Source organism: Copadichromis virginalis, linkage group LG11 (assembly GCF_057382275.1).
Source record: "Copadichromis virginalis isolate Kocher_CV1m ecotype Utaka linkage group LG11, C_Virginalis_male_GT1.1, whole genome shotgun sequence".
NCBI lineage: Eukaryota > Metazoa > Chordata > Actinopteri > Cichliformes > Cichlidae > Copadichromis > Copadichromis virginalis.
Genome location: NC_140628.1, coordinates 23,983,951 through 24,121,874, shown reverse-complemented (window position 1 = coordinate 24,121,874; position 137,924 = coordinate 23,983,951). Strand labels below are relative to the sequence as shown.

Below are 137,924 nucleotides of genomic sequence, written 5' to 3'. Positions count from 1 at the left end.
TTTTAACAATAAATTTCAAATTTGGATGATCACTCCATCAGACCTGTTGCCACTGATTTTTCTTCCATTTCTTGTGTAATTTGGTAAAACGCAGACGTGTCTTCAACTGAGACCAACTCTGATGAGGCTTCAGTCATGTGTCTTTGCTGGCTTTAAGATAATGCTGTGGCACTATGACACTACGCTGACACAAAAACAAGTTTTGAGCTAATAGCACTCGGGAATCATTTTGCTGGTACAAAAATATCATTTTATGCCCGTCAGACCTGGCTTATCTTACATTTTTCATTGATTCGAGTAAAAAAATGGAAACAAATAATGCTTGTTCATACAGACTCTTTGCAATAAAGTGCCTAAAGATACAGTTTAACATGAGTGCTTTGCTAAATTGTCCGTTATGTGTTGAGACAACACTGGTTTATCCTTTGGGTTAACCTGAATGATTTATAGGTCAGTGTCAAGTGTTTTAAAAGCAAACAAACAAATATTATTCTGAAAAAATTGTTAGAGACAAGAACCTGACTAAAAATGAGTGGAAAAGCAGCCAATGTCCAAAGAAAAACTTTGAAAGACCTTCAGAAAGCTCGGAGAACTATTGCTCAACACCATTTTAAAAACTTTAGGAAACTGTGGCTCCTTAGAAGCAAAGTATAAATAATTGAGGAGTGAGGCAAGACTTTTGCACAGAATTGTGACTGTCTGTGTTTAGTTGTGGGAAAGTACCTGGACACAAGTGTGTAAGCAGCTGTTTCATAATCATGCCACCAGTGTTTTGGTCTGCTTCCCAGTCTGGGAGTACTGGAGAAGTTACAGAACTGTTAGGAAGGAACTGTAGATGTTGCTAAACTGCTCAGTAAACTGAAGCCATTCTGAAAGCCCATTTTAGCAACCACATCCAACACACCCTACAAATAACATACAGTAGACACACAAGTGGGACAAGTTAAATACCGACTGTTGAGAGCTGCAGAGCTGTCTCAGTCTGAACTGAAAATAATACACGATGACTCTCTTTAATCTATGGGGAACTGTGTAGGCAAGAAATACCAGCTGGCTCATATCCTATAAGCTACTTTCAACCACTTCAGTGGAAACAGGAAATACATATATATCTGCTTAAATGTTTGCTTGACAACATTTTCTTTAACTTGTATTGTCCATTACATACTCAGTCTATTTATGGGTGTTTGGAAATAACCTGCTATCTGTTACATGTAGCTTGAAATGCAAAAGATGAAGCCAAAATCAGATAAATCTCAGATAAATTGGATTGGTTCACATGTCACGTTCAGCGTATATATGTCACCTGTATGTACACTGAAAAAAGAGAAATGCTGGAACAGCTTAGTTATATTACGTCGATTGGTAATGCATGATTGAATTATTAAATAATAAGTCAACCAGATCAACCCAACACAAAGCATAATACGTGAAGCTTAACTTGGGTGCTTTAAAAATACCAAGTTAAGGGACCAGGCTCTAATTTCAAGTTGACAGAAACCCAAAAAAAATACACCAACCTCACTAAAGCATTACCTCAGCTACAACTTAAATACTCCTTGCACAGTGTAACTTAAGAGTCACCAAAATTTGGATCCGTGACAGAATTTTGTTCGAGTCACCACTAAACACAGGCTGAATGAAGAAAAGTGCAGAAAGCCTGGCTTCCACCATTTAAACACAAATTTAGGCATTTGTGAGTTTTTTCATGACTTCTCCAGTACTTCCTGTCCTCCACTACATCTCAAAGGTAACCGTTGCCCTTTCTCCCTCACTATGTGACAGCTAGATACTCAATACTTGCAGTAAATGATGATACTGGCTGTTCTGTTATGAATGAAACAAATATAACTTGCAGTTGGACATGAAGTTGCTCACAACAGCTAAATTCTGCTTCTACTGTGACGGCCACAGGGCTGACCTTGTTTTCTTTGTTGCCTTTGTCTATCTCTTCCGGGTAACTGGTGGATGGAGCAGACCTAATTTGGGATGTAACATACCTGAGCAGGCTCGGGGCCGTCTAAAGCAGCCCTGCCAGACCTTCGTGGGGGCTTTTTTTCTGCTCCTCTCTTGCACTCACTCGTACACTTACCCTGCATATACACTAATCTGCTGACAACCACTCCTACTAATCTTTGGTTTCTTTGTTTTATTTAATTAAGCTATTTAATAGCATCCTAAAACGACGTGTGTGCTTTCTCTTTTTGAACCAGGGTAGTATAAAAATCCCAAGATGCGATCTTTCCATTTTAAATAATTTGCTTTAAAAATGTTTTTACATTTTCAATGCAGGACGTTGTGTTTACACCGTAGTATAAGTGTAGACTACAGTGTATAGACTGCAGTGTATAGACTTCTACTGCCATGAGGTCTCTCTTGGAAATGAGATTTTTAATCTCAATGAGATTATTTACCTAGATAAATAAAGGACTAATAAAAAGTATAAGTAGCTGTATTTAAGTAGAAGATGCGAGTCCTTCCTCCATCACAGTGCTTATGCTGGCATCTGTTGGCATTGAAGATTACAAGTCTGACACTGAAAAACAATGTGAGGGTGTGGTGCTAGAAGTGAGCTATGAGCTCTGTGGTCTCTTCTTCATCTCATCTACATTTGCTGCACCTAGCATAACACACCCGGGTCCCCAGACTGCAAGTCGATTAGCTGTGGGTCACTTATGTGTCAGGTGCTTATGAGGAATAAATGTATACGAATTAACAGTCCAGGGTCTGTTTTTCTGCTGCACCTAGTTTGATCTTTTTTAATGTTTCCCTTCTAAAAAGGTTCAAATGGATGCTGAAACATCCGTGTTATTTATTTTCAAGCTGTTTGACTCCTAAATCTTTATTCATTTAGTTTAGCTCTGATCATCAGCACCGAGCAGCTCAAACATGCTTCAGCTTACTTACAGATGTAAACAAGTCAGTGAGCTACCATCTCACTGTGTCTCCCTCGCTTCTCCCTGTAAGTATGAAGGGCAGCTTGTGTGTCATAACAGGGAGCTCACTATATTTAAGAGTTTTTCTAACCCACACCCTTCCTTGCTTTGCTTCTTCTCTTCTCTCTCGTCTCCCTCTTTCCCCTTAGACTGAACTCTCTTTTTCCTCAGAGACGGCCTTTGGTCACTTTGTTTATCCATCTTTTTGACACCCCCCTACCCGCCACCCCCTGTCCCCTCTAATTCTCTTCTCCAAGGCCAAGACATGAAATAATAATCTTACTCTTCACTGTAGCTCTAACTACACATAGTGCACACAGTTGTCCAAGTTTTTCACTGGCCTTTGACAGCTTATGAATAAAGTTTATGTAAGTGCATTAACTTTAGTGCTCCATGAACAGATGAATAAATAAAAAAGCATAAGTTGGAGAGGTAGATGGAATGATTTATATTTGTACTACCATGTCGATAAGGTTGTGGGTTTGAATCCAGGCCAGGAGTTTGAATGTTCTCCTTGTGTCTGTGGGGGTACTCTCTGGGTACTCCAGCTTTCTCCCACAGTCCAACATGCACGCCAGGCTTTAAGAGCAACTGATTATTCCAAATTGGCTAAAAAGGTGAAAGTGAGCATGAATAGCTGCCTGTCCATTGTGTTAGCCCTGCAACAGATTGGCTGTACCCCATCTCTCACCCTATAACAGTGATACGCTACAGCTCCAAGTGGAAGAGGATGGATGGATGCTTTAAAAGTTATGGTTTTAATACCATTACAATTCCAGCATTTTCCCCAGTTACAGTTTGTATACTAAATCAACCACCTAACTAACGGGTTAGTTTAATATTTAAAATCTAAACTTCAAACTTTTCTTTGAATGCACAGCTTCCCCCCTATAATTTTTTTACGTGAATCTTTAAGAGAAAAAACCCATCTTCCACGCTTTATACACATCACTCAGCCATAACACATGACACAGGAAAATGTAGGGTAGAGGGGTTTCCTCCTGCCAGAAGAAGTTTTACTGGGGCTGTAACATTCGATCTTGTCCTGTGGTGTCTGGTACCCAGATATTGGCAGCTGGCAGTCCTGTTGCTGCTCAATCAGACTGGGATCTGCAACATTTCATGGGGATTTTGTTAGCAATGCCTTGTCCCCAATGACTCTGAACGAGAGGATTAGCATTATCTGTTTGTAGTTTTAATGTTATCCATTAAAGTGTTTTTTTGTTGTTTTTTTTTTTCAGCTTGATTCAGTTGATTTATTGGAGCATGCCACTTTTTTTGTGGTTGTATTATTTAATTGAACAAAATTCAGTTAAGTGAGCACTGTTTTGTTGTCTGTTTTTGTCATCGGTGTTTAAAATGTTCTTTGTCATGTCTTCCAGAGCTTTGTCAGTGTTTCAACATAGATGTAAAGCACCCGCGCATATTCACCGGTCCAGAGGACGCGCTGTTCGGCTTCTCCGTCTTGCAGCATGAAGCAGATGGAGAGAAATCGTAAGTCTGTGAGGGAGACAGTCAGATATAATCTAATGGAACCACACAGTCATAAATAAACTGTCATAACATGTACACAAAGCGGGCGATGGATGACATTTTGATGATGAATGAATTACTCCGTAAAGGATGCTGGTTGGTGCTCCCTGGGACGGGCCGCCCAACAACAGGAAAGGAGATGTGTACAAATGCAGCGTGGGACGGGAGAAGAACTCAAGCTGCAATAAAGTGAATCTAGGTGAGAGAAACTATGAGTTGAAGAAAATATGCAGGAAAAAAATCCTCAATTCATGTTTGGATTTGTTACTTCAAAGCTAAGATGTTTGTGTCGCTCAGGTGAGACGGCTCTCCAGAACGTTTCTAAAAATCTGAGGAATTCTCACTTGGGAATGACCCTCACACCAACTTCACCTGATGGCTTCCTGGTATGTGGCATCAACACTGGAAAACGGGGCTTTTTATTTTTCCTACATGGGCAGTGGGTTGATGGGTGGGAGCCTGAAGGGATGTGGTCAGACCAGGTTGAGTTTGTTCAACAGAATTCTGATGAATTCGCTCCCTTCGAGTGTTTTTAGTTGAATTTAGATTTGACCACAAGCGGTTCACTGATCCTCCTCTTTCTTTTCTTTAATTTTGGACATGCATTTTGTTAGATTATAATAGTATTTTATGCCATGTTATACCCCTAACTAAAGATTGTGAATTATTATGTAGTTTTAGTTTGCATTATTCTCCTGAATTAGAAGAAGCTGATAACTATTGCATTAGTTAAACTGATTTGCATTACATTAGACTGCTGATTTATTGTGAATGAATGATATTGTTTTATGATGAATTATACTGCTGAGTTATAAGAAAATACTGTTTGCAGAAAGTCATCACCTTATTTGTCTGATTAGAAGAGAACAGAACATGCTGGAGTTTTCTGCCCCAACTCAGCAGGAGCAGATAAACAGGGAGCCAAGGTCGTAGCTTAGGCGCTGTGTGAGAGAAAGAATGTGAATGTTTAGGCTTTTTATGATAAGGTGGAGGCACCAGAGGCTATAAGAGTTTGAGCAATGCTCCACCATTTTGAGATCTGAGGCTGTCTGCATACAGTGTCCATCTCCCACGCGTGTGACTATTAAAATCATCGTTTGACTTAACCCGGCCGGACCAGTGTTGTTATTGTGGTTTTTCTCTTGTCTCCATCCCCAATATTTTGAACCATAACAATTTGCACATTTACATAGTGTGGGAAGGTGTTTTAAACCCATTTCCAAACAAGTGGAAAACATTCAAGACAGTTACCAATCTTCCCAGGAGTGCAAGTCACAGAAAATTCACTTCAAAGTCAAACTCTACAATGCTCAGAGAAACTGCAAAAAACCCCAGCGCCACATCTCAGACAGTACAGGCCTCAATCAGCGTGTTACACAGTAAAGTAGCTAACCACAAGACTTCTAGAGTAATGTCTATTTAACAGATGAGATCAAAGTGGAACTGTTTGGTCATAAGTCTCAGCAGCATGTTTGGTGAAAACCAAGCACAGCATATCAGCGCAAACACCTCAGACATACTGTCAAGCACAGTGGAGGAGAGGTCATGATTTGATCTTGTTTTGGAGCCACTGGTCAATAGTCAATAACTGCAGTATGTCAGTGGGCTGGTTGTCAGTGTAGGTTGTATTTAAATAGTTTAATCGAACCTCGTGAGGACCACATAATTTATTTTATGTCCTGATAGGTAAAACCTTAGAATTTAAGGAGGGTGTATTTTCTTTTTACCATGACTCTAATTAATGTGAGAACTTACAGAGCTTGTAGTTACTGACACAATAACCAGACATGAATGATTCAAAGTCAAGCTGATGAAGTCAAGTGCAAAGCAACGTTTATGGACAGAATCTAACTCGAGTTTAGGTTTAAGACTTTAGCTTTTAGACAAACTTCTTGAAATCTTACTCACTCATTTATCCTAATTTCTGCACTTCTGAGGCTTCTGGCTTGCAGACCCACACACTTATTGCCTTAGCGAGGAGACAGCAGTTTGTGTTACATGCCTTCTTTGTGTAACTCTGTGTGTATGTTGGGCAAGTGTGCTTGCGTGTTTTGGTGTCTGCCAGGTTTTTTACTGCTTCTTCGGGCGTGGAGTCGTGTACAGTTCAAAAAACGCTAGCCAGCTTAGGCGGGTTTTTTGTGTGCGCGTGTGCACAGGCATGTGTGCGGGCATGTGTGTGTGTGTTTATCTTAACCCCAGTGGTCAGGTCTATAACAGGATCGGAATGCGTCTCCGGCCCTTTGTTAATGACAGACCTACCAAAAGCCATAGCACCTCTTTCGCTTTTCTCCATCTTCTCCCTCCATCGTTTCCTCCCATCCCTCTCTCTCCATCCTTTCTTCTCTGCCTGTCTGTGTGCCTGAGGAGAAACCCTTCCATAATGACAGGGCAAGAAAAACCAGGATGTTTCTCTTTCTCTCATTCTACCCCCACTTCACCCCACTTTCAGTCTCCTTCTTTTGTCTTTCTGCTAGCTTCTTTTTTATCTCTTGTCTCTGCACTCGCCCCTGTTCTTTCCTCTTGGTATGGAAAGCCAAATAAATGGCGCGCTTTGAAGGCAGAAATATTTTTTATAGGGTGCCCCCTCCCCAACCTCCTTACTCACCCTCCCTACATTTAGCACAATCAAGTTTAAATCGCTCATACTGGTCTTGTGCTCCAGCTCTGTGAAACCGCTCATGACAACTGTGACTGCCAGCATGTCAACAATAGTCTCCCTCCTTCTCCTGTCCTCCAAACCACACTATTGTAGTTTTTCCATGACTTATTCCCTCTTGTGACTTGTTTTCTTTTTGTTTCCTATCTGCCCTGATTTAATTGTTATCGTTTTGTGCGTTCTTGTGTGTGTTTGTGGGTATGTTTGTGTGCACATTTCCATGTTTTAAACTCTTTGATACACATCTTGTGCACGTAAAACAAACAGTGGAAAAGAATAAACTCTGTTCAAATTAATTACAGCTACTTGTGAAATTCACCTGTAAAACAGATGCTTGTGTGTGTGTGTGTGTGTGTGTGTGTGTGTGTGTGTGTGTGTGTGTGTGTGTGTGTGTGTGTGTGTGTGTGTGTGTGTGTGTGTGTGTGCATTTGTTTTGCAGGCATGTGCTCCACTGTGGTCACAAGAGTGTGGTACATCTATGTTCAGCACTGGCATCTGTGCCTCAGTCAGCGATGACCTAGAACCAAGAGAGACAATCGCTCCAACAGCACAAAGTAACTATACTTACACAAACACACTCACAAACACAAAAAACCCACAAAGTGCGGCAAAGAAACATGTTGCAGACCTGCTTCAATCAACCAAACATTTCTAAATGTCCATATCTGGCAGGGTGCTCGACGTACATGGACATCGTGATCGTGCTGGATGGCTCCAACAGCATCTACCCCTGGTACGAGGTCCAAAACTTCCTCAGTAACATCCTCAGCAAGTTCCACATCAGCTCAGACCAGATGCAGGTAAAACTCCAATTCAGTGTGTATTTGCACAGCCGATAAATATTATTTACACTAGTAATGGAAACTTGTGGGTTTAAATTTGAGTGAGTCTCCCACTTAAATATCTGGAACCCCTTAGCTGCAGCCCAGAGCAGTAAGACAAGCTAGTCCCTTGAATGAAAACATGCTGACAGGGACGTATCAGGAACCAGTTTGGCAAATATGTCCAGAAGAATAGTTGGAGTAATGTAAAGGGACATGAGCCCAGCTCACTTGAGGTTGAAGGGGAATGGGAGCTGGGGGTTTTGGTGATGGTGTGTGTGTGTGTGTGTGTGTGTGTGTGTGTGTGTGTGTGTGTGTGTGTGTGTCTGCATGAGTTGGGGAGGGGAAGTGAGGTTTCTAGTGACATTATTCAAAGCAAAGCAACTAGAAGAGTGAAAGGAGAACTGAGTAATGAAAAGGGGAGGTGGGGGGTAAGGGGTAGCAGGCAATGTGAGGTGAAGAGGAAATACCTCTGGTTTTTGAATGAATTCAGAAATCCCCCAAGTGCACTGTTTGCTTTAAGAACAGGACTGGTACTTAAGGAGATAGTTCAACCCAGAAACAAAAGTCTCAGATGTTGCTTTCCACAATTATGTGCCGGCACAACCAATAACATGTGGCATTGTTGAAATGCTTGTGTGTTTCTGTACGTGTGTTTGCCCTCGCGTGTCCATATTTAGGTTGGTATTCTGCAGTATGGTGAGGTAGCTGTTCACGAGTGGTCTCTGAAGGACTACCAGACCACACAGGAGGTAGTGGAGGCCGCCAAGAACATCAGCCGACAGGAGGGACGGGAGACGCGCACGGCATATGCGATTGAAACAGCCTGGTAGGCATGGCAGTTTACTAGTCGGGGATGATTTTTCTCATTCTAAAGCATGCTGTAGATTTGGCAGGTTAACTGGAATCTATGTGACGCTTTGGTTTTTGTTTGTAACAATAGTTGGTGCTTATAAATAGATCACTGTATAATTTTCAGTTATAATGGCAATCAGATCTGTTTTCTTCTTCTCTAATTTCCTTTCTAACAATATGCTCCATGTTTAATTTATGGAAAACTATTCGATTTCTCATAATGTATGATCTGTTTCTGTTCAAAATTAGTCAGCGGTAGTGGCAGCACACCACACAAGTATCTTTCAGCCAATAGTTTTAGTTCGGACAGGTTTACTTCTTGAGTTCATTCTCACTGATTTCAGGCAGCTGTTGTAAGCAAAAAAGCTGAAACAAACCACTCTACACTCCCTATACATAAACGCTTAGTGCCCAACAACAATTTCAGAAGTAGCTGGTTTCCAGATGGTATTGCATCTCCAACATAACTAGCTGAAATGCAGTTCCAAACCTCGACGGAGGCTCCACTCAGTGTCCAGGGGTGTCCAACTCCAGGCCTCAAGGGCAGGTTTTGGATGAGTCCTTCATCCATCACAGCTGATTTAAATGGCTAAATAACCTCCTCAACATGTCTTGAAGTTCTCTAGAGGCCTGGTAATGAAATAATCATTTAATTCAGGTGTGTTGGCCCAGGGTGAGATCTAAACCCTGCAGGACACCGGCCCTCGAGGTAAATTGCTAAATTGTTTGTTTGATTGTTTGAAGGGTAAAAGTCATAAGTCAGTGTTAAGCGATTTAACAAAAAACAAAATCCTCTGAAAATGAACAGGTACAAGGACTGAAAATGACTCAAAGATCAACCAGTGAAAAACATTGAAAGACCTTTGCTTAAGACCCCTTCAAAATTAAAATAAAAAATATATAAGGAAATAAGTGGCGGTTCAGTACAGTGTGCAAGATCAAATCCAGATAAAATGCATAAGGGACCTTTGAGGCAGTCTTCTATAACTTCCTCATGGCTGCACTGTCACCCAGTTCCTCCACACATCCATCACTTTGTAGAGGTATGTTGGGGGGCTTTAACGCTGGTAACCCAAGTGTAAAGAAGTTGGCAGGTCAGTGAAAAATCTTTCTTTTCAAAACAAAATTCCTCCTTTATTAAAGTCATACCCACATAGAGCACCACACCCAGACCTGATGTGTGGCCGTGACTGTTATTTTGGTATGTGTGTCTCTGAGCACGCACACGCGTTCACACAGGTAATTGGAGGGTTCCTGTTTTCTGGTACATTTAAAGGTAAAAGTTGGACATGTAAACGATAGTGGAAAAGCAGTCCCTGGAAACCAGTATAAGGTCTTAAAGCTTTTTACTTTAAAACGCCAGCGATGGGAAATCCAGTTTTTGCTTTCACTGTAACTGTCATCTTCGCTCCCTGCCCAATGTGATGGTTGGGCTAAGTTATATGCTGTATATGTGTGTCTAAGTGTAAACAAGTAAAATATAGGCATTAACTTGACATTAAGAGGCGGGACTATCAAAAGATAACTTCTAAACTAACTCTCATAAACATATCTACTTCCACTCTCACATACTCATGCACAGATGGACAGATAGCAGCCCTGGCACTGGCAGGAAAGTGACGGGGTAAGAAAAACAACGAGATTAGCTGAGCTGGGCTAGCCGGCTGCTGGCTCAGCACAGCTGCAGGTGTGGCATGACCTGACCCAGACTGGTCAGCCAAGTAGTTCTGCTACAGCTGTAAAAATACACACAGAGACACGTACAGCATGCACGTGCGCACGTACACACACATAATGAGGACTCATGTATAACTTGTTAAATTCACGAACGATGCCTTTTAACTATTCTTTCAAGACTTGACAGTTACAGCATTTGTTCCCTGACCTCCTGACCTCAACGTTAACCTTCTTCACTGTGTGTTTAACTTTCAGCCTTTACCCCAACCATCTCCTTATGAGAAACCTACCCTAAAATGAAGCACTTAGCTAAAATAGCTCCCGAAAGAACAACAGAAGATTTCGAGTTCCTGGGAGAGCGGTCGGTGCAGATTTAAACTGATCTTAGACTTTATTCACATTAATGCCATAAAAATCAGGAATTTCGATTTGACTTGAAGTTGACTGCTCTGAGGCTTGGCATATTTGAGAGCTAACTATTTGAGGAGGAGAACTATTTGGGACTACTGGAAAGAAGGAATGATGGTTTATTCAAATGATTAACATTTCACACCTAATTTGGTAGAAATAATCCGACCAGATCTACTGTGCGTAACTTGATAAGCATGCTATAAAAGTACAGCTGTGGGAAAATGCACAAAGAAACCCCCACAATTAAAGGGATTTTTGAGCTAAGCTAGCTAGTGTTAGTGAAAACTAATCACAGAGAAGGACTTATTGGTGGCCAAATTCAAGGCAAACGTAGGACAGAAATGCTTCAGTAAGTCCTCCAACTAAAAAAATCATATCAGCTATCATCTGCTATCATGTGACACGACCCATGAAACAAAACATAGCAGTGTTTCCACAAAACAAAGTCTGCATTAGGAGCCAAATGATGGGTAGTATCTCACCTGCTGTTACATTATCTGTTGGTTTGTGGAACCCCTGCTTTCAATTGTTGACTTTTTTTTTTTTTTCAAAAAAGTTGGGTTGCTGACAACAGAATGCAATCATTTGTAAATCTCAAAAATCCACATTTTATTGACAAGAGAACATAGAAAAGGTATCAAATATTCAAACTGAGAAAATATATTTAATTTGAGGAAAAACGAGGCCAGCTCTGTGCCTGAACTCTTACTTTGAAGTCTTGCTGTCTAGTAGCTGCAGTATGGAGTTTATCATTGTCTTACTGAAATATGTGAAGCCTTCCCTCAAAAAAAAAAAGAAAGAAAGTGTTATATAGGCAAAGGCTTTATTCAAATGCAGCTGAGAACAGGTGAGTCTTCAACCTGGATTTAAATAAACTGAGTGTTTCAGCTGATCTGAGGCTTTCTGGGACTTTGTTCCAGATATGTGGAGCATAAAAGCTGAATGCAGCTTCTCTGAGTCTGGTTCTGACTCTGGGAACGGATAAAAAACAGGATCCAGATATCCATGAGGGATCTGGAAGGTTCATACTGGGTCAGGAGGTCACTGATGTATTTTGGTCCTAAACCATTCAGAGCTTTATAGACCAGCATCAGAACTTTAAAGTCTATCCTCTGACGGACAGGCAGCCAGTGTAAAGGCCTCAGAGCTGGACTGATGTGGTCCACATTTTTGGTCTTAGTTCTGAATGAGCTGTAGTTGTCTGACTGATTTTTTTTTAGGTGGACCTGTAAAGATGCTGTTACAGTAATCAAGCCTACTAAAGATGAATGCATGGACTAGTTTTTCCAGGTCCTGTAGAGACATCAGATCTTTTATTCTTGAAATATTCTTGAGATGATAGTTAGCTGACTTTGTTATTGTCTTAATGTGTTTTTCTAAGCTTAGGTTTTTCTAAGTTTAAGTTAAGTCTGCGTCCATCACTATAGCTTTAAGCACTGATGTTATCTTTTCAGATGTGCAAGCTGCCAATGCAATAGATACTCATCCAACCCAATACCATCAGAGATGACATGTTTGATGGACCCTCTCACTGTCAGATTTCACATTTGGATTTGTCTGATCACAGAACAGACAGAATCTTTTAATGCAGTGCTGCCTGAGGCATCACAGGGGTCCTGTTCTGATTTTCAGCCTTGTCCCTTGCACACAGAGATTTCTTCAGATTCTGGAGACACTGCACTCTCATAGAGTAACAACTTATCAATAAATAGACCCATCCCAAAGCATTCTCTGCTTTATTATCTGTTGGACTCTAAATAGGAGAATGAATCACCAAATGAACATCATGTTATGTTAAAAAAGAACTGAAACTGGGAATCGAGGTCATAAACTTCTTATAAAAACTTTAGTGAGGTATTAAATTCAGTGAGGAGTAGGGTAGTTTATTCATAGAGTTCAACACAATCTTACTTCTTTTTGCAGCCAGGAGTCACTCAGCCTCACTCTGTGTTTCAGCTGTGACTGTCTGGAAGTTTCACCCATTGATTGCTTTGGTTTTTACTCTCGATTTTTAGGCACAAAGATGAGAACATTTGCAGATTCCATCCCGTATCACAATAATGACACCACCAAACATTATGCATGTGCTTCTTCACTCTGCTAGAAGTACTTTAACTTTAAATCATAAACATAGCTCACAATAACGGCTCGCATGAGGAACATTTTTTGTCTGTGGGAGGAAAGTCAAGGACTTGACCTGAATTTGACTGCCACTTGTATAGTGTAGTTACACACTTTACCTAAAACTTGATTGTTTTGTATCTCCTTGCATAATGAAATGAGACTAGTACCAGACTAGAGTACAATTTGATTGCAGACTAGATGACTGCTTCATTAACATGAAGTAACCCATCTAGAATTGGATTTGCCACTAATTTTTTTTATCGCTCCACCCGTCTGAGACGCACACCATTCCCTTCTACACACACACGCAGAAAAACAACTAAAGTACACACACACAAACCGCTGTGCTGTGTCATTACCACACTGCTATGACTCCATAAAATGGCTAGTAAATACAGCCAGGCCTCCCAATTAGCTCCCATCACTTTCTCTGCTCTTTCATCTCCCTGTCCTTCTTTCTCATCTGTTTCTTGCTTTTCCTTTTATTTTTCCTTTGTTTCTTGCCTGTTTTTGTGTCTCTTGTATCCTCATTTTCCCCAATCTTGTCTCCACCACTGCCCCCCACTCCTTCTGTCGTTCTTTTCAATCTTTCCCATCACATTTGTTCTGCTGTATAATTCACTAAATTTTAACGATAAGCACAACGAAGTGGGTTTTGCACTCATAATGTTTGATGTAATTTTACTGTCTTTATTCTTCTTGTTCTTATAATAAAAACTTATAGTTTGCATTATAGTACCATTATTGTCATTATTCTCCATTCGTGTGTTTGTAGTTTTTCTGTTTGTTGCTTTTTTCCCTCATCTTAATGTGACCTTTCTCGTTCATTTGTTCCTTTTCTTTTAACTCCTCTCCTTTCTTTCTCCTCTCCTACTCTGCACCCTATGTAATTTGCAGACTGCATAGGGGAAACTGTTGTTTTTAACTCAGAGTTTCTTGCGGCTGACCACAACGTTATATTTAGTCATGGGCTGGAGTTAGGCCTGAAAATGACTGAGTTCACTAGCAGTGACTTCTCTGCCTCATTCACTCTGTGTGTGTGTGTGTGTGTGTGTGTGTGTGTGTGTGTGTGTGTGTGTGTGTGTGTGTGTGTGTGTGTGTGAGGCTTACCAACCCTATTCAGTGCTTGAATCAGCTCCCACTGAGAACAGGTTTCCTCCAGACAAATGGGGGGGTGCAGCTCGGGTCTGTTTGTGTGTTTGTCAAGTTTTCGTCTGTGTGTCATAGCACAGCTGGACTGGAATGCACAAATGTGGTTCTTGTGTGCAGTGACACATCCACACTGCACGCAGTGACTGGTTGGAGTCAACTGGCAGCTGATGCATGTGTGTCAAGTTGGACTAATAAAGTTGTGGAAAGGTCCAGCTGTGACTTGGGCCACTTATATCGCGCTCGATGAAAGCAACTCAAACTCCGTGTTTTACTAGCTTTTTCTTTTTCTCAGAGAAAGGATTAATGTCGTGTGTTATCTTACAGAGGATGTCTATTTAAATTACTTGATACTCACTGGTAGCCTCCCTTTCATCCATTTCCTAGCTACACTTTGACTCCGTTTTTCTTTCGTTCTCCACGTCTAAGATCTGATTCTGTTTCACAAGATCTGCAGGACCAACTGACGTATATTTTTTTAAAGCTTTATATGTCTCTCTCTCATTCTTTGTAGCACAGAGGCTTTCAGTCCTGAGCGTGGAGCGAGGGAGGGTGCCACCAAGGTGATGATCGTAGTCACAGATGGAGAGTCCCACGATGGCGATGAACTAGAAGGTGCTCTGGAGAAGTGCGAAGAAAGAAACATCACCCGATACGCCATCGCTGTGAGTGCATGTTGTCCAAGCTCAGCAGAACGATAATCTTTGGGGGTTTATTTGACAATTTGTGCGTTTTGTGGTGCTCAAATTGTTGATTCAGAAATTCTTTCTACAATACTAATAAAAAGACAACTAATCGACGCCATATGCAGGATGTGTAGCGCATCCCTGGCATTCCTCACACATTGTGTGAAAGTGGTATAGCAAATATATACACCCCGAATGAACCAGACAATATCAACACCACCCCACCCCAAAATAACTCCAAATTACAAAATGACCCACTTGGGTCTACTAAAATAGCCAACTGGGAACAAAAACTCTTCCTTTCCAGCCCCACCCGACCCCCTCAACACACAGAAAAACACCGAGTGGTGGCGTGGTTTGTTTTTGAGAGCCAGACAGACTCTAGTTGGCAGGACTGGTTGCAGACCCCTCCCTACCCACAAGAGAAGCAAACGAACCTAAAGGCTCCGCTGGAACCGCAGAAGAGGAGAACATGAGCCAAGCATGCAGGAAGAGTGGCAAAGGGCCACTTTGGAAACAGATGTAGATTAGAGAAGATCAGATAAACTGATCACTGACTGGAGAAGCTTATTTACAGTACGAGTCAGTTTCAATAACTTGTTCTGTTGAAACAACGAGTAAGCCCTACCTCTGGAACAATAAATCCCGCAGTTTAATCAAGCCATCATCAGTGAATATTCTCCCATGTCTCCCTGAATCTGCTTCCTTTAATGTTTCGCTACAGGAAAACATCTAAGGAACTAATTTCAGTCTGTTCATTAAGCAGTGGTGGGCCAAGATAGAAATGTTCTTCTAGCAGCTTTTAGTGGTATCAGAGCATGCAGATAAGTCTGTAGCGTTTCTGTGATTGTTAAAGGAAAATGTTAAATATTCTTTATAATAGTTTGAGCTATAATCACAGAAATCTGTTACTTTGAGATAATTATTATTTTCTTAACATGATAAGAAGCTGGATCTTCCACAAAGATTCAAAGCTCTGTACAGAATCACCATATACATTTTTTACTTATTTATTTTACAACAAAATACTTTTTGTTCAACATTTTTTGATCCATGTTTTTCCTCTTATCCACACTCAGCCTGCATTGGCTCTTTGGCCCACCAAGGAGATTCGTTACTCAGCATAACCCCTGGTTTGGTCTGTTAGGACACCAGCAGTTCCCAGTTAGGACTAAATTCAAAGCACAACTGATTCTGGTGATACTGATGAATCTTGAAAGTTGTTTGGATTCATCATCCACAAAGCAAATGATGAATTATTTTCATTCAATAGTTTTGAATGAAAATAATTAATCAGCCAAACTAGTGGGCAAACTAACGCCACTCTGAAAATCCAGTAGCAGCTATTACAGCCACTGTTTCTCTGGATAACAGTTTTAATATAGACCATTTACCACACTTAAGGAAAGTGTGTGAATCATAGAGAAAAATGTCTCTTAAAAAAAGACAAAAGGTTTGAGAAGTACAGATGAAATTTTATTGTGTCTATGATACCAGAAACTCTTTGGCTCCAAAAATCACCTGGAGAAAGTAATAAAATATGCTGCAGAAACAAAATACTTTGTGAACCACAGTTTCATGGAGGGAATCAAACAGGTAGTGACAGATATTTAAGGTGCTGCTAGAGCAGACATTTTATACACAGTCACAGACTTAAATATTGAAACAAACAAACAAAAAATGGCTGAAGCAAACGACAGTGAATGGGGTGGGTTTGGTGGTTTGAATGTTTGCCCAAAAAAGTCAAAGTGATGAGAGGTAATTATTGCTTATAACAGCAGCCATGTTTTCATGTTGCTCTCTGTGCTGCAGCCCGTGTGTGTGCGCAGTGAAAATGGCTCGCCAAGGGGGTCGGAGCTCTCAAAACAAGAGCAAAAAAAGCGCCCGGTCACTGAAAATTGTGTTTTTTACATCAGTGCAGCCCAGAGGCTAAAGCATTTAGGCAGCACCGTATGTTTGGAAGCTTGTAAAGTGGAAACAAACCAATCAGAAGAGTTACATTTACTTTACAGTTCTTCTTTCCCTGTTGCCCTTTTATGCCCATGCGAGAGCTCGCAGTATTTGGCAGTCTGCGTGGAATTTCTCAACTTCTACAAGTTCATAATGTACATATTTATACGCAGGCTCGCCTTTATGTTACACACTGCACCCCTGCCCTTTGAAAACAGAGGATTTCCTTAGTTTGCTTGGCAGCTAAAGTCACAGGGGGAGATCTTGGGTTTGGTTTCTCTTATGGAATTTTCTCATTTGTACTTCAGGCGTTAAGCCATAAGCCTTTGCCGCTGCAGTATATTCTCTGGATCAGTCATCTCTTCACCTCGCAGCTAGGCCTGTGCTCCTCATTTACAAATCTCTGGTGGCTGCCTTTTTCTTCCATCTTATGCATTCCACTCGATTTGTTGACTTTGGTATCACTTAATTATTGGTAAATGACACAGAAACTGGCACATCTCCAAACTCAGTCGATTTTACTGATAGTCACAGCAGAAACATGGATGAGCAATTGCTCTGATACCTGCTTGTATACATCAGAATTTCATCTGTGGTCTTTCATCAATACTTTGCTGAGCTTGTGTTATGTGCTCATTCATTTCCCATGTGATCTTTTACCTTTCTGACTTTCTTCAGGTCCTGGGTCATTACATCCGGAGACAGCAAGACCCTGAAACTTTCATTAAGGAGATCAAGTTCATCGCCAGCGACCCTGATGACAAATATTTTTTCAATGTTACGGACGAAGCTGCGCTCAACGACATTGTTGATGCACTGGGAGATCGCATCTTCACTCTTGAAGGTGACTTTCAATCCACATGGTTTTTCAGCAGTTTACCTGCTGTGTTGTGCTGCATAAAATGTGCTAGCTGTTGCTCACAAGCAAGAAAGACTGAATGGTTGCACAGTGCTGTGAAAAAGTCTTGAGTGGCCACTCAGACTTTCTTTTACATTTTCTTGTACATTTTTAAAGTGGTCTTGAGCAATAGTTCTTCAGGGTTTTCAAAGGTCTCTCAAAGTTTTTGTTTGGACATTGGCTGCTCTTTTTACTAATTTTCAGTTCTGCCCATGCACCTGAGGAAAGTTGTTTTGTTTGTGAAGCCAGTTAACACTGAAGCATAAAAAGGGTACCTGACTGAATGGATGAACCAGTGTTGTGTCTACACACAACAGACAAATACATAAAAATGTTTCCCCGTTTCTTTGAATATACAGAAAAAAACTTAGCATAATGTGCAGTGTTTTCTTAAAAGTTTTTAGGAAACTGGACATGTGTAGAGCAAAAGAAGCAGTGCAAGGGAACAGTTTCTGAAAGTCCAGACACAGGACAGGAGAGATCCACCTGATCCACTGAAGCCTCGTTGGAAATCAGAAAGTTTTTCATCCAAATTGTCATCTATGTGTACAAAGCAGACCAGGTGACAATGACCCTCTATAAAATACAATGGAGGCCCTGAACTCCAACATTAGTGAAGCACTGTGGGATCAATGTGCCAGAGAACAGAACAAAAGGCAGAAACATCCAAAGAAGAGCTCCGAATGTCCTTCAAGAAGCCTGGAGAACTATTCCCGAAGACTGCTTACAGAAAACTTGCCTATGAGAGTTCAGACTGTGTTGAAGAATAAATGTGGTGAAATTAAAGAAATGATAGCTTTCTATCTGTCTAATTGGCAAAGAAAATTACATAAGGAAAGAAATGTGTGGGGAGGATGTACATGGATGAACAAAGCAGTGAAAACTGAAAAAGGGCATGTTCAGCTGTCATAGTATTTGTGGGAAGATGATAGGAAGGACGATGAAAAGCGATGCCACCCTTCAATGTTCAGGGAAATCTGAGAGGAAGAGACAGGAAAAAAGGAAATGTCTGCCACCTCCAGTGTCTGTCTTCAGTGTGAGTGAGGATGCCAACAATCAGAAAGAGAGAGGAAAGGGAAGGGAGGAGATGGGCAAAGGAGCACGGAATGACTTGTTTTCCTCCTTTAGGTACGCTGGGTTACAACGAGAGCTCGTTCCACATGGAGATGTCTCAGATCGGCTTCTCCACGCACACTCTAGATGTAAGTCCAACTTTATTTAATTCTTTGTGAGCCAGCAATTAGTTGAGTTTTATCTCTGCACATCATTCATTCCCTGCTCCATTCTTCAGGATGGCATTTTGTTTGGCATGGTGGGGGCCTATGACTGGGATGGGGGTGTGTTGAAAGAAGGGACCAATGGGCGAATCGTGCCATCCAGAGAGGCCTTTGAAAGCGAGTTTCCTCTGGAGCTCAAAAATCATGCTGCTTATTTAGGTAACCACACATCATACCACCAAACATGACACTGAATGCTTTGGTTTTTGCACTTACTGTGTGTGGTATTGAATAAAAAATAGAAAAAATTAAAAAAAAAACTATCTTCATTGATGAAACAATCATGTAATGGCTCACACTTACCCTGGTATTACAAACGCAGATGACCATATCGTTAGCTTCATAGCATAATTGCCTAAGTCATTTGACTAAGTCAATGACTTAGGCACTTATGCTATGAAGCTAACGATATTAAACCATACTGGAGAGTGTGAGTCGTCCCCACTCTCCTAAAAAGAATGGCAAATATTGGTTTATAAAATATCAAATAACAACTTTTTTCAAACAAAGTAAACATTCCTGGTCTTTCCGTTTAATATAAGATACAGCATTAATGTAACTCTTAAAGAGCCTTAGATTAGGTTTTCAGTGCTGAATGAGGTGTGTTCATACGCGTTTCCAGGTTACACGGTGACCTCTGTGATAATTGGTGACTGGAAGAGGGTGTATGTAGCTGGAGCTCCTCGATTCAAACACAAAGGCAAAGTCATTCTGTTTGAACTCAGCGATGAAGGCGATGTCAACATTGTGCAGGCGCTTAATGGAGAGCAGGTAAAGCCCTTGTTTGAGTCTCCCTTCAGTTTGTTTTTGCTTTTAATATTTCAGCAGCAAACAGTAGGAGTCTGATTTCTCTGGGTTAAAGCAAGCGCTCCCCCTGCTGGCGGTAAGATGAAATAACATGTATCTGTGTTTAGATTGGCTCGTATTTCGGCAGTGAAGTGTGTGGGCTAGACATCGACCAGGATGGCATCACTGATGTCCTTCTGGTTGCTGCTCCAATGTACCTTGGGTCAGGAAACAAGGAGGCTGGACGAGTCTACATCTACACTCTCAATGGAGTAAGACAGCAGCAGCATGGATCGATCACCTTCATATCAGTTATTATGAAAACATTCCTGTCATATACAACAATGAATGATATCCCTGTTTTTCTCCTACAGGGTCTCCTGTTACCACCCACTCATCTTTCTTTGTTTCCTCCTCTTCGTGTCTCACAGGAGGACATTTTTGTATCCAATGGAACGCTGAAGTCAAACAATAAGTCCCAGGATGCCAGGTTTGGTTATGCACTGGCACCCACTCCAGATCTGAACCATGATGGCTTCACGGATCTGCTGGTGGGAGCCCCACTGGAGGATGAACACCGGGGGGCCATCTATGTTTATCACGGAGACGGTATTTATGTCATCCACAACTATAAACAGGTATCCCCCTTTTTACAACTGCAAGTTTTACTGGTGCATCTCAGAACTTAGACTAATTCCTGTCTCTCTCCTTATCACAGCGGATAGCTGCATCATCAGTTTCCCCCTCCCTGCAGTATTTTGGCCGAAGTTTGAATGCTCAATTGGATTTGGATGGAGATGACCTAATAGACTTGGCAGTGGGAGCGCAGGGAAGTGCTGTACTGCTCAGGTGGGTAGGATGGAAAGTGTAACAGGCAGAAAGCAGTGCAAGCAGTGTTAGATAATGGAGCCATATAAAACATAACTTGTGTATCATCTATAAACAACAAGTTCCCACATTTAGAATCATAACAAAAATTTCTACTGGCTATTATAACTGTGCACATAAATGGATAAATACTGCTTTTTGAGACTGTCCCTTCTGTCTCTAGCTCTCGCAGCATCGTCCAGATCAATGTGAGTCTGTCCTTCCAGCCGCACTCCATTAATGTCATTCAGAAGACCTGCCAGAGAGGAGGCAGAGAATCCGCCTGTCTCAATGCCACCGCCTGCTTTACAGCCGTGTCCCGCTCCCCAAGACCACGCAGCAACAGTTTTGGTTGACACATTTATATATATTTTATACATATATGTATATATTTTATAAACCCTACATTAAGTAGCCTATCGATGGAGTTTTTGCCTCAGTTGCATGATTTCTCTTCAGATCTGTGGGTGCGGGCCATGTTGGATGACAGGAAGTTGTCAGCACGGGCGCTGTTTGATGACAGCTCCCACCGACAGACCCAGCTGGCTGTACGAGCCCAGACAGGGAAAACTCTGTGCTACAGACTTCCCTTCCATGTCTATGTGAGTGTCGGTACACACCTTCCATCTTTCATTCATACACAGCAGGATGGGAAAGTCACATTTCTTTGTTTTGTTTTTTACATTTTTTCTGTCTTCAATGTAGGACACAGCAGATTACATTCGTCCTATCAGCTTCTCACTGTGGTTTAAGATCAACAACACAGAAAGTGGTCCCGTGCTGGATGAAGGGTGGCCGACTACTATCAACAAATCTGTGAGTGGCACAAAAATTAGCGCTATATATCCTTGTTGTTGTCCACATTCGTTCAACATGCTGCTCCTGCCTCCCATACCTGTCCAGATCCCATTTTTTAAAGACTGTGGTGAGGATGATGTGTGTACAACTGACCTGGTGCTACAGGCACACATGGACATCTCTGGGACAAGGTACAGAACTGAGATATTCTGGTGTTCCCTCTCTTCCCTTTTTTTGGTCTCAGTGAGTTTTCATTGTGTTTCCTCCACAGACAAAAGCCTTATGTGATTCGCAGCCCTCGTAGGCGTCTGGCAGTGGAGGTGCAGCTTCAGAACAGACTGGAAAACGCCTACAACACCAGCCTGACGCTGCACTACTCACGCAACCTCCACTTCTCCAGCCTTAGCATCAGGGTAAATACAGCACATGTACTGCTATTACATGAGGGACCATGTAACCATAAACATCTATCTACATGCACAGATCCTCTCTTTCTTCGTGTCTTTTCTTTCATCGTAGGAGGTTGCCCACTTCAAGATCGAGTGCACAGCTCTTAGCGCCAACAGCCACTCATGCAATGTCAGTTATCCAGTATTTCGCTCCCAGTCAAAGGTATGTTCGTGCTGAGGAAATAGCTCCATCAATCACTCAACTCAGCCCACACATACTTCTCTTCCTCCAGGTTAGATGTGGCACTTCAGCAAGTTGCTGCTCTCTTTTTTGTTTGCAGGTTAACTTCCTGTTGGAGTTTGAATTCAGCTGTACATCTTTGCACAATCAAGTGAAAATGAAGCTCCATGCATCCAGGTAGCTGTCTGCAAAGTAGCATGCATGCACACGTGTTGAGATGCTGGAGTATTTACAGATGAGGACAATATTTGAAAAAAATATTAGAAAAACTGACTGTTTTTTTTTTTTTAATTGAGCCATAGCACCAATCAGTGCTGTTCAGTGATGTGCTTTAACTTTGTAATGGTCAAAACTTGTAAAATTAAAGGTTATCTTTCAATTTGCACACAATATAAAACCTACAGCAAAGGTTTGAGCTGTCACTTGAGAAAACAGCATGCAACAAACAAAATACCTCAGTTTAGACTTGAGAAAAAGAATTATTGCTGCTCACAAGTAAGAAGTATCATCACAAAATTCAAATAGAGCCAAACAGTACAGAACAGAAAAGACTGGCAGAGGTAGGAAGTGAAAGATTTCAAATACTCTGGAAAGAAAACTAGTGAGAGATGTGTCAAAAAAAAAAAAACCCCAGAACAACTGCCAAGAGACTATTGAATGACTTAGCCAAGTCAAGATATGTAATCTCAAAGAAGATAGTCAACGCCACCCTGGGCAGGAATGGACTGCAAGAAAGCACAAAAAACGCCACTTCTACATAAGAGACATCTTCAAGCCAGACTAAAGTATGCTAAGAACAACCTGCAGAAATATTTCATACTGGGATAAACTGGAGTAATATAGAATAAACTGGAATAAGCTGGAATTTTATGTGTACTGGAAGTACGTCCTGTGGTCAGTTAAGACGAAAACTAGAGTTCTTTGGCCACAGAGATGCTGCTTGTGTTTGGAGAAAGAAGGACGAAGCGTACAACCCAACAAACATCGTCCCCACAGTGAAACAGGTGGTGGGTGTATTATGCTGTTGGGATGCTTCAGTGTGCCTGAAACTGAGAACCTCATCAAAGTGGAAAGCATTATGAAGAAAGAAGGATATGTGAAGTTTTTAAACAAGCTTCACGCAGTCAGCAGCTAAACTGGGTTTGGGCTGTCACTTGGTCTTCCAACACTACAGCGACCCAAAACATACGCTGCTGGTGAATCACTGGCTCCAGAAGACCAACGTGAACTTTACTGACTGGGCTGCTTAAAGCTATTGCTTGGATCCCACTGTAAATCTGTGGGGTGAACTAAAGACCAAGGTCCATGCCAGAGGACATCAAATGTTGAGAGATTGGGCAAAGAAGAATGTGCTGGGATTGTTCAGGAGATGCATGCGAGACTGACTCCAGCTTGTTTTACAGCAAAAAAACTGGTATTTTTTGGTTTTTGTGAAATAATTTTATCTATGTGTGCAAAGTAAAATATTGTAAGCATTCAAAATAAAAGTAAGATGTTTGGAAAAACCGTGTAAAAAAAAAAAATCCTTACTCTGTTTAACAGCACTTGGGAAACACTTAAAAAAAGAAAATTTAATAGGGGGGCTAATAATTCTGTCTTCATCTGTTTGCATCCACGTTTTGAGATGCTGGAGTATTTAGGAGACATTTAAACTGAGACGCTTTCGTAACCCTTCTTTTGTCTTACAGTGACAGTGTGGAGAGACAAGACACTTTGGGGGACAACAGTGTTCAGCTCCAGACTTTTGTTCAGTATGAACCAGACCTTTTTGTTAGCAGGTGTGTTTGTACAGCATCGATCTAGTTAAGCTCAACTCATGAACTGGTTTATCTCTGCATTTATGTGCTGATCTTTTCCCTGTTTTTGCAGTGAATCTAATTTGAACCGCTATGAGGTCCATCCTACTCGGACAATGTCGGAAGCAATTGGACCAGAATTCTACACACATCTCAGGGTAAATGTATATCCTCTATATAGGTCCCAATAAAAACATATAATTATAATCACAGTAAGAAAAATAAGACAAGGCAAACTTTTTAGCTTTGTTTGTGTTTATAGCTGCAGAATCTCGGCTGTTACTCTGTGAGTAATCTGGAGCTGCGTCTGCATCTGCCCTCTGTGGCTGCAGGTGACAGAGTCTTCATGACTGTCACCGATGTCTTCTCAATAAACGTGAGTACTGCTTCTGTGTATTCTTATCATGCTTTAAAATCGTACCTGACATATGTAAATTACCCCGTAGGTCACGGTGAACTGCAGCGTGCTCAGTGATGCAGCACAGCTGAAGGCCAGACAGGGAGATGTGCGCCCCCTTCATCCTGAAGACATGATGCAGGATGACATGTTGGTAAGGGCCTAAATTGCCACAGAGCTGCTGGTGAACACTGCAAAAGCAAAGATGTTAATATGGCTCATGTTTACATGTTTTCGTGTGTAGAACTGCAGCAGGTCATGGTGCACAGAGGTCGTGTGCCAAGTCAAGCAGCTTCCGAGAGGAAAGGATGCCATCATTCGGGTCAGCCGCAGAGTTCATGATGATTTTTTCAGAAATGTGAGTAACAAAACATACGCAGATTTTTAAATTGTGCTCCTGTGGCACAAACATTGGTCATAATCTGTGTGCCTCTTCCTCTAGGCCAAATATAAGTCAGTGAAGATAATAGGCGTATATCGACTCACAGCTCAGGAGACTAACCTCATTACTTTGAGCGCAGGAACAGTCTGGAGGGAGGTAAGACCCAAGAGAATCCTGAGCAGCACAATATGCATAAAATTAATTTCCTCTAATCTCTCCCTTCATCTCTTTTCCTTAGACTGTGCTGGAAGTGCTGAAAGGCCGAGCTATTCCCATCTCGCTCTGGATTCTGATTGGTAGCATCATAGGGGGTTTGCTGCTGCTGGCCCTCATTATTTTCATACTGTGGAAGGTATTTGGAGCTGAAATTTCACATCAGATTCCTTCAAGAAAATATCAGAAAGTAGTAAATCTGTCTCAATTTCTTGTTTTCTGTTTGTTTTTTTATCAGCTTGGATTCTTCACACGCAAACAGAGAGAAGAGGATGAAAACCATGAGGACTGAGCAAAACTTCTGCTGCCAAGAACACACTCATCTGCAATGAAGACTGTCAGATGAGTAGAGCCCTCCTGGCAGACACAAAGATAGTCCCGAGATGGGCCTTCAGGACCAAAGAGTATCGGGGAGGGGGTTCAACAGTAATGCGCTACCCACTGTTTCAAGGGTCAGGGGCACTTATGTAAATAATCTTTTTCTAATTTTAAAGTAATGCAAAGTGTATTAAACCACAGTCCTTCTATTTAACTTGCAGACATTTTTATGGTTTTATATTTCAGTCACTTGATTCTTCAGTTTTTGTTTGTTCTTTAATTAAAACAGTTAAAGACAAATTCTTGTTCTTTATTTATTCACTGCTGATGTAAATGTAATAACAAAAAGGTAAAGCAAAAAAATCTGATTTTATTTCAGTCCAAACAGAAACATCCGAGCTATAAACTATAAAACAGTCATACTTGACACGCACGCAGAAATCATACACAAAAATTAACTGCATGGATGAAATATAAAACTCCAAAGTATAAGTCATGAAGATGCATTGGTTGAGTTGATGTAGGACTCTAGAAGAAAGATGGTTTCATCTACTTGGTTTTCTGCAGAATCTAACCTAAAGGAGAAAAAGACAGTGAAAAAAGGACTTGATTAAACCACCGAAGAGCCTTGTCGCCTTTAGAAAAGAGAATTTCTGTTTTGCCTTCCTACTTATTGATGTGAAGCCTTAAGGTATCCAGCTGTTGCTTTTCAGGAGCAGTGATCATCTCCTCGACTTCAGTTAGCTGCTCGGGCTCGGCCCCGCTGACCTGCAGAGATGCCAAGATGGCTTCGATTCGCTGAGATTTCTCCAGCAAGCGCCTGTAAACCAAAAACCGTCAACCCATTTCTTTGTAGCAACGTGCGTGCCAGACAAAAGATTTTATCTGCCTTGCAGTGAGATGCATCAAAATATATCACTAATGAAAAGACTCACTTGCTCTCTTTGGTCTCAAAGAGGCGTCGCTCTACGAGGTTGGCTACGGTCTGCAGAAGGAAAATATTTAGAGATAATGTTACCGGAGGCAAATACCAGAATGAAAGACAATTAGCTGTCTTCTTCTGTTCAGAACTCTAAAGGCTACATGTAATGAGTTTACTGTTTTACCTTGTAGCAGCTCTGGAGCAGCATTCTTGCAGTCGGGAGTTGATTAACAGTGTAAAGATAGAAGGTGCGAGAGGGAGCGTAGTCAGGAGTCTTTGGGATTTCCTGAAAAACAAGGGGGGGGGGGGGGGGGGGGGTTGCATGCCTGTCGCACTTACATGTTTCAGATCATCAAATAATATTAGACAGCTAAGATAAGCTGAGTAAATACAAAATGCAGTTCTAAAGAAGCACCTATATATTACATATCACTTGAACAGAAGCTGTCTCACAAAGTGAAATAGGCTGAAAGTTGTCAAAAAGCAAAGCATCACAATCTAAAGAAACAGCTGAGAAACAAAGTCATTGACTTCAATCATGGAAAAGGTTACAAGACACTTCTAAGGCTTTGGGACTCCAGCGAATCACAGTGAGCGCCATTGAGAGAGATCCAAGAACAAAACACCTGCTGACCAAAAAGAGCACAAACCTTGACTAACATTTGCCAAGAAAACATCTTGATTATCCAAGACTCACTCAGTTTATGCAGTAGCTTGTGCAAAGGTTTAGTCAAAGTCCAGACTTAAATCCAACTGAGATGCTTTTTCATGACCTTAAACTGGCTGTTCGTACTGGAAAAACCTCAAATTTGAATGAATTAAAATATTTCTGTAAAGAACATTGGGCCTCCACAGTGAGGAGGCCCAATGTTGAAAGACTCATTGGCAAATTATTGCAAATGGCTGATTGCAGTTCTTGCTGCCAACAGTGGCACAACCAGTTATGTGGAGTTTGCATGTGTGGGTTCTCTCTGAGTACACCGAAACAACTAACAGTCCATCATCCGCATACCTGTAGCTGGACCAGGTTCTGTGACAGCAGTGTGTACAGCATGTCTTTAGCCTCTTTGGCTGGAATCATAGCAAAGTCCTCCACCTGCTTCTGCTCCAGGTGACGTTTTCTTAGCAACAGACGAAAGATGCGAGCCGACCGGGAGCCAAATCTGATGTCAGATTAAGAGTGACTTCAGTAACACGAAGCTGGTGATAATAGGACACTCACAGCTATATATATTATTTAACATACACACCGGCTTACCTCTCCTGTACTACAGACTCGAGTGTGGCCCGTGCCAGATTGGCCAGTGCTCTGTGCAGATCTGAGAGAGGAGCTTAGAAAAGCAACCGTGATTCCTGAATTAAATCATATCAACCAGTGTGCTGCTTCATAGGAAAATGCTCAGGACCTTTTAAATCTGAAAAAGGATACTGACAACAAACATCCCTCCTCCGCTTTCACCAGCCTTCCCCACAAACTCCATCTTAAAAAAGAGGAGGAAAAGAAGATATAGACATTGTGTTTTTTGTTTATTTAAAAAACAAACAAACAAAAAAGATCAGAAAACATAATATGGTGTTTGCAGATCATACCGGGTCATCCACCAGCAGAGTGAGGTACTGGTCTAAGATGGGTCTGAGGATGTTGTAGCTGGGTGGGAGGGACCTGAAGATCTCATTGGCTGAGAGGGGCTTTGTGCAGGTGGCCATGGGCGAGGTTGTAACCTCACTCATCCTCAGCATGGTCCTCACTATTTCACTGCTAGTCTGCATATTGAGGATTAAGAAGATAATTAGTCATTAAATTCTTAATCAATCACAATAATAAATCATTCTAGTATACGCACATATACTATACTATATATGCATTTATAGTGACTATAACATGCTCTTTCACAATAAGAGCAGGCTCATATCATCGCTACTCATAATGACTTCTTCATTAATTGAATTAATGACATAACAGTGGCATCCATATTTTCTTATGAATGACTAAGCTTCGCACTAAGGACTCTCAGGTCTGGAGCTCCCTGCCTGAACTACTAATGCCTGCATAACCAGCAGCAGCTTTAAATGTATGATCAAAATGTACCTTTTATTAATAAACTATTTCTCTCTACTGTGTTTTTTGTGGACATTTGTTATATTTCTAATGTTGTAGCATATTTTGTTTTTCCTTTGTAAACCACATTTTTAAAAGGTGTTGTGTACATAAATGAACAATAATAATCAACAAAATAATCTTCATAACGCAAGAAAGTAAATGAGTGTCCTTAAATTAAAAATTATAATACTTTTTCCCGTCACCTGGTCCAGCTTGTTTGCAACAGCACTGATGATGGTCTGATCTCTAAAGTGGAGATGGAACCGTTCAAAATTCACCTGCCAGTAAATCCCCTCGTCACCATGTGTCTGAGCCGAATGAAGCAGAGCATATGAGAGGCAAACAGAGAAATAAAAGGTCACATGAATGATAAGCGGGAAGGTAGATATAATGGACGGAGGACATTGAAAATTTGTTAAAGTAACCAAAAAGGTTAAAAAAACTAACCTGTGGATCCATTTTGGCCCTTTTTGCGCTTCTTTGCTCCTCTCCATCCTCACTGGCGAGCTGGCGTTTGCCCCGCCCTATGAGTGTCACACTAGGTACCTTATAGCATTCTGGGAAGCTCTCTGGTGTGGGTGGGGCAGTGTTAACGGGAGCAGCCGGAGTACCAGGAGTGGCAGGAGTCTCACTTGGAGCAGAACTGTCTTTATTTCCCACTCTTGGCAATGGAGGGCAGCGCTGAAGAAAATGGGTCTCCACCAGTTTGGAAAAAGTCGAGGACACTTCACTGTAATCCATGGTGAGGCCCTCTGCAGCAACAACAGAGAAAAAGTGGTGTTACCCAAGTCATATTTAATTCCCTTTTCACACAGCTAAATTACAAAGACAGTGCAAGTACTAGAGTCTCTAACAAAAGTCCAACATTGATAAAGTCAAAAGAGATATTAGGACTTCTGGTTCACTCACAGGCCTCCAAGTTTTTTGGGAGATATTCATTTGAAACCTTAATTGCTAATCCTGACATTTTTTTTCCACATAAACATTTAAACACTGGTTGTAGCAAATGGCATGTCCATCTACTAGACCAAAATCCAGCTGTCAAAACATCCACTGATAGAAGTATGTGTTCTTTGCTTGATGCCAACACTGACCTGCCATGTTCTGCGTGAGGCGGTCTGCCACCGTCTTAACGGTGCTGCTCATCGTCGTGTGGCCTCTCTGTAGTAACTCCTCTATGATCAGCTCTCCTGTGTCACCATACAGGGTTTTTGCAGTGTAGATGTATCGTGGGTAGCGAAGAATCCTAAGGATTCGGTCACAGCTGGCGTGATACTCTGTGGGGCTCCCGGGTCCTTTGCGGCCTGAACTGAATGTAGAGGCACCGTGTTGCACGAGGACACACAGAGACTTCTTCACCTGGATTTGGAAATAAACAAATGAAAGAAGGGAAAAAGTTTATCGCTTCCTCTGATATTTAATATAACTGACAACGGTCAGGTAAAGACAGAATTCAATGCGATTCAAGTTTCACTAATGCAGAGAACAACAACAAAAAAAGACATTTTCCTTATTTTCATTGTCTGGTTTCCTAGCTTAGATGTTGTTGTTTCTAGATCCACATTTCTTTTGAGAAAGGTAAAATTGACAAAACTTGACTGGAGATTAATAAGAGTGTAAAATATGTGACCAATGGCAGGCTAATACCTATAATCCACATCCAGTGAGTTAGACTATGCACCACAAAGCATGAAGGTCTCTGCAGAAGAACTGCAGCTTAACCATTTTTTAAAAAATCTATTCTAATTAATAAGGTAAAAGTAGGATTTAATGAGGTAACTCCAAATTATGTGCGCTTTTTTGCCTTTTTTCCAGTGTATTATGCTCAGAAAACTACATCTTTGCTTCTGTTCGTTATGCAAAGCTCCATTCAACTTAATTACCATATGCCCTTAAATGCTACTTTGTACTGTTCTACACTTGTTAGACAACTGTGTAACCCCTACACTATGGAGCCATCTATCATATCTAATTAGCTTTTTATAAAATAATAATTCTACCAAATAAAAATGTAAGACGACAGAATTTTCAGATAAATGGCCATAAAGCCATAGCTGTTGGAACACAGTGTTATATAAATAAATACAATAAATATAAACTCAGCAAGCTTAACAAGCCGAGGCAGAGTTGGTGTAGTACTCCTTACCAAGTCCACTGAGAGGCCAGTTTCATGAATGATGGTTCTTAAATTTTGTGCTCCACATTTGAGCAGGTGTGTTCCCACTTTCTCAACCACCTCTCCAAAGTGCTCCCGCAGCAAAAGACCACACAGGCGCACTTCTTGGGCTGTCATCTGCACAAACAAAAGAACAGGAACACACAGGTGATGAAAGGTCTAAAATCTAGTATAGCTGTAAGTAACTACTTATATCAGTACAAAAACAGCATTCCAGTATTCCTCTATATTCCTTTAATATAGTGTCATTTTTCTTAACACCTGGATGTAATGAACCTGAAATTAGAATCATATCAGGATACAAGAGATCTGTAATTTAAGGTTAAATAAGTCGCCCCCTGCAAAAACCAAACTCTTATCTCTGTAAAGACTAACACATTTCTACAGAGAAGTAAATGCTTTTTATGGAGTGTGTGAAATATATTTTTATTATGACGGAGGTGGACTGCTGTTGCTATGTGCAAATCACTGGTTGCTATGTGTTCATATATTAAGATGTACATAAAACCCCATAATAATTTGTGTCCCCTTACTAGAAGGTGCAAACAATATATGGTTTCTATCTACAAGAACACAAAAATATATAATTCAAAAGGGGAGAATTAAAAAAGGAATGCTAAAATAAGCAATGTAGGATGTGTCTCTAACAGTGGACTTCTCACACGCTTGAATCACATGCATCACTTTTTTTTTAACTTGTTCTATACCAACTTCAGACTCAGAGACTCTGAAGCACAACAGAAACTGAAAACCCTTTTTTAACAACAAAAACAACAAACAACAACAAAAAATGATTAGGAATCAACAAAGACTTGGATCTATAAGCAAAATCTGTGTCACTGCCATCAGCAAAATCTTATCATACTCATCCCTAGTACAGATCAGTAGGCAAAATCCTGAAGCAGCTAACTTCAAACAAACAATAACATCTTACTCATTAATAATGATAATGTTATTAATAATGGGAACCGTATGACCTAAAAATACTCATGATAAGGCCTGAAGCCCTATCAACAAATTGGTCCATTTCCTGGTAATTGTATGAAATTCATCAGCAGCATTAAGACCAACATGGGCAGCAAGTACAGCATAAAAACTACAACATCTGATTTATAGTTAATAATAAATCATTTTAGGCCAATGTTAGCACCATCACCTCACATCAAGCAGGTCCTGGGATTGAATCTACTAGCCAGCTTGGGATTTGAAACAGCTGGGGACTTGAAACACTGTGGGTTCGCTCTGGGTACTCCAGCTTGCTCTCACAGTCCAAAAATTTTGTTCACATTGTAAAACTGATTTAAAATATATTACCTAAATTAGTTTGCCAACAGCATGAACAGACCAAACAATACTTACAGCACTGGCATGTAATATTGATAATAAAATGCTTGACTTTTTGTACAGTTGTAGCTAAATTAACAATGACAACTCCACAGTTTCTCCCTCCCCTCTGGCTGAAGTCCACATATCTTGCTTGACATGCAATACTTTCTTTCCAAACTCACAGCAGTAATCTCACTCAGTCTTTATAACATTAGTTACCTCTGTATATCTCTCACACTCAATAGTACCACCATCCTGGTTACGTCATCCATCGACATCTTTAACTCCCTTCTCAAGTCCATCCAGAAATTCACTTTCTTACAACATGCCTGTACTTCAGGAGTTTCACTGGCTCACAGTTAAATATCCTATTGATTACAGAACATCACTCTGCAACATCCCTCTGAAATTCTGCACATCAACACACTCATCCACAATCCCAGATTTTCTTCTTCTCTCGATCTCATCGCCCTTTTCCTGTTTGACTACCATGAGGTCTAGAGGCTTCATTTGCTCTGTTCCTCGCCTCTGGACTTGCATCCGACCAGAAATCCACAACACTGACTCTCTTCATTTTTAAATCTCGTCTCAAAACTGGCATATGCACTCTGACTGTCTTCCACCTATCATATTAAACCTCTGCTCTTACTGATTTTATATATTGTTTTATTGACTTGATCGATCTTTTCTTATTTTTATATTGTTTTTCAATTCTTCAGCGTAAAGTAACCTTGGTTGTTTTGAAAGGCGCCTAATATCACGTATTACTGTTATTATTACCGACTGTCTCTCCACACCTCCCTACACTCGTGTTTCCAAGTGTAACTGATTTGTCACAAAAAGAAAATGTGACACAAAATGAACGCAAAAAAATTACTGTTTTATTTTTCAGATTATGTCGATATATTTCGATAGCAACCACATTATTTTTGGTAGTTACAATCTGACAACAGAACTGGGCCCTGTGCTTCGTACGTCGCTTACTACATCCAAGATCAAATGAAACATCCAAGACCAAATCATCGCGCTAACTCTGAGCTCGCTATTCCGGTTCCCCGAACACACCTGTTGTTGACGATTAGTATAGCTGGATGAAGTAATGTGAGATCACTGGGTGGCCCAACAGGGGCTACGCATCGATAGTAGAAACATTGATCGGCAACCCTTTGATTGGTCGGCGAAAATGTCGAAGGAGCGCGCTCGGTATTTTTCGGCAGCAGAGCAAGAACTCTTGAGTGAGGGATTTCAGGAGTTTCAGAGTTTAATTAAAACGCAAGGGAACACTGCAAAGGCTGCAAAAGCAAGGAGAGAGGGCTGGCAGAAAGTTGCTGACAAATCAAACTCGTAAGTAATTCAATAATAACAATAATAATGGAGTGGATTTATATAGCGCTTTTCAAGGCACCCAAAGCGCTTTACAATGCCACTATTCATTCACTCTCACATTCACACACTGGTGGAGGCAGCTACGGTTGTAGCCACAGCTGCCCTTGGGCAGACTGACAGAAGCCAGGCTGCCATATTGCGCCATCGGCCCCTCTGGCCAACACCAGTAGGCGGTAGGGTAGATTTATCATATCACACCATATTATCCAATATTATATTACATTATATTATATTATAATATGTTATATTATATCCCCTTTCACATTAGAGCCACAACAGGACCCACTAGAACATGGGAACAAGTAAAAGTGAAATATAAGAATATTCTACAGAATGGTAATATTTATCACTTATATTGCTTGTCGTCTCTTGGAAAGAGACCCTGGAATACTCTGTTTGTTTGTTCATAACAGCAACCAAGAAAAGGGCAGAGCAAAAAAAAAGACAGGTGGTGGTCCTGCACCCCCTCGTCAACAAGTTGGTTAAGTAAATAATACCCTCACGGGAAAATCGATATCTCTCTATGAGCACACTGTCGCGCTGAGCTAAAGGATCCTGTCTGTCCCGCAATATACGCTGAATTCTGAGGACTCTCCTTATCAATCTTGCACCTTCCGCAATGGGTTGCTCGCGTAAACGGACAGGATATGACTGCGACAGACTTCCCAAATCCACCTTCGCTTTTATAGCCGTGGTCTCTCATCTTGATTACACGAAGTAATTTACAATTACTACTCTGAAATATGAATTACATCTGTAATAATCACATACATGTAATAGAATGTTAATAGTACATTTCCCTTTTTTAGGGAATGACCTGTATGTATCTGTGTGAAATCAATAAAAGGATCAAGTGCTGCATTATCTTTAGTTACATTGATGTTATTTATTTATGGTGAAACAGTGGTGGAATATCGCTGTTGCTTTCGTATGAATGACGCGGACATACCTGCGTGGCCGCGATCTAATCCTGTTTACATAAAGTAAACCTGCTCCCCAGCAGGTTTACGCTTACGGCTCTGTTGCTATGACAGCAAGTCCCGGATGGGCTTCGGGGAACCGAACGATCCAGGATCACGCGAAATCGTCAACAATCTCATCCAGCTAACTCACTTAACGCGGTACGAAGAACAGGCCCCTGGTCTTATCTAGGCTAAAAGTTGTACTGCACATTACTGAACAGAAACAACAAGTTTCCACTTAGATTTAAGCGACTGCAGACCTCAGTTATATTTAAACCACTGTTGATGAATTTCTAAGTACATGTGTAAATGACACATTGTGCAGAAGCATCTTTGTCGAGTACAGAAAATAGTTTTGTCTAACCCCAAGTTAACCCTGTGAGCAGTGCATGCTAAGCTAACTGAAAAGCTAACATTTACAGCTGACCATTTCAGCCGTTCTTTAACACTTTAAACAAACCTTTTAAGCTGAGAAGTTTCTGAACATATGCTGCTTTTATTCTCCGTCACCCGCACCGAACACTTCACGTGCGGCTTCTTGACGTCAACACACGAACACTTTTCCTTCCGCTCCTCGGTGAGCTGGGACTCCAGCCAGCGGCGCCGCGGTGCATGCTGGGCTGGAGGTGGACGGCTGCCTTCGGTTTGTGGAGGACCGACGTCAGTGTTTGTGCTGCTCTGGGGAAGATGGCGGAGGCTGCGGCTGTTCCCCCGCATCGGTTTTTCTGTCACTGTTGTAAAGGTGAAGTAAACCCCAAACTACCGGTAAGCAAGAGGCTTTTCTTGTTTATCTGTCAGACTCTTTTAGAATACGTCCGGCTGACAGCTCTGCCTCACCGCTAACGGCCATTTGTTCCGCTTGCTTTCTCGCTACAGCTAAACACCAGCTAGCCTGTTAGCAGTTAGCGACGTCTGCTGTTGTTAACTCACTAAAATAAACTCCAGCTACGAGCTCCGTCAAAGGAAAGGGGTGGGGGGAAAAAACTGACATTAAAAGCAAATATCGACAGGTTTTGTTAGACTTTCCTAGACGTTTCTGTCAAAGCAGTGTACTCGAAGCTCTGCTGTGACAGTTCGGGGGATGTTGTGTTTTTCCTCAAAACAACAAGGACTTGTCGAAAACATTTGCGTTACTGCTGCCTTTGTTTAGTGCTTCACACTTAACTTTAGTTGCCTGACAGCTGGTTAGTTTTTAATTTCCGATAAAAACGCAGTGTTGACAGGACGAGTTGGGGGATTTTTGGAAACATAGTTAAACATGTCGTATTCAGTTTCAGTTTTGAAGTTAAAAGTAGAAGCTAAACTCTGGACTCAATGCTGACCTAAACCGTGACATACTTAGCAACTTTAACGTGTTTGAAACATGTCATCCACGTCTTAAATAGTATGGCGTGTGTTTGTATTCAGTGTGTTACAAGTATATTAAATACAACAACCTAAAATTAACCTACTCCAATACAAGGTTATGGTCAGCTGTAGCTTTCTCACAGTTCTCAGTGGCACTGTTTACTACTGTGGTGTTTTGTTGTGTTTTGTAGGTGAAATCTCAGATTCCCCCCCCCCCCCCCCCCCCTCCCCAAAAAAAAAAAAAAAAAAAATGCTGGTTGTCATAGTCCTTTAAGAAAGTATTTTTTGTTTGGGCAAAAATAATCTTATACTGTGGACAAACTCTGCCCTGTTTAAAAAAAAAAAAAATTACAATATTCACAATGAACTGTTGACTGGTTTTATATCACCACTAGAGACACATTAATCTTTTATTTTTATGATCCAGCTGAGGGTGATTCCAGTCCTCCTTGTCACTGACTCTAAAGTGTCCCAGGCACAGTCAGTCCTATGGCATGTCTTCACTGAGCTAAGTGACTCCAACACCTAAGATTGTCGACCTGTGCTACTACAGTACAGCCCAGGCACCAGTCCTCAGTCATCTGTCCATTTTATACAACAAACTGTATAATCTGTGAGGTTGTCCAATTTGACACTCAACTGATACAAACTGTTTTGCTTACGGCAAAGTTTCTTAACACGTTTTAACCACAAAATTCATTTTAGATCCCCAAATTTCTCTATGCTGTGCGAATATGAGTTTTAAAATTGTCATGTGAACTTAAGCATGGTATAAGCATAATACAAAAGGCTGGTATTTTTGTGACCTACTTTTAATACACATATGCTGTTCAACAAGGGTATCGCTTTAATCTCTCATAACCCTATCTGTATATTAAATGACCCCGCTTCTATCCTGTTTTCATGGTTTATAAGTCTGTGCTTTTAGTGTACAACTGCACCAGCTGCACAAATAAACTGGTAGCAGTGTTTTCCTCATTCTGTTACACAGGTTTTCTATAACGCCTCTCTTTAGGTGTGGTTGGCAGACCAGCTCTACCTACTTGGTTGCATTCACAAAATACAGGCCGTCACACTTCTTACTGATATTATCTGGCTGTACTTCTTTGTGTGCCATATTAGGCCGCAAAATGTCTTTACGTGCTGTAATTATTTTGTGGAATGGATGCTGATTTGACAGTGATGGAATATTACCTTTTGTCACATCTCATTTTCACACATGCAAAGTGGTGTATAGTTAACCAACACAAACAAATACTTTCAGTTGATAGTGTAATTGAATTTTAATGTAAAAAATTCCAGGTATTTATTGATTCCTGATTTTATTTTATTTTTCTGTGAGAATTGATATAATTGAGAATAGAATATTTAAATTACTGGATAGTTTATGTAGTATGAATAGTTTGAATAGTAGGGTCTAGGAAATTAAAAAAATAAATAAATAAATAAAATGAATTTTTCCTCTTCTATTTGACTCTTACATGGCTCAATCTATTTCTAGGAGTACATCTGTCCGAGATGTGACTCGGGTTTCATTGAGGAAGTAACAGAAGACTCCAGGTAAGAGGTTTTTGTATTATCGTCACTATCCATTTCACTTCTCTAGACAGCATATGATGTCTACACACACACAGGCTTTAGCTGGAACAAGAGCATGGACATGTACTGAAGAACGCTGATGTTGCACTGTTGTAACTTGTAGGCTCACTCTGCAGTTTTGTTCCAGGCTTACGCTACAGCTGAACAGTGCATGTTGCTAATAATGAGTCTTTTGTCCCCTTGTGCGCTGTTTCCCTCAGTCTCCTAGAGGTCGGCGCCAATGGGCTAGATGACACAGCCACACAGTTTGCAGAGGTATGACATGATCTGAAAGGTTTGGGGAGTTGAGGAAGGAATACGGGATAAAGAGGTTTAATTAACATGATTGTATGTTTTACTTTACTTAATCTTTTCCTTTTCTTCTGTTACTGTTCTTTTCTTTATTATTATTTCATCAAGCTATGGCACCTCTTGTTAGTCGAGCGGCCATTTACAAGAGACATTGACAGCCCAGACTCAGAACCTAGGCTCCCTGGTGGGCGCCTGGGGAGTTTCGGTGACCTAGGAGGGTTAGGAGGGGGACCAATTGGGGGATCTGTCCCAGCAGGCCTAGGAGGATCTATGGGGGGCCTACTAGGAGCTGGGGAACACTGGGGACCAGGACGCCCCCCTCGTCTGAGCAGCCAGAGGAGATACCGGTCTAGAGGCAGCAGTAGGCCAGACCGCTCGCCTGCTGTGGAAGGGTGAGTAACACACTAGTTCATCATTTTTCCTGGCTCTATTCTCTGCCTTGAATACTCCCACTTATAATGACAGTGCTATTTATGCTTTCCCCCGAACCGATCTTATTTTTGGTAATGACATTAACTGCTGTACATTTTCTTTTTGTCAGGATTGTACAACAATTTCTTGCTGGTCTTTTTGCCAACTCTGGAATCCCTGGCTCCCCTCCCCTGTCATGGTAATATGACATTATAGAGCAACAAGGTGTTACTACAATTTAAAATAACATTATTATTATTAAAAAGGTCTATTTGTGTTTCGTTCAGGACAGGGATGCTGCACTCTAACCCTGGGGATTATGCATGGGGGCAGGGAGGATTAGATGCTGTGATAACACAGGTAAACAAACTATAAAATAGTCTACAAAATTTGTGTTCTTCTCATGTATTTACATATGTGCCCGTGTCTGTGTAGTTACTAGGTCAGCTGGAGAACACAGGACCTCCGCCAGCAGAAAAGGAGAAGATCTCTTCACTCCCAACTGTCAATATTTCTCAGGAACAAGCCGGTCAGTCACCTCTGATTATCTTTTTTCCTTCACTGTCCCCTGATGTTTCTTTATTCTGTCCTTGAAATACAAATTGCAGTTTTGCCATTGCTCGAGTTGTCAGGTCAAACCCCTATTTATTACTACTACAACTAAGTTTGTGTTTTAAATAGTGGTCGCACTATTCATACCTCTTGAAGTCAGTGTGTTGTATGCTGTCCGCTTACAAAATAATCAGTAATGCATTCCAGAAAAATGTTAAACCAAGTATTACTTTGCTTTAGTTGTATATGTGCACTCATTGACATGTTTCCATATAATGTTTTATTTTTACTTGTTTTCAGCTTTGAAAAAAAATAGCTAAGGACAAAGTGTCCATTTTGTTGATACATAGTTGTTTCAAAATCTTCACAGCACTTAAATGTCTTGTATACACTTGCTGCCTGTTAGAAGGAGCTTCTGAAACTGTGCCTGTTAGGGACGAAATGCCCAGTAGCCATGACAATATATATATTTTTGCTTCCTGGTCTTTCACCTCCCCAATTTTCTTTCCTCTTTTGGCTCTGTTCTTCTTGACTTCCTCTTCTTGGTATGCTGTCCTATTTTACCCACTCAGCTGTAACTGTGTGACTAGTTATGCTGTCCAGTTGCTGCAGGACTGTTGATAGCTGACTTTAAGGCATAGATGAATGTCCAGGTGCATTCTCAGGACTTTGTGTTATTCTCTGTTGAGAAGTGTAATGTATATCTCCTCAAGAAACGTAGCTGTACCACTTTGTAAACATGTGTGAAGCTGTCTCAATCAAAAATGACAAGGGTGTTGATGTCAGGAAAAGATTTAAAAACACATATCCTCTTCAATAGATTGCTGTATGGAATGCCCTGTATGCAAAGAGGACTTTAGAGTTGGAGAGCCCGTCAGACAGCTACCCTGTAACCACTTCTTTCACTCAGACTGTATAGTACCGTGGCTGGAAATGGTGAGTCACATCAAAAACGTTGAATTTTTATTAAATATAACCATACCAGAGACCATACATGACATTGAGGATTCTATGTGTTATTTATTCACTTTGCATTTGAGAGCATTCAGATCTACAGGAACCTCAAATATGTGATTTGATTATCTGAGTCATGATGGAAATGCCATGTAGGTGGGACCTGAGTAACACTTAGCTTAAATTGATGATAATGGAGTGGAACTGATGAAGTGTTGTTTTAATGCCACTTCTGTATGCTGAATAATGCTTCCCGATAGTTTATTTATTGCAATGATACAGTCAGTGTTTTTATTATTGCATGGTGCTTTTAGTATGTTATCCTCCTCTGTGAATGTGTTATTTTGAAAATCTACCTGGAATTTGCATGGGACAAAAGGTTAAAAAAAAAATTACAAATCTGAAAATTTGTTTGCATTCATCTTCGAGTTATTTGATATTAGCAGTTGGGAAGCTGTGGATAGCACATAATTGGCTGAGCAGATTGAAACATTTTTAAAAATGAGTCACAATCAAAGACAAAGAGCAGACTGACGTCATTTAAAACAGGCCCGAAATAATGTTCCACTTATTAAAACTCTTCTCAGACACTTGTGAGAAAACTGTGCTTAGCAACTGTTTTCTGCATTTTGTTCTGTGGCCGTGCAGCATGACACATGTCCAGTGTGTAGGAAGAGTTTGAACGGAGAAGACAGCAGCAGCCAGCCCCCATCAGAGTCCCCCTCGCTCTCCACGGACCCTCGCACACAGGAGAGATGGTCCTTCTGAGACACCCACCTGTCGCATCCCTTTAGTTCTCCTCGCCTACATCAAGCAGCCCACTGAGAAGACAAAATGCTTCTCATTTCCCTCTGTTCATCTCCGTTGCAGTCATAATCATCTCTGTCTGAGTTTTTGTATTTTTACTTTTTATTATAATGCCTTTCTCCTCACCTGTGTACCAATGCAGACGTCTTAAGAGTCAGTTAAGTTCTGATTTATCTTTTTTTTTATTGCCTAATAACAAACCAGCCTAGATTGTTTATCAAGCCCATATCCTCTGTACTTTGAACCCCCCAGGAAACTGCTTTCAAATCTTTTCTTTAAATATACTGCTGCAATAGACTATGGTGGAGAAATACCAGACTTCTTCATGCTTTTCCCTCTTTATTCATCTTAAGATTACCTAAATCCTGCAACTGAGCCCTGTAAGCATATGAAAAGACTGTAGGTGATTTTTTTTCACTCTACGCATGCACAGAGGCAACCCATAACAGCATGAACACCTTTATCCCTGAAATAAATGCTGTTTATGAAGGGTCTGTATAATGTTCTTTGTTGAGATTGTGTCAGGAAGATGTCGAGTGACTGTTGATATGTTAGTGTTTAATTGGATTGGACTGTAAAGGTGTTTATGTTTTTGTGTGCACACTCTGCAGTGTTTCAGGAGCACGACAGTCTTGTATAGGAATCATGTGGAGTTGCTGCTGTAAAATGGTCACAAACAGGTCGGACTAACTACAGAGGAAAGTAAGGGATTCAAGACACCTTTCAGAACTCTTCTAAATCAGAAGAAAACAAAACAATTACCCATAGTACCAGCAAGGGAATAAAAATAAATCCTCAGAGCTTGGCCCCATATACAATGCTTCATATTTCAACATGCTCCTCCTGGTGTGTATAGTATAAACAGCTGGCATCCCTCTGTCATTTTATTCCTGTTTACGACTGTCTTTTGTTTCACATTTTATCACTGTTTGATGTAAATAATTTTAGTCCAACAACTTAAAATTTGCAAAGAAATAAACATGAGAATGGAGGCCCAAATGTGAAATACTTGGTAATGAAACTGTATATTATATATATGAAAAAAATGTCTATGATAAACTGTCTATGATGTATTAATAAACTGAAAAAAAAAGTCATTGTTTCATTTTCATTGCTCACAATCCATGTAATAGTTGTTCCTCCAAATTTCAAACATTGTTTTATTTAGCAAATATGATTAAATAGCAACAACTTAAATTATTTACAGATTCAGTGCATTACATGATTTGATCAGAGCCATGTCAAGCATGTTATTAAAAGGAAATCAAGGCACCAGTGATTACGTAGCACAGGCTAATGTGTATATTCTTTTCAGGCATCATTTTCCCCCCCCCCCAAGACATTTGAAAGGGGAAATAATGTGTTGAATGTCTGGTTTCCTGTGGTTATTTTAAATGAATACAGGAATTACTCAAGTTATGTTTAAAAAAAAAAAATCACAGCAAAACAAAATAATATGTCTGTGTGATGAAACTTAAAACATAAAACAGCTTTTGTATTAGGGGTTTTTGGACCAAACAGTTGTGGAGACTCCCAAAGCCACACTGAAATCTTTCTCAAGAACTAGGGGCTTATAAGGGCTTTTTTCCTGTTTGTATTCACACTGCCAAAAGGAATGCTGAAGTGATGCAATCGCCCTACATTTATGTCAGAGGTTCCTCTTGCTTGCTTGGTCCAGAGGTAGGAGCTAAACAAAAATTAAGGCCCTAAAATCAGGAGGTTTTATGATCATCCTGTGTGCAAATTCGCAGAGAAATGCTTTTAATGTGGTTCAGCTGAAACAAATATGCAGTCTGAGAAACTGCTTTAATGATCACTGCCTTTTCCAAGCAAGTGTGAGCAGAGAATGAGCTGGAGCAGTGTAGGGGATGTAACCCACAGGAGGGTCCCAGACTTCAAACAGGATGTCTGATGATGATCTAAAAAAGAAAAACAAAGCATAGAAACAGTTCAGTGTTTACCCATCATGCCACATTTCCTACAACAGATTAAATATGCCTTACCTGTTGAGTATGATGAGCACTAGTGAGCCATCAGGTCGGATGAAGGCAGAAAATTCCAGGTGTGTCTCTCCACTGGCAGACACCCCCACTCTCTGAGACCCCTCCCACAGAAACTTGCTGTGTAGAAAGATCATGTAAGAAGATCTCAGTGAAGTAATGGAACGGGTGAAATGTAGCATTCAGTGTGAGCAGAGATCCTGACTACCTGAAGTGGGCCATGCTGTAGAAAGACGGCTGCTTGTAGAAGACATCACGCGTCGCATCCACTATAACAGGGCTGTCCACTAAGTTTTTAACCCAGTTTGGTCCACCGTTCGGGTCCAGCGCCAGGTTCCAATCAGTCCAGCCGACCACATAATGATTCAAGTCCTGCCGTGGAGAAAAACACCCACAGTTTACTATCTACTACCTCCTCTGTGTTTTGTAGTAAGATGTGTAATTTAGTCAGCCTGCTGAACTAGCATTTTGTTTAACTATCGCAGGGATTGCACGTCTACATAAACAAATTCCTCTGGACTCTCAGAGCGTCTGCAGCCTGAATTCACCCATGCAAAAGAGAGAGAATGGAAGGAGTCCAATTTCCCTTGAAAGAGAGTGAAGAAAGAAGAAACTAAACACCAGTTCCAGCTTGCTTTGATGGCCTGCAGGCCTGCAGTCTCTCGAGTGTGTGCACAACCTGCACTGCAGCACGAAGGGAGGTGACTCACCTTTCTGGAACAGCTCACAGCTTGTCAAATTCTCTTTTTGCAGTGGATCTGACTGAACAAGCACAAACCTCCACGCATCAGATAATATGATCTTACCTCTATAATGTCATGTGCATACTGTTCAGCTCTGTCCCAGCTTCCCAGCATCACTCCTTTGTTTAGCGGGTTCCAACCAGCGCAGGCCTCTGTGCCAAACAGGTAATACTCCGGGTAGAGGTCATGGGTGGTTCCCAGGCTGATGTCAGGTGGCACAACGCTGTCTAAGTACCAGTGGACTGCCACACCATGGATGTACCTTCCTGCATGAATATCACTTAAGACCTGGAGGGACAAGAGGGAAAAAATAATAACGAAAACAAGAAGCACTCAGAGAGCACAAACCTCTGCTAGGGCAGCTCAGTCGCTGGACAGTATTTACTATTAAGGGGAACCTTTCGCATTTTTACATATTCATTTTGTTTTCTTTGTTATTTTGAAATGTAAGAAGTTTTGTAGTGCAGTTAAAACCAATAGCTAATTTTAATATACTTCACATAATTTTGATTGTTTATTGTTTAGTACATTTGTTTAAATGTACACTAATAAATATCAAGTGAAAAAAGTTTTGCTTTGTTTTTAAAAAAAAAAACACTTATTCATAAAACATTGTAAATGTACTCAAATTGGTATTTATTTAAAAGCTATAAGCTTTTACTGTAAAGTAAATAACAATGTCGTAATATATTAACATATTTAGAATCCCCACATATCCCTATAAGCGTATGTTATCAGGTCAGAGGTCAAACGTGACGTGACATTTTAAATCCTTATATGGTACTTTCTGTGTGTTGACAATACACCATACTTGTAAGAATCATAGTTTCTAAGCATTAAGACTTTTTGTCGATTTTATCAATAAATCATTCAATTTTATCAGAATTCACTCATAACTTCACAGATAGAAAGATGACACACACGTGCAAACCTCCTTGGCAGAGATAAGGAATAAAACTTTCCACGTGGTTAAAGTAACAGCGCCACAATTTTCCAGATCAGTCCTAGAAAAGTATACACAAAATACTGGATTTATTTCCTCCCAAAAGGTTTCAGTAAAGTCTTTAAATATACGTTTCCTCACAGCCGCTGTAGACACTGAGTAAAGTAAATGTCCTTTTATGTGATTCCAATTCCAGTCACGACTCATTTTACCACTATAAACTCTCCTCTGGACTTTCATCGAGTGACACCAAGTTTTTTTTCTTAAAGTCCTTCCCCTAGCTTCAATAGGCTAACTGGAAGCTAATTATAGCATAATGGGTAAATACTGATTTTAATAAGTTATTTGGTTAAATTAGACTACAGGGCCACAGTTTTGCCTGTTGCTTGCATTTTTCTTTTGCAGATCCAACAACTTCCCTATTTTTTGGTGTAAATCAGTCTTTGGAGTTTGTAAGTGGCTAATTCATCCATATATACTTTAATATCCCTCCACAAGTCATGTTAATGGAAATTATGGTTGAAACAGTGATTAACAAGACCTTGAAAAGGAAAAATAATGCACTTCACTCAACATAATTGTGAAAGATGCCTTACAGTGTTAGTGGTTTTGACTTTATTTGTTGAACCACTGCAGAACATTTGCATTAATCTGCTTTTAGCCTGGTTTCATCTGATTCTTAACTGTCGTGAAATAGCAAGACAAGCGTCGTTCTTTGGGTTGATTTCTATCAACAGCTTATCAGATTGACATTTTTTCCTTTGCTGAACAGTTTGGACACCAAGTTTGTGAGACTTGAAGTCAAAAAAAGTTCTTTATTCCCTCTTCCCCTTCTTGTATTTCACTACATTAGGCTTTCAAGTTATCTTGTTAAGATGTTTTGGATTCATTTATTCTCCTAAAACTGATTCATTTTTAATTTCTTATTTGCCTCAGGTAAAATAAAGTTTGCCATGACCTTTCCTGCTACCCTTCTGTTTACTGACTCACCACTTTGGCCCAGTGGGGCAGCAGAATGCGGCTGTCATCCAGTATGAGGATGTGTGTGTGTGGGTATGACGAAGCGTGCAGGGCAGGGCCCAGGTCCAGAGACACCCAGTCCCTCTGCTCCTCAGGAGTGAAGCCCAGGGCTTGAAAACTGCAGTGAGACAAATATGCTTGTCAGTCTGCTGCAAAATTTAGAATCCACAGCTCAATGCTTAACATTTTTTATATGAAAAAAACTTTTAATGCATCTGAGTAGACCTGTAGTTTGTCATCATTCCTGCAGAGGGCTCGTTTCCTGTCGTCAGTGCCCAGAAGGTCAAGTTATATTTAGCATATTCCTCCAGGAACCTGACAGGAAATGATTAAAGCACCAAACAGAATACATTTCTCTTGAATCATGCTCCTCCAATATCTGATATCAATCTGATTTTAAGCCACAGAAGTCACCTGACATAGTACTGAGCCCAGGTTTTATGCTCCTTGCCCCCTGGCTGGCCCTTCAGGGAGCCCTTTCCTGTGAGTGCACCGTTCGTTTTCATCCAGGCGGGGGCACTCCAGGCACTGGCCAGCAGAGACAGAGGACGAGGAGACAAGGCCTGCGCACGCTGCAAGAGAGGGATCTGGAACACAAAGGAGGTAAGATGAGACATGGGCGACAACGGCCGTGTCAGCGTGCGAGACAAAAGACAGACACCTTCATGTTGATGTCTTCTGGGGCCAGAGTGAAATTGTGCAGATCATAGTCTCCAGGTGTGTCAGCATAGGTGTACAGACGTGTGGAGAAGTCACAGCTGGCCATGGGGACACGCACTACACTGTAGCCGATACCTGCCACAAAACACATCAACACAACCAAAGCTGGGGGATAAATCAGTATTATTACTCAACAATTATAGCATTTTATTCCACGGTGTAAAAACTCTTTAAAGAATATGTTTTAGAAGACTGGTGAACAAGCCATGCAATAGATTTCCAGAAATCTGAGGCATCAATAACAACGTCCAAGGAAGCTGTTCTGGCAGGATGCCCTTCATAGTAGCTGAGTCATGGCTGTAGTTGTAGTTTTTGGGCAAGAAAAGAACTCTGCAGGTGTGCTCAACTTTCACAGTCTTTCAACCTCCTCACCAGGAGAAGGCTCTTTCAGCGTTTTCTGCTGACCTACGCCATTGTACTCTCGTCCTAGTGAGCAGCCTCCACACAGAGAGGGGAATCCCAGACAGCCCACTTCCAATGGAGAAGAAAAGAAAACAAAAAACCCACGTACCACCCTTTTTGTCCGTACATTTGCCAGGCAGCTGTTGGCGTTTACTGGTCGACTGCTTTCCCACAGTGCAGTCAGCTTCACTAAAATGATTTCCTCCTTTCAGTTAACCAGATAAACACATCTGGCCTCAGCTTAGGAGGGAAGCAGGACATCTGGGAAGTGGAAAATAATTGAACTAAGGCCATTTTTGGTTAAAATCGTTTTTTCCTTCCTGAATGAAGGTAATTGTGTTGAATGACTGTTGGTTTTGATCTGCTTTTTTTCTTCCTTTTTGGCTGCTCTAAGACATCTACAAGTGTCAATAATCCTGTAATCATGGCACCATCTATTACTTGCCTCAGGCCAGTGATGTCAATGATCAGGGCTTGGCAGGATGTGCACCGTTTTTTGTTCTTCATGTCCTCAGGTTTTATATTTCTAACCAAACTGTAACTGAATTAGATGAGACTCTACTTTATAGAGGGCCCTAATACTAATTTCCAGCTCTATAGCTTTAAACTTTGACTCTACTAGAACAGCTTTGCGTTACAGTTCACCACACTTGCATTTTACTGGGCCTGGGTGCAGTTTCATCCACTGTGAAACAAGCTTTTTTTTTTAGCTCCCTTGCCCCATTCTTTAATGACACTTTCTTCTGATTGGCTGCCCTTCATACACACCAGGTCTAAACAGCAGGTGAGTGGGTTTGCTGTGCTAAGTACCCTTCAGATCACTGGGGACATGCTGTCTCACTGATGTCGTACTACCATTGTAACAGTGTAACAGTAAATGTATAGAGAAAATAAAAAAGGAGACACAATTAGACACAAAACCCTTTTCTAGTTATTCTGCATATATTTGTTACATCTGTGTATATCATTGGGGAATAATTTTATTTTTTAATCACTCAGTCAATTATAACTGGTGCTGATACTGGGCTATGACATGTTTTGATGATCATCATGCTGCTGATGCAAGTTAAAAAAAGTGCCTTTTAATACCCCAAACTGTCTAACATCTCCTCGTTTCTGTTACCCTTCTTATACCTATTAGTATTATTTTACTGCCTGACTTTGTATCGCCCTTTCGTAGGCTGTAAGGCTATGTCTCCCCGGTACAGTGGCAGTGTACCTTCACTGGAGAAGTACTGCCTCAGCAGCTGTTCCTGTGCACCAGCAGAAAGAGAGAGTATATTGATGGCTGCTGCATCTGTCATCGCCCCTCCAAATCCCCTGGTCTTCTGGTACTTCTGATAGGGAACGATAGTCAACCTGAGCCCTGAAAGAAACACAAAAGCAGACAGAAATGCTCTGCACCTGCTCCAGCATCACTGATGGTATCTTAAAATGCCACTCCTCTACCCACTTTCTCCAGTGCTGTTAGCCCGAACTTCACCCTGACTGGCCTCCAGTCTGCTGCCCGCAATGTTGCTCAGGTAGGACGAGAACTGGCCCAGTGGAGGTAGGCTGACAGATCCAATGCTGTCACAATATGTCGAATTACATTCACACACCACAGAGTCATAGCCAAAGTTTCTGGCAACACATTTATTGTAACCTGGGAGAAGAATAAATCTAGTTAACAATTATTCTTCTGCAGTAATAAAAGACACACAAGCTGTGTGTGTGTGTGTGTGTGTGTGTGTGTGTGTGTGAGACTGTGTGTTTTCCTGGTTACCTGCAGAGAGGATCACTTGTGCTGCCACGAAAAGGAGCGCCCACAGGACAGATGACAGAGATGAAAGGGCCATTTTATCTACAAACAGAGTAGTTTTAAACATAGAAGTGCGAGTTTTTATTTAGAAAAACACACGTATCAGACAGAGGTGCGTGCTTTTACTAATATCCTTGTCATACGGCGCACTTTGTAAACGTAGAAGAAGATGTGCTCACCTTAGACGCTCCTGCAGTTTACCTCATGTCCTACAGAGTTACTAGAAAGGTCAGTCCTCCTCACGTTTCTCCAATTTGATCAAATGTCATCCCAAACAACTTTCCCCACTTCCTCCCTATTAGCCAGTCATGTGACGTTACATATGATCACGTGAACAACTATGCAATATTCCGCATCGGCAGCCAGGTGGTGCTATACCTTCATTTTTTCCCCACTTTATTGCAACATAGAGAGCAAGAAGTGCAAAGGAAGAAAATACTAAGCCAATTACGTAACTGCACGATTGGGCAATAGAACAATATACGGAAAATTACAAAAATAAATATTTTTAAATATTTTGTAAATATATTAATAACCTCAGAAAGGTTTTCAGTTCAGCTGATTTTAATTTATATAGCCCCAATTCACAGCAAGCTACCTCAATGCGATATATTTGAGAAATTATGAACCTGAAAGCTTTGAAAAAAACAATTTAAAATAAATAAATAAATAAATAAATAACAACAGATTACTGCTGTTACTAACATCTTGTAAGGAATAAAAGCTATTTTATTTGAACGACTTTTTCCGATTTCTTCACTGATCAAATAGGCTTTACGCATAAATGTCAAGTTCTTCCTCCATTTCTGTATTGTAATGTCTTTTTCTGTTACGCTAGCTTTTCAGCGGCTTTTCCATTTGGTTATCATATCTGGGTTTCGGGGAGGATGCATCTCTAGGTCTGCGTGATTCTTTTTGTGTCACACGTGTGTTGTGAGACATGACTTCACGTTTGGAAACCTGAGCCAATTAAAATGTGGGACATTGTCGTAATATGTGGGACAAGGGCACGAGGGATAAAAAATGCAGTGCAGGCCAACAGGAAATGGGACACGTGGTCTCCAAGCTGGTGAATGTATGAAACTAGACTAGTAGTAAATTTACTAGTACTGCATTTTGAACCAGCTTGCTTTTATTCACCGACATTCGTAGTAGATCATAATAAATCAACAAACAACTTTGGACCATAAAAGTAAGCCAGTGATGTTTGGTTACAGTTTTTAAAATTATTAATTAAAATTTGTAAAATTCAACCCCAGTGAATTATTTATCAACTAGTCATAAAGTCCTGATGACTGCCATTTATCAAATGTTCAGAGAGGCTGCTATATTCTCTTGTAGAATTTACCTCATTAAGTAAATCCCAGAGATATATAGGTGTAGACACTTAATGACTGAAATTACAATTTTCTATTTGCTAGCTGGTTGGTATTGGGGAATACACACTTTTTCCCAGCATATGGTGATCAGCAACCCTTTCCTATGCCTGTGTGAATCCAGTAATCCTGCTCGGTATAGCAGATCCACCTGGACTTTGGTCCTGGTTTTTGAAAAGTGTGTTTCTGACTGTACCTGAAACCCAAACTCCGGGGTGTGAAACAAAAGTCCTGGGGGCCAGAATCACCCTGAGAAAGACTGGACTTTTAACTGCATCCAATTTTAAAGCTTTTCCTAACACCTTCCCCATGGCCACTCACAATATACCAAAGTAATTAAACTTAGATTTCTGTAATTTTACACATTACAGTATCCTATATTAAGATATCTAATTGATTAAATGTGTAGTTAAACTATTTACACTGACAGAAATTGAGGATTTCGGACCACATAAGATCAAAGTGCTGACAAAACCAAAAGCACTATTTTCTTTATTTTAACATTTTATTATCAAAGTAGCACGCATGCATCATAGTTTACAACAGTATACATATTACAGACATGGACACATGTATGTTTTTGTATTTCTAGTAGACCGATACTGTGTGTGTGTGTGTGTGTGTGTGTGTGTGTGTGTGTGTGTGTGTGAGAGAGAGAGAGATTTTAATCTGTTTGCATCCTCATAAGAAGCCACAAATTCTGTCCAACATTGATGGATTCTTGTTGCTCAAGAAGACGAGTTCTTTTTTCCCTTCCTCAGTTCGACCTGATTAGAGGAAAAAAATTAAAATATTAGAAACACAGCCTAAATTACGTGTTAATAGTGTCACCATCACCATCCTCGCTCACTCTGTGGGTGCTGCAGCCAGTGGCGGTCCATATAGTAGAGGCAACAGCTCTCAAACTCCTTCTCGCTGTAGTTGGGCACAGAAACTGGAATGAATGGATCCATGCTGTCAAACCCCCTCTGATGATGAAAACACAAACAGAACACAAAACATCAAATCTCACTTTCAACCATGTTTAAAGCCTTTCAATACAGCTGATGATCACTTACATACTGACAATAACTTACAATAGAAAAATAGAGAACGTATGAATCATCATAAAAATGCAAAACATGCACTGCAGGCTCTAACAAATATCAGTCTTTACATAAGATAGATGCACTAAAGGGGAAAAAAAATCAATAATGCACATTTCTAAATATGAATTAATGCATTTAAAAGAAAAGAAAAAGTTCAGGTCAAGCCCACACAGTGTGAACTTACATCACCAACAGAATGTTTTACGAGCCTGCTTTGAGTTTTATTGTTTAATCGTTATCCAAAGTAAGAAGTGGGCGACAGAGATGGATTTATCGGTCCATCTGCAAATGAATCTTGTGACACGCATACATCAGACAAATATGGCTGTGATGAACAGAACGGACTGCATTGGCACAGTCACGCTGTATAACTGCAAAACTGAACCCAGCGAGCAGAATGGGAACAGTAACAGAAGCATTCACATTCATGCTGCTGCATAGAAGAGCCAGCTTACTAAAGAAAGAGGGCGTGTATGCACTAAACAAAGAATAAGATTCATCCTTTGTTGACAAATGTCACAAGAAATCTGTTTTCTGACAATATTGCTGGTTATGCAGCATGATTTGATGCTCACAGACAACAAAATGTTGCTCAGTCTGCAATTTCCTGACTAATAGCCGAAACTGAAAATGACAAGCAAAGACTAATCTGCCGTCACTGCTTGAGGGCGAGTGCTACAGATAATAAAGCACAATCAAATGACCTCTAACCTCTCCGAGCAGCTCTTGAGGCAAGTAGGCAGATTTGGGGGTGTAGAGCGATCCCGTCTGGGACAGAGTGGCGATAATGGCGCCTCCAGTCTAAAACGAGAGAGAGAGAGCGTTAATGGAAAATCTCTTCAACGTAATATTCTCGTAAACACCTTGTGCTCTTCTCACCCAGTCGTTCCTCATGAGCTTCCTCAGGTTATAAATCAAAGTGAGCTCCTCTGGATCGACCTGATAACAGTGAGAAAGTGAGACGCATGAGATTTTCCATCTGTGGCAAACGTAGAAGAAGCCTGAAAACATCTTTGAGGAATAACAGGACTCTATATGTGTCTTCTCACAGCACTCTTATCCTCCTTCTTGATGGTGGATCTTCCCCACAGGCCATTGACACCATCCACTGCCACGGCCAAGTGGAAGTCTGAACCCGGTTGCCCGCTTTGCAGCCTCAGCTCCTTCATCACCGCCCCCACAACATCACTGCTGCTCTTCACACGAGATATACCCTAGAGTGATGCAATACCATTTGTTATGGAAGCAAAATCAAGAATATAAATAACAGTAACTCTGCAGCAGAAGAAAATCTGAGTTATTGTAGCGTGTGGGTGGGACGGGGAAGCCTGTAAACATCCAGCTGTTTGATACAGAAGCCAAAAGAAGAAAGGAAAAAAAACCTGGATACCCGTCTGTCTACTCGCTGTTGTAGGATAATTGCTTAATATAAGCTTTATCCATATATATGACAAGCTTACCCCTACATTTAAAGAAAAAAAAAAAAAAAAAAAAAAAGAAGAAAAAAAAAAAAAAAAAAAATATATATATATATATATATATATATATATATATATATATATATATATATATATATATATATATATATATATATATATATATATATATATATATATATATATGCACACCATCTTTTAAAGAAATGGGAATAATGAGACAACTGATACAAGTGGGAAATTGACAAGCTGCATATAAATTCCTGCAGCATTTGTCAGCATGCATGGTGCAAAAGTATTGTTCTGATCCATCAGTGCTCAGTTCATTCACTATTGATCTCCAGCAAGCACAGGCAAGGTGAAAGGTGAAACTTTAATGACCTGTGTGTTGGGAATCAGTCAGGCAGGACAAAAGAATCAGTAACAGGATGATGAAAATGTTTTGGAGGGTAAACACAAATCCTCTAAACAACAGAACTCCCACTTATTTGTACAGAGGGAGGACTCACCTGATCCACCAGCTCTCCTAGCAGACTTCCCTCCTCGGTGAACTCTCTCTTTGTCCACATGTAGCGATGCTTTGTCTTTATCTGGCAAAGAAACAGAAACATTAAACTCTCATCATTTCTATTTGAATTCCTCACCAGACTTTTACCCAAACCTTTCAATGTTTCTCATAGTTTTAGATTTGCTACCTTGAACTACTTTTATGCCCACTTGCATATGTGCACCTGCAATATATACTGAATCTCCTCCAGTGTGTTCAAATGGCAACCTTAGGGTTTTATTTTGAGAAAGAAGTGAAAGTCAGAGGAGAACAGATCTGGTGTGTAGGGTAGATGAGGAGCCAAGATTGTGTTAGTGTAGACAGAAACTTCCTGCCATGGTGAAATCACAGATTCATAAGTACAAGTAGTCAGAACAGAACATCGTAAAAATGGAAGTGGTCTGGACGTGCATAAGGAGAAGACTTGAAGACGGAATCTAACGAAGGAAAATTTAAGCCAGTTATAGTAATTTTCAAGTTTGGTGGTTACATATGGGTACATATATTTACTATTTATAGACATTTTTTTTCTAGGGGGGTGCATTTAGTAGAAAGGACAGTATAGATTAGCCATTAAAGTAGGGACAGAAAGAGGGCGAGTGGCTGGAAGTGAATGAAGTGGACTGGGATCCAAACTACTGGATCAATAATGATCACAGTTTATGGCACACGGGTCGTCTGCTCAACCAGGTGTGCTATTGGTGGAACATTTTTTCTTTAAAATGTTACACAAGTTTGGATGAAGACCATCGCTGAAATTTACATGCTACAGGAACCTGTGTCTCCATGTCAAACATACCATTTTCCGGGGTAAAGACGGGTAGATTTAAATGGTGTCATTTAATAACTTAAGTTAGTCCTAAACTACATCAAAGCCAGTACTTGTCCAGCTTATTGATAAGCCTTTATCTCACTTTGAATACTCAAAGTACTCTAAATACTGCGTATTACTGTGTCCATATTGTTACCTTTGAAAGGAAGCGTTCGTTGGTGAGCCTGAAGTTGCGTAACCATGTCGTGGCTTGTAATGGCTGATCAAAGCGAGACGCGTTATAGGATGAAGGCAGCAGCTCCTTACAGTTCTTCACCCATTGATGAGCTGCGCGAGCAAAGAAGATACTGATCGTTAACTTCTCACGAAGGAGATGCAGCGATTGTGAAATAATATATTCATCATTAAAAATAAATAAATAGGTTTAAAGACCTTTAAACCGACACCACACTCTTTCTGAACGACTAATACATTTATCATTGGATTTGCAAGCAGGGTGGTTGAAAGTTGATCGCATACAACAGAAAAACATCACTAAAGGTCATTTTATTTGCTGACAGGTTGATGCCAGTCAACGAGCCACATAACAGGCCATTGAATCAGCGCATCCCAAACACTTTCTTACTGTTTACTAATCAGACATTTAGCCGGTGTGTCTGTCTCACCATCAGGAATATGAAGCACCAGCCATCCCTGTGTGTAGCAGAAGTGGACAGCGTGACAGAGAGAAATCGTCTTCCCAGTACCCTTCTGCCCATCTGAACACCTTGATAAGGACAACGACTGCTTTAATCAGGATCAAGAGCTAGAGTGCGTTCACTTTTCTGTAAGCGGCAGCGCAGGTGTGTTTCTGAAGGATACAAAATAAATATCGCAGAGCAGGTTTGCTGTAGTCTGTTTTTTTCAGGTAAGAGATGACCTCAAGGCTTGGCTGCCTCACCATGATGCAAGCTTCGTTAAATGTCTTCACCTAAAACCATGGAGAAGAATTTATCAGCGCTGCTTAAATCATTTAAGAAAAACTACACTGTAATCTACAAACAAGGTCACATTTGTAACTTTTCTATGCAGATCTCACATCCAAGGATGAACTTACCTGTTGCTGATAGCGCCAAGGGAGGCCTGAAGGGAACAGCGTGCGGATATGTGCAGAGGGCAGAGTGTAGTACTGTCCGATGTGCGTCTCTGAATGACATGCCTGGAAGGAAACGCAGGTCAAACTCATAAGCTTTTTTCAGTCATTTCAATTAAAGGGACAACAAATTCCAAATATCTGATTTAAGAATAAGCAATGCAGTCGCATTTCTATAAAAGCTGCAACAAAATGTTTTTAAATTGGATCTTTGTCAGTTGCTCAGCAACCCTCAGATTGCCCTAAACAGAAATATATACTCGTCCTCTATATAACAACATTTTATCCACCATCCTGTAACCATTTTCACCGTATAAATCTCAATCTGGCTGTAATGGTCACGAACGAGTTCTCATGCAGTTCATGCAGCACAAACAAAAATCTTCAGGACAGCAGAAGAAAGAATGAAACACCGTAAAATGAAGACTGACAATGCTCACTGACAAATCTTTTGAACAGACACCAAATTCTGTGAGTGCGTCGCTTTTCAAGGCAACACATTTATGCAACATAACCTGAACGTAAAAGAAATTCAGCTAGATCAAACACAATTTCCTCTATTCAGAAAAATAACAACTTATAGTAAAAAAAAAAAAGGAAAAAAAGGAACAAACACTAATAAATGTAAAGTCTAACATGTGGCTTTTGACCTGAAATAGAAGATAATGCATTTTCTTTTTGTTTGTTTTTTCATTTTGGTAAGTTTGGACCTTTTGTTTGCTATAGCTGATTTTTAGTCTTAAAAAAATTTTAAAAATAAAGATTTGTGTTTAAATAATTTTCCCTTCAGTGTGTTGAACGGCAGTGGTGGTTTGTTCATCTGTTTTGCTTTTCTTTGTTAAGTTAATGTTGGGCAGGTACATGTTTAATAGACTAATGATTCAACACTTATCCCAACAACACGAGTATGAATCCAGCTTTGCCTCATGTCTTGCTTACCGGGTCGCTCTCCGGTGTCCTGAAGACTGAGAAAGGTTCCGGTTCCGAGTCTACAGCCACAGCCTCCTGCTGCTGCCTGCGTCCACCGCTGTGAAGGGACCTTACGTGGGTTACCTGCAACATTTTGCCACAACAGCTGTTAGTAAAAACATTTTTGACCTGACAGTTTTGACAATAAAGTGAAATATTTAAGTACTGTCCAGGTTACGAAGAAGCAGCTTCTAAAGCCTATCCTCACCGTTGGCCGTAGCCTTGAGGACAATCTGTGAAGAGCCATGACCTGAAACAGGGTGGACAGAGAGAAACAATTCAAAACGCCAGGATATATAAACACACACCAGTGTCCTGTAACCTTGCATAAACAGTTAGCTAACAGCTAGCTGTGTCGTCCTGCAGACACGTATGTAATAAGTAACGGGAACGAACCCAGAGCCGCGCGGACGCTGAAAGCTGCTCACCTGCGACTCACTTCATTAAATGTTCAGTGAGGAAGATTTCGACAAACGTCATCTGCTGAAAAGGCTCTCTAGACTCCGGTCACGGAAAGTAAATACTGCACAAACCGAGCCGATATCAATGTGCCAGACCTGTCATGGACACCGCCATCATGCTGCACACAAAGGAAGTGACGTGACGCGGTGGTTTAGCCAATCAGACCGCACGAGGCGAGGTGACAACAAATGAGGAAAATGGAGTTTATCAGACTTTGGCGTTTGGCCTCTGATAATTACGGTACAGTTATTATGACTGTTTAATACATTATAAAGGGTAAAGACAGTGATCTTTAAAGCATTAGATATATCCCTGTTCTCCGGATTTAGGTAAGATTAACAGCAACGGTACAGTAATCTCAGTTAACCATCAGATTAGTTGCCTAGAGATTAAACAAAAAAAGTTACAAGGCTCGTGATGAATATTCATGATGAGAAATTAATCAGCTAAATGTCTTTGCTCATGCAATATACTTCGTGTTCTTCTTTAGGGATCACCTCTGCAGATCATCTGTCTCCATCTCAACCTATCCTTAGCATCCTCCTCTGTCACATCAACCCTCTGCGTGTACTCCTTCACTACATCCACCAATCTTGAGGTCTTCCTCTTTTCCTCCTGCCTGGCAGCTTCATACTCTGCATCCTTTGTCCAGTATATCCCTCCTCTGCACATGTTCGAACCATCTCAGCCTTGTCTCTCTAACGTTGTCTCCACCTGCTCAACCTGAGCTTTCCTGTTTATATACTCATTTCTGATCTTTTTCATTCTTCAGTGAAAATCTGAGCATCTGCAACTCTCCCACCTCCAGCTGTCTTTTTGTCACTGCTACCATACATCATAAGAGATAAAGATAAAAATGTGTATTTGCAATTTGGAGACATACACTAAGGTCTAGGTAACTCTTAGAGATTAGAGTCAAAGTCAAATAAATACTCTATAAATATATATCTCTTTATGGTGTATAAAACAGTGCACACTAAGGTTTTTGTTTGTTGTTGTTGTGTTTGTTTAAAAAAAATATATATAGAAAAGAAGTAACATGTAAATTAGTTTCAGCTATGAGACGGTAGTTCCCAAATTCCAGTGTAGTATGAGAAAAATATTGCACAGTCATTTAGATATTTACTCCACATTGAAATGTGTATTGCATAGGAATATATATTGCACTAAGTAAATGAGATTTTGTATGTTTTAGTTTGTCTCTATGTTTGCTTTGCCATCAGTCTCATTACTATCTTCTAAACCTTCCCTTTCACTCTTGCTGCTGTCCTTCTGTCACAAATCACCCCAGAGACTCATCTCCCCTCACTCCATCCTCTCTGCATGCTATTCTTCACCTCTCTTGTGCACTGTCTGTGGCTTTGAATCATTGATCCCATGTATTTCAATTCACCAAGTCACCACCTTGACTACCTCTGCTCCTTGCAGCATCATCTTTCCTTCTATTGCCCTCTCATCCACACACATCTATTTTGTCTTGTTTCTACTGGCTTTCATTCCTCTTTTCTCCAGAGCACACTTGCACCACTCTAGACTCTCTTTCCCCTGCTCCATGCTCTATAAACCACAGTGTTGCCTGCAAACATCAGTCCACAGAGACTTCTGTCTTACCTTATTTTTCAGCCTGTCCATCCAAACTACAAACAAAAAAGGGCCTCAGAGATGATTTCCGATGTTATTCCTCCGACACCCCGAACCCATTTGTCACCTACTCCACACCTCATCATTGTCTTGCTGTCCTCGTGCTTGTCCTGCGTGAGGATATGCCTCCTTCTCCTCTCTTGACAACCTATCGTATACTTTCTCTAGATCTACAAAGATACAGTAAAACTCCTTCTGACCTTCTCTATACTTCTTCATCAACACCCTCAAAGCAAACATCATGTCCCCACCTCTCCTCTTAACCTAGCTTCAGCAACTCTTTCCCGTAACTTTATGGTGCATTTCATCAGCTTTAACCCTCTGTGGTTACTACAGTTCTGCACTTCACCTTTGTTCTTGAAAATCAGTACCAATGCACTTCTCTGTTTCTCAGTCATCCTCTCACTCTCCAAGATTGCGTTAAAGAATCTGGTAAAAAAAAAAAAAAAGAAAGAAAAAAGTCCACTCTCATCTTTCCTAGACATCCCATACTTTTACAGGCTTGTCATCTGGACCAACCACCTTTCTACTCTTCATCCTCTTTATAGCAGCTCTTCTGAAATCTAATCTTCTGAAATTCCTGATCCACTAACTTTCCTCCATCTGTCCTCCTCTCTCTCTCATTTCCGTTATTCACAAGCTTCTCAAAGTACTTCTTCCATCATCTCAACACTCTGTCTTCACTCTTAAATAAATTTTTATCTCTGACTTTATTTCTTCTGTATGTTTTATCCTTTAGGTCAGAGTATCAGAGTCCTCCCCTGGACACAGTTTCACTAATTTGCCCTTGTATTTTGTGTCTGTTTGTATAACATAAAAAAAAATATTATTTTCTTAGTTTTATTAATTGGACTTGCAATTAGTATGCTGATTTTTTTTGTTTTGCTCTATGGTCTACTGTGTGCAGATTTGCGTCTACCCACAATCACAGGAAAATTGCTCCCATGAAAGACCAAATTTTCTGTACGGCAATGCTCATTTCTTTAGTAATTAACTAAGAATGCCCTGCATTATCACCTATTTTATAATGTGTTTGACAATGAAAGGTTCTGAACATTTAGAACTTATGCAGGTGTTTGAAACGGATCAAGTATTCACTTTTTATCGCAACGACAGCAACAAAACCTTATTGCTGATTAAATTAAGTGTGCAAAGCATATCTCTCTTATCTTTAGTGCTCGTTGTGAATAATCTTGAAAGCTTACGCTCTCATTATGCATACATGCTATAGGCATCTTATAGACATGGATGTTTGTGTCTCTAAGCATCTCTAGGACTCTGATATTTGTCTATCTCAATGTGATCAAAGTTTTTATGCGACTTTTTGAGCATAAATTCAGTTCCGCATTGATTTTCTTTTGCTCTCGTTTTTTTCTAGTCATTCGCACCAATGCAGGTATTTAATGAGCATTTCAATTGTTAAACTTTAATCACTTTGATCGACTTTAGTTCGACTTTATTTTCCCAGTTGTTCACGTTATAACGAGTACACTGATCCTAAAATAGACGAGCGCTGTCGTTAACATTTAAAATAAGGTTGCGTTGAAACTGACTGACATACAGAGATCCTGGCTTCAGTATCAGTCGAATAAATCTGGACCCTTTTTATTCGAAATAATGTTTGACAGAGAATTTAAAAAAAACAAAGCAAACAACAAGCAAAACTCGGTTGTGTCACAAGGGTTAGACAACAACTTTTTCCCAGGAGGCCCAGAGAGCCTGAAGGACTTTTTGGTTTGTAAAAATTTGCGTGCTTGTTAATTGGACTTAAAACTTACGGGGGCAAACATCTATCTGCTTTTTGTCACATATTCCTTACATGGTGCGTGTTTTCAGGACTTTTAGTGCTACTAACAAATTCAGGATCATACAGACGTGCGCGGTCAGGTGCAGTCTGCAGTGTGTTTAATGGTTATTTAGAGGTCACGGTGTAAACAGTGTGTAGCGAATAGGAGGCACGGGGGCTCCCCAAATCTTATATGCGTATCAGGACCTAACAGTGGACTAAACTCTTTGGAGAATATACCGCTTCTACTGCCAAATAAATCATTACTATACTGTAATTATATATCTGTGACTGTTGTTTTTAGCACTACTAATTATGACTGTGTTCTCATATTAACACACTTCTGCAAATGTTTCATGTTCAAATTGTGTGCTTTTTATTATTTGGGGGAAATGTTACCAAACGCGCGGTAAACAGCTCTCACGTATCAACTTTTACCATCCCCGCGTGCCTCTCCCACTCGCGTAAAGCCGAATCTTGTATTGCATGACGCGACGCAACTTTTCGGCTGCTCCCCAAAATCCTACCAGCAGCCTACTTTCGCCAAGTCGTCGCCATTTTATTAAGCGCCTAAATAGCCCTCCCCGATCGCCTGTTATGAACCGCAATGAGATCCTGTGCTGTATCCACCGTTTTATCTCCTCCTCTGGCCACATGAAAATGGCCACGCAGTTGCATTCCCGCACATCCAACAACCCCTCTGCGCTGCCAGCCCTGTACCCCGAGCACACACACACACACACACACACACACACACACACACAAGCACGCACACACACGCAGCTGCAGCCTTCAGCCCGTCGCCACGACACGTTAGCAGGCTGTGCGCATACGAGAGCACAATCTGAGCCATTATAACTGGCGGGAGCGGTGTAACTCCCCCCCCCCTCCCCCCGAGAGAGAGAGAGAGCGAGAAAGAGAGAGGGGGGTAGAGAGAGAAGTAGGCAAAAAAATAAAAAAAAATAAGATCCAGCGTAACCAGTCCGCCACCTAGCTGCGGAGACGCGCCGACGGAGATCCGTCGACTGTATGATTATGAAAACACCCGCGCCAATGTTGTTGCACAGTAGGCTCTGCGCTCTGATGGGACTGAAACTCGGTTTTAGGGGGTGTTTTAACCTCCGCTGGCCTTAGTTATGTAATCAAAGCAACATCTAATGCACCAAAAAGCCGTGGATCGCCGCTGGTGCGAAAGGGGAGAGCAGGACAGCAACACCTTAACCTCCTGCCTAAACGCAGTTGGCTCTGGGACGCGCTCTCGGGGTAAGTAGCCTACGTAGCCTTATTACTGCTTGTCATGGCAGTCCGTATTAATGCGTGCAGGCCTGTCATCATCAGCGGGCTCAAAGCGCAGCAGGTTAAGAATTTTGTGCATCCGCTTTGCGCTAATTTTATCCCTTGTTGCCGAGTGTGTTTCCCTCCCCTCTGTTCTCCCCGCACGGTGATATTTCTTATTTCAATGTTGCTGACACCAGCAGAAGGACTGGCAGAGGACAGATAGAAGAGAGAGAGAGCGAGAGAGAGGAGAGGCGGGGAGGGGGGGCTGAGGAAAAAGGTGGCTCGGTACTAATCCGCACCAGCACAAACACTACCAGCAAGCACATTTTTTCGTGCTACGTAGCCTCCCACTTCCATGTTGAGTTTGAAACGTGCAGCTGGGTCATGTTTTAGGGCGCGTAGATGTGCGATATGTCTCAAAATAGGAGACAGGAGTGACGACAACAACAACACGTGCATGTGTGTATCATTTGTAAGTGCGACAGCATCAGGCGGGTGGTGATTTTCCGAGGTGCGCAAAGTCATTATGGAGAAGGAAGCTCCTGTTGACGTCCTCGGTAAACCAGTGATAGGTTGCTCCAGTGCGGTAACACCCCCACTGCCCATACTGTATCTACAGTAGCAACATCAGTGAGCCTACGCAGCTGCGACCCGGGTACACAATGTACGGCCAACGCACTAACTAGAGGGAAAGTGTGTGTGCGTGTGCGCGTCTGAGGAGGGGGACTCACGTGAGAAACTTCCCCGTACGCTTACCGCGAGGCTTCGTGGTTCAGTGATTTCAGATGCCATCACAGGGGCCCAATTTCCAGCTGGGCTCATGCTGTTGTCAGGCAGATGATAATAGTGTTGTAGTTATCGATGATAACGCTGTCATGGGATGGTGATGATGGCTGGAAATATGGTGGGCCATTATCATGATTTAATCGTTGCTTCGGCGCTCCCGAGCCACCGCACTGACTACAGTGTCAAGTCAACCCATCATCCTGTCACTGGAAATAGCTTCTGGTCTAATGTTAGAATAATTTTGAGTTATGTGTGAGAGGTATAGTTCTGGAGACTATAAAAAGCCATTAGTATGCACTCTGACTGATGCTGAATGGGCTTGCCCTTTTAAGTCTGAAAACCTGCCACTCTGGCTCTCCTCTTATGGCGAGTTTTCACAAACAGGTTTGTAACTCATACTGCTTGTGCTCACGGCCCCTCCGCACAGGCTTCTGGAGTGGACTTGATAATAAAAGTTGCCGCAGTTAAGTTCAAGAGGACCACTGTCCACCTCTACGCTCATTTTCTTTCATTGTAAGGAGGACTGGTCTTGGAAATGCTTTCCAAAACTGTTACATAACAGCGGTTACTGAAACAGATGTTGATTTGAGCTTCTATGATTTGGGTGTGGAGGGAGGGACCAAGAGGCACGAGAGATAGCCCACTGAGCTCTTAAATGAAAACATTATCTGAGATGCTCTCGTAAGTCTAAGGGGGCAGTTCAGAGCGCTGAGAGACAGATGAGCTATTTCATAAGAGGCGCTCAGGAGAGAGCTGCAAGAATGCTTGCCCGGGTGTGTTTTATTAGAAAATGGATGAGTGTCTCCCTTAATGAGGGAGAGCGAATAATGAAGGAAGCATGACAGAAAGATGCTGCTTCCCTTCGACATGTTGAAAAGCGGTCTGGAAACACCACGAATGAGAGTGAAAGTTTTTTCCTGGTGAGGAGAATGTTATTTTAGGGTGTGTTACTTGACTATAATGTCACATTAAAAGGCCATTTACAATGGGGGTCAATGAAAAGCTTACTTGACTTAGAGGAAGCAATGGGAGGAGGAGGAATTTGCGCTCCTTTCCAAAAATAAGTTTTACCCTTTCCTACGGATTTGTGTTACCACTACTGAAAGGGGAGGAGGGGAACAGTCGGACTGTGAATGGAGAGATTTAAGTTGGAGAGAAGGAAAAGAACGACAAGGAAGAGGAAATATGGTTCTGATTAACATGGATACAGTGTATGAGTTGACCATTTTACTGTGTGGTCTACACACACACACACACACAGAGTGAGAGAGAGAGAGAGAGAGTGGAGGGACTAATAGAGAATGCATGCAAAAGCTTACTGCCAAACATGAAAAGGGGAGTTTCGGAGAGAAAAGAAAGTACAGCAGCGGGAAGGGTGGGAGGAGGAGTGCTTGTGGGAGTAGCTGAGAACAGAAGGCGCAAAGACAGTGGAGGGAGCAGGGGAGGAGACTGGATCAAGTGTTTGAATTAGCCAGAAGCTGATTGATTGATAGATTGATTTGCGGAGAGACATGGGAAGGATTACGACATAAGTGAAAAGTGTAGAGGTTTGGGGTGTGTTCGCTGTCTTTTAGCTCCATCGATATTTGCGGATTGTCGGAGCGAACTAGCCCAGGCTGTTTTTTTTGGGGGGAATGTAAGTCAGTCTTCCAGCTAATGCCGACATTCTGGGAATCAGCAACGTTGATTGGCCTCCTGGGTTTTCTGGATGATGAGATCATCTCTGTGGACACAGACTTTAGCACCTCGCTACAGCTGCCTGAAGGAAGGGGACTTTCCCCTCAATTCCTGTACTGCTGCTGTTCAACATCTTAGCTCACTGAAATGACTAATCACTGGCCTCTCTATCTTTCTGTCTTTTCTTCCACTTTCCTTCTGCCTTTTACTCTGTCTCAGTGTAACTGTAAAGGACATCAGAGAGACCTTCCCTTGCCGGATGAAGGTACAGAGCTGCACTTGGACTCTTACTGGATCTTTTTTTTTTGTGACCCTTGTGATCGACACCTGCATTCTGCTCTTCACCCTTGACCCCACCAACCCCACTGGAGTCGTTTTAAAGTGTTGTACTGGTAACCTCACAGCATCCTACTTCTCCCCCCGACTTCTCTGATGGACCAGAGAGTGAAGGGGGGAACCCCTCCGACCACAGCCTCCACTCTGGACCCCGCCTCTGCACCTGAAGACTCTGAGCAGGACCAAGTGGCAGAGAAAAAGAGGAGAGGGGAAGTAGAGAATGGCGAGGCAGTGGGAAAAAAGGAGGAGGACAAAAAGGGAGGAGGAAGAAAGAGAGAAGGAGACAAGGGGGCAGTGCTGGAGCTGCTCATCGAGGGGCGCTGTGGCAGCGTGGGGCAGCCACAGCTTCAGCTCTCTGGCAGAGAGGCCAGCTGCCCCGAGGGGAATGTAAGAGTCCGAATTGGTCTCCAAACCAAGCGCACCAAGAAACCGCCCAAGATCTTGGAGAGCTACGTCTGCAAGCCCACCATCAGGACCTATCAGAGACAAGGCAGGGGGGGTTTGCTAAAGGGCGATGGAGAAGGAGGGGGAGCGGGCCAGCAGAGTAAAACCAGCTCTGCCCCAGACGAAGCAAACAGAGAGCAACACTCAGGCTTGGATGCTGTCCAGACCACATCCAAACAAACTGCATCTGCTGCTTCACCACCAGTTACATCATCAATACCGTTGTTGTCTTCGTCATCACAGTCACTGTCGCTGTCACCGACATTTTCTACAGCTTCCAGCCCGGCCTCTGTCCCTGTCGTAACCAGCCAAGGGACGAAGTCTGCCAAACAGGTAAGTTAAGGACAAGGCCTCACATATGTACAGCGTTCCTCATGTCAGTTGCCAACAGATTGCCCTTTTTTAAGGGGATTAATAAAGTTGATCTGAATCTGAATAAATCTGCAATTAGCTGAAGTTAGCTTGAGAAATGGCACCTTTGTGCTTTGTTTAGGCTTTTTACAGCTAACCACCATTCTCATAGAGTCTTTGATGTGGTGCAAAATCACCCAGCATTGAGCTCACTTGTAATATCTATCTAACAGCCATTGTCTCAATCCTGAAACTCAAGCAGTGCATTTTAAAAACAGACCTATAAATAGGACAACAGCACGGCAACCGCTTGGAGTTATTACAGACACTGGCCCATCAGTCCTTATGACAATCACCCAAGGGAAAGCTTATAGCTTTAGCTGCACAAACGCCACTCAAGCTACAGCATACCAAAATTACAGAACAAGTATGAAATGTCAAGCCTTCTCATCTGTATTAGTGGCAATTTATAGCCACCAATAGCAAGGCTTTCTCTCCCTCTCTTTCTGTCTCTGCTTGGCTCTCTATATCTGTCCCTCTCTTCTATTTTTACATCCCCTCTTTTCTCTACCTGCTCTCATTTATCTTTCACTCCCCCTCGGTCCCTGTCCCACTCCCTTCCTCTCCGTTTCTCTGCCTTTGTATTTCTCCTCTCTTTGTCAACCCCATTCCTGTTTCCACTCTCTCCTCCTCAGTGTGCCCTCGTTTCTCTGCTTGATTGAGTCGTTTTTATCTTCACTGTCCTTTTTAATGGGGAACAATAACAAAAGAATTTCAGTTACTGTCTCTTTTTCATTGTCCGTCACTGTTGTTGACAGCAAACTAAAAGATGCCTATGACAGAGATTTGCTTTTTTCTTTCTTTCTTTTTTCTCTGTTTTTCATCTCTCAGGTTCCTATCAAGCTGGCCGATAAGACAGAGGGGAATTCATCTGAGAGAGTGAAGAAAGACAAATCTCAGAGCGTCAATGGCCAGCCCGTCCTTGCAGGACCCAAACCCTGCTCACCCACAACAGACCAGGCAGCTTCAACTACTCCTTCCAGCCCATGCATCCAGACGCAGTCTCCACTGGAAACCAGGAATGATGAAAACACCTCCAAGAAGCATAATGGTTTGGTACAGACAACCAAACAGAAGGGCCTGTCCAATGGGAAAGGCTCCTCTAACATTCTTGGCACTCCTACTTCATCCAAAGTCAAAGTTGGAAAACACAGCACTTCCACCTCTACTTCTTCCATGGACTCTTCAACAAGACCTCTAGTCTCCACTGGTTCCCATAAAGAACTTAGCCTTTCCAATAAGAGCAGGCCAGAATCTCCCTCCTATCCCTCAATTACCCCAAAACCGCAGTCATCCCTCGCTGTGGAACTCTCTGTCCAATCCCAAGGTCACGATCCCTCTGTAGAGCACCCGCTGGAGAAAAAGAGAGAGAAAGAGAGAAAAGCAAAAAAAGAGAAACGCAAAGACAAGAAGTCGAAGCGAGATAGGCTGGAGGCTGATAAAGCAAAAAACGAGGGCAGAAAGGAGGAGGGTAAGAAGAAGAAAAAGGAAAAAGGGAAGGATGGGAAATCGAGACATGGAAAAGAAAAGGATGAACGACATAGAAGTGATGATATACGGAAGGATGATCTAAAGAGTGACAGAGGAAAGGTTGAGAAAAAGAGGGATAAGCTCAGCCCAGACAGACAAAGAATAGAGGATAACAGTGCAAAATGTGGGGAAACTGCTGACAACGGCAAGCTAGATAAAACCTGCAAATTAGTGAATACAGGCAGACCAGATGAGAAGGAGAAGACAGATAACAGTTGCAAGTCAGTTACACAAGCTGAGGCAGCAACAACAACAGGTGACACGAGTAAATCAAAAGAACAGGACGTCTCGAGACATTCAACAGTGCCTCCAAGCCACCCCTCCTCTTCTGCTCCTCCCCCTGTGCCCACGCCTTCTGCCCATTCTCCCATTTCTCCCCCTTCTTCCCCACAAGAGCAGGATAGCCGACCGCTCAAAAAACGTAAAGCCAGAAGGCCCAGCTGGACCAAGCTGGTGCACCGGGCTCAGAGAGTGGAAAATCAGGAAGCTCCTTCTGATTCACTACAAAATCCTTTACTGAGTTTCACCCAGAACACCAAGACGCCCCTTCCTGCCAAAGCCACTATTCAGCAGAGTGATGAGTCACACCCAGCAACCTCTGGCTCCCTAACCAGCAGCTCCTCCCCAGTGTCTTCTGCAACCAAACCTCCAACCCCAAAGCAGAATCACCCCACATCAGAATCCAGCCCCCCTTCTTCCAGAAACCCCATAAACACGGCCCGAAAAAGGGGTCGTCCTAAATCCTACAGCTCTAGTTTAGACGAACCTCCCCCTCAGCTTACACCAAACGATATCGCAACTGAGGTGCCTCTCCGGGGCTGTGACGGAGTTCCGAAAGCCCCTGTGCTGGAGCCAAGTGCAATACTACAGTGTGTGGCTCAGTCTAAATCCAGCCCCAAGAAGCGTGGCCGGCCTCCCAAACGACCTTTCCCCGAGGAGGCGAGTGGAGATGCACTAAATCACGCTGATCATACAGTGAGTGGTAAAGATTTTCACCCCCCTGAAAAGGGAAACAGGCAGCTAAAGCTCAGGAGGCTGATTAATGAGATGAAGAAAAGAAAGAAGAGGAGATTTCACAAAGTAATGCTGTCTGGGTATTTAGGAAAGGAAGGAAGGGCAGGAGAGGCAGCAGATGGTGAGACTTCTCAGAGAATGTGTAAATCGATAGAGGCTACAACAGTACACACACTCTCAGCCCTGTCCTCCTCCTTTGGAAGTAAGCTAGGCCCTCAGATCAATGTGAGCAAGAGGGGGACCATCTACATGGGCAAGAGGCGAGGACGCAAGCCTAAATCCCAAACCGCCAACCTAAATTCAAACTCCCAGAACTCCACTCACTCCTCTCTGTTTACCAGTCCCTCAGAAACTTCTCTCTTCTCGACTAACCAACCCCAGCCTCCTCCGTCTCACCCGTTTCCCTCCCCATCTCTTACTCACTCCAGTGGGGCCCAGAGTCCTTACAGTGAGGGCAGCCTCGCAGAACCAACATCCTCCCTACTTTTTCCTCACCCCTTCTACCTCCCCTCCCCATCCTCCTCCTGTACCTCCCCCCGTCCTCCCTCCTCCTCATCGCTCTCTCCCTTTGTGAAGAAGAGCTGTCCATGTCAGGGAAGGCATCACTTCCCCTTTCACCAGTCTTCATGTAAGCTCTCTTGCCCCACCCCTCCACTGCATCACACACCTGGCTCTCCTGGCCACCTGAAAGAGGCCACCCCGTCCCCGAGGAGTGAATCACACAGCGAAGAGACCCTGCCCAGCGACAGCGGGATCGGAACAGACAACAACAGCGTCTCTGAGCGAGGGGAGATGAGGGGACCTCGGGGCGTGTTGAGGATGGGTCAGGGGTCAGGAGCGATTCTAGGTGGTCAAAGGCACCTTTCTTCCATCATGGACTGTCCCTCTCCAGTCTCTTTGCCTCTGTCTCACATCCCCAGACACACCAACCCCATGGCCAACTCAAATACCATGGAGCGGCACAGAGACCGACATCGACACAGGCGCAGGGATTACGATTGTTCTCCTTCCTGTACCTGCTTGTGTCCCTGCCCCTGTCCAGGACACAACAAGTGCACTCATTCGGACTATTATTCCTGTGTTGGGCACAATGCACTGAAGAGACAGAAAAATAAACACAAGAAGAAGCACCAGCAGCTGCACATGCAGGACCCAGAGTTTCTGGCCGAACTCGAAGACTTAATCAGTCAGTTCAGCGAGGTACATATCGGACGGCGTAGCTGGGCGAGGACAGGACTGGGACAAGGCTTTGATGGGAGTGCGAATGCTGCCGGAGGAAGGCGACATCATTCCTCCTCTTCCCATCGCTCCAACATTTTCAGGATCAATCTAAATGGCTTCTACTCTCCTCACCCGTCATCTTTCTCTGCTAATCCCACGTTCTCCCCGCAGCCTTTCTACCCTTGCCACTGCAACAGAAAGCCAGACCGCAGGCAATGCGGCTGCCCTTCAAAGTTTCAGGAGACCATTGAGAATATGGGCTTCTACAACAGCTATCCCACAACCACAACACTTTACCACCACCTCCCCTCCTACACGCTTCCATCTCCCCACCAGTATGCCCCTCATCAGCCCCACCACGCCCACTTTCTCCTTAATCCACCTAGGTTTCACAGGCGGAGGAGTAGGCTGCTGAGGGAGGGAGCTTTAGGAGGGGAAATCGAAGGGGATATCGGGGTAGGCAGTGGAGGACGGCCACACCTCGGCTCAGGGTTCGCATCCGGCTTCTCTTACGGCTGCGGGAGGAGTGAACACAAACACAAACATAAACATCGTCACAGGCACTGCGAACGAGACGTGGACGAGGAGGAGGAGATACACGAGGACGAGGAGGAAGATGGAGTGGAACGAGAGGGGCTGGCCTGCTCAAAGTCAAGGTTGGGGTTCGTTTTGGGGCAAGGAGAAGGAGGAAGGAAAGTGGCAAGGGGAACAGGGAGCATGCTGGGTAAAGAATCAACTTGGCTGCGTGAGAATGGAAATGATTCCTTTTCCGCTGTCGCTGCTGCCGCTGCTGCCGCTGCCTCATCGTCATCGTCCGCAGACAGGTACAAACACACTTCGCTCACGTCACTGGGGCTGGGATCCTCTCACCTGTCTTCATTCGGAGGAGGATGGGGCGGGCTGGGTCAGAGCTGGGCGAAATTTGGGAGTCTGGGAGCTACAGCGTTCGGAAACTCAAACCCCAGCTGGAGAGGCTTCACCGGAGACCAGCATGCAGGAAGACTGATCGCGTCGGACGGCGAGGACGAAGATGGGGACGAGGATGTTCAAGAGTCGCATCTGTACACGACGTCCCCATCGCCGACACACACCAACCTGTTCACGTCTGCTGCCATAGCAACAGGAGGGAGGGGTCTGAGCAGTGGATTGGCCATTAGGAATCAAGGAAATGTAGAGAGGTCGTGGAGGAGACACGAACCGGCGTGGACAGAGAGGAGAGACGCAGGTGAGGGTGCATGAATGATTTGATCTCTGACAAGTCTTTGCTTTCACCCGATCGATCAGTGCGAGGCTGCGATCGCATGACAGCGTGACTGTGCTGATGAATGCTACAGAAATCTCCACTGAGAGCATTTTGAGTTTTGCGAATAGGCTGTTGTGTTCTGCTACTGTGTCAACGGCGGAGAATATGAATATATAGGATACTGACAGTAATCTAGATAAAGCAGGGAATCTATCATCAAATGTACCTACCACTGAAATATGACAGCAGCGAGCAAATCATGACAGCTAGCTGAGTGAATAAGATTTATGCTTCTTTCCACTTCTTTCCACTTGCACGGTATGACAGATTTTTATATTTGTGCAATGTGGAGATGAAACTGTGCTACCAGTAGTGTCCCCAGTATAGGGACAGCGCTGCTTTTTCTCAGGTGTTGTTAAGCCATGCATCAAAAGCCTGGAGGGTGTTTGAGAGGAAATCAGACTCCATTCTTTTTATAGCTAATTTCAGACTCTCTCTGCTGTGCGAGAGACGATGCCTGACACAAACACACAGCCTCTCAGCAACCACTATCTGCTGGAATTTTTATAAAGTGTTATAGCAGGAGAGCAGCGTCTTGATGGGAATCTGCCAGAAAATCTTTGAAATCTTCCTGGTCGGCAGTGAACCACACGCTGTTGCAGCCTAGGGCTACCCAGTGAGAACAGTCATTAGTTAACCACCAGATTGGCTATTTAAAGATTGGCCTATCCCTCACTGCTGCCCAACAAGGCCTATTTGACTTGGAAAAATCCAATAAGGAAAGAGTGGTCAGTCTTGTCACTGGCAGTGGAAAATGGAACAAAAAGACGAATGACCTCAGAGAGATGGATAAAGGAATAGCACAGAGGTCAGACGGGGGGCAAAGGAAAAATGTTTTTGCAAGCGGAGGAATACATTTGACATCCGTTCGCCGTCTGTAGCTGCTGAGCTTTCTGGGGTTGTATTTCACAGTAACCGAATTTGTAAAAAATAAATAGTGTGCTTAGTGCATATTTGTGCATGCTCACTGAAAAAGCATGCATGATGCACCGTGTTTATGTCTGTTTTTCTTTTCCTTGTTTTTTGTGGCGTGCATAAATCACTTTTTAATGTGTTTCCCAGAAGTGAAATGGTCAGAGGAAATGTTGTGACTCACCTAATGTGCGGCCTATGTGCATGACTCAGCCTAGACTGGCCTCACCTCACACCTCCTGCCGGCTCAATCACAGATCCACATCTGTCTCATTTCCTCTCCACCACTTACACCCCACCCTCCCCTCATGCCTCCGACTGCCCCCCCCCCCCCTTGTTATTTCGATGACTTCAGGTTTACAAGGTGACTCGAGAAGCCGAGGGCAGCAGAAAAGTGTGCCAACGTCAGACAGCGCGGCGCTGAAGAACAAAAGAAGGCCAGGACGGCCCAGGAAGCACCCGCTGCCCTCCTCTGTGTCCTCCCTCGCGCACTTATCTGCAACGCCGTCCATGTCCTCACCTGAAATCTTGCCAGGACACAGCCACGTCAGAGATGAGAGAGAAGTGGGAGGGAGAACAGAAGAAAGACTGCCAGAGAGAGACAGGGGAGGAGGCGACACGGCGCAGCAGGTGACGGAGTCGGAGCTGCAGGCCAAGAGGAAGAGAGGACGGAAGAGAAAACACAGTGACTCGCCCTGTCATCAGAGGTAAACACCTGAGCTGGTTGACTTGAAAATTCAATACAACCACTCACTACTGTCCTATTAACCCATCGTTTTCAGCACTGTGTGCTAAACCAGTGCCTTTCTCTCTTTCTTTTCCCTCTCTATCATTCTATCTCTCTCTTTGTGCTTTCCTTTTTAGTGTCGCTGAGGATAAATCCGAGTGCGACGCCCTCCCTGAATGTTTTAGCCAGTCAGACGTCGACCAGGCTCCGCCCCAACCCGTAACCATCCAAAGAGAGGAAAAGGCCGATGGTCCTCCCAGGAAGAAATTCCTGAGGGCAGGTCTTTACTCTGATGATTACAAAACTACAGAGTGAGTTGACTGAATCCATAAACAAACTATTATAATGGGGTTTTTTTTTCCGTTATCTGTTTTTTATTTTTTGTTTGTTTGTTTAAATATTTATTATGCATCTTTCCTAGCCCCCCCTCCCAAACCCAGAAGAACTGCAAAGAGAACATGGAGTACACGCCAGGGGAGAACGAGTACAGCCTTTTACCTGCTCCCATCCATGTCGGTGAGTATATAAGAAAATGTAAACACTGCTAGTGTGTACTATGTTCTTGTAGTAATGCAGCTAAGCTCACTTTATCTTCTTCAGGGAAGTACCTGAGGCTAAAAAGAATTAATTTCCAGCTGCCCTATGATGTGATGTGGCTCTGGCAGCACAACCAGGTACAGTCACACCAGATCAGACTTTGCAGGGCATAAGCTTTTAAAAAAATGTCCTTGGATCTATCTTTCATGTTGTTTGGTTACAGCTTCACCGACAGCCTGCTGTCCCCCTGAAGAGGAAGCGGCGTTACTGTGAGTCGCCGCTATTACAGTGTTACAGCAGTTGTTAGATGTCGTCAGGTTTAGCTGACTTGCTGGATAATTTCTTTCTTACCGTGTTTCTTTCTCTCTGATTCACTCAGGCCGGCTGAAAGAGAGGACTGCATCATATCAGCAGACAGCGGTGAGTTTTTTGTGGCTCGTGGTTATTTGATTCCAGTGATGAATGTTTTTGCAATAATCTGTCCCGAAGCTTACGCGCGTCTCTGCATTTATTGTAAAGGAGGAGAGCTCCAGTGACATTACCAGCTTGTTCCCGCACCTCGACATGGAGCCTTTGACCAGCAGCGAGAGGTACGGAAAGTACACGACGATTCGCGTTTCACATTAAACTATTTGTTGCGATATTATTGAACTAATGTCAGCAGTTCATGTTTCTCCATTTGTGCCGGGCCAGGAGCTTTGTGGTGAAGCACCATGTGTTCCTTGTGAGGAACTGGGAGCTGGTGAGAGACAGACAAATCCGGATGAGAATAGAGAGGGAGAGAGAACGAGACGCAGAGGGGGAGGGAGAGGAGGGCGACTCACGACATCTGTCCTGTGAAGGAGCCAATGGGGACGACAGCCACATCAAGTCAGGTCCATGAAGCAAGTGTGTGTGTTAGTTTTTGTTTCTGTAGGTGTTCGTGTATGCCCCCGTGTATGTGGTTTAAACTCTATACATTTTCATTTCTACCGACTTCTTTCGGCGTCTTGTGTTGTGTCTTTTCCTCCACGTGTGCATGTATGTGTACGTGTGTGCCGTACAGACCGCCGTCCTCACAACTGGCTTGTCTCTGCATATCATACTCAGCAACAAAAACTAAGTGGTTTTCCAACCACAGAATTCAGCCTGCAGAAATGTTTCCCCATTTCTGTCATCCACCGCTGGTGTCCAAGAACCCAGCAGGCATCAACTTTCCCCATTAACAGTGAAACCACACACAGTTTCCATCAAAGACTCCATGACTGATTGCAGATAGAAATCAAGGGGAAATAAGGACACTTGCATAATTACAGACATTTCTGTAAAAGAAACGAGCGCAGTTTTCATTTCCTCCTACGTCGCCTTCACTAACATACAGAAAACTCTTTGGCCTTTGACCCTCAGATCATCCAGTGGGGGTGGAAGTGACGGTTATCAGCAGTGACCCCCCCCACCAAAGTCAGGACACCTCCAGCTCGTTCACTGCCAGCCCCTGTGTGAGTCAACAAATCTACAAACATTAAAATATATATATATATATATATTAACAATGCAAAAATTCCACAAGGATAAAAAATCTGCTTTTGAAATTAACTGTGCATACTTGTTCACTCCAGCCCACCAAAACCCACAGCAGACATGAGGAGGAGGGAGAGGAAGAAAAACAAGGGGAAGGAGAAGTTTGCAGCAGAGAACAGAGGAGGAAACGGCTGAATGATTTACTTTTGAACCTGCAGCATTCATAAGCTAAAAAGAGGGGGTAAGTGAAACGTCTGCCGCTGAAGCAGAAGCCAGAAGTATGTGTACTATTTAGCTGACAGTATCTTTTCTTTTGTGTAGGTGGGACCACTCTGAGAAAGGGACCAGGACCCACCACTGGACAGATGAACTGATGTCACAACGCTGCTGTTAACAATGGCAGTCCCGCAGAGAAGAAGCGAGAAAAAGGAGACGAGATCTGGCGAATTATACCAGCTGAAAATGCAAAAGAAAGACATCTCAAACGCTGACAGATGAGTGTGTTGATCCTAGCTTTCTGAAGGGCATCCACATCAAGGATGAAACCATGGCAACACATCTTTTGTCCGAGCGGTGAGGGATGAGAGAAACAGAGATAGACTGTCCCGTATGAAAGAAAGAAAGAAAAAGAAAGAAAGAAACAGACCAGCTGAAATGAATTTGCACTAGTGCTGATTGAACAAGCACACTAAAGACTGTATGTATGCTGAGTGGACACACTATAAACACACACATACTGTACACTTTGATTGCTCTTACTTCAGCACCTTAAGCAAATTTGGGAAAGACGGACATTGCAGGGGAGTTTGGATATGGACTTATATGGTACTCAGCATTTCAGCTCCGACGTTTCCAAGAGACGAGGAGCTCGCAGGCTGCCCAGAGCAATACAAAATGTAGCCTGGGCCCTAAGTAGGTCAAAATTGAACGCTCATTTAGTTGGTAAGCTTTCAAAGTCACATTGCACCTTTGGGAAAATGACACGAGAGGAGACGTGAGCCAGTTAAAAGCTGTTGAGACAGTGTTAGGGGGTTTTCTTCACTTTATCAAGACAGTGTCTGCTATGTACCAGTGAATAGGCAGGGGAGGGGGTGGGCTTAGTGATAGGAATTTTGGCATCGCTGCAAGAGAATTTCTAATGAGGTTTTAAGAAAGAAGTTATTTTTTGGAGAAAAAACAAAGACAGCTCGAGTCGTGTCCGCTAAAAGAAATGGACGAAATATATTCACGATAGGAATGTTTATTGTTAACTATTTTCAGTATTGCTTCTGAGGGAGGAGAGGTGGACATGTAAAAAGTGTTTTTGTTTACTTCAGACTGCCTTTGAGAATGTTTCACTCTTTGCTTCAGAGCATTGACAATCAGAATGTCCTCGGCAGGAGGGAGGAAGGAGAGCGGAAAGGGAATGAGAATCGATTTGCCCCAAATGCTCTGTAGAAGTGCCATGTTGTCTTGTGTACGTACCTAAGCGAACTCATGCAGTCTTTAAAAGCAATATCTCCTCTGATAAGGACTATATAAGAACTTCCTTTTTAAGATAAACTAAGAAAAAGAAAAAAAAAAAGTTGTGAATATTTGAAGATTGGAGGTCATTTTTCTGTACAGATGCAAAGTAGTTTGTTCTCATCTTAGGAACATCGGGCTAATCCACTTATTGGAAGTAACATAAGCGTTTAGTTACGTGTGAATGTACAGTACATCGAGAGACCTGTTTTCTTTCTGTCAGCAGTAGCGTGTAAAATTAGTATTATACACAATACAGTCTGGATTATACATGAAAGTTAATAAACCTTTCATTTTACTAAGATGTTTTTAAGAAACTATACAGCTGACCAATATATCAGACATTTTCCCTTAAAGTTGACTATGATTGTATATGATTTATTTTGTTTTTTGTAGGACATAACTTGTCTGTTTGGTTTGTTTGGGTTTTCTTTTATTGGTTGTTTTTATTTGATTTTCTTTAGCCGAGCGTTACTTTTGTTTTTGGTCAGACAATCAGTGACAGTGACTTAGTTTTTCCAGTGTTACATTTCTGCTCTCTTTCAGTAGTGTGGCTTCTAATAACAAGCCAAGAAAGTGCAATTTCTTTGACTGTTTACATACTGTATGTATATTTTTCCCTCTTTCCTTTTTTAAACTAAGAGCACTACATTATTGCCAGTGGATGATTAACTTTATAGCAAAGGTACACGTAAAGAGTTATTTATCTAGTTTGCATGACATGTAACCTTTGCCTGTTGCCTCTGATAATGTGCTTAAAAAAACAAACAAAAAAAACAGTGATAACTCAACGCCATAGAATGTCAGCTCAAACTTTTTGCCTCTGTATCCATAATAATAAAAGCATTTTATGTCTACTAGTACTAAACCCTGAATGCTCGTGGTGTCTCAGCTTAAAGACCTCCTTCTTGCTTTGTTTACTATAAGGGGACGGGGGTTAGCTCAAGCTGATTAACATCAGCTTGAGCTAACAGTGCTATCTAGTGGCGTTAGATTGTATATCTCACAATGTGTTGTCCTCCATAATGACCCACAAAGGAGGACGCTACCACAGAAACGGTTACAAGATGGGGGAGGGCTGCAGCTCGCCCTGGAGACGTTTTCTCCTCTTTCTGCCCTTCAGAACGTCCAAAAGACACCCAGAGATCTTGATCTGAGTAAATAAAGTGGGAAGATTATGATTTCTCAGGAGCTTAAAAAAGTTTTTGTGTTTTTTTTATTATTGTTGTTTTTACAGGATACTACATTATGAGCTTTCCTCATTTCCTCTGTAATCTTGCACATTTCAGACATCAACAAATAAATGAAATGCAATCGATATTAAGAAACATGCAAAGTCCATGGCTCAGAGTTCAAAATAATCCTTATTTATCTTACACTGGACCTTGTTTAGATGGACTGCTGTCCTCACAGTCAGAGCTGTGTCCCTGAGATGTCTTAATTAAGGGCATCCCCTCTCCATGACAACATGAAGATCCAAGAAAGATCCAGAAAAACCTGACTGAACTGAGATTATGGCTCATTCACTACCTCCACATAAAATAATCTCATTATTTTAAACTTTAGCATGCTTACTTTGAGCATCCACCATTGTAACACATAAACAGGTTCTCTTCAGTATAGAGCTGAGGTTCTGGCTTAATAGGGGATTTTACATCAACTATAGTGCAAAAAAAAATGACTCCAACAGGTGATCATGTTTGGTTTATACATATTTTATTTGGTGTATTTACAAACAAGCACATGCAGGAGCTGAACAGTGACTGACACTAGAGGGGCACTCTATACGCAACAGTAGGACAACGGGATGTCTACGGGCTACATGACACCAGAGAGGAGAGGGAGGAACAGAACTAACTGTCACTCACACACACAAGTGAAAGTGCAGGATGCGCTGACAGAGAAGTGCTCGAACTCATCTCTGCTTTCACTTCACATACACGCACATACACACGGCCATGCGTGCATTTTCGCACACGAAAAACCCGGATAATTAGCGAGCTATTCCTTTCAGAAACCTCAAGATCAATAAATAATACATCCCATAAATAAATAGCTTTTAAACAAATGCATTTAATCTCACATCGGAAAGAAACAAACTAAATGTGTCTACTGATATTTTATCTGTATCTAGACTTTGTTTCTTTTATTTCTTTTAATCACTTGTGTTGGCATTTTTTTTTCCTGATAATGAGTTATGACACTGGTTTAAGTTAATGCTACTGGACTGTTGCCAGCAATCGCATGCTACACTGAAACTCTGCAGAACTGATCTTTTCCCTGATTGATCAATAGCAATGGAACTTTCCTGCTGATTGAATAGAGGTCCTTTAGCGTTAGCCTTTCCTGGCCGCTTAAAAATCGCCCTCCTTCTTTTTTTAATTTAAGCACTTATCGTTTTATGCTTCCGGTTTCCTCTTGCATGATAACATCAAATTAAAATCGACTTTATAACAAACTAAACACACTTCTAGTTGCGCATTTAAATATATGCATAGTCATAGATACAGATAACTAATAATTATGTGACACAAAACAACAGGTTTTTTTTCTTTTCATTTAAGCAACAACAAAACAAACGAATCACTTCCACTGCTACCACTACCATTAATATCAATGATTATGATCGGCAAACATGGGGTTAAGATAAATACAAAAGCTGAGGTACGAGGTGAAGACCAGCCACCAAACCCACAGACTTGTAGCATTTATGAATCGACATCACATCTGGGGTTTTTCTCACTGCGTTCATTTGAAATTCAGACAGTGCCGAGAAAGCGGGGCAGACTTTTGTGAGGGTTTTTGCTAAAACCCACGGAGGCTCTGTGAGATTCTGGCTACAGGTCGCTGTCGTCTATAACTTTGTGGGATATCTAAGATGTTTTCATTCAGAGCATTCGTGGTACATTACAGTGCATACAGAGTTTAAAAGGTATGAGCTCAATTTAATCATGTTATGAATATGATGACAATGGCAATACATAAAGCGCACAATAGGGAAGATACTGGATTGCATACTTAAAATAAACACATATTCATTTGTTTTTGCATGTATGACATCCGCTTCATGTTGTTGCAAATGTAAAGATGAATAATCACTCCATCAATACGGCTGCAGCCTTAAGCTGCTACTTTCTCATATTTATCTACCTTTCTATCTATCTTGGTAATATCAATCTCGTTTTATATAGCTATATATTTATATATATATATTTTTATATGTATATTTATACAGTCAAATACAGTAGCAGAAACATGTCAAACACACATAAACTAGGTGAGAAAGATGAGAGGTCAATAAGGGTAAAAGGTCAATAGAACGGGTCTACACAGCTACAGTTCACTACATTACTACGCAGTATGCAACAGGAGCTACGGCCCACTACTCCGACATGCTTTCCCCACTCGACGACCTGCAGCCAGGCTGTCGACCGCCGCCTCCTCGCGACAGATAGCCGCTGATTTGAACGCACTCGAGTGTGACAGACTGCAAAGAATTTTGGCGATCGCTTTCAGATCAGCGGCCGGCAAGCAAGGCGGAAATGGAGAAAAAAGGCATTTGAAGGGATAATTCACTCGAGGATCAAAGGTCTTCTGGTTTGAAATGATCCAAGTTTGAGTCGAGTCATTATTTCGCACCATCTGCTCAATTCCTGCTGCTAAAATCTATTAGTTGAACGCTACCAAACTGAAATGATTGTGATGGGAAAAGCTCCAATATGTTCATAACGGGGGGGGGGGGGGGGGGGGGCTGCAGATTGCCTCTGATGCACATAAAGCACAACAGATGGTGTTATGCCCTTAACTCAAACTGTAACCGAGCCTGTGTGAAATATCCCTTTCAGAGTAGTGCAGCCTTACCATAACCTCTCAATACTCACCTAAAATATATATATATATATATTTTATAATTATTTATTGATTTTTTTAGTGTTGATTAAGTGCAGCAGTTATGGTCACATGATGAGAGAGGTGTAGCCAATAGGTACCAGCCCCTCTTTGTCTCCCTGACGACAGCGAATCCAGTCTTGATCGACGCCTCCTAACACCACGAGCTCCTCCCCTTTGCGGAAGCTGAGCTCGGAACCGGATCCAGCGTGGTCACACAGCGTTCGCACCGACCTGGGACAGAAGACACTGTCTCAGCCGCAGTGATCGACGTTTACACCAGCCACAAAGAGTAACGTCAGCGTATAATGTCAGACGGGATGAGTCACCGTTTACAAGACTTCAGACTGATAACAGCAGCTATTCTGGTGTCTCTGGTATAACCCCTGCCGCCCTTATCAGTGGGGAAAAATATTGATTTGCAAAAGAAAAGACATAAAAATAACTGTGTCACCCACTGTGACCATATTAGTCTTTTGAAACCAGATCTGGGTGAAAAATAGAGGACACTGCACACTCACAAGGCAGACAAACCCTATCATCTAATTTTCTCTGGATGGAAATGTAAAATTTGACTTGAAACCAGCGATTGAGACCATAAAATCATTGGGACAACTTACTGACATCACGGGTCAATTTTTTTTGTCACAGGCGTGTAAACAATGGGGCTTCTCAGATGAGAAGAGAGCATGCAGATTTGAGGCACTAGCTTGGTATCACTACTCATACCTTGAAGTTGGATCCATCTTTCATATGCAGACTAGGATCCCACTTGTGTAAAGGTCTGACCCAAAATTACACTGCTGTCATCTGATTTTTGCCAGTTTTGGGCTTTGAGATGTTACCATTCACTTAACAAAGACAGTCTACATCAGGGGTGTCCAACTCCAGTCCTCGACAGCTACTGTCCTGCAGCTTTTAGACGCATCCTTGCTCCGACACACCTCAATCAAATGGATGGCTTGTTATCACCTTTGCCAAACTTGATGGCGTGCTGAAGAGGTAATCCAACCATTTGATTCAGCTGTGTTGGAGTAGGGACGCATCTAAAAGCTGCAGGACAGTAGCTCTCGAGGACTGGAGTTGGAGACCCCTGGTCTACATTATAAAGGCCAATATAGGTCATATAAATGTATTTAAAACTTGGAAACAGAATCAGCGCTTGCAACAGTAACAGTGAGAAAACAGCAATGCTGTGTCATTGCTCCTTATCCATCATTGCCATCACTTTATGTCTGCTGTACCTGAGTGGTCTGGGTTTGTCCTTCATCTCCAGTGTGTCGACATCTTTCTCGGACTCTGATCCGGTCTCTCCCAGAGTCTCGGGGATCTTTCTCAGCATTGGTGTGGAGCTGCTGCTCACCATTCGGGTCAGCGCAGTGACACCGGGTGCAAACCACTGAGAGGGACGTCTGAGGAAAATTACAGAAACTTGGAAAATTACAAACAGGCATGAGTCACAGATAATTGTCTTCAGAAGCTGATTTAATTTAATTTATTCAATTGATTGATTATCAGTAAAACCAATTTCTGTAGTCTAGACTACATAATAACTATTACATATTTAATGACTGACCTGGTTGGTTGTGTGTGACCTGTCGGGCTGGTGGGAGTTTTGGAGGCTCCAAAGAGCCGGCCCAGACCCCAGGGAACCTGAGTACTACCGCTGACTGGAGTGTAGTCGCTTCCTGCCTGAGCCTGGAGATCTGGCAGATCTGTGTTCATCTCATCCTTCTTCACTGCAGAGAGGCTCAACTCAGCCAGATTCTGACTCAGTCGGCCTCCCCAGCGCACCACAGCACCCCATCCTTGTTGAATTACCTGTAAATAAAAAAAACAGATAAATTAATTTCTGCATAATCACACAATCATCATTGAATAGAAAGGCAGAGGAGTTGAACAGTTGTGGCTACCTGTCCTGCCTGCTGAGCGAGGCTGTCTTCCTCAACGTTAGGAGGAGGCAAATCTTCAATTTCTTTTTCCTGGACCCACAACAGTTGAGGACTCGTCTCCTCCTGAGTGACTGAAGCCTTTGTGGGTCCAAAACTGGTATCTGTTGACGCTGCCGATCCTCCATTATCTGAATTAGTCACAGGTGATGATTTAGCATCTTTAGCTGCCTGATGATCTGGGCTTCCAAAGTCTACTTCTGAGAGGCTTTCACTGTATCTGCTGTCTGGAGTTTTGGATTGAGACCCATTTATTGCTGTCTCATTTGTTGAAAGCTGGGATCCAGGATCCGGAAAGGGAGGGCTGGGGATCTCTGGCCTGTGACTCTCTGGCTCTAAATGGTGGTGCTGGAAGAGCAGGTCGAGGTTGAAGGTGAGCAGGCTCAGAGGCTGCAACACAAGGAGCAGCTCCTCAAACAGAGGCTGGCAGGCGGTCTGCGACAGACGCATAAAAGAGGTGGGGTGGTAATAGGTCTCCAGCACATCTGAGAAAAGAGAGCGCGCGCGAGAGAGAGAGAGAGAGGTCAGTTTCAGTATTTACATTTATGCTTGTAACCAGATTTGCACCACGACATGAAAATAATGGCATTTATCGCTGCTGTCAATGTATCGTTTACAGAATCCAACTAAACAAATTCAGGACGTAAACACATGTCCACAGCTTTTACAAGAATATTCTCATGAATTCTTTTCAATGAAATTAATATGAGGAATATTAACAGCCTCTAGAGAAATATTAATGTTTACGTCTCGATCAAATGCAGCCGTATAAAAGGTTTGACATGCAAGAATAAGGTCCCAAATCCAATTAATAGTATTTTGCCATTAAGCTTCAATATTTGAAAAGAAATACGTACAAATTTCAACAGAACAAAATGCTGCATTTGAAAAATATTAATTAGTCCTGTATAGCATATACCTACATCAAGAAAACAGCCTGCTTTGATGAAAGAGTTTTTCTGCTTTCCCGCGTCATCTGAAGTGCTTCGCTTTCCTTCTCTCTGGATGATTCATTTACTGAATCAATTGGAGATCTTCGAGTTTGAGAGTTAAAAAATGTGTAAAAATGAGTCTGGTTGCTCAGCAGGTGACCACGTACCCTATGGTCAGTGTTCGGTGGCACAGGTTGAGTCTGACCCACAGCCCTTTGCTGAGTGTCTTCCCCCTTTCTCTCTCAACACTTACCTGTTTTCTTCTGTAACCTCGTCTTACAGTGTCGCAAATCACCTGCTCTAACTTTGAACTGTGGACAGGTTCTTTTTACATGAACGCGTGACTGCTCTTCTCAATCAGCCCGTCACAGCAGCTGCTGTGGAGCTCACCTTTGCAGGAAATTCTGAAGTCACTGATCAGGCAAGCGGTCTCCTGATACTCTGAGTTCATTTCATTTATTCATCAAACAGGGGAAAATCCCCTGCATTTGCATCCCCACCCTGGCAAACTGCACCCTGCTCATAACTGCAACAACTGCTAGAAGAGAGGAAAACTTACCACTGCAAGACTGAAGGTAAGACAGCCAGAAGTCAAGAAGCTTGGTACTACGAGACAAAAACAGAAAGAAGATGAGTAACGAGGATACAAAGAAGATACGTGCACAGAAATTATTATGCAGTTTAGGCCGGATTTACTAAGTGGAGCAAATTACCAAATGCAGAAATGCGCCCATGGGAGTGGAAAGTTATGTGGGTGATCTACTAACAATGTGCTAATTTATAAACAAGAATGCAGGCAGTTGATTTCAGCATTCTGCAAGAGCAGCACAAATTAGCAGGTTAAAAACAAGCAGCCTCGATGAGGGTGTAGTAAAACAGTGCAAGTACAGGTTTTACTCAAGTGTTTCTCTCTGAAAACAGTGAGAGAATTCAGGAAAATGACAAGCAGTTGGAGGAGAGACAATATCTTTAATATAAGGTTGAACTCCACTGTTAGAAATGACTGAAGACTGAGTGTGAACCTGAGGACTGAGACTCCGGTGGAGCGCAGACGAGAGCTGCGTTACTACACACTATGTGTAACAGCTGACCTGCACCATGTGTAGGAGAACACAAATCACTATTTATTGTTGGTGTCTTACTGAAGATACTGTTACTGTGCCGCTATGCAAGTGCATGATCTGCTTTTTTGTTTCCTGCAGGCTGTATGAAGCGCTAAATACCTATTTCAGTCAATATTACATATTGTAAGATGAAGACATTTTTCTAACACATTAACAAAGATCCCGTTTTCATTTCAGCTCCACATTCCAATATGGTATGTAACAGCTCTGATAGAGAGGAGCAAAAATAAATAAATAAACTGAAATGAGACTAAATGCCTGAAACACTGAAAACCATCAGCTCACTCTAAAATATAACCCTGTTGCCTATTTAACATCAGGACTCTTCAGTTCACTTCAGTTTGGTTAAGTTAGGCTCCACTTCATCAAAATACCAGTATTACTACGGACCACAAATATGTGGAGCTCAGATCTAAGCGTGCAGAGTTAAGACCGAGCGAAGAGTTACAGGATGTAGTCGAACCTTTTACACACACTCACAACTTTGACCCATCCACCCATGTCGTTACGTACTCACACTGGTATCCTGTCATTCCAAATAAATGAACACTGCTAATGCAACTATCACAACAACACCAGGCACAAAATGTAACAAGTCTTTTTTCTATGTTCAATTTACTGCAATTTGAGGTATATGAGGTAAATGAATGCCACAAAATGGTTTTGTGGTTGCGCAGAACCATTAGTAAATCTGGCCTTGTGAGTGCAATAATAAAATGAATAGCATGCTCTTAAACGAGTCGTCAGTGGAGATCAAGGATTGTTAATAGCCACTGCTTACTTCAGTAGGCCGAGGAGGAATGCGTTGAACCTGTGTTTGCTCTGTCTGAGCTGGGGTAGCTCTCCAACTCGAACTTGCAGACTGAACAAGGCATGAGTTTTAGGACCTTGGAAGATCGGTTGGGAGGAAGAGGATAAAATGCACAGAGAGAGAGAGCGAGAGAGAGAGAGAGAGAGAGAGAGATCAATGAAGGACCTTACAGAAGTGAGTGAAAAATTGCTGTGAAGCTTGGCACTCGTAGGCCAATCAATATCTGTGTCCTGGTGTTCACTTTATTCAGCATTTTAGACGATAAAATCAACAAGTATTGACTGATGTGGGAGAAAAGTGGAGACAGACGAATTGCAGAGTTTATCACTATCAACCAGGAAACCAAACCTCAAGAGGAACAACAGGATAATATCTGATTTTTAATATCCACGGCTATGATGCATGATATGCTACCTGCCCTGGTTGAAGCCTGGACCAGACTCCAAGCAGAGTTTGGCCTTCTGCCTGCAATCAGGTCACTCTGGTAGGGTTTCAAGCCATCAGTCAGCAAGCTGTGGAGGGCGGGGCAGAGGCACTGCAGCACCAGACGGCCCAGTGATGGATTTATAGCGCTGTCTCCTGATAAGGCCTGAGGAGAGGAGAAGAAAGGAAGGGAGCACGGTTTGGGGGGGGAAAAAATGGGTGTTTGGTGAGAAGGAAGATGTGCAGCGATTGGACAAGAAGATGAAAAGGATGACTCAAAGAGAGAGGGAGGGGTGGAAAAGGGGGATTGTGTGATGATGATCAACATGATGTAATGAGGGATGATTTGGGTGGTGAGTGAGCAGCAAGTTGACAAAGAAATTCTTGTGACTAAGAAACTGGGTTATCTTAAGATACTCTAGTACCCTGTTAACTGAGGAAGACTGGAGGAAGGCACACAATAGTCAAAACAAGAAGGAAGAGGGGAAATATTTTCAAAGGTACATAATGAATTTAATACACCATGAAGTTTAGCCAAAAAAACATAGATTATGAAGGGTGACTAAAAATGAAAAAGCACACAGTCCTTCTAGCTACTGTCATCAAACCAGCAGGTACTGACCTTCTGAACCACAGTCCTTGAAGAACTGAACTGGGCCAATATGGCTTCCACTGCCACACTAACTGCGCCTACCAGGGCTAGAGAGGAGAACCGGGTGTAAAGCTGGTTAGAAGAGCGTGCACAGACAAACAAACGCACATCCTGCACATGTACATCCAACCCCACCTTTCTTTTCCTGTAGGCACAGAGAGGATAGGCCAAGACCTCTCATTGGATGCTTCACATCCTCGCCCATCCAGGGTGTGTCTGTCTTCAGCACAGAGCCAGCGAATGAGACACTGCGAACAGCTGACAGCGATGGTAAACAAAACCCCAAATAAATATATATCGCAATTACTTTGTATGCAAGTGATAAAAAAAAATACAAATTAACAAACTTAAAAAAAAATGAATCGCCACCAAAAGAAACAAAACAACTAAAATATTAGCATTATTAGCAGGAGCAGTTAAGCAATGAAGAAGCCAGATAGAAGCAGATGGAAGCAGTCGTTACTGCTGACGACAAACAGTGAGCGAGCACATCCTGTAGGATTACTGTGATGAGGTTTTCACAACTGGATCTGTGAACACAACTTTTTGTCTGCTTCAGGGCTAAACAGGATCCCATGCAATTAACCTCAACTCACACAAACACAGTTATACAAATACTCACATACTTAATATAGGCATACACGGAGGAACTGCAGAGCTAGGAACAAACAAGTGTAGGAACTACCACAAGAACCAGGTCAGAAGAAAGTACATCCATGTGCAAAGGGTAGGTGTAAAGTACATTTTGCTGTTTATATAAATGTATTTATATAAACTAGATCGATAAATGCAAATGTGTACAATGGACAGGATGCCGTGGATCTTAACCGAACACAGAACAAATAAAAATGAAAACTTTATTTATTTATTAGCATCACATCATCATCAAGCAGCTACTTAAGGTTCGCTTTGCATGAAATGCACGTGTCTGTGTGGGTACACCATGCAAAAACAAAAAGACGACAAGAACAACATCGGGACAAAGAGACAGACAGGTGAGGAAAGACAGACAGAGAGAGAGAGACAGTGATGAGAGTGACTCTAGACACCTTGTGACAGAAACAGCTGTTACCCTTCTGAAGGCCCTTTGCGGATTTGAAAGGACAGAGCAGATAAGACGTATCAGATGGCCTGCAGGGAAGCACCTTCTGATATATAAAACAGCTACAGTTACCTAGTTCTTTCAAATCTGCAAACCCCCGGGGCCATAGGTGACACAAGCGTGTAGGCCACCACATCCAGACGAGAGAAGAGAGACAGAAATAGAGACAGACAGAGAGATAGACAGACATGCGAGATGTCAGACAAGGAGAAAAAGTGTAAGATGTATGGAGAGAGAGAGAGATCTTACTCGCCACGCGTGACTGCAGAGGAGCCTGGTGGAGTTTTGGGGGTAGGGGGGGCGCCCTGGGCGGTATAGGAGGGTAGAGGTTTGGATAGTAGAGGGGAGCAGCGAGGGCAGGCAAGGTGTGCGAGCGGGGGAAAAGCGGGGAGCTGAGGGAGGAGCTTGCTGCACCGGGAGGGGGTGCTCCGGAGCGATGGGGAGGGGAGAGGGCTCCGATAGGAGAGAGGCGGGGGGGAGCCCCCCTGTGAAGAGGGCAGTTCTTAGGGTGGTACAGGTAATAGGTGGGGAGGGGAGGGAGATCTTTGGATGTCCTAGCCTTGATGCTGACCTGGTCTGTGTGTGAGAGTGAGCGCTTCTCTGAATACATCGAATCCCTAGCACCAATGCTGTTTGAATACATCATCATAACATCGATATTCTTATACGGTGTGGTGCAACCTGGAGCTTCAGCGGTGCTGCTAACAGACACGGCGTTGGCATCATTCTGCTTCTCTGAATCACTTTGGTAAAGGGAGTCAAGATTGCAGATTGACTCAGTTGCAAAGTCCCTTTCATTGGTTTTGGGATCGCTGTTATATTGGTAAGCTGAATGTGTGTTTTGCTTAAACTTATCCCCACAGTCACGTGGAGACTCTACACCAAAAGCAGCCGGGGATTCATCTTTAAACCCAGAGCTCGATTCATCTCTGTGGATACAAGCTGAGTGGACAGCAGGAGTCCACCGTGTGTTTCTGTGTGTGTCTGTGGGCCCTTGGCCTACATGACTGCGGGGCCTGGGATCTGCAAGGGGGTGGGAGTAACAGTAGCCTGGGCGAAAGGAAGGGATAGCGGTGTGGAGGAAGTAGGGTTGGGAGGACTGGGCGAGGGAGAGCGGGGGTGAGGAAACTGCTCGGTTCAAAGGGAGAGCAAGGCCAAAAAGTGCAGGAGTTCGGGTGGAGAGGGCAGACGCACAAGCATAAATGGTAATGAGGGAGCGATGATGCCAAAATGGAGACAACCGAATGGAAACAAACCAAACAGGATGGATAAGTGAGAAAAACAAGGAAGATAAAAGTAAGAAAGAGGCGGCAAAGAAATGGGAAGGAGAGAGAGATGCAGAACATGTTAGTGTCTGTTGAGAGAAAAAATGCACATGTGTATTCTAGCAGTCATCTTCAAAACACCATGCAGTATTTATTCCAGTCAAACGTCTGATTGACAGTTACACACCAACGGTGCATGGAAGTCAATGAAGAGCAATAAACACAGTCTTTCGCTTAGGAGGGGTCTGACATGACAGGAAATGACACGGAGGCTGTAAAAGAATAATTACGGAGCAGTCTCACAGCTGCACGGTAGAAGGACTCGGTCTGTCATTCACTCGCTTAATTCATCATAATTAAAATGCCATTCCTGAAGAGTCATCCTACTACAACACGTGTTAAGAATCCACGTTTTCTTTGTGACATCAGATTTCTGTTTGACACCTGAGAGTTATGAGTGATAACCACAGTCAGTGACTGGTGTTGCTAAACGTTTTGTACTTTACTGCAGTGCGTGCTGTCATCACCTCCGGATCACCTTCTCTCTCACTCTCTGCTTTTAGTTTCTATCTCTCTCTACCTTCTTCCCCACCACCCCTCCCTTCTCCACCAGTACAGCAAAAACTGTACTGCTGAGTCAGTCAACAGATAACAGATTTCTGTTCCTTTCTGCTCAATCATCAGGCCCGCCTTTGTGGAAATTCAGAGTGGCACCCCGACTCTCGTTACACTGTATTTACCTTAAACTAAAAAAGGAGCTAGAAAGCAACCATACCTTGGTTAGACTTGAGCTGTGTCTGAACTGCAACAAATACATGATACTTCCTAGTTTTCTGACCCTGGCTGGCAGTAATTGGTCCATGTACTAAGATCCACCCCTTCAGCTCTTAAAGGTGTATACACCTATCCCCCAAACCTACCTCACTGCAGTGGTTTTGAGAAAAGATCTGAAACTTTTAACCTATAAATTTTTAACCTATAAATCATTTAGAAAAAATTATCCAGTCTTGGTTTTAAACACCCTGCTGTACATGAACAACTTAGTTTTAATGTAGCCTAATGTAGGACCATATGAGCTACGTAACCTGATCTGAGCTATCTGTGCTGCAGGGAGCAAAGGGTGGGGTGTTGGGGTGGAGACAGCATAAGTAAAAACACATAAATGTCCCAAAACTGGGATTCAAAACTATTAAAGAAGCAGAGAGAGAGGGGAGAAGGAAAATATTTCAGGATGCCAACAAAGAAAGAAAAAAACAAAAACAGGAAACAGGAAAAAGTCCGATTTAAAGTGAGTGAGCTCCATTATTCCTCTCCCCCTCAATCTGAAGAGTGGATGAATAATTGAATAAGTCTGTGATGACATCACACACTGATAACCCGTACAGGAAATACTGGCTGGAAAGTTTCCAACCTCCCCTTTCTCCTCATATTACCTTCACTAGCCTCACTATATTCTTCCATCTCTCACTGTTGTGTTCACATTTCTTACTCCCCTATCTAAAATCACCCTGTTTATCCCCTGCCATCGCATCATTGCATCATCCTTTTCAGTGACTCATGTTCCCGCTCCATCTCTCTTCCGTGGCTCCATTTATCATTTCCACAAATGAGTGTACTTTTTTTTTCATTTCCCTTGGCTTTCTGTTTCTTTTCATTGTAATGTCAAAGGATATTATTTGTGCATCACTGAAGAACTGAGCAAGACGACTGTGAGCGTGCCTTTTCCCCATCTGTTCCTCTCCATCATCTGCCCGTCCCAGATCTGTTCTGTCATCCAATTTGCTCTGACTTATTTTTGTGTGTTTACTTTCTTCTATGCACATGCACAGGCAGGACTGTACTTTGTGTTATTGAATATAACTTCCAATTTACTACCACTAAAATCACACTCACCTGAAGTTCTTGATTCAAAAGTCCGTCCTCCATCAGCTTGTCCTCTCACCTCCACCTCCTCCTTTAGTTTGTCCTTCCCTTCTTTTTCTTCCTTCTTAATTTCTTCCCCCTCCCACTCTCTGCCCAAGGTCCACAGGCTGCTGTCACTGACTGAGCAGCCAATCTTCTGTGATGGGCACAACTCTAGTTGCCCCCCCTCCTTATCAGCTCTCTGGAGCATTTCCTGCAGAGCAGCCATTGAGGTGAGGGCTGGCGGCGGCTGCATGAAGAGGGCCTGAGCCTGAGAGGTGTACTCCCACTGGCTGCCATCACTTCCCTCCTTATGTTTCCTCCACTTTAAGTTGTAGAGTATATCTGGATCTGGAGTGATTATTGTGGGGTCAGGATCGGGCTCAATGATCACCTTAGTCGGAGGAGAGGAGCTCTTGTTGCGGAAACGCAACTCTTTAAAGGTTGTGACCTTTGGAGCTGACCCTGGAGAGGTACCTGACGAATTGGGCTTCTTTTGGGTTTCCACATATGCCTTTCTCTTTTCTAGGGGTGGCAGCTGTGGTGGGGCTTCACACTCAGGTGTGAATGCTATCAGCCAATCAAAACGCTCAGGTTGTTCAGAGTTGGCGGGCAGAGTGCTGACTTTGAGGGATGGCAAACATGGAGGAATGGGTGGCAGAGGGCGAGGGGGAGGAGGAGGCGGCGGTGACTCTGGTGGCTCAGCAGAATAACGGGAAGCCCCAAAGCTCACATTCTTTGCTTTATCTTCATGTGTATTGCTTAAACTGTAGTACTGGTCGAATGCCAAGCCAGTGTTTTTCTTCCTTCTCCTTGCCATCTCAGTAAATGACGTTGTTCTCTGTGTGTCTCTGCCCTCCTCTTTCTTTTTGCCTTCTTCAGCTATATCTGCTTTTTGATCTCCCTCCAACTTTTCAGTGCCAACCCATTGATCTCTGGCCACCAGCTGTGTGTCAGGCTCACTTTCCTCTTCTCTGTACCGCAGACTGAACTCTTGCGACTCCAGAGATTTCGGTTTCATGAAATTATCTCCATCTCCCTCGTCTTCTAACCCCCCGACACAGACACCAAGCTCAGGGCTGAGTTTGAGGAGCTCAGCTTGGGTAAGTCCAGCAAGCATGAGCAGTTTCCGAATCTCTACATCCAATGCGTGGAAGGATGGTGGAGGAGGCAGCGCAGGTGGAGGTGGTATGGCAGGAGGAGAGGAAGAGGAGACTGAGATAACAGGTGGAGGAGGGAGTGGTGGGGGGCGGGTGGTAGGTGGGGGGAGGGACATGGGGGTCTTTTCCTGTTCGGCTTGAAGAGCCGCGAGGCGCTGCGCTTCCTTCCGTGCGAGGTGTCGCTTTCGAGGTGGAGGGATAGGAGGTGTTGGGGTGGGGATAGAGGGAGGTGGAGAAGGGGTGGTATACAGAGTGAGGTAAGGAACTGGCTTAGAAGCAGGGAGAGGAGGAATGGATGGTGGAGATGAAGGTAGGGATTTCTCACACCTAAAAGTGGTGAATGTGGGGGATGAGGAGTTAGGTGAGAAGGTAGACAATGTAGGAGAGGTGGAAACAGCAATGGAGGTGGTCTCTCTGCTGATATTTATGTAGGTGTGGAGGTCCGAGCTCACGCTGGCATGTCGCGCTGGAGGTTTTGGGGGTCTAGGTGGCGGTTCAACAGGGGAAGGTGTGAGGGAATCTGGAACGAGGGGATCTTCACAGTCTGACGGAGCGGTTAAGTCGACCCCGGCATCGGAAAACTCCTGAGATTCTCCCATCGTTCCATCATGTGTTTTATACAGCTTCCAGGGAATGTCAATGTTGCCCATTTCATCCATGACATCCGAAAGGTCCTGCTCATCCAGATCTCCAAGATCAAGTCCCTTCTCGTGGAGTCTGGCAATGTAGGTCAGTTTTACTTCCCTGTTCACCTTTTCCAAACGATCCAGGTGATCTAAGCGATCCCGCAGAACATCCCAGTGCTGTTCCCCGTCCAGATCCCAGCGAGCCACTTGGATCACCTGGCTGAACCGCTCCATTTTCCCAAATTCTCCGACCGATTCTAGAAAGTCAAGCAAGCCTAATTTGGTGACCTCAGAATCATCTTTGACTCCTAAGTAGTCAGGGGAAGGTGAGTCAAGCGCAGAAGGGTAACCCTCATCTGGGGAGCAAGGTGGACTCGGGGAATGAGATGTTAAACAGAAGGGATTTCGGTTCAGAGGGAGGGATGGAGGTGAGCGAGCAGGAGGCTTGCTATCAGGGCCTTGTAGGAGAGAGTGGTCTTTGGAGGAAAGAGAGACGGACAGATTGTCTTGATCTTGGGAAGAGCAGATGGAGGCAGATTGATCGGCACAGTCAGACTCCAGATCAGAACAGGAGCTGATGGAAGTGGAGGAAGAGGAGGTAGAAGAGGAGAGCGAGAACTCCAGGAGGGAGGGGGGACAGTCGCAGCATGAGGGGACCAGGGTGTCATCATCTTCATCGTCATCGTTATCGTCCTCTTCATCATCAATCTCAATATCCCCGCTGCTCTCTTCCTCATCATCTTCCTCCACCTTTGCATTTTTCTTATTGTCTACTTCAGTGTTTTCATCTGAAATCTTCTCTTCATTTTCCAGACTGGCAGCAGGGCAGGCAGAAATTTCCATCTGGGCCTTTGCCTGTGCCTGCTCCTTGGCCCCGATCCCATCCTGCCTCAGGGGCATCGGGGCCGGTGGAGGCGGTAGCTGCAGTTGATGTCTGAGGGAGATGGTGTTGTTGTTGTTGTGGTTGTGGTTGAACATGCTGTTGTTGTCCTGCGGGGATCGGCCATCACAGCATAGACACGGGAGGCTCGGCTCGTTGCAGTTCGGGTCAACAGGAAGAACCGAGGGAAGCGGAGGAGGCGGATCCGCTGCGGGTACAATTTGAGTTGCTGCAGATGCACGGGCATTCTTGGGTTTGGGTTTAGCTAGTTTAGAGACAGTAGAACCCTGTTTCTGTGAGCTTAACCTGGACTGGCTTACTGGAGCTCGAGGCTGTACGCCCACTCTGGTCCTGGAGGGAGCAGTGGGACCCTTGGTGGCCCGGCGTGGGGACGGCGTGGTGATTGTGTTCATGTTTTTATCCTCCCTCTGAAACCCAGGGCCGTGAGACTTTGGTGCAGCTAAGTTATTGGTCCGTCTGCTGACGTCAAAGCGCCGCGGTTTCGGCGGCTGAGAGGACTGCATTGTGGGAATGGGACTTTTTTGGATATTCTGATATTTCTGTTGCTATGGAAACAAGTATTGTAGAGCCTCCAAACTATGACGCGCCGTGACAGTCACATCTTGGCGTGACTCCCAAGATCCTGTAACATCAAAGAAGACACACAGTGAATAACAAATACGAGCAGCTTCTGCTCATCGCAGAGCGATTTCTTACTCTACACATGTTTGCATATTAGGTTTAAGCTTTGAAGCGAACCCATCATCGAGACTATTCATTAAAAGGCAACTGCTTTTGAGGGTTTTCTGTTCTGTAATTATCACAGCCCGGGAAGTCACACACTGTGACTCACAGTTAGAGTAGCACATTGTCAAGCATTGCCCCTTAAAATAAATACGTTGAGAACTCTTAGTAGTTAATTTTAATTCCTCTGTGTGTGTGTGTGTTGAGGTGGGATTTTTTCTTTTAGTATTAAAGGTGAGCATACCAATCCAAACAATAAATGCAAAACCAACCAAAAGTAAAAAACAAACAAACAAATAAAATATTTAAAACCAGGTGCAGCAGATTACACTGCTGTGTAACACGGTGTTAAATTATAACTGTACACTTTCACACAAAGTCTGGTTTGCATTGTTTGAATTTTTATTATTATTTACTCCATCCTTTCAAGCATTTATCAAATATATTCATCTTAAACAGGTCAAATAAAGGTTAGTTTTTCCTGCAGGAAGTCAAACAAATCTGCTAACACATGCAGAGCAACCAGGATCATTACAGGTTTGATAGAAATATATAAGCCGGTGTGATGGTACTTAAATATAAGATTTGAAAACTAGATATCCAAATGCCATTCTGTCCTATCGTCAAAAGAATATATGGAAAAGATTTGCTCTTTCCATCCCACAGCCTCTCCAGCAGTCAGTTTCACTGAAAGTGAATCAGCAAGAGTCATAATCAAATAATCATTTAACCCTGTGAGGTCTTAGTCATCATTGATAAGCCCTGACCATATGCTGTGGATACAAATCAAAGGGACTTTTTCTTGAGAAAAAATGCAAATAATTTTTTAGACTTTTTTTATACTGGCAAACTGGCTCTCTAATGTGGCAGTGGTTTACATCTTTGCCTAAAAAAAAATGAAAGATTTCCGGTTTGATCCTGGAAGGAAATCTGCCAAATTAAACATGAAGAGCTACTCACTGTGTCGGCCCCTTGTGAATGAGAGAGCAGCTAAAAGTAGCTCTATTATTTAGACTAGCAGAATTATTCTTAAAGCCAAAAATTAAATATTCTGACAGCTTTAGATATTAAATATTATATAAATATATTTAGATATTAAAATATTAAATATTCTGACACCTTAGGAATAAGATTTAGAGGTACTATGGTAGGTACTGAGACATCTAAAGACCACAGCTGGGACTCATCTGTTTGGAAAAATGTAGCCCTAACATATAAAATGTATGTTAGGGCTTAAAATGACTATTAATATGATCAAAAATATTATTCAGATCTGGGCACCTGTCCAGAGTGAACCCTACAATATCTGGGATAAGCTCCAGCGTCCCTGGGAATAATAATATCCACATAAACAAAAACTTACATTGTCATAATGGTGAGATGATGCAAACGGTGATAATAGTGTAATACAGAAGGTGGTGTCTTCCATACAAAATTTCGAATACTTAATTCCTGCAATCTTGCAGCTAAATAGATACTTTTAGAGCTTCTCTATTTGTATGCAGTGCTTCTGCAAGATACCTTCACGGCTCCTTTCATCTGCTGGTGTCACACAACACCCAACTATTCAAACACCCACCCACACACATGAAATGATTCTCCTTGTAATAATAATAATTGTCAGCTAATTTATAGTCTGATAACTGTCATCAGTTATGCTCGTCTTCACTGGGCTATGATATTCATGGAAATCTGGATCAAAAGAAACAAATCGTAAATAACAAAGAAAACACACATACATTTAAGTGGAGCATGAAATAATCACTCAGCGGTAGAGAACAACACCCAGTCTGCTTTTTAAAAGCCCATCTACTGAAGGCTATTGCTCATATATTCCTCCACAGTGCCCTTCACATCACTGAAGAATATAAATCACTGGAGTGCCTGTTTACACTGCTGGGCCTCCGTCGGGATGGCCCTTAGCAAACTAAGCCTTGAAATAAAATATAAAACACAGCATACCGTCATATGTAATGCAATCCGTCCTGTGCTCAGAGTTTAACCCTGTATCTATTGATCCCACAGAGCTGATGGAGACAGGGGTGGATGGGTGGAGGAGGGAGGAGGGGAGTACCTCCAACCCGCATCGCTCTGATAAACGGGCCCATACGCCCCTATTACAACTCAGACAAAAACCATCATTTTCACACTACAATTAGAACAGACAAAACAGTTATTTGCGTATTTACGCAAAGCTATCTAATCCGACAAATGCCACCGCGAACAGAGGAATTTATTGTCTTATCCTACGCAGTCTCGGGGGGGTAAGAGGAGGATTTTCTTACCCGATCGTCTCATGCAGGTTCGCTTGAAAGACATCTACATGCACGATAAAGCTGATAAAAATGCACTTGACTCACATTCAGATAAAGATGGATGAAGGTCTCCATCTCGTCGGGCTCTCTCACATCCCCAGTCCGTGAGAATGTGAATCTCGAATAGCCTCAGCATCTGTCTTCTCGCGAGCATCCAGAAATCCCCCCACCTCCCCCGATCAAACCACACCCCTTACCCCTCGCCTTATCATCACATTCAGTTAATCTATAGTCCTTTTTAGCTTTGCCTCCTTAAAATAATGAGTCTCAAGTGTTCACCGCCCAATTATCATGATTTATGCATTTGGTGATTTCTTTAACAGAAAATTAACTCATATAAAAAAGTCATATTTAATTGCGTTTAACTGCAATTTAAATACATATAGAAAAGGACAAAATTATTATCCTCTCCCAACACACACACACACACACACACACACACACACACACAATTATTTCTATTTGTACATAATAACAAAATTATTTCAGAAACAAATACCATGACCAAAATTATTAGCCCGCTGAAAAACGGATCTTTTTATTGAGCTATATCATGAACCACTGCTGTGCAATGACATGCTATTATTTTGTAGTGCTCAAAGCTCAAGCTGACGGTTATCCTCCAAGTTAAACACAGTATAAAAATGTCAGCAAGGGTTTGAGTCGTCACTTGAGTAAAAATCATGCCAAAAACAGAAGATATCAGTTATGAGTCGAGAAAAAGACTTATTCATGCTGATAAAGCAGTAGATGGATATAAAACAGTATCACAGCATATCCAAGTGTCAAGAACTGGAGTGAGAAGTATCATCAAGAAATTCAAAGGGAGCCACACAATACAGACCAAGTCTCGTAGACGTAGGAAGCAAAAGATTTCAAACACTCTGGAAAGAAAAACTGCGAGAAATTTTGAAGTCAGACTAAAGTATGCTAAATATGCTGAGTGCTTTCCTCAGATGAGCTGAATCTAGAGCAGGGATGCTGCTTATGTTTGGAGAAAGAAGGGAGAGAAATACAACCCAAAGAACACCCGTATTGGGGGTACATCATGGTGGGGATGCTTCAGTGCATTTGGAATTGGGAATCTCATGAAAGTGGAAGGAATCACAAAGAAATAAGGATATGTGAAGATTCTGGAAGAAAACCTCAAGCAGTCATCGCTTTGTTTTCCAAGGTGACAGTGACTTAAAACATTTGTTGCCTCTGTTGAAGAACTGCTTCCAGATGGCCAAAGTGAACATTAAAGACTGGTCTGCACAAAGCCCTGACTTTGTAAATCTGTCGGGAAGACCATCAAATCTGGAGGAGCTTGAGAGCTGGGCTGAGATTGCTCAGACGTATGTGAGGCTTTGTGAAAACTAGAACTGACTACAGGCTGCAAATTGGACACACCATTGACTATTAGCATCATGGTGGTTAATAATTTTGATTTGTGTGAGGAAAGTAAAATAACGCAAGCATACAAAATAAAACCAGGATGTTTGGAAAAGCTGTGCTAAAAAAAAAAAAATCCTGTCTCTTTAAACAACATAACACCACACAAAAAGATGAAATGTACACAACCATGTTTGTTCATACACTATATATTATTTATTAAAAGCAATAAATTCTTGGCTAGTACGGACTTTAAACACTATAAAACATATGGAACAGTTTGTCAGTTTTCATCATCTGTCCTCTGCCATCAGCATTCACCCATTTATTATGCAATCAAAAAAACATTAATCCATCATCCCTCTCATGTGTTCCTCAGTTCAGGCACACTGAAGTTAAATCAGACCCTTTGTGATTCACTCCAAAGTTATCCTTCTATCAGTCAGATTTCTCTGACAGAGGACATCGTCTATTAAACAAAGTCCTGACTGAGTTACACTGCTGAAGTCTGAAACACTTTATTTAAATAAGTGAGGACCTGCTTGTGCGTATTCATAAGAGTCACCAGACTTGTGTATTTGATGCTGTTAACATATTTTCTACAAAGCAGCAAGCCCTCTCACTTGTTTCTCTTGTAGATTTTTTGGGCAAAATTGAGGAAAACAGAGTGAGGAAGGTTTTGTGCGTGGCTGGCGATGAGTTTCTGGAGGCGCTGGTAGCTTTCCTCTTCATATTTTTGGTACAATGATGGCATCTGCAGGCTGTTGTACAGTGCTTTGACCTTTTCCACACTGGCTTCATCATGTTGTCCATAACATCCCTGAGGAGGAGATCAAAATGAACTTGTTAACACTAACAAATGACTCTAGTCATGAGTCTAAACAAGGTGGGAACAGATGAACGTCAAAGAATTAAAGGTGTAGACGTTTTAATACCGACTTAAACTGTACCAATGATCACATACGTCAGGGGAATTTTCTGGATGCCCAGAACATTGAATATCTGCTAGTAAGAAAAGTTAAGGGTAAGATTAGCAATTTTATATCATATGACGCAAACAGAGCTGAACCACTACTCCACCAGAAACTATTATAGAAGACGCAAGCCAGCAATGCGAGCTTTAGAGCATAGAGCTGCATAACTGCCAGCACTAAATCAAGTTGCTGTGTAGTTTGTTGTAGTTGGATGTATCTCAACTTGTTGTACAACAAGCAGACAATAGAGTGTAACCGTTGACTGGTCTCTATGGCATGTGACTGAGGCCCTAGCAACATCTGGCGATGCCAAGGACTAATTTCTGCAACCAGCTGACATGAATAATGAAGCTACCCCGGCAGCAGATCTAGATGTTTATTCTATCCTACTGCAGAGTCTAACGACAGTATACACAAACAGTGGTTACTCTCTTGTCCGTATGAAAATTCTCTCTAGATGAGATGCTATGTTAACTCAAAATCCCCCCCTTAATTACAAAGTAATATTACAAGAATGTAAGGGACAGGGCTAGATAGAGAGATTGCTACTTTCTCTGCAACATAATGTATTAATACGGTTAATATTATTATTTTGCTCATTATATCAGTTGATTTAAAAACGAAAAGTTTTAAAACTAACAACCATACAAATGCACATTTAAAGGATAAAAAACAAGAGCACGTACAGCTAAGCATCATCAAAATGAAAATTCTACACAGTGGCAACCCAACTCTGCCACATATTTATAAATTTTACGTGATCAGAAGAGAAGCATTTATTTAATGAGGCCCAACCTCTAGTTCTTCTCTCTGCTTAGGAGTCATGATTTCCAAGGCTGTCACAACCAGCCAGCTGCATTTGTTGTCCTGAATGTCTGTGCCAATCTTTCCTGTCACAGCAGGGTCACCGTAACAGTCCAAGTAATCATCCTGTGACAGAATACATCAGATGGTCATTAAAACAGAATAGTCAGCAGCGTATTATGCAACACGTGCAGCTAACGAATGGGAAATATTATGCTATGAAGGTCAATGATGAGGAAAAGTAGCTACTTGTATTTGAAAGAACTCCCCCATCTCAAGTAAGATGTGCTTGGCGTTGCTGTGCTCTTCTTCACTGTTGATTCCTGCCTGGAAAAGAAAAAAGGTACAAAGAGTGTTTTAAAGCTGTATTATTTTACCTCCATTTTTATGCAACATGAAGTTGACACACTCACCATATACATCGCAGCTGCCACTGGGAGGTAAAATGAATAAAAGGCAGTCTTGTATTTTACGATTGCTTTATACCTTAAAGACAAAAAAAGAAAAAGAAATAAATACTTATTGCAATAAACAACACTCATCTTTCAACACTCTCTCCCCTTCTTACCTTTCGATGGTGAATCTGTTGAGGTCAATTTGTCTGGGTGGAGCAGTCATGAGATCCAGAGCCTGACCGAGTTCTGTCTGGAAAGTGACCTGAGGGGAAAAGAAAGAAGAAAACACACAAGGTAAGTAAAAACTCACAAGTACTTGAGTTTCTGAAATAACTGTTCGGTCACTTAATAAGCAAATGTTTTGACAGCTGATGAATAATTTGAGAGATTTTAATTAAAGAATTAGGAAACTGTGTTGAAAATTTTGTGGTTAGTTTGTATGACAATCTAAATATGCAGGCTGATTAAATTGGTTGGCTGAACAAAACACACATCAGCAAGATGACAGTGTTGGCTTGAGGAAAATGTTGTAAAGGACATTTTTTCCTCTTCCCTCTATGGCAGCTGGGAAAGGCTCCAGCCACCTCCCCACTGCCACGAACGGGATAAGCGGTAAAGAAAATGGATTGAAGAATGTTTTGCATTTTCTGAGGAGTAGTTTGTGGACAGTGGACAATGCTGAAGATGACTAAGTGTTGAGCCGGATTTAACTATGCAATAATATATTGCTCAAGCTGGACATTTGAGTGAAATCATGCGTAACCACAGTCATAACCTCTTCAGCAGTCTCTCAGTTGGCTTTTAAGAGCCGTTACTGCATACATTTTACGAACGAAGTGATGAATTTGCTGCCAGATGCACAAGCACACTTTCAGCCAAGAAGACTCACTTCGTTGAACAGCTCCAGGAGGTGAATATAGTAGGGCTGATCTCTGCAATATCTGCGAAGCAGTCTGTAGATTGACCCCTCTAACAGAAAGGAATCATTAATGGCATCCAGACCTATACCATCCTAAAAAAAACAAAAACAAGCAAACCAATAGGTAGGATTTATATAGGTAACCAGAGGGAAGTGGGAAAATAACCACAGCACAAACTCATACTAGTCTCCTTTTCTGGAATATATTAAGTCTCACCTTCTTGTACCAGCAGGGTTGCCCTCTCCGAGTGACAGATCCATCCATGATGTCATCTGCCACGAGGAAAAACGCTTGAAGCTGCAAGTATCAGACACACAGCGGCAACACCTAAATTAGAAAACGTAGCACTTGTGCAAAGTGTTAAAAGCTACAGTCAAGAGTCTGCTCGTGAGAGAAAGTTTTAAAGACACACAACCTGCATATTCCAGCTACCTTCCTGTCAATTTAGTAAAATCCAGCCTCAACAATGATTAAAGATAAATCACGATTAAACATGATTGCAGATGAGGATAGTGTAAAGTTACTGGTTAAAGTAGTAATGATATTGTTTGTACTGCTTATTGTGGTCCCAAGCCCCTACTGAAGATTGCAGACTTTAAAGGAGGTCATAACTATGTAGTGCAATCTTTTAAAGCAGCTTAACATCTTAATGCTTAATTAGGTTGGAACAGAATTAAAATCACCTGTGACCGACACTGACTTTTAATGGGTAAAAAATTAATGAAATACGGTCAGACTTTTAATTTAGCACGCCATACCAAACCCTCACCAGTTCAATGCACCAGCCGACCAACAGAGCCCGCTGCACGGTGTCCTGGGTAAGCTGGGAGGGCGGGACAAGCTCCCTGAGTGAGCCAATCACAGAAAGGCCTCGGTTCCTCTTTCCTCCAGGAGTGTTGTATACCAAAACCTCAAACAAAAACACATATGAACATCTACATATCATTGTCCCCCTCTGCCAAATGAAAAAAAAGAGACCAGTCATACATACTTACCTCTCTCAGTCTTTTCAATGCGTCTGCCAGCACGGGATCTGTAAAGTCTCTCTCTGTGAGCTCTGTGACGAGCTCCTCAAACTGGTCTTCAAACAGCTGAGGGTCTGAAAGCAGAGCCTTCTTGTTGTGCGTCCCATTGCAAACTCTGTCTCCCTGCAAAGACGAGATGCACAGCAGGTGAGAGGTGTTTCTTGGCCCGAGGGGGGACACGGTCAGCCAAACGGTCCGGATAATTTTATGGGTACTGGAGACCCAGCTCAGCAAGCGTCTCATTACCCTTCAACCGTGCAATTGTGCCGACCAGTAACAAACGTTTCTATAGGTAAAGGTAAATCACATGGTTGCTCCAGATGAGGATCAACCAGGTGACTGTAACACTACCAGGTTACTTTAACACTACTAGGCAATGGTCTATCCGGCAGAGTGGATTAAGCTAAAGAGAAACTATTATTAGCTAGCTAGTTCCGTTATCATGAAAAGAAGCGTTTGCTGACTTTAGCTTACATCGTTTTCCTTCATTCACTCTGCCTTCTAGGCTAGTTATAACATAACGAATGAAAATGTTTCTTATTCATACAAATGCCTTTACTCACCATAATAACGCCGCCCTGTAATCCCAGACTGCACGATGTAATACAGTATAAAATGCCGGTCTTCACTTTCTCAGTCTTGTCAAACTGGAGTCTGTGAACGTCTCCTAAAACCAGGATATCAGACTGTAGTTTGCTATCACGCTGCTGTCTGTTTTATTACACCGCAGTCGAACTAAATGTCCCAGTGTTCCTTGCGAGTGGTTAAATATGGGCGGAGATTTTAAAAGGCTCCATTTGACATTAAGGGGTTTCATTGGTTTGGTGCATCGAACCAGGATGGGCTTTCACAATGGCTAACCAATAGGACTTGAGAAGAGGCGGAGCTTAAGTGGGGTGGCAAGAGTGGAGAGAGGAGTATGATAAAGCAAATGAAGAAATTTCTATACTGTATTATAGTACACAGTAGTATACAGTATATAAGAAAATTATATGATCCTATTCAGTACATAGATAATTTCTATACTGTATTTTTAAAATAATATATTATATCCTAGTTTGTACTTATATACAACACAGGTATTTTACAGTGTCTTGAGCCACTCCTCATTTCTTTCTATTTTGCTTGCATGGAGCAAGTAATTTTTTAAAGTGATCTTGAGCAATAGCTGAAGCTTTTTTAAAGGTTTGTTTTTCCTTGGACATTGACCACCTTTTCATTAATTTTCAGTCCAGTCATTGTATCTTGCCATTTTGAGATTATTATTATTATAAGTGGGCGATTGTGGCTCAAGAGTTGGGAGTTCGCCTTGTAATTGGAAGGTTGCCGGTTCGAGCCCCGGCTTGGACAGTCTCGGTCGTTGTGTCCTTGGGCAAGACACTTCACCCGTTGCCTACTGGTGGTGGTCAGAGGGCCCGGTGGCGCCAGTGTCCGGCAGCCTCGCCTCTGTCAGTGCGCCCCAGGGTGCCTGTGGCTACAATGTAGCTTGCCATCACCAGTGTGTGAATGAATGGGTGAATGACTGGATATGTAAAGCGCCTTGGGGTCCTTAGGGACTAGTAAAGCGCTATATAAATACAGGCCATTTACCATAAATATTACTTTATTTTATTGTTTGTTAATCCAATTTAATCTGACAGAATTCAAGCATAAAAATGCACCTAACGCATGAGATGAACCAATGTTGTGTCTACACATACCAGACAACTTGGCAAAGAAACAGTTTTAAATTGTATCTTGAGGCTCTTTGTTACTTGCAGTCTCTTGGAAAAAAACACAATTTGTTCTTATTTCTTAAGCTGAATCTGGAAAACAGGTCTTTTGATCCAACATTCAATACCATTTGGAAAGTATCTGATTTGGTTAAAAACTTATTTTTTTCAGCACGACAGTGAAACCAAATACACTGCCAATGCATTACAAGCATACCTGGATAAAAAAACACACACATGATTAGTCATGGACTGGCCTCCTCAGAGCCGTGGCTTTATGTTGATAGAGAATTAAATGAAAAAGCAGCCAACACCCAAAGAAAAGATTTGATTGTACTTCTAGAAGCATGGACAACAATCCTTCAAGACTACATAAGAAATTATAAGAAATCTTGCCTAAGAGAGTTCTGGCGCTGTTGTACATTTAATATTAGCTAAATAATAGCTGCTTAAAATTGACCTTATACACTGTATTTCCATTTATGTTTGCATATATTTCAATAAAACACTGAAGCTACTTTACAGTTTACTAGCAAAATCTAAATAAATGAGGAGTTGCTGAAGACTTTTGCACAACACTGCATTTTGTCTATCATTTATTTCATTTCATGAAATACATTGACACTGCATTTAAAATCTGGAATAGGTGTCATACTTAGATTACATTTATTGTTCAGATCTCAAGGCTCTGTCCTGTTAAGCCTGCAATACAGATATACATTTCTTGAAATAAATTATGTTTTATGCAAGACAGGAGGTAGAAACACAGCTCAGTGCCTTTATAGGTGTATGCATGTGCCTGTAAGTGTGTATGTGTGTAAATCTTTAAACTTAGATACATACGTATGAGTGTATCCAAAATGTGCCTTTACTGATACGTATTCAGTATCATCACTTGGTGAGCACACCAGAAAGTCTTTCTAAAGAAAAAAAGAAATCCAATCTGATACAAATATATTATTACACTTCAAAATTCAGTACCCAGAGCTGCCAGACCCATCATAAATTCCCTGTCATGAGAGTATCTGGAAGATTTTCTTTTTGTTTTGTCATTCAACTAACCATCAGCAACCCGTAGAGTCCACAGGGACATGTGCTAACACATTTTGTGAAGCCTGACCACTTAATCAATTCATCTGTACATTTACTGCGAGAGACTCTTCATATCATCGGAGTACAAGTTACACCTATTTATCTTACAGGATCAAGCTGCTTTAGCCAGTGTCACATATTGAAACTCGATTAAAATCAAATTGGATACAGAGGCATGTTTGGAGCCCGTGGGAGCGCTGCAGATCCTTGTCCTTAGAGCTAGCTATTAAAACAAATACATTGTAACTGCCGACTATCACAGGTCTTGGGTGCAAGGGGAGGAAAAAAAAGGAAGCATAGTCAAAACATGCAGATAAAGACATTCTGAAGGACATGTTACTTAATTACACAGACAGTCAGGATTCAATGCACAAGGTTTCTGCTGTATCGCCGGTTGTAGCAAAACATGCGCACGGGCAAATGAAATGACCGTGTCCAGGGGCCACCCACAGAGAGTACATTTCACAGGCTGAGCCTGTGTCTGTGGCGTGCACTAATGTCAGTGTCTGAATGCTGGCTGCCTTATTTTTCGAAGGCCATCGTGTAGGTGGAAAAAGTGTGACTGAATTAGAAAAACACAAAATTAGCAACTCAGTAATGTGAAAGCATTTCTCATGTGTTGTCTGTTTATCTTACATTGTACTCAGCTGACTATATGATGATGCATTTTGTTTAATCAATGGAAGACAAAGTAAGAGCTTTCCTTGATCACTTCACCTGAGCGATCCCGTGAATGAATAGCAATGTACAAAAGGGCCAGAAGCATATTGCAACCCATTGTGTAACAGACTGAGATTAAAAGTAAGTGTAAGTAAATCTGAATGCTAGTTGAGTTCCATTTCCAGTCAGAGTTAGGAGCTCATTGGTGTGGCAGAAAAGATGCTTCTGGTAGGTTGATCTTGGCCAATAGGTTCTCTAAAGAGAGCCCATCAGAAATAAACATCTACAGAGCACTGCACTGCTGTTGATCTGTGAGGGAGCTCTAAGATGTTGTTCACATGATAAAGAGCACCACTAAGTAAGGCCATTTGCACAGCTTGCTCCAAGAAACGGAAGTGAATAAGAGACAAAGGAGGGAATAATATCTCAATAGGCTTCTAGATATTTCCCCCTACAGCCTTGTCATCTTGCGTGGCACCTATTTTCCTCCTCCACCCCTCCTTCACTCTCCTCTTCTTTTCACAGTGCAGACTCTGAGTAGAGAGCTCCCGATGACCCATGTGGTACATGAGGTGTCACTAATCGACGCAGTGACGCTGAGGAGGAGAAGCTTAAATCTCCACAGCTGCGCAGGTGGATCCCTTCAGGCGCCCGGCTGCTGTAGTGTCGGTTGTGACGACTGTCACTGTGGGAATGGTGATGTCCGCGTCGATGAGGATGATGGGAATGATGGTTGGCTTGTCCGCGGCTTGTGCTCCAAGGCGTTCGCAACACCTGAAGATATTTTTATGAAGTTGTGAGAAAGGGCAGAAGGTTTGCTGCAAAGTGACATAACAGCGTAATCAGGACTTCTTTTTATACCTGCTCCAAGGGCAAGTGGTTGGCACCCTCAGCTCCACTCCTTCTCTTAGGTCCCTGCCCTGCGCTGCCAGCATGCTCAGATGGGGGTGCCAGGTTACGTTTGGAGCGCTGCAAGAAGCGAGCCACCAGAACCCGAGTGACCTGACGGAAACACAAGGAGATCAGAGAATGAGCAGACTGCACAGCCGTTCATATTTGCCACCTTACTGCTCCTGTAACTTCCTTCAAGAATTTTTTTTGACTTGCCTTAAGGTCTCCGAGAGAACGGTGGCAGTCTTTAGGTAAACGTAACGGTGAAGTGGGTGCAGGTTTGGAGGGGACCTGCACCCCCGTGGCTGCTAATTTGATGCTGCCTTTTCTGGGCAGAACAGCAACCGGAGGCACAGAAGTGCGGGGCAACAGACACGCTTCAGAGGATGGGCCTTTGCATAAGAAGAAAAAGAAAATGTTACATGCAGAGCTATAATATCCTTTTAGCTGATCCAGCAGCAGAGTTGCCAGGTCTGTGTGACAAAACAAGCCCAATGCCAAGTCAAAAATATCCTTAAAAAACAGACACAGGCACAGAGCTGTGCAGACCATTATAGCAACTTGCATAATGCTGATCTGCAGGGGGCTAAGTATGAATAAATTATCTATCTATCCATCCTCCCATCCAATCCCAGCTGTCATAGGGCAAAAGGCAAGGTACACCTTAGAAAAGTTGCCAGGGGCAGGCCCATTTACTTGATTTAAAATATGGATCTTTGTTCACTCTAGACATTCAGCTAATTTCACCCAACCAGCAGACAGAAAAAAAATGTGACTGCAGCAGTATATAGTAGTTGCAGTCTGATTGGGGAGATGCCACAGGAAAACTGTAGATCCCTCCACATTACAGTACAATATGTGTTGATATTTTTATTCTTGCTGTATAATCTATATAAATAAAGATGTAGGCCGAGTCCAAGACAAAATTGCAAACCAAAAAGTCCTGAGCTGATAGAAAAACAAAATGGTGAAAAACAACCTTAACATATACTTAGAAAGGTTGGAAGTGAGGGAAACAACATACAGGTAGACATAGCTGAAATTTAACAGCTAAATTACAAACATTCTGACTTTTGCTGCATAAAAAAGCAGATGAAACAGCTGCAAAAACACAAATATTGCTGCTGATGATTCAAAGAGGTATAGTGTATATAGACTGTAGGAAGTGCTGCATGGTATTACAGAATGTACCAGACTGTCCCCCTGACTAGACAGTAAAGAGCATACTATTTAGTGTGTCTGATGGAATAATCTCCCATAATAAATTAGGCTACCTAAAATCTTATGCCTGTGATAGTGACATTAAGGCCTGTATCATGGATAATCATGGATTATTGCATTTTTCCATGACGTACTGTATCCATGACTTTGCTGCTTGAGCATCCATCCATTGGGGTCTGTCCTTTGAAAAAGAAAATGCAGATAAGAAGGCACATTACTGTTTCCACAAAGTGATGTCATTTATCAATATGTAATCAAATCACTGCTAATTTTGATGTTCTGGAAAAGTTTCATAAATCACGTGCACATGGGGCTGGATCTCCATGTCTCCTCTGAAGCGTACGTTTCCAGTCGTTGCTAAGAGGCTTTGATGAATGAGGGCAATTAGCGGTAAATGAGCTGAGCTATGTCTGATCAAAACAACTGAGACATGATCTTTTTTGGGGTTTCTCCTTCTAAGTAGACAATCTCAAGTAAAGAGGAAGAAAGGATGACAGAGGTGGTGATGAAATGCAGCAAAGGTTCAGCTCTTTAACTAAGAACATTTGTACATCACACTGCCTGATAAAGTTTATCTCATCTTTAAGGTCCATAGGAGTGAGCTCTTACCTGTGTCTATAGATGCCTTGCTGCTTCCAGAGCCAAAGTCAACTAGAGAAATGTAAGTTCAGACAGGTTATGGGATCTATAAAGCTAGTTTAAGACATGTGTTTACGTTGGTGTCTGACTTACCTCTCTCAGTTGAGGAGCCCAGACCTGGCTCACTGTGTGACCTCACAAGGCGTAGGAAGCCTTCCCGGTCTTTTTGTACATTCTCTCCATCTCTTTCATTCTTCCCAGCTCTCCGGTGAAGACACAGGGGTTGGTGCGGATGGGGTTGCTCACTGGTAGCAGAGGAGGATGAGGTAAGGGGAGCAGAAGAGGCTGGGATGGCTCCTTGGACTGAAGGGGTGGAGGGGCGAACTCGAATCTCTGGGATCGAGGATTGGTGTTGAGAGGTGCAACTCCCTACTGCTTCCAGCTGGGAACAGCTACTAGCCAGGATGGTCTGGCGCCGCAACACTGGAGACCTGGATGACAAAACCGGAAAATGCCAAAACATATGTTGGCATGTGTTTGCAGTTTCAACTTCTGATTTTAACTCGGCATCGGACGTTTGCACTCACCTGTATGTGGTGGTGGCTGTGCTGGGTGAGGAGCAGGAGTTGGACCGCTCTCCTCTGAGGAATCGCCTGGATCTCGGCCCTCCTGCCAGAGGACTCTCTGGTGTTTGACACGGTGGGCCACCTAAGTTGATATACTCCCTACCATCTCCTCCGTCTCCACCCTCACTAGCGTTCCTGTTACGCCTCTCCCCTTGGTTTCTCAGCCCAACCTCCAAGAGGCAGGAGTCCTCAGAGGGGGAGGAATCATCAGGGATGTCCACAATCTCTGACATTAACAGAGATCCACTGTCCATAGACACTAAGAAAAAAAGGTAATCCTTTATTATGTAGGGAAAATGTTACATTTTGATTTCATTTATAGGACTTTTTAAGTAATCTAAGAAAACTCCTTACTATACCTCAGCAATAATATTGTCAGTAAAAATTATGACTTAATGCTTTTTTGTTTTCTGTTGTACAACACTGCACAGAGTTTGTGGAGTTTTAATGAGCTTGAAAGCGAAAATTTGATATGACCACCTTACTTCTTCAACATAGCCTGAAATCTTTTTATGTGAGCTTTCTTGGCATTTATTTAAGTAGTGTTCAGGAATAGTTCTAGGATTTTTGAGGGACATTCAAAGCTCTTCTTTGGCTGTTGGCTGCCTTTTGATCCATTTACTGTTGAGATGATCCCAAACTGCTTCAGTAATGTTGAGTTCTGGGCTCTGAGGAGGTCAGCCTGCAATTGAGTGTTCCCTTGTGTGTTTTTCTATCCAGGTGTGGTTTCACTCCATTGGCAGTGTGTTTGAGATCATTGTCATGCTGGAGAATGAGCCGTTACCAATCAGAAGTTTCCAGTTGGTGTTGCATGGTGGATCAAAATTCTAGGGTACTTCTGTGTGATCATATTTTCATTAGTTTTGGGAAGATCACCAACACCTGTGGCTGAACTGCAGCTCCAAACCATCGCAGAGCTTCAACCATAATTTACAGGCAGCTGTAGATCATTGTACCCAACCTCCTCTGTACCTATTATTGATGATTTGAACCAACGACTTCACATTTGGATTCATCACTCAATAAGACCTAATGCCACTGATTTTCTGTCCAGTTCTTGTGTAACTTGGCATACCTCAGCCTTTTGTCCCTGTTTCCCTTGCTTAACAATGACTTCTTGACAGCCAGACTTCCACTGAGACCATTTCTGATGAGGCTTCACTTCTCTTTGGGAATCACCTTGTTGGTGGAAAAATATTGTGTGAACAAATGATCAGTTTTTTTGTGTCAGGCTGTTAATAACAAAGTGTCTAAAGACACAGTTAAAAATGGATTCTTTGTTAAGTTCTCTGTTATGTGCAGATACAACACTAGTTCATCCCTTGAATTAGGAGGCTTTTCATGCCTGAATGGTCAGTCTTAAGAGGCATGATAAGCATAACCTTAACCCTTACCCCATAAATAAACATTAATCTGAAAATGGTCAGGTAGAAACTGGACTGAAAATAAGTGGCAAAGGAACCAATCCTCAAATAAACACTTTGCAAGAACTTCAGAAAGCCTGGAGAAATATTCCTTATGATCACTGAAAAAAAAAGAGACAATATGTGGCTCCTTGGAGCAAAATATAAAGAAATGAGAGGTGGTGCAAGACTTTTACACACTGCTTTATGTTTCATTTTCAGTTTGTCTTAATTTGAAATATAGATCTGATTAATTCAATATATTTACTGTCAGTGAATACTGATTTTAGTACATTGCTGACATTTGAAAAAAGTCACTGGCAGATGAGGTTTAACACTTGTGTTTAATCCAATATAAAATTAACCACACTTTATTTTTATTTTTATTTCTTTCTTTACTCTAGCATGTAGTTTAAAAAAAGTATCTGTCCATCTTGTGGCTGTAGAGATGTCGACCTTTCTGTTGAATTGCACTAGATGGCACTTGGCTTGCAGTGTACAAAGGAACAAAAAATGGAAGAAAAGAAAAAAACAACCCAAAAATTATGTAATGTCATAACAACAGTACTGTCCCATTTCTGAAATTATGACGAACAAAAAAAGAAAAAGATAGACAGAGTTCACACCAGTCATATTTTTTAATAGCAGGTTAACACTGGTGTACCTAAATCATCTGTTTGTGTACCGGTTTAGAACAGAGTATTATTAATATGATTAGTAACACCTATATTAAAATGCTACCTTGTATGGCTTGAAAATTGCTTTAATTAAAATATGTGTATTAATGTTTTGGTCTTTTTACAATCATGTAAGCAAGGTGTTACATCCTGTGAGGACGTGGGAGTGTGTGGGCGTGGTGTTGTCCTCTCCCTTTCCTCCTCCTTCTTTCTTGCCCCTCCCCTTGTCTCTCTCTGTCCCTGCCTTCTCCTTTAGGACACACCTGCTGCTCATTTGCCCTTGTTGACCACCAATTACCCTCAGAGGTGATATAAGCTGGAGGAGAGCAGTGTGGACGTGGGAGAGACTTCTGGTGGTTTTCCCCTCTGTGCTGGTCAGTGTGTGATACTGGTCAGTGTGTGATACTGGTCAGTGTGTGATACTGGTCTAGGTGTGGAAAAGGCCTGCTGTGTGTGGCTCTTTGTGAGTAGCTCTTAACTGAGCAGTGGTTTTCCTTAAGTGTCGGTGGCCTCCATTATTTTGTTTGGCCTGCCTAGTAATTCCTAATAGCAGCGTTGCTGTCTTTTTCTGTTGAAGCCTTATAGTTGTTTTCTTTGTTGAAGTGGTCACCATCTCTTTGGGTTGGACTGTCTGATTTATCATTAAAGCAGCGTTGCTGTCTCTTTTTGTTGTTACTGTTTATATGAATATTGAGTTAATTGATTATAATAAAGATTTATTTTGTGTTAAATACCTCTGCCTGGCGTTCTTTTCATTTCAACCCGGATCCAATTGTTACCGTCCCCCACCCTCTTCGCCTACACAAGGCTAAATAAAAATCTGTATATTTGGTTTGGGAGTGAAGTACCCCTTCAAGTTTGGAACTAGTTTTTAAAATGATAATTATGTTGATTTTTAGTAACTTTTTCTAATAATTTTTTAATAATAGTTGTTCTTTAATATTCCAAATGCAAATGGCTCCATAAAACATATATTCCATTAGCTAACCTTCTCCACTGAAGGCGGTGGAAGTTCCTCTCTCTCCAGACAGCTCAGTGCCGTGGGGGTCAAACACTGTGGCCTTGATAGTCACAAAAGACAAAGATCAGCTTCTCACTAAGTCCATCACACAAACACATACAAGTACACACATACTTACCTGACTGGCAGCTCTCTGTCCCATCACAGCTTCATAAGGAGGAGGGCAGTCAGTGGGGTAGAGGGGAACGGGGCTCTCCATGGAGCCATTATAGGTGATGCTAAATGTGAATTCAAAAATATCAATCATTTGGTTTTACAAAATGTAGCCTAATCATGTAAGTGAATGGCTACTAAACGTCGAACACAAGTGATATTGATGCATTTTAAGTGCATGTTTAGTACCTCTGAGCATCTGTCTCAGAGCTGCAGGTGTACTCAGGAGGATAATAGGGGGGTGGAGGGATGGGTGGAACAAACTCCTCAAAGTCCATGATGTTGGTCAGGAAGGCATCCTGAGGAGTGGTGCATTCTGGGTTGACAGACCGAGAGCGATGTGGGGCCAGCTGGACAGGAATAAAAAATTGGGTACATCTTTAAAAGATACAGTGTTGTGAAAAAGTATCTTCTATCTTTCTGATCTCTTATTTTTTGGCATATTTGTCACACTTACATGTTTCAGATCAGCAAACAAATTTTAAAATTAGACAAAGATAACCTGAGTAAATACAAAATGCAGTTTTTAAAGGATGAATTCTGTTATTAAGGGAAAAAAATATGCAAACCTACCTGCCCTACGTGAAAAATTTGCTGCAGTATTTGGACGACTTGCCTTAGCTGAATGAACCATGAACTCTGCTCTCTATCAGAAAATCCTGAAGGACAATGTCCAACCATCATTTCATGCCCTGAAACTCAATCACACTTGGCTTATGCAGGAGCACAATGATCCAAAACACACCTTAATGTCCATCTTTGAATGGCTAAAAATGACAAAATTAAGGTTTTGGAGTTGCCTAGTCAAAGTCCAGACTTAAACAGGACTTATCTTAAACAGGCTGTGCATGCTGGAAAAACCTCCAGTGTGGGTGAATTAAAACATTTCTGCAAAGAACAGTTGGGTCTGATGGCGAGTTTGAAAAACTCATTGCCTATTACTGCAAACTGTTGATTGCGGTTCTTGCTGCCAATGGTGGCACAACCAGTTATTAGGTTTCAGGCAATTACTTTTTCATAGAGGGCCAGGTGGGTTTGGACGTTTTATTCCCTTAATAAATCATTTAAAAACTGAATTTTGTATTTGTTTGAGTTATCTTTATCTAAATGTTTAAACATTTTTCAAAATCAGAAACAGGTAAGTGTGACAAATATGCAAGAAAAGAAATCAGGAAGGGAGCAAATGCTTCTTCACAGCACTATATATTTTCTAATCTCTTAAGGCAGCAGTCCAGCACATTTGCAGGGTCCACATTTTAAATGTAAAATGTGCTGAATCTGTTCCTACCAGGTGCAGGAGGTCCAGGGAGAATATGTGGATACTGCAGGTCACGGTGGACAGGGTACAAATGATGGTGGAGAGAATGCTGAGACCACACGCACTGAACAAAAGGTCCTGTATAGACGATGCATTCAAAAGAAAACAAAATCTTGGTTTATGTAATCTTTTATGTGGAAAATGGATTTCCAGTGTGGTCAAAAAATATTCTACCTACCTTCAGCTGTTTTCTGACTGAGTGGCACCCATTATCCTGGTTGAGGACCAGCTTTTCCTCATCTGTGGAGCAGGGGTCTGTGCGTGCACAGCACACACACAGACCATTTTCCACCTAAACACATTGGATTGGTGTAAAGCACTAATCGGTAGACCAAAAGTGGATATTTGCAGCTATTCCTGTCACGTTTTCCATGCATCTAAGCATGAAGGTAGAAGACGAAGCTTGCATAATATTGCTCACTGTACCTGGCAGGTGAGCATGGACTTGACCATCTGTGCATTCTGACAGGACAGCATTGAGCCAGCTAGACTGAGTATCACACACACTGCAGACAGCAGCATAAACAGTGACACCTGTGGAGATACACAGAGATGACGTTTGAGTTAGAGTGTGGCATTCAACCAAAGACCACAGCAGGATATCTCATGGTTCAAGATGCTTTCAACCAGAGTAAAGAACATGTTCAATGAAAGTGCCTGTTTTAGATCCTGGTCCTGTTTTCTGTCCTGAATGCACTGAAATCTTAAGCCTGCTAAGTGTTTTACTTCATGTGCACAGTGTAATCAAAATATAAAATATGATAGATTTTTTCATGCAGATATAGAATTGTTTAAACCACATAGTGACAAAACACCCCAGTACAAAGACCCTCAATTATCAGTTATGTAAGAATGCACATTTTAAACTCCCACTTTTATGCCAAAAAGGATGAAAAGTTTGAAATTCTCAGAAAGATTTGATGCAATGTGCTACACATACCACCAGCGTCAGAGGTCTCCTCCATGAGATTATTCCAACAATCCCCGATGCCACCACCTGGAAACAAAAAGCATGTGCACCATGAAATACCTCTTTTAGTATATCTGCTGTAACATACTGTTGTTTGTTTTCAGTACGAGTTACACTTACAAAGAAACCAGCCCAGAATGGACAGGACTGCCTTACGCGGGGAGTGGTGGTGAAGGCCATGCTGGTGAAAGAGAAGGCCAGGACCATTGCTCCCAAGCCCAGGTGGCAGAGCCCCAGGTAAAGGAGCAGTCGGGCTCCACCAGGCCCCCGGCCAGACATGCCCCTGCGGCTGTCTGACCAACCCCGGGACCCAGAGGCTGAAGCCACGCTGCTAGAGTCTGAAGGTGAAGGCATGTTTGGCTTGTGGAGGAGGCAGGGAAAGGGTTTACGCTTACAGCGGGTTCATAAGACAAGTTGTGTGGGCAGAAGCACAGGAGAGCAGGAGAGAGAGAGACATAAATGCTGGCTTCAGAGCTCTGCTCTGTCACAGTTATGCACCAAATTCTCCACTGGCAGGTTCTGCGCAATGTCCCATGGTGCACACTGTAGTCCAGCCAGTGAGTCCAATAACTTTGTCAGCAGAAAGTTGAAAAAATGAGCTGCTACCACACAGTCGCAGGCACCATACTCACCTCATCTGATGTTTCAGCTTTTATACTTTTAAGTCCACACAGCGTCTCTTTCACCCCACTCAGTTCAGAAGCCAATGTAGCTTATATAGTACAGTCTACGCCATTCTGCTGCCCAGCCATTCTTTGATTATAACGCTAACAGGCAAACTGGGCAATTCGTTTTCCTTTTAAATCTTCACATTATTGCTATTATTACTCATTTGCTTTTTGCTGCTTCCTCCTCTCCACCTCCTCTCGTCCCTCTCTCCCTCCTCTAGCCCGTGGCATTGCGGTAACTGGAGACCCGAGCAGGCCGCAAATTCTAAAGCATCTCAGAGATAGCAGCTGTTCGCTTGTAGTTTTACTCCCAGCAGAGGCGGCATGTGGGGGTCAGTCCGTGCGTCCAGTCTTGAGGAACATCATCTGAACATGTGCGCTCCCCTCCCGCGACCTTTTTATCAGCTCCTTATCCTGTCACGGAAGAGAAAAAAAGACGGCGAGGAGATCAAAACCCTAAGATCACCCTAAGACTAATTAGCTATCCCGGCATGAACAGGAAATAAATGTTCCATCGATTTTCAAACTGCACCAAAATAGCAGCCAGGCTGGAATATTTACCAGCAGACTATCTATCTTTGTTAACTCCACCTCGGAGGTTTTTGCGGCGGTCCACACAAGCACCTAGACTCCCCTCCTCCTCTTGTTCTTCCTCCTCCGCCGCCTCTTTCCTCCCTGCAGTCACGCGGGCATCCCGTTCAGCCCGTGTGTTTGTGAATGTGTGTATGTACCACCGACGTTTACCTCACAGCCTTTCACCAGACATCACACCAATACAGCCGCTTAGCCTTCCCGTGCCCCCTCATAGCACAGCAACTTAAGTTTATCTTTCATTATCGTGTTTGCTCGCCCCTCCCCTCTGCTGCCCTCGCATCTCTTCCTCTGTTTCCAAGCCGAGCTGTGACTCTGGCAGAGGAACGGATCGTGTTTGCAAACCACAACCTGCCCTATACGTGATGACAAGGCACGCAGAACGTGCAGCCAACTCGGTGATGCGGCAGAGAGCGTTAACACAGTCCTGGTGCTGATGCTGGGAAGGAGGGGTGGTTGCCTAGCGACAGGATCCAGCTTTTACTGCTGCAGCGACGATTAAAACAACAACAACAACACACACAAAAACCCGAAGCAGTTGCTGTTGGCAGGAGAGTTAAAAAAGAAAGAAAGAGAAATAGACGGTGGCAGAGATTCTTTGTAGTGAGAATGTGTGTCCTGTAGGTGGCTCGTCTAAAACAACCAGCGATGTGTCTATCATATGTAATGTTTCTTGTTCGTTCAAAGACCCTCATAGTGACTAACAGATCTCGGTGTCAGATTCTCAAAATAAATACTACGGGACTTACAGGACGTTACCATTATACTTGGATGATAGATTTTCACAGTAAAAGCCCTAATTTTTTTGTGTGTGGAATGTCCAGTATGCTTTAACCACAGACAAAATAAAAGATGGATATATCTTCCAGGTCGGAAAAACAAAGCCCATGTGGAAGTGTTGAATACTCTGAGAAGGTGATAACTTTCAAAAACACTTCCAGTTCTATAGAAGTCACAAAACTGCTTTCTAACTTGAACTCTGCCAACAGTTTCCTGCTGAGTTTAAAGGCTTGGCCACTCATGTGGGGTCGTATTGAATAATAATAATTTTTAATGAGTGTATTTTGTAAATCGTTGTCATATTATGTCTCAAAATAAATCTGTGGTGTGAAACCACAGCTCATTGGCAAACAATTTCTTAATCTCAAGTCCTTAGCCAATGAGCACAGTTTCACAGTCAGTCATCACATCACATCATTTTTCTTTTTCTTTTGGAAACCAAGATGGTGATAGCAAATCTCAAGGCTTCACAAACCGGTGGGTGATGTTATGGTAGCTATGTGCATCTTTTATACTCACTATGGCTTAAATGCATTTGAAATTTCCAAAATAAAAGCCCCCCCACTCAGGTATGTCAGACAGTGCCCCCCCAAAAAACCCCTAAAATAAATAAATAAATTAAGTCCCCCAATTTTAAAGAATGCTTTAAAATGTGCTTTTGAAAAATTAAAGCCACCACTTACTTGTTGAATATCATGAAATTGCTTTCACACTGAAGAATTTTCAAAACAAAACAAAAAACCCCACAACACAGTTTTATAACCTATGTCCCTCTTTTCTATGAAGTCTATGGACTAGGACACAGAGTTTAACATCGCTTAATTGATGTCATTTAAGGTATTTAATTAAAGAAAAAAAGATGTTCTGCCTAGCTAAGTCTTTCACAATACAACACTGTATCCATATTTTTCCTAATTGATAACATTATGATTTTCAGTATTGAAATTGTGCAGCTGTCATTTCACTATTTCACATATCTGGGATCACTGCTCTGTTCCTGAGGTTTCCTTCATTTTTTCCCTTTAAATGGATTCTGAGGGGAGCTTTTCCCTTATCGAGATTGAGAATCTAAAGAGAGGATGTTGGATGCTGTACAAACTGTAAAGCCCCTTAAGGCAAATGTGAATACAGAGAATAACATTTATGACAATGCTAAACCAGGAAAGAAAAACTATTGCGTCACTGTACCAACAGGAACTTAAAAAAATACAACAAACAATATATTTATAGTTTTGCAATTTTATTCATCAAGCGTCAGGTCTTGCATACAATCTGGCAGGTGTAAGAAAACTAACAATGTGGAGGAAATTACAAAAGAAAACAGAAATTTAGAGCGTGTGTGTAGAGAAAAAAAAGATCTGTCAGAATCAGATGAAGACCTGCAATCGGTTATTTTGAACGATCATCAAACTGCCTGAACAGAGAGGCTGCCATGTCAGATGTCGCTAATATGTGGTAGCGTTTAGTAAGAGCTTTCCCAGGCACTTCAGATAAAAGGCAAGACCCACTAAATCAATTCGCTATGAGGGACACATGAACACGCTGCTGCTTCCTAGGCTTTTACATCCTGCCCATTCACTTGCTTAATCCATCTTTTTTTTTCCCATCTCTCCACTCATCTTCTCATATTGCACTTATCACTGTCCATATCTAATATCTATATCCACATTCTCAATCCATTCATCTATTAAAACAAGGCGTTGTTTTACACAGAACTTGTTTCACATTCAAGTCCAGCGACCAACTTGTTTCATCATTAATGTGTACGTCATGTTTTTACCTTCGCTCTAACAATTCTGGTCATTTTATCATTTATAACTTAAAGCAGACCTATCATGCTTTTCCTTTTTGTTATGCATATGCCACTGTGCTAATGCCAAAACTTATAATAATGAGGTCACTGTTTTTGCAAGCAATTCATGTGAGCCAAAAACTCAGTTTTATACATGTCAGAGCCCACATATTCCTTATGTGGGCTTAAAGGGAAGGTCTGCACAAAGGTCACACATTTAAAAAAAGGCGTGAATCATGTAAAGCTACTTTAGCAGAGACCAAGACTAAAAAATATGAATTTGGAAATTTGCATAATAGGTCCTCTTTAATAAATTTGAATTCCCCAGTAGTATTTAAACCTCAATTTCTCAGATGCTTATGACCACTTGAACTCTAAATAAAACCCTGTGTCCATCAAGTGAATCAAAACAGACCACATTAGTGTTTTACGGCCAACTGAGCTCCATAAAGCTACTCCTGCACATGCTCACACATTAGAAATGAATGAAATGGTAGCATTAAGAGACAGCTGCAGTTCTTTTAAGTGCTGGTGTGCTGTTGTAGGAACGATAACGTAAGCGAGAAAGATATACGGTCAGTGACAGCAATGTGTGCCATGGTGGGGACCTTTTTTTTTTTTTTTTTTTTTTAAAGGTCTCGGAGTCAGACTCCAACTTTTTGTGGAATCATGTTTATCGCAGTAGATGTCACATAAAGGATATGTTCAGTCTGAAAAACTGGGGCTGCTTTATCCATATATTATTTTGGAGACAGCAGAATTCTTGTGGAAGAACTTATAAAGGGAGTATAGTGTAGTTTAACAGAGCTTTAGCACCTCTCTGTCGTTGATATTTGCAAACCCTGCCACATTTTTCCTTGTCAACACAGGCGCTCCTAAGTTTCTATGTTCTTTCTTCCATACACTAGTGAAATCATGTCTAGAGAAGAACGCACTTGGAGGATTTTTTCTCTGTGCTGCTGGTGATTTTCACCTGTTGACCTCTGGGGCCCTGACAAACAAACAGACGAAAAAATTACGTTACCGTCATACAGTATGTAGAGCATGCAAAATTACTCTTTATAGCGCTGCATTACTGATCTTGTGTTTTGGCTTACTGGCTTCTTGCTGGATTGTTGTAGTATGTCTCGTGCCAAAGCCAGAAAAGACTGCAGGACAGATAGATTGAAACACAGAAAGAGAGAAAATATAGGTCTGTTGCATATTAACACACAACAAACATTAACAAAAGAGCTATAATAAAACAAGCTCAATGTATGGAGAAACTGCTCACCTCCTCGACATTAATGCTGGACTTCGCACTGGTCTCAAAGAACCTGATGCCGTGATCTTTGGCCAACTGTTAACATTAGGAACAGAGATGGTTACAGGAGGACAGGATATGGGTAATAATCACTTCCTGGGTTTTATCTCGAGTAAATTTAGCAACTTTGACCATTTCCCAAGCATTCCTGTCCGCTAAAGTTTAACAGGGAGGAATCCATGCAATATTCTTTCTCAAAATGAAATCTTTGCAAAGTAGCCCCACAAATGATTAATTTTGAATCCATCTACTCATGTGTATCTTACCCTGGATGATAGTTTAACTACCATCAAAGTAAACCTACACCTCTGCTGTTTCATTACAAGTAAAAAAAACGCAAGCGACATCTTACCTTTTCTCCTGTCTCCTTGGAAACTTTCCGCTTTGTCTCAATGTCACACTTATTACCTAGTAACATCCGACTGACCCCAGCTGATGCATTCTGGGAAAGAGGGAATGTGATTAACTGATCAAAATGACTTCAACAAAGTGAAAGAGAGCACAGAGAGCAAAAACCTCAACAGAGACACTAATAGCAGCTGTTTGTCAGCAGAGCGGTTTCTCCCTTTAAACCAAGACCATTTCCCTGAAATGCTCCATTGCCATCTTTCCGCAGTTCGTCAGTGCTGCCGTCTACAGTTTGTTTACAGGCAAAACAAGCAAAACAAATCTCTCAGAGTCGCTGACAACTTGCGGGCCACAAATACATGAAATCATAACAGTTGCTTTATGAAAATGTGACTGAATCATTCATATGTTTAACAGCTGTGAACAGACTGAAAACAGCTATAAAAGCGATTTTCAGTTCAGCTCAGTTGTGATGCTTACATGAAAGTGTTTAAAAAAAACAAAAAGAAAATGAAGAAGGTAAGCAAGTGCCATGTATATCTGTAAACAATGACACTGGTTACGCATTTATAGCTATACTATGTTCTTAATTTTACTTGATGTAAAGATATTGAACACCACGTGTTTGCATATTGTCTGTTTAATTGGAATATTAAAATGGGCAGCATTCACTTATTGAAAAAGCTTCTTATAGTTTTGTAATTAGTCTCATTAGGTTTTATTTTTATTTCATTTTGAGTTTTTGCTTCTAAATCAGTTTAGTTTCAGTCGGTTTGCCCATTTCAGTTCATTTTTTATTTATGGAAAAGTTTCTATTCATTTCAGTTTTACTTTTAGTCTTTGTTATTATTCCTGTGTGTGGAGGGCATATGCCAGTGTCAATAAACACATCTCTCAAGGCAAGTTTTTATATCTTTTTTTAACCAAAGTAACACTCAAGTTCACAAAATCATTTGTTAGCTTTAGCTTGTTTCAAAAGTCTAGTTTTTATTTTACTTTAGTTAATTGATTTTTTTAACATCTAGTTTTAGTTCAGTTTTAATAATCTTGCTTCCTGCATTATCTTTAGTTTTTCTTGAATATCTGAGCAACATTAAAAATCCAACTAAGAGTTCCCGGGTGCGGTGCCTATCCCCAGCTGCCACTGGGTGGGCAGAGGTCCAGCATGGGGCTAACAAAAACACATATACACATGCTTGGTCAAATCTACACCTATGTCCAATTAACAACCATCGGTCAACCTTATTTCAAAGGACCAGAAATCTGTGGACTGTGGGAGAAAGCTGGAGCCACAGGGAGAAGATGTAAACTCCACACAGAAAGGTCCCAGTCGACCAGGAGGTTCAAAGCACCTTCTTGCTGTGAGACAACAGCGGTAACTTTCCTTTCATGTTATGCCCTTGTTAGCGTGGCTCCTAGCTGCTAGCCAGGACTTTAGAAAGTTTTACATTTATCTGAGGTCTCCCACACAGCGTGACACCTAGCCAACATGTGAGTAGAAAACCTCTTCAGTCCTTAATCAACTAAAAGTTTTACTTTGGTTGAAAAACATCATTAACAAAGTGAGCACAAGAGGCCATGCTGGATAGTTTTATGCTGGTTTATGAACAAGAAAGGTTATCCTGAGAACAATCCACATACATAATGGTGTAGAGATTACTGTTTCCTCAGTAGAAGATACAGGAATTTTGCTTCTTTGATTTAAATGAACTGACCAGATAAACTCATTAGCTTTGCAGTCTTGGTCTTTCCTAGTTATCTTTGTCACGGCTAATAGAAAACCGGCTTACTTCTCTGATGCTCTTCATCCAGTTCTGAATGTTTTCAAAGGACTTCTCGTCAGTGATGTCGTACACCAGGATGATGCCCTGATGAACAGAGAACAGACAGGAGAGAGAGCATTTACGGAGTCAGTCAAAGGTGCAGACTGAGCACAAAGAGGCAGTGATGTCAGCCTGATTATCCAGGCCTGATTGTCCTGGAGGCATACTGCGCTCACCATGGCTCCTCTGTAGTAGGCTGTTGTAATGGTCTTGAATCTCTCCTGCCCTGCTGTGTCCCTAGAAAAAGCACACACTTAGAATCAAAAAGGTGCTGCAAGGTCTTTAAAATACTTCTATCATATGAAAAAAACCTGGAGTATAGCAGAATGCAGAAAGATTCATTTGAGGTGAGACACTACAGGCTACAAGCTACAGGGTAAGTTTGCACTAACAGATACATTTTCCCACTAAAATACTTCCACTAAGAATTTTTTTTTTTGCATCACAGGTTTTCTGAAACTATGTGTTAATATCAAAATGTATAAATTTAAACTTTTACAGGTGAGAAATGTAAACATTCGATGAAGCCAGGATCAAAGTTCTTGTTTGTGTTTTGCTGGCATCCCAGAGCCGACGGTTTTTATAGAGGGGATTTTGGATCTCTCATTTTTTGTACTCCATAAATCAGAAAGATCTGTCAACAGTCATAAAAGGTTTATTTTCACCGTGTCTTCAGAAAAAAACTTCTATAAATTTGGTTCTGAATTATATATGAGCAAACCTCTCTTTAAAACAAGAAGAAAAACAGCAGAATAAAGAGAATCGCTCAGCAATGATTGGTGTCTGTAGGTGCTGCTGAAAAGGAGAGTTTAGGCTCTAAAATGAGGGGAAAAAATCATTTTTGAGAAACTGTTTTGTAAAAATCCATACGTTTCTTTGCTGTAATTGTAGACAGATTACCTGCATGCATTAAGAGGAATTTATAGCAAGATTAAACACATTTACATTTGTATTTCAAATACTTCCTTTATATTGATGTGAAAGAAGGAATCAAAACAGGCCAAATCTGACCAAAAAACCAACAAAAAATAAACGTGTTTTTGTCTGTGCTGGTATTTGACGCTGCTATATCTTCTCTAGCAGCACCCTTAAATGACATGGAGTAGCTCTCTGTGGTGGCCGTGTGTGATGGACTTGGACATGAACCCTGTCATAAAATCCTGATTTGGACAAGAAGAGGGAGGTTCCTCCTTCCTCTCAGGAAAACGAGCCGGAGGCAGTCAGAGGGCAGAGAAAGATAACTCAACAAATCAGGGTTTATCTGCCTCACCATATCACAAACCGTTTGCAGACAAACAACCACATGCCACTTCTTACCAGACTTGCAGTTTCACTTTCTTTCCATCCACTTCAATGGTTTTTACTTTAAAGTCGATTCCTGGGAGACAACAAGGGGGGGGGGGGGGGGGGGCAAAGACTGCATTAAATACCCCTATTGGAGACAAAAACTCATACATTGCAGTTGATATGAGTCACCCTCACTAAGGTGGCGACACTGAACATACACCCCCTACCCCCCAGGGTGTTGCCATCCACAAGCAGACATAAAGATCAGACATACAGACCTGCAAACTGCTACAGACTGCTGTGTTTTTGTGTTTTTCTGCTGGATGGACAAGCTGACAGACACATAGACAGTGCGGGGCAGAAGAGGGGGTTGACTGTGCAAAACTGTGCATGCCAGAAAGCCAGCCATTCTTCTGGGAACGTAGAGATGGTAAAAGAGATAGGAATGAGGGTGGGTGGACCCTCTGTGAGCCAAATGAGAGGAATGAGATCTGAGGGAGAGATGGGGGAGAGGGTCAGGGAAGAGAGAGCACACACATTCAGCAGGGAGAAAAGAAAAAAAAGGAGAGAGAGACTAAATAAAGAAAAAGAAAATAAGAGAGCGCAGACTAGTTGGGACATGAAAGCAGTCCGGGAAACCAGCTCTTACAGTAAACAGAGGCAAAACGGAGCTTGAAATGTCAGCAAACATTTGTCTTGCTCATATCCCAAGTTTCACAGAAGCCAATCATAAGCTGAAGCAGAAATGTCGCAGACTGTAATTCAAACATTAAACGTACCGATGGTGGAAATGTACGTAGAGTTGAAATTGTCCTCAGCAAAACGAATGATCAGACACGTTTTTCCCACTCCGCTGTCCCCGATGAGTAACAGTTTGAAAAGGAAATCATACTTTTTCGCCATGGTCGAAGTTGTTCTTCAAGCAGAAGTCAAAGCAGGAGCGGGGAAAGTTTGGTCTGTCTCTTCACCGGAGATCTTCTCATCCACCACCAAACGCGTTAAATCTAGATTTCTTTTCCTTGTGACTTAAAATAAGCAATCTCCTGCGAGTGGATCCTCTTCTTTTTCCTCTTTTCACTCTCAGACTTGTCACCGGTAAATTCCGATCCTCCTCCGTGTTGTGTTTGGACTGCGCAGGATAAAGTTGTACAGACTCTTTCAGATCAGCCCTCATGTATTAAAGTTTCATTCCGCTGCAATTAGAGAGTCGTTATTATCCCGTTTACAAGCATATCGGGGTGGAAACAAGTTTATCCAGTCTGCAGAAATACCACTTAAAAAAAAAGAAAACGGAACTTGCTGTCGGCCCCAATCCCACAGCAGCTACGTGTGGGAGAGCTTTATGGGAGTGAACGGTTCACAGTTCGCAGGCACTCACTCAGCACGGACACTAGGTGGCACCATTTGATCAGTAAACACGTGTGTATGGACCGATACAAGTGAAAAAGTTGGTTTAAACAACATGTGCTCTTTCCTTACATCCTCCATGAAATAAAATGATATTAATAAATCTATAATCTATAATCATGGGGTTTTCTTGTTGAGAAATGCTCTTGGATAACTCTAACAGCATTGCTCAACTTTGATTCCTTCTCAGTCATTTGATTATTAAAGGAAATAATCAGGAATTGAGGTTGAAGTAAAAAATATTCAAAAACAGTAAAATGCTGCTTAAAGTCCTTCTGCATTCATGTAATTCTCCCTCACTGAAGAGTACTTTTACTTAAACCTTTACTTAAGTAACATAATGCAGGGCCTTTACTTGGAGTACGTTTTAAGTGAATACTTTGTACCCTTAATAAGACAAAGCAATACAAAGCTAACATTGTTTATGAAGCTTAATCAAATAACAACTAATGTTCTACATCCCTGCAAGAAAGAGACTGTTGGATATCAGAGTCATCGTTTAAAATGTGACCACCAAGCATGAAAGTTGGCCTCGACAGAAGAATATATGTAAAATGACACTTTCTTAATTCTGCTCAGTGCTTTTGTAGCTCCAGTCTAACCTGCACCACCTACAGGAAGAGAAGCACACTGTAACTTTCCCCAGGTGTCACCTGCAGGTAACAACAGTTCCCCTCTGACTTTCTCGGGTGTTTATGTCTCTAGACCGGAGGTCATTTTAGTTCATACAGGCCGGACCACTAAAGCCAACTTAGATTTATTTATCTAATATCTCTGTTTGTGTGTTACCATCCAACCCTGCAGATCACAGCGGGTTCACAGAGGCACACTTTTTACATGTAAAGTATTTTGGAACATAACAAATTATATTTTTACTGTTCTTTATTTTCCACTCCTAGTGGATGCTGACATCATTACATTGAATTTATTTTACTGAGTGAAAAACAAACAAACAAACATGTTTTTAAAGACTTCTTTATAACGACACTTTGAAAAATCGTGCAGATGGTCGATTTGGGGCATTTGATAGCCCAGTCCTTGCTCCCCTGACTTATAACAAAAATTGTTAACTTGAGCATATTCAGACGGACACACTTAAGGATTTAAGCTCGCGTGTTTCACGTGTAGATGATGAGGGGTCTGACCTACTTTTCAACAATTCTAATTGTTGAAAAAAGTATTTAAATTACAGGATAATCGTCTGCTTTGTCAAGAAAACGCTATACAGTTAGAAGATTTAATCAAATGCGACAGAAAAACATGAAAATTGTATTCACGGTGTATTTACACGATTAAGTTATTTTCAAGCATTCATTTGATGTTATCTAACGAATAATTTCACGTAAACACCGACGAGTATTTTTATTTTTTCTTCCTCCAGGTCTTCCTCCCAGTCAGTCAGCAGTTTCCGGTACGTGGACAGCGGGTCTTTTTCCGGTGAGAGTCCAAACACGCAGACATGCCTGTAAGTAACAAAAGCGTCTTTGTACCTACTAACTTGCCTCAGTCGATAAAGTGTGCTTTTATAACGCGGTTAAAATATTTTACAGCTTAAAAAGTGCGTTTAAAAAAAATCCGTCAGCAGTTTTTTTTCCTTTAATGTAAACGTAAAGATGTGAACGAGCGCAATATGGCGAAACACGTGCTCAACGAGCAACCCACGAGGCTCGCTGACAGCACACGGTATCGCTTTAAGTCTCAGCATTGAGTGTATTTAACGTCTTTATTGGGGAGGAAGCTGGTTAATGTCGCGCATTAATGTTAGTCAGCAGTCTGATAACTGGGTGTCGTGCTCGTCTGATTACCTGTGACATATGTTGGGTGTTGTGGGGGTTAATTAAACTCTTAACGATGTTTCATCTGATTGCTTTTTTTTTAACGGCATCGCTGCGATTGCTTCAAGAGTATTCCGATAATTTCATTTTAACACTTTCCAGTTTCCTTATCCGAGAAGTGTATCGAGGTCTCGACCTTTGCCTCGCTGTAACTGAGGCCTACAACCGCAGCAGTTTAATTACATGTTAAAGCACCTTCCGGTTAATTTTTTTATTAATAATTTATTTATTTATTTTCAAAGCTCGTGTTTAAAATAAAATAAAATGAAAAAAAAAATGTTGCTTTCCTCCCCCAGCTCGCGAAGGATCTTTTGCACCCAACCCCCGAGCAGGAAAAGAGACGACACAAGAAAAAGCGTCTTGTTCAGAGTCCTAACTCCTATTTTATGGATGTCAAGTGTCCAGGTCAGTTTACTTATGAGTTGTACTTAAGATTTAAATGGAAACATGTCCACTAACAATAAGCACATTTGCTTGAGTTCTGCAGCTAATTGCAGTTTTAAATCAAAGTGGTGTATTTCCCATTTGTAAGTCATGGTGCAGGAGAAGTATTTATTTGGGTAATTTAATGTTTTGGAAAACCTTTGAGCACTTCTTCCACTCCTGTGCTACACTTGCCTTTATGTGTTGCCCTTTCATTGCTTCGTTAGTGATTGGGGTGTCAAGTAAGGCATACAGTGACGGTTGTGGCCGTTTGTGACATGAGCTTCAAGTGACTCTTCTACACAAACGGCTGCAACGACACACCAGTCATCAGGAGTACTCCTGACATCATCTTGTTGTTGTTGTTGTTTAACTGGTTTGTGTGCTGTTTGCAGGGTGCTACAAGATCACCACAGTCTTCAGTCATGCTCAGACTGTAGTTCTGTGTGTCGGCTGCTCCACGGTCCTGTGCCAGCCGACAGGAGGGAAAGCTCGCCTGACAGAAGGTACAGGGAAACCAGAAATCTCAACTATATGTGTAGAACTACACAAATGGCGAGAGGGGGGTGGTGCTTAAAGATTTAAATTTGGGATTCTTTTGGAGGATTCTCTAATGGCAACGATAGAGAGGGGAAACAACTTTTAAAAGCTTGTTTTTAAAAACATTTTCAGGAGTTTTTGTCTAAATCTAATATTTTTTGCATTTGATGCAAATTTAGACGGAAGCTACTTTTAGCTGCCCCCATGTTTGTTTCGGCAGAGTTGTGTTGGGTGGTGTTCTTCCTGATGTAATCTAGATTTGTCTCCCCTCTGGGGTGACGGTTGCTCTGGATTGGCACTACGTAAATAAAACTGAATTATATTTTAATGACCCAAGGCAGAAGCTTTTCCCTAAATCCCCAGATTTTGTGGCCGGAGATGAGTGGTCGAACTTGACTGTACACACGCTCAGTTACTCTTTCACATTTGCCTTTGTGTTGCCCTTTCATTGTTTTCTTCATGAACAGGGTGTCAACTAAGGCATACAGTAACTCTTGTGGTTGTGAGAGGAATTCATCATCACTGATCTATTCCTACACAATCGGCTGCAAGCACAACGTTTCATTTACACACATTTTATTTTATTTTTTTCAGATTAACAGGTAGGCCCAGTATAGATTTAAGGTGATAGGTCTCCTTTAAAGAGGACATGAAATGAAATGGGGAAAATCCAGCTGTTACCTGTAATATTTGGGTTTGTAAAGCACTGTATAAATGAGGAGCGATTGGAGGAGAGCCTGTTTGAGTCACCAGGCCGACAAGTTGGAGTTCAGCATTTCCAGCTTTTCCTCATCAGGCCGGGTGTACCGAGCTGTGCAGTCAAGCAAAGCAGATGTTCGCATGATGCGATCAGCACTTTTTTTTTGTGCAATAAAATATTTTCTTTTCCCAACACAGCCAAGCAGTTTATAATATTACTCTACACAAGTCACTACATGTGCGTCACACCAAAAACATAACTATTTCTTAACAAATGCAACTGGAAATCCCAACATTCATCAGCATGTACGCAGGGAAAAAATCTCCACCTTATAGTTTCCTTCACTTACATTTCCTCACTTCTAAACTGAAGTAATCCAGTCAGTGAGATGACGTGAGGAAAATACAAAAGATCTCCAAAAAGTATGGCATCTCTTCCTCTGAGCCTCGACTACTTTTTTTTTTTTTCTTCTTTTCCTTCCTTTTGCACACGTTGACCTATTTTCCCTGCAGACGTGATGGGATTCCTGGTCGTGCTTCGCTAAGAAACATAGTTATATTTGTGGTGTGTATGTAGTGGCCTGGATGTGCTTGGGAAGAGGGAAATTATTTTATTGCATAAAATAGCGCTGATCGCATCAGCTGATTGCACCGCTCAGCCCGACACCCGGCCCGATGAGGAAAAATCAGTTTCTGTTGGTCCGTTTAACAACCTGTCACCTGTATGTAAATTAGCCTTTATGTGTAGCGTTTCATGTCCTCGGGGTTCAAGGTTCAATTTTACTGATATTGTCATCGTCACAGCCACCCCACGCTGCTGTGGTAACAGGAGCTTCTTAGCAGGAACTCTGAGCAATAAAACCACGAGTGTGGTGGTGATTCAGCCTTTGTGAAGGCAGATGGTAGCATGAGCTTCACTGTTAGGTGAATGTCTTCTTGTTAGGGAGTCAGATTGGCCGTTTTTATAGGCTGTCGATATTTATGGAGGATTATAAGGTTATAATATAACCAAGACTTCTCTAAGTGTTTTATAATAAAGCTGTCTTGTTGATTTCTATCAGTGTCTGAGCCACAATCTCTCGCCTCTTTCTTTAGGATGCTCATTCAGGAGGAAACAGCACTAACCTGATCAGATGGGGTTCGACATCCTTGAGAAGAGTAAGAACTTGATGGACATCAAGTGACACTGCCATAGAACTGATGCAGGGAATGGGAATGGCTAAATCATGTAATATAAGAGGGAGTCTATCTACTTAATATGCAGAAAAATGCCTGGCCTTGTTGAGAGACCACCAACAGCTTATATGATTCATTGTTCACTTTAAATAAAGTTTCATTTGATAAATAATCTCATTAGGTATCTTTCAACTCACCATTTTATCTGGAAAAAACACAGCTTTTGTCCGCTGGCAACCCTTTAAAGATGACACGATGCATGTGGGGTTTCTGTTTGTCTTGCATTTGTTTGCATTACACCCTTCATCAACTAAGTAATGATTTACAGGAAGGTGTGGTCAGAGATGAGGCCCAGCACTAGATGCAAAGTTCCTCTGGAAACAAGGGGGCCAGCTCTAGAAAAGGAAGCAAACTGTGGCTACGTCTCAAGAAAGTTGACTTGACTGCAGAGTTTTCGTGTGTAAAAAGGGCACTCTGCATGAATAATTATTAATACATTTCTTGTGTCTTATGTTTTAATGCCACAGTGATGTCAGCACTATAAAGTAGGCGATGATGTCAGTGGCATCAGTGCAGGGTTCCCTCAGTCTGAATGAGGGTCTATTCAGGGAAGGACACTGTTTGCTCTGCTTTTTTTAAAAAAAAAAAAAGGAAGTTAATTAAATTTCAATGAACAGTGTGGTTGTGCATTTATGTGTGCTTGTGAGCTTTCTGTGCAAATGATCATGTGGGATGAATTCTTGTCAGGTTGTGAAAAATCAGTTGCTCTGAAAGGGCTGACACTGCAGGAGCAGGTTGTGGCCGCAGGTTACTCTCACCTGTGGTTTACGCTTGCGCGCACGTAGGCCCTGTGCACAGCCTCTGTGACAGCAGTGATTTGTACACTGAATAAATATGAAAATTAAATCAGGAGACGGAGGGATTTGATAACTTTGTTGTTGCTATGGTTACATTTTTATTGTCTTGCTTGTATTGGACACTAACAAATAAAATTATGGTAAACAGGAAATGAGATTCTGGTGTGGCTTGTGTTTATTGAATGATGAACACAGGATAAGATTTGTATTCTATATGATCTCTTTTTAATATTAATGTCACTATCACCATTCTAATTTAATATTTTATTCATACTTTTAATCATATAGTACCCTTATACCACCACTTTTTCACTATTCAAATATAAGGGGTTTAGATTTAATGTGTAGGCTTTTACAAAGGTGCAGTACTTTTTTATTTCACTTTTTTATTTAGCTTTTCTTGTTTGATAAGCTACTTGATACTAACCTATGAATCATTCAATCATAAAATGATACATAACCTGTGGGATTAACCAGTCATGTGTCTGCACAAAACAGACAGCTTTGCAAAGAACCAATTTTAAATAGCATGTTGTTACTAGCAGCAAGTTGAATACCCAATAACCAAATTTCCCTTGTGGGACAATTAAAGGATTATTCTATTCTATTCTAATGAACATGAAACATGCCAAAGATGACATCGTTTGAAAGGAATAAAATAGTATTTCTGCACCAATAAGGTGATTCCCAAAGACCTATCAGTCGTAATCTTGGCGTATCTGTCAGATACTACAGGCAAATTCTGATCCACCATGCAATACTGTTGTGAAAGCATCTTCAATGATCCCAAACAAACTGCCAATTTATTAGAAGCACCCGAATAAGAAAACACACAACAGAACATCATCATTCATGGATCGACCTCACCAGAGCGTACCGGTAGACCCCAACCGACATTTCAATAAATCGCTGCATCTATTTTCCATTTTCCTGGCAAAACAACTCACAAAAGCCCCAAACCTACATATCCAGGAAAATAAGTCCAGTAACTGAAAGCCTGTGGTTTTACCATACTGTCACACCTGAGCACAGTAATGATAAGCTTACTGGTTTACTGCAGGAGAACCCATGAATCTGACCACGAGGCTGTCATAAGGTCACTGACTATTTTGATGTATGTCTGCTCAGTGTAATTATACTGGGAGAGTGGAGACGGGGTCTGAACTCTACTCGGTGAGGTGGTGACATTCAGTGGATTCAGCTGTGGAAATCTACTCAAGAGAAAGTATGGCTGTCACTATGTGGTCATGTCATAAAAATAAATAGAAAAAGAAGAGCCAAACCTGTCCACGGCTGAAAAAGTTGTTTTAATAACAACTTCTCTGAACTACTGAAATTTAACACTAAATATTGATTTACTCAGAACCTCTTAACAGTAACAGGGAGAGAGAGAGGCTAGACTGACTTATTTCAGACAGGATAAACTGAGATTCTGCGCAAAAGCATGGTGTAAGACAAATAAGGATTACTTTGAACTGTGAGTCATGCAAAGCCACTCTAGTATAGCTCAAAAAATAAAACTATGGAGCAGAAAAAGAGCACCATAGGTTAACTCCAATGAATGTCCAGGTTGCTGAGTTTGGATACTTACCATATAACCTCAGTGTCACCAAAGAAATTTCTGCCCCTCACTTATGTCGGTCTCCAGACTGCAATCAATGAATGGATGAATGAGAGAGAATAATTAACTATTGTTTGGAGCTCAGGCATCCACTGAACACTGACCTATATTTGAAATTTTAACAGCAGGAATTTAAATGTTACATCCACAACAATTCCACTTCTTTCAGCTTCCAAAATGAGTGTTTACTCGAAACAATGGAAGCAGATAATGAATGTCTGTCAAAGAAATTACATGATGTCAAGAAGACTGCACTTCATCTTCCCTCTGTTTTGATTGATTTTTCACTCACGCTTTAGTTTTTTTTTTCCACAGTGAATTTCATAAATGTCCTAAGTTGTGGGTAAGTACACGAAGGGCTCAAATAATCTATTCTGTGGATGTTTGCGTGACATACCGATGAAAGCATGTTCTTGCTGCCCATCACCGTAAACTCAACCCCAGGCTGAGTGACAGGGAGCAACACAGATCGGTGGAGTGCCAACAGGTCGGGCAGCACCTCTGGGACACCTGAGAGCAGCTCTGACAGAAAGGGAACTGACCCCACAAAGAGAGGCCCCATCAAGAGCAGCTGGTAACAAACCCCTCCTGAGACAGACACAGTGACTGTCCGTAAACAACTGCAGAGAATGAATGACGGGGGAAGAGTTTGTTAGCAGCAAGCCATGAATTGTCAGGGCTGACTGTAAAAATGCAAAATTGAAGGTAGGGGGAGCTAAAGTGCAACACTAACTAAGCTTTCTTACAAGATGGTGCATAAGAGTGACACATTAAGAGTGAAAGGATGGAAAAAGATGCATGCTCATGGTAATTTTTCCTCACATGCTTTAGTTTCATGTGTGCTTGAAACCCTCTCACCACCACCATGACGTGTTTGTCTGCAGAGGTTAAAAGAGTAGGGACTGTGGAAGCTTCCATTTCACCCAGAAGACAGAGGACATGAGCCCATTGATTAGATACTAGCAGCCTAAACTCTACCCATTTGTGCTCATTAAATTTCTCTACCTGTAGCAAACTTTCCCTCTTCCAAGATGCTATAGGTCTGCCCTGTAACGCCTGATTAAATACCCATTGCTGACCCTTTTGCTTATTAAAGAGTGTCATGCATTCTCCTTCTGGACTGATGTAGAGATGGAAAACATTAACATATTGGGGATTATAGTCACTAAGGGAGGTGTTATTGGCCCTGCTGAAAATCTTTGTTCTGCAAAGTCTGGACACCAAAAACGTCTGTCAAAATCTGAAGTAATCAGCGTCAGGTCATCTCTGAGTGGGAGGCAGAGTGGAGGATGGGACAGGAGGATCGATAGAGAAGGGCAGAAAAATCACTGAAAGACATGGCAGATGACTTTTTATAGTATTGATCTGAGCAGTTTGAATTCTCTTTTCAGCGTTAAATTTGGCAAAATGAGAGCTGCAGTAGAATGAAAAATTGACATGAAAGAAGGCTGTTGAGAAAGAAAGAAAAATCCAGAGCTAGAAACTGTGGAGAAATTAAACGAGCGTACAAGAAAGGCTGTGGGGGTGTGTGCGTGTTGTGAGCGTAGCTCTACTGACCAAGGTTATCGCAGAATAGTGACTTATAACAAAGGAAAGACGGGCTGACTGGGCCCTCCCACGCTGTAGCAGAAGCACAAACCACTCTGGTGAGACACAGTTCATCTGTACACATATGTCTCTTTGTTTGAGTTTTCCCTTTGCCAAGGCCAAAGTCATTACACATCATTAGTATACCCTACTTAATTAACTGACCTGAACACTTATGAACAAGGTCTGGCTGACCCTACGCCTCCACAGCAACGACCTCCAGCAGAGGAGAGTCAGTGTTTGAGCCACTAGTCAGCATCCCCTGGGAGCCCACAGTGACAAGTCGTGTCCTGTCACATGCTGACACAAAGCGTGGCGCACAGGCCAGATGGCATCTCTGGGACACAAGACAACAACAACACACAAGTTATGTCAAACAGACTTCTGGGTATTTTTTTTGTCAGTGTCCAAAATGTATCCCAAGATTTTATTTATTTTTGTTAGCTGAAAGTAACCAGCTGGCACGACTAAAACTCAAAAATGGAAGAACTGTTTATTTCCAGATGAATGTTTTAATTGTGTTTGGCAGAATAACTGGGAGAAACTGTGAGAGAAGCAAGATTAAGAAATGATCCATTCCAAAATGGAGGTAGTAATTGTGCAAAACACAATTGCAAGCACTCTCAGTTTAATTTATTATCATATGGACACTTAATATCGACAAATGATTTTATTATCATCCAGTCTTCCCCACTCCTGATTGTTCTGCCACTATAATAGGGACTGTTTACCTTAAACCTTATAACAAGAGTACCTTAGTCATACTGTGCTATAGAGAGAGCTAAAATCTTTATATGTGAAGGTAAAAATGTGGTAAAGAGGATGAAATGTAAAAGCACAGCCCCCTGCCAGGTCATGTCAGGAAAGCTAGTTTCAGGTGTTGTTGTTCTTTGCTAAATATCTTTTACTATCGCAGAATAGTAACCCCTCACGTCCACAGTCACAAGGTCAATGAATTAGTAAACATATGCTTAATGATACACAGCTTATTTTAAAGTGTTTTATGTAAAGTCAAGTATTGCAATTCTGCATTTGAGCACCAATTTACGCATTTAGGCTCATCGGGCTTCATTAATTTGTTCATTGTTTATTCCCACACGTCACAGATATCTGGGACCTTTCCATGCAGGGAAGCACAAAACACACAACAATAGGCAGTTTACCGTCTCCAGTCCACCTGACCTACATTTGTCTGGAAAGTAAGAGAGCACCACAGCAGCACACCGGCAGAGAGACAAGCATATCAAGAAGAATGCTACAAACAAAACACAACACAGACAAAAATGGTAACAGTCACAGTATGCTGTGCAACAAAGACAAGCGTATTCATGTATTTATCCTAAATTTTGATGTCACCCCTCTCAGGAAAATAACTATAACCTATTGTGCAATCCAAAACCTGGAACAGTCACATCTACAATTAAAGGGAACTTTATTACAAAATAATAAGAGAAGTCTTCACATAATCAAGTTCACTTTTCTAACATTACAAAAATTCCATCTGATGAAATGTGAAAGCTCGTGCCCCTGGCAGGTCATGTCAGGAAAGCTGCAGAGGTCTCAGGTGGTTGTGCTCTGCTAAACATCTTTTACTATCTCAGAATAGTAACCCCTTACCTCCACAGTCACAAGGCTGCTAAATTAGTAAACATATGCTTAATGATACACACACATACGCTGGCATTCACACCCACATAAAAACACACACTGAACACATCTCTGCAGGAGTGAGGGTCACCGTGATGGATGCTATCCCTGGATGGCCGTGAGCATTAAAAGCCTGGTGGCCCAGCACCAACAATCGGTCATGTCGGTGTTGTCAGAGCTCAAAATTAATCATTCTTGTCTCGGTGATCATTTCCTGCATTAATTATTCTGACGATGAAGCTGAAATAGTCTGCAAGCTGTGAATGTCCCTGTGTGCGAGAACATTTAGGGAGATGGAGTGGAGCTTGCAGAGTCACTGGGAGGGATCGGAGGTTGTCAAACTGTACCCCCTTCTGGTCACACTCTGCTAACTGCAGCTCTACATCCTTACTACATGACACCAGGAGGAAAAGAGAGAAGAAAGGTGGAGAAAGAAAATATGATTGGCAGAATATCTGTGCAGATATTTGGCAAGGCAACGAGTAGAGTGAGTGAGAGAAATGAGTTGGAGGAAGAAAAACAAGGCGGCAGAGAAGAGATGTAAACACAGGCTGTTTCTGCTTTGTGTCGGCCAATCACAGGCTAGCTCTTAATGGAGGAGACAAATAATGTGCTAGGACTGTTGTCAATACTTAACAAGAGGAAGAAGCTTAGAAAATGTAAATATGCAATCACTCGCCAGATGCCGCTTAGTTGTTTTATGGTTGTCCAAGTCGTTACCAAATACGTTACACAGAGATCAAAATGATTTATTTCCCCTGTCAGAAATGTTCTGCAGTATATTAATGCATATTTCAGTTGGTGTTTTACATAAAGTCAAGTATCGCAATTCTGCATTTGAGCAACAATTTATGCAAAGTGCATTAATGTGAAAATGATGAGTCTGAACGAGCTGGTGCAAAGTTCAGTCTGGCTCGTGGGGCTTCATTAATTTGTTCATTGTTTATGCCCATACATCACAGATATCTGGGACCTTTCCATGCAGGGAAGCACAAAACACACAACAATAGGCAATTTACAGTCTCCAGTCCACCTGACCTACATTTCTTTGAAAAGTAAGAGAGCACCACAGCAGCACACCAACAGAGAGACGAGCATATCAAGAAGAATGCTACAAACAAAACACAACACAGACAAAAATAGTCACAGTCATAGTTCTGTGCAACAAAGAAAAGAGTATTCATGTATTTATCCCAAAAAAAGGAAAATAACTATAACCTACAATTAAAAGGAACTTAGGTGCAAAATAATAAGAGAACTCTTCACACATTCATGTTCACCTTTCTCACATTACACAAAGGGCCACAAAAATTCCATCTGATGTGAATACTCAATTTGTAATATGCTGCGTGTTACTCCTGTTGGAATCACCCAATCAACAGATTGTTCTGAGCTCATTAAAAATAAACAGTGTGAAGGACACGGTGATTGCTAATCAACAGTTTTACGAATGCAAGCATGTGAGTGAGGGAGAGTGTGTGTATTTCCGTGGCTCCCCGTGCTCAACATCGTTTTCAGTCAGCGTGAGGAAACTCCCCTCTAACATAGACACAGGCGGTTACTATAGAAACCAACATTACTTTTTGGGGAAGTAAGCTGAGGAAGGTCGGAAGGAGGCAGCGAGGAGTGGAGCCACGTCAAAGCACTGTTCAAATGAATATGAAATTCTAATGTAATTCTGTCCATGTCTCTGCTCGTGTGTGTGTGTGTGTGTGTGTGTGTGTGTGTGTGTGTGTGTGTGTGTGTGTGTGTGTGTGTGTGGATGCATGCAGCTCATTGTCTGTCTGTGAGTGCATAACTGTGATAAGCAGACGAAGGTGTAGCAGCTAGCAGCAGGGCGGTAAGATAGAAAAGAGCAGAGGAAATTAAACTAAATGAAAAAAAAACTTGCTGTGCTTGTGGGGTACTGGGACTGAGGGTGGGATTTGGGTCAAACAGAGGAGGAGGAGGGGGAAAGAGACGGAGAAGAAGAAGAAGTTATAGGCCACTTTCAACCTTTTGTTCTATCGGCCAGAAGTTTTAACACTCCGAAAAAACCAAACAGCTATTGGACATTGTTAGGTTTGTAGCATAAACCTATTCGCTGGAACGTTAAGACAATATAATTACACTGCAAGCAAGACGCAAGTAGGCAAACTTCTTCATATTTACTCATGCATGAGGGAGACCTGGCTGGAGCCAAGTGTCGTTCCACCACTTGACCTCCATCAGACTCTCAGCCAGGCTCCCCATAGCACTCCTTTTAATGTGGTTACATGAATATGCATAGGTTCACTAACATGTGACGTCTATATACACACAAAGAGTACCTTGCCTGTGTGTGTGTGTGTGTGTGTGTGTGTGTGTGTGTGTGTGTGGTGTACTGCTGATCAAAGGGTCATAAAAGCACACAAGCAAACATCCTTGGTTAGGAAGAGGGTAGACTAGACCCCCCCCCCCCCCGGTGAGGAAGTCCAGCAGTTCATCTAAACAGAAAAGCACTTAGACTAGAACAAACGTAGCTACGGTAATCCTACCATAAAACAATAAGGCAAGATGCGAACTTTTCCCATGCCCCCAAAATGCAGGTGTGCATTCCAGTGTGGAATACACACCAAGCCTCTGTAGCCTGTTAACGATCACACAACTTATCACTACACAATTGATTATACACTTCTAAGCATCTATGGTTAAATATTTCTAAGCATAAATGACAATCAACAATACAAAACCTATCATTCCCCCCTTTTCGACATTTATGCTAGAAAAGTTCCCAGTTATGAGTACCTCATGTCTGACAGTTTCAATGCAAACATTCTTATACTCAGCATATGTCAAATCACCCTAAATTACTGAAAAAATACACAATTTAACAAATGTATTAGCGGTTATCCCATTCATTGATCTCATCTCATGGCAAACTGCATCCTATAAGCAACCAAAGAAATTGTTAATTTAATAGTGAAAATAAGAAAGTAACATTTTCAAAAACATCTCAGCTTGGTGGTGCTTCCTCCGGGTGTGCACATCACATGTCTCTCTGCAGGGTGGTTTGAGCTCTGCAGGGCGTCATAAATGTCTCTTCCAGATGTTTCCATCATTGTCCATAGGACCAGAGTCCAAATGTATGTAGAATAAACATTCAAACATACCAGTTGGTTTTGTTGTTTGTCAACATGGGTCTCAGCTATTTCCAAAGCTGCAGACCTCTCAGCACTCTAGTTTTATGGCCTCCACCAACCCCCATCACCTCATTCAAGCCTCCGTCCTGTGAGGGGGATATTTATGACTCCTTAATTGTCCACGCTCTGCAGAGAAACACCTCTATGGAAAGGGTGCAGGGTTCAGTTGTCTTACTGCTATTATGATCCCAGCAGCCTTCAGAGTGTCATCGTATGTACAGTATAGTGGCGCTGCATTAGGTGATGTTCATAGTAAACTGCTGTCATCACCACCATAGCTTCTGGTTCCTGTGCTTTCACAGAATCATGATGTCATCCTCGAACTCCTTCTGCGCTGTCGATGGAGCTTGGCACGCTCCTCATCCCCTGAGTGTTTATGTTCCAACGCTGCTGAAGGTTTAAGGCAGAGCATGTCGTACACCTTAGTCGTCTTCCTCAGCGTCAATATTGAATCTTTCATTTTATTTAAAATCTTGCTGTGGGAAGTCTCCTCTTGATCTCCTGGAAGCTTAGTAGCACAGCTCTCTGTGTCATGTCTGCTGTGCTGAAGATGATCTCTGATCCTCCTGAAGTCTCTCTCCCATCTTGTGGACGATCCTCTCCTCTATTTTGCAGGCAGTTTCATGGTCCTTGCTGTGGCTCCAAGGTCTGATTTCATGATGGGCCCCAACCAGCTTGATCTTTGACCTCAACCACTGCCTGGGCTGTCCGCTATGCCTGGAATGTTTCCCCTCACTGCTGCACCACTGTATTTCAAAAAAAACTTCTATTTGGAGAGCATGTCAACAATCATCAAACCACATTCTTTAGTTCAGTGAACTTCACTTATAGGCCATCAAAGCCTCATCTGAACATGGATGCACCACTTGCATAGATTTAATACTTGTAAATAAACAGCTAATCACACAAATCACTGCAACAATAATAGTAAACATTGTTTAATATAAATTCTGGACCCCACCTCTTGACGCATGGACACGCTCATGCGTCAACTCACCAAACCTGGATCCCCGTCTTAAAAACTGGCTCCACCAGGAGCCCGCATACACAAGATCTGGAAATAAAATCAACCTTCACACGTATAAACAATTATATCAAAAGAGTAATAAGCATACAGCACGGGCAAGACAAGTGTCATGTGCATGTTTTCTCAAATCATTAAATCACTATTATTACCATAATTCGCCTCAAACATGGATCATCCCATGTGCTCAGTTAACATTAATGTAATCGGTGACTTCCCTTAAGCAAAGTCACTCCACTCATATATTTATTATGGGTTCAAAGTGGCCAGCTAAGAGCCCATAATAAACTTTTCCATAAACACCGTAACCTCTTATTTGTTTTACCCATGTCACTTGTCCGTTTCAGCTGAATCTTCCACAGCATTCTCAAAGAAAACAAACATTAGCAATACACATTACTGTGGTCAGACATAGGTCAGACACAGGTTCCAGAGGTGCCATAAAAACACCATAAAGTTAGCCATCTCTAGCTGTGGAAAGAATGTCATTCACATATAAACCCAGAAATCCTGTAGTGGGAAAGAACATCAACCAGTTGTCCTGGTATAAATCGCATCATCAATTCACATGAAGAACTGGCATGCTGTAAGAAAAAAAATGCAAATATTAGCGCTGCGCAGATGTATACAATTTCTCACAGTGATCTCTGAGCAACACAAAATAGGGAATAGCACCCTTAGTAAATGCACAGACACAGAAAGCGGCATTTCACAGGTTAAATCATCATGCACCCTCGAATGTTGGTGTCATCTTACTGCTCCTGTAACAAAAAACACATATAGATTCATCCACCCTTTTGTCCTGTCTAGGTGGAGATTAACTTTGAGTCGTGATCAAGTCTCGTCAGCTTTTACCAGTCGGTCAGTCAGTTTGTTTTTATTTTATTTCCATTCATACATTCATTCATTCTTTCTTTGTTTCTTTGTTTGTTTCTTTGTTTGCTGATAGTGGAACCTGTCGTCGCATTTTAGTTTCCACTCGCAGCAAAATGACATCATTTCAAAAAAAGAAAAAGAACTTTAGATAGGATTACATCGCTGAATCCAGTTTTAGGCTGGGACACTTATAATAAGTGGCCTTCTCCAGAACCCAATTTAATGTGGAGAAAACTCACTTGACACAATTTTCTCGACGACGTGTAGCATTTTTAATTCCCGACGTGCGGATCTGCTTAAAGAAAAGAAATAGACAAACAAAATCAGTGTCTGTTCAAAAGATAAAAAATGGAAAATAACAGATTATCAAACAAAACTCTCAGTGCACTGTAAAAGTATCAAAATAAAAAGGCCTTGTTAAGTCATGACACAAACTCCTCATCTCAGGAGGGTAAATCATACCATTAGCATGGTTCATCATACCATCATACTAATCGGCAGGCTCGACTTCACAACAAAAGAAAAATCATCAGCTAGATTCACTCCAAATCAACCATCAGCTGCACAACACACAACATAACCCTAATGTCATATTAGCTATGAGTTTAATCACCAGGTCTGTGCTCTTCACTCATTTAGGCAACAGATCTATTTTATTCAATTTTCCTTTTTCCTTCATCATAAAACATGTAACATGTTGCCATGCACTTCACAAAATAAGTTTGTTCTGACGTATTCAGAGTTGTGTATCTAAATACAGGATTCACTCGCACATCAAAGCAGGAAACTCAGTGTTTTAGAGTTTCCACTTAACACAACAACTCCAACACATCTCATTCACTCGTGCTAGAATTCAATCACCTTTCATTAATCTAAAACC

The 137,924-nt window shown here is 42.0% G+C and overlaps 11 protein-coding genes and 2 non-coding genes across 22 annotated transcripts in view; 6 read left to right on the top strand and 7 right to left on the bottom strand.

Annotated features, from left to right (window-relative positions):
- The window catches only part of itga10 (integrin, alpha 10), a 31,036-nt gene extending 5,568 nt beyond the window's left edge, over positions 1-25,468 (top strand). The window contains exons 2-30 of the mRNA XM_085473928.1: positions 4,319-4,430; positions 4,559-4,668; positions 4,767-4,855; positions 7,565-7,679; positions 7,798-7,925; positions 8,627-8,775; positions 14,677-14,827; positions 17,477-17,642; positions 18,825-18,898; positions 18,988-19,132; positions 19,596-19,744; positions 19,888-20,031; positions 20,191-20,397; positions 20,478-20,608; positions 20,811-20,977; positions 21,086-21,228; positions 21,332-21,442; positions 21,530-21,615; positions 21,696-21,837; positions 21,944-22,036; positions 22,155-22,231; positions 23,743-23,832; positions 23,924-24,008; positions 24,113-24,226; positions 24,297-24,401; positions 24,492-24,605; positions 24,690-24,785; positions 24,868-24,981; positions 25,081-25,468. Of these exons, the coding sequence (XP_085330054.1) occupies positions 4,319-4,430; positions 4,559-4,668; positions 4,767-4,855; positions 7,565-7,679; positions 7,798-7,925; positions 8,627-8,775; positions 14,677-14,827; positions 17,477-17,642; positions 18,825-18,898; positions 18,988-19,132; positions 19,596-19,744; positions 19,888-20,031; positions 20,191-20,397; positions 20,478-20,608; positions 20,811-20,977; positions 21,086-21,228; positions 21,332-21,442; positions 21,530-21,615; positions 21,696-21,837; positions 21,944-22,036; positions 22,155-22,231; positions 23,743-23,832; positions 23,924-24,008; positions 24,113-24,226; positions 24,297-24,401; positions 24,492-24,605; positions 24,690-24,785; positions 24,868-24,981; positions 25,081-25,134 (3,461 nt within the window). The 3' untranslated portion in view covers positions 25,135-25,468. The remainder of the gene's footprint in view (positions 1-4,318; positions 4,431-4,558; positions 4,669-4,766; positions 4,856-7,564; positions 7,680-7,797; positions 7,926-8,626; positions 8,776-14,676; positions 14,828-17,476; positions 17,643-18,824; positions 18,899-18,987; positions 19,133-19,595; positions 19,745-19,887; positions 20,032-20,190; positions 20,398-20,477; positions 20,609-20,810; positions 20,978-21,085; positions 21,229-21,331; positions 21,443-21,529; positions 21,616-21,695; positions 21,838-21,943; positions 22,037-22,154; positions 22,232-23,742; positions 23,833-23,923; positions 24,009-24,112; positions 24,227-24,296; positions 24,402-24,491; positions 24,606-24,689; positions 24,786-24,867; positions 24,982-25,080) is intronic.
- Positions 25,469-25,510: 42 nt separating this feature from the next.
- On the bottom strand, positions 25,511-34,559 carry polr3c (polymerase (RNA) III (DNA directed) polypeptide C). 2 transcript variants are annotated; one of them, XM_085473930.1, is made up of 13 exons: positions 34,494-34,559; positions 30,330-30,476; positions 29,278-29,542; positions 28,631-28,935; positions 28,387-28,491; positions 27,673-27,846; positions 27,512-27,563; positions 27,341-27,401; positions 27,095-27,245; positions 26,267-26,368; positions 26,096-26,145; positions 25,831-25,980; positions 25,511-25,735 (listed from the first exon to the last, which is right to left on the bottom strand). In XM_085473930.1, the coding sequence occupies exons 2-13, from the start codon at positions 30,474-30,476 to the stop codon at positions 25,654-25,656; spliced, it is 1,644 nt and encodes a 547-aa protein (XP_085330056.1). In that variant the 5' UTR covers positions 34,494-34,559; the 3' UTR covers positions 25,511-25,653. The 2 variants fall into 2 exon arrangements, with proteins under 2 accessions (XP_085330056.1, XP_085330057.1); XM_085473931.1 differs by lacking the exon at positions 34,494-34,559 and adding an exon at positions 34,021-34,091.
- An 86-nt stretch (positions 34,560-34,645) lies between these two features.
- On the top strand, positions 34,646-41,091 carry rnf115a (ring finger protein 115a). The gene is made up of 9 exons (XM_085473933.1): positions 34,646-34,798; positions 36,882-36,940; positions 37,180-37,234; positions 37,379-37,662; positions 37,812-37,880; positions 37,969-38,041; positions 38,117-38,210; positions 39,054-39,169; positions 39,836-41,091. The coding sequence occupies exons 1-9, from the start codon at positions 34,646-34,648 to the stop codon at positions 39,953-39,955; spliced, it is 1,023 nt and encodes a 340-aa protein (XP_085330059.1). The 3' UTR covers positions 39,956-41,091.
- gba1 (glucosylceramidase beta 1) lies at positions 40,599-47,925 on the bottom strand. Its single transcript, XM_085473932.1, has 12 exons — positions 47,803-47,925; positions 47,588-47,665; positions 47,276-47,467; positions 47,042-47,188; positions 45,362-45,495; positions 45,115-45,287; positions 44,926-45,015; positions 44,671-44,818; positions 42,801-43,025; positions 42,203-42,366; positions 41,998-42,114; positions 40,599-41,913 (listed from the first exon to the last, which is right to left on the bottom strand). Exons 2-12 carry the CDS (start codon positions 47,658-47,660, stop codon positions 41,808-41,810), a joined length of 1,569 nt encoding a protein of 522 aa, XP_085330058.1. The 5' UTR covers positions 47,661-47,665; positions 47,803-47,925; the 3' UTR covers positions 40,599-41,807.
- A 1,553-nt stretch (positions 47,926-49,478) lies between these two features.
- On the bottom strand, positions 49,479-55,558 carry dap3 (death associated protein 3). 3 transcript variants are annotated; one of them, XM_085473927.1, is made up of 13 exons: positions 55,340-55,558; positions 55,152-55,193; positions 54,914-55,027; positions 53,939-54,040; positions 53,704-53,812; positions 53,508-53,600; positions 53,039-53,169; positions 52,033-52,113; positions 51,137-51,301; positions 50,967-51,026; positions 50,799-50,888; positions 49,850-49,967; positions 49,479-49,766 (listed from the first exon to the last, which is right to left on the bottom strand). In XM_085473927.1, the coding sequence occupies exons 2-13, from the start codon at positions 55,188-55,190 to the stop codon at positions 49,681-49,683; spliced, it is 1,188 nt and encodes a 395-aa protein (XP_085330053.1). In that variant the 5' UTR covers positions 55,191-55,193; positions 55,340-55,558; the 3' UTR covers positions 49,479-49,680. The 3 variants fall into 3 exon arrangements, with proteins under 3 accessions (XP_085330053.1, XP_085330051.1, XP_085330052.1); XM_085473925.1 differs by having other exon boundaries at positions 55,372-55,558; XM_085473926.1 differs by having other exon boundaries at positions 55,383-55,558.
- A 4,057-nt stretch (positions 55,559-59,615) lies between these two features.
- Positions 59,616-74,871, top strand: LOC146698675 (uncharacterized). Of its 4 annotated transcripts, XM_085473922.1 has the most exons (14): positions 59,620-60,095; positions 62,793-63,686; positions 64,596-68,754; positions 70,100-70,451; positions 70,609-70,782; positions 70,893-70,987; positions 71,072-71,145; positions 71,232-71,277; positions 71,388-71,428; positions 71,528-71,598; positions 71,702-71,883; positions 72,395-72,486; positions 72,607-72,749; positions 72,830-74,871. In XM_085473922.1, the coding sequence occupies exons 2-13, from the start codon at positions 63,006-63,008 to the stop codon at positions 72,733-72,735; spliced, it is 6,096 nt and encodes a 2,031-aa protein (XP_085330048.1). In that variant the 5' UTR covers positions 59,620-60,095; positions 62,793-63,005; the 3' UTR covers positions 72,736-72,749; positions 72,830-74,871. The 4 variants fall into 4 exon arrangements, 3 of the variants coding, with proteins under 3 accessions (XP_085330050.1, XP_085330049.1, XP_085330048.1); XR_014923049.1 differs by lacking the exon at positions 72,830-74,871 and having other exon boundaries at positions 59,618-60,095; positions 71,702-71,878; positions 72,607-72,671; XM_085473923.1 differs by lacking the exons at positions 72,607-72,749; positions 72,830-74,871 and having other exon boundaries at positions 59,618-60,095; positions 71,702-71,896; positions 72,395-72,459.
- An 834-nt stretch (positions 74,872-75,705) lies between these two features.
- Positions 75,706-93,912, bottom strand: rusc1 (RUN and SH3 domain containing 1). 2 transcript variants are annotated; one of them, XM_085473919.1, is made up of 12 exons: positions 93,830-93,912; positions 88,051-91,368; positions 85,142-86,020; positions 83,926-84,048; positions 83,761-83,837; positions 83,130-83,304; positions 82,686-82,791; positions 81,340-81,386; positions 79,813-80,333; positions 79,476-79,720; positions 79,144-79,311; positions 75,706-78,133 (listed from the first exon to the last, which is right to left on the bottom strand). In XM_085473919.1, exons 2-12 carry the CDS (start codon positions 91,247-91,249, stop codon positions 77,968-77,970), a joined length of 5,706 nt encoding a protein of 1,901 aa, XP_085330045.1. In that variant the 5' UTR covers positions 91,250-91,368; positions 93,830-93,912; the 3' UTR covers positions 75,706-77,967. The 2 variants fall into 2 exon arrangements, with proteins under 2 accessions (XP_085330045.1, XP_085330047.1); XM_085473921.1 differs by lacking the exon at positions 85,142-86,020.
- Positions 93,913-95,349: 1,437 nt separating this feature from the next.
- On the bottom strand, positions 95,350-100,044 carry fdps (farnesyl diphosphate synthase (farnesyl pyrophosphate synthetase, dimethylallyltranstransferase, geranyltranstransferase)). 2 transcript variants are annotated; one of them, XM_085473918.1, is made up of 10 exons: positions 99,840-100,044; positions 99,247-99,399; positions 99,021-99,161; positions 98,468-98,548; positions 98,221-98,343; positions 97,505-97,593; positions 97,350-97,422; positions 97,186-97,263; positions 96,928-97,062; positions 95,350-95,978 (listed from the first exon to the last, which is right to left on the bottom strand). In XM_085473918.1, the coding sequence occupies exons 1-10, from the start codon at positions 99,840-99,842 to the stop codon at positions 95,778-95,780; spliced, it is 1,077 nt and encodes a 358-aa protein (XP_085330044.1). In that variant the 5' UTR covers positions 99,843-100,044; the 3' UTR covers positions 95,350-95,777. The 2 variants fall into 2 exon arrangements, with proteins under 2 accessions (XP_085330044.1, XP_085330043.1); XM_085473917.1 differs by lacking the exon at positions 99,840-100,044 and having other exon boundaries at positions 99,247-99,714.
- Positions 100,045-101,752: 1,708 nt separating this feature from the next.
- On the bottom strand, positions 101,753-113,272 carry entrep3 (endosomal transmembrane epsin interactor 3). 2 transcript variants are annotated; one of them, XM_085473915.1, is made up of 15 exons: positions 112,829-113,272; positions 111,720-112,681; positions 111,570-111,626; positions 111,056-111,163; positions 110,808-110,921; positions 110,600-110,707; positions 109,501-109,661; positions 109,277-109,376; positions 109,126-109,198; positions 106,019-106,316; positions 105,585-105,922; positions 105,462-105,503; positions 103,848-104,023; positions 103,602-103,742; positions 101,753-103,514 (listed from the first exon to the last, which is right to left on the bottom strand). In XM_085473915.1, the coding sequence occupies exons 2-15, from the start codon at positions 111,951-111,953 to the stop codon at positions 103,260-103,262; spliced, it is 2,205 nt and encodes a 734-aa protein (XP_085330041.1). In that variant the 5' UTR covers positions 111,954-112,681; positions 112,829-113,272; the 3' UTR covers positions 101,753-103,259. The 2 variants fall into 2 exon arrangements, with proteins under 2 accessions (XP_085330041.1, XP_085330042.1); XM_085473916.1 differs by having other exon boundaries at positions 112,859-113,272.
- Positions 113,273-114,861: 1,589 nt separating this feature from the next.
- Positions 114,862-121,550, bottom strand: rab13 (RAB13, member RAS oncogene family). The gene is made up of 8 exons (XM_085473914.1): positions 120,971-121,550; positions 120,222-120,282; positions 119,081-119,141; positions 118,872-118,949; positions 117,086-117,175; positions 116,704-116,769; positions 116,528-116,578; positions 114,862-116,421 (listed from the first exon to the last, which is right to left on the bottom strand). The coding sequence occupies exons 1-8, from the start codon at positions 121,092-121,094 to the stop codon at positions 116,350-116,352; spliced, it is 603 nt and encodes a 200-aa protein (XP_085330040.1). The 5' UTR covers positions 121,095-121,550; the 3' UTR covers positions 114,862-116,349.
- A 1,447-nt stretch (positions 121,551-122,997) lies between these two features.
- rps27.2 (ribosomal protein S27, isoform 2) lies at positions 122,998-127,285 on the top strand. Its single transcript, XM_085473913.1, has 4 exons — positions 122,998-123,063; positions 123,730-123,838; positions 124,252-124,362; positions 126,191-127,285. Exons 1-4 carry the CDS (start codon positions 123,058-123,060, stop codon positions 126,217-126,219), a joined length of 255 nt encoding a protein of 84 aa, XP_085330039.1. The 5' UTR covers positions 122,998-123,057; the 3' UTR covers positions 126,220-127,285.
- On the top strand, positions 124,049-124,180 carry LOC146698670 (small nucleolar RNA SNORA13). Its single transcript, XR_014923060.1, has one exon. It is a non-coding gene; the product is annotated as a small nucleolar RNA SNORA13 (small nucleolar RNA).
- On the top strand, positions 124,824-124,955 carry LOC146698669 (small nucleolar RNA SNORA13). The gene has a single exon (XR_014923068.1). It is a non-coding gene; the product is annotated as a small nucleolar RNA SNORA13 (small nucleolar RNA).
- Positions 127,286-137,924: the final 10,639 nt, after the last annotated feature.

Coding starts and splice junctions, on each gene's coding strand:
- rps27.2 (XM_085473913.1), top strand. Junction 123,839..124,251: donor TATGGATGTCAAGTGTCCAG/GTCAGTTTACTT, acceptor TGCTGTTTGCAG/GGTGCTACAAGATCACCACA. Junction 124,363..126,190: donor GAAAGCTCGCCTGACAGAAG/GTACAGGGAAAC, acceptor CTCTTTCTTTAG/GATGCTCATTCAGGAGGAAA.
- rusc1 (XM_085473919.1), bottom strand. CDS start 91,249: ATGCAGTCCTCTCAGCCGCCGAAACCGCGGCGCTTTGACGTCAGCAGA. Junction 84,049..85,141: donor TCTGCAGTCACGCGTGGCGA/GTAAGATCTCTC, acceptor CATCGCTGTCAG/CTGTTCGCAGTGTCTCATTC. Junction 80,334..81,339: donor TTACCTTCAGTCTTGCAGTG/GTAAGTTTTCCT, acceptor CTCTTTTCTCAG/ATGTGCTGGAGACCTATTAC.
- dap3 (XM_085473927.1), bottom strand. CDS start 55,190: ATGGCTCTTCACAGATTGTCCTCAAGGCTACGGCCAACG. Junction 55,028..55,151: donor CCTCAAGGCTACGGCCAACG/GTGAGGATAGGC, acceptor AAAATGTTGCAG/GTAACCCACGTAAGGTCCCT. Junction 49,767..49,849: donor CTGGCTGCAGCACCCACAGA/GTGAGCGAGGAT, acceptor TCCTCTAATCAG/GTCGAACTGAGGAAGGGAAA.
- rab13 (XM_085473914.1), bottom strand. CDS start 121,094: ATGGCGAAAAAGTATGATTTCCTTTTCAAACTGTTACTCATCGGGGAC. Junction 120,283..120,970: donor TACGTACATTTCCACCATCG/GTACGTTTAATG, acceptor GTTGTCTCCCAG/GAATCGACTTTAAAGTAAAA. Junction 118,950..119,080: donor CCTACTACAGAGGAGCCATG/GTGAGCGCAGTA, acceptor TCTGTTCATCAG/GGCATCATCCTGGTGTACGA.
- gba1 (XM_085473932.1), bottom strand. CDS start 47,660: ATGGCCCTTTCATCTCTGTCATCTGTCCTGTGGGCGCTCCTTTTCGTG. Junction 43,026..44,670: donor TGCCCCACTGGGCCAAAGTG/GTGAGTCAGTAA, acceptor TTGTCCCTCCAG/GTCTTAAGTGATATTCATGC. Junction 42,367..42,800: donor ATGCACATGACATTATAGAG/GTAAGATCATAT, acceptor TCTCCACGGCAG/GACTTGAATCATTATGTGGT.
- polr3c (XM_085473930.1), bottom strand. CDS start 30,476: ATGACAGCCCAAGAAGTGCGCCTGTGTGGTCTTTTGCTGCGGGAGCAC. Junction 29,543..30,329: donor CTGGCCTCTCAGTGGACTTG/GTAAGGAGTACT, acceptor TTCCAAATCCAG/GTGAAGAAGTCTCTGTGTGT. Junction 25,981..26,095: donor TTTGAGACCAAAGAGAGCAA/GTGAGTCTTTTC, acceptor TTTGGTTTACAG/GCGCTTGCTGGAGAAATCTC.
- entrep3 (XM_085473915.1), bottom strand. CDS start 111,953: ATGCCTTCACCTTCAGACTCTAGCAGCGTGGCTTCAGCCTCTGGGTCC. Junction 111,627..111,719: donor CATTCTGGGCTGGTTTCTTT/GTAAGTGTAACT, acceptor TTTTGTTTCCAG/GTGGTGGCATCGGGGATTGT. Junction 104,024..105,461: donor CAAGGCATCTATAGACACAG/GTAAGAGCTCAC, acceptor TCTTATGCAAAG/GCCCATCCTCTGAAGCGTGT.
- fdps (XM_085473917.1), bottom strand. CDS start 99,519: ATGAGACGCTTGCTGAGCTGGGTCTCCAGTACCCATAAAATTATCCGG. Junction 97,594..98,220: donor TCCTGGAGCTGTTCAACGAA/GTGAGTCTTCTT, acceptor TTTTCCCCTCAG/GTCACTTTCCAGACAGAACT. Junction 97,264..97,349: donor TGGCAGCTGCGATGTATATG/GTGAGTGTGTCA, acceptor TTTCTTTTCCAG/GCAGGAATCAACAGTGAAGA.
- rnf115a (XM_085473933.1), top strand. CDS start 34,646: ATGCTGGGCTGGAGGTGGACGGCTGCCTTCGGTTTGTGGAGGACCGAC. Junction 34,799..36,881: donor AAGTAAACCCCAAACTACCG/GTAAGCAAGAGG, acceptor ATCTATTTCTAG/GAGTACATCTGTCCGAGATG. Junction 38,211..39,053: donor TATTTCTCAGGAACAAGCCG/GTCAGTCACCTC, acceptor CCTCTTCAATAG/ATTGCTGTATGGAATGCCCT.
- LOC146698675 (XM_085473922.1), top strand. CDS start 63,006: ATGGACCAGAGAGTGAAGGGGGGAACCCCTCCGACCACAGCCTCCACT. Junction 71,278..71,387: donor GAAGAGGAAGCGGCGTTACT/GTGAGTCGCCGC, acceptor TGATTCACTCAG/GCCGGCTGAAAGAGAGGACT. Junction 71,599..71,701: donor CCTTTGACCAGCAGCGAGAG/GTACGGAAAGTA, acceptor GTGCCGGGCCAG/GAGCTTTGTGGTGAAGCACC.